The sequence below is a fragment of the Centroberyx gerrardi genome, chromosome 6, assembly GCF_048128805.1.
Source record: "Centroberyx gerrardi isolate f3 chromosome 6, fCenGer3.hap1.cur.20231027, whole genome shotgun sequence".
Taxonomy (NCBI): domain Eukaryota; kingdom Metazoa; phylum Chordata; class Actinopteri; order Beryciformes; family Berycidae; genus Centroberyx; species Centroberyx gerrardi.
In genome coordinates this window covers 16823741-16967919 of record NC_136002.1, presented here as the reverse complement: position 1 = coordinate 16967919, position 144179 = coordinate 16823741, and the positions used below count along the sequence as shown (strand labels likewise).

The 144179-nt window shown below is 41.2% G+C and overlaps 1 protein-coding gene across 1 annotated transcript; it reads left to right on the top strand.

Moving 5' to 3' along the window:
• The first annotated feature begins 63509 nt into the window (after window positions 1-63509).
• On the top strand, window positions 63510-130755 carry LOC139920198 (leucine-rich repeat and fibronectin type III domain-containing protein 1-like protein). Its single transcript, XM_071910143.2, has 8 exons — window positions 63510-63705; window positions 65402-65553; window positions 65740-65993; window positions 66536-66779; window positions 66947-67104; window positions 68626-69006; window positions 123391-124040; window positions 130703-130755. Exons 1-8 carry the CDS (start codon window positions 63510-63512, stop codon window positions 130753-130755), a joined length of 2088 nt encoding a protein of 695 aa, XP_071766244.1.
• The last annotated feature ends 13424 nt before the right edge of the window (window positions 130756-144179 follow it).

Sequence of the window (144179 nt, the reverse complement as noted above, 5' to 3'; positions counted from 1 at the left end):
TCATTTTATTACAAACCCTGGCTGTGTTAACAGCTGTAGAAACCCTTGTAGAGGCTTCCCGTTTCTATCACAGACCTAAGTAGGCAGAGAAAGAGAGACAGCAACCCTGTCTAGTGCTGTAAACATTATGAATGAGCCTGAAGCTGCTTGTCTGCCTGTTGTTTTGAGAATCAAGAGATGTTCTGTAGCAGAGAAGTGTGCGGTTTGGCAGACACTGTCACTGCTTTGTGTTAGGCTAAAACACACACTACTCCCCATGGGGAGGCTGCCATAGTCTCTTGGAGGGGCACAGAAATGCGCACCAATTTGTAAAGTTCTCGCTCAGAGTTTGCCACATTAATATGACAACAGAAAAAAGGCACGGTGTTTAAATGGTAATAGTTCGCCGTTCTGCCACTGAGATGCTCAGAGCAGCAATAATTCAACCCACAAGCAAATTACATTTTCAACATCTTACAATTTATGTGCACTGTATGGAAGCAAACATTAGTCTGCTGTAGTCTTTTGGGAGACACATCAATCTGTGTGAAATATGGCAACGGGCAAAAGCACACAGCGCTTTTTAAAGGAGGGAGTCACAAGGATCAGCAATGTTTCAAAGCAGACGCATATCGACTTTTCAACATTTTGAAATTTGTGTCTTAACTCATGATGGAGAATCAGGCCTTGATTGTGCTGCAGTCTTTTTGAGCGGTATATCAAGCCTGACTGAGTCACAGACTCATTTACTGTACAGCACTTGATCTGACTGTGCAAAATGTCTCCACATGAAAGGGCAAAGCATTTAAACACCAACTAGCAAATTATTTACCAAGTGAGCTGCTAGCCAGCAGTAATGCGTCAAACCAAAAAAATGGTGTCTTAAATAACTTTAAGGAAAGATTTAAATGTTTATGGTTAAATCCCTGAGCAAACCTGTGCCTACCTTTTTAATGATGCATTCTGCTGTAACGTACATATTATGTTTTATGAAAAAAAAAAAAAAAAGATTTAAGAAGCCACAAGCCTTAGCCCACCTTTTCACCAATTTAACTGTGTTTTGTAGATCTGATTTTGATTTTCTATAAAATATTGAGTCAGTTTCTGTGTTGACACATGCAAATGAAACCTCATCAACCACAAACCAGATTGTACAAGGTGTTAAGGATGTGAACAGATGAAGCTTTGCCTCTGCATTTTAATGTGCTGTGTTTCAAAAGGTTTGAACACTTCACTTTACTGAATGTCTCTCTTTTCCCGAGAGCCTTTCAGAAATGAGGTTACTCTTTATCCAGTTAGACTGTGGCTGTGAGTGGAATTTCCATTTAGAAAATTCCTTAAGGAGAAAAAGAAAACAAAACTTTATCTGTATCTAAGGTCAAGGACATGCGTATCGTCGTTATATTTATTTTTTATCGAGGCGATCATGATATTTCCTTTGGGGATATATTGGACAACATTTCTCACTTTATTTCCCCCCTTCCAGTCACAAGCTCAGTTCTCCAACCTTTACGCTTCTGAGAGATACATTCAAACCTGAGCTACATTTCATCACAAGTAACACAAGATGTAGCTTGTCCAAAACTAGATACATGGATGAGAATGGAGTATTCACCGAGCTTCAGAGGCTTTACTGCAGAGAGTTCATCATTCAAATTATGGGAGCTCATATAGGGTCCCTACCAGCTGCAGTCTGTAAGCTCCGTGCTCATCTCGCTGTAATTTAATGTATGTTAATGGGTTCTCTCGTCAATATTTAATACCACATATGTTTTTCCATGAGGGTCTAAACAGTGGGAGTTTTCATCCACTATGCCCTCATTCACTCTCTCTCTAAGCACTTATATCATACCGTAGAATTATTTATCCAAAAGTGTCAGCTCTCAATACTCTCAGGCTTAGCAAGACTTAGTAAAGAGCCTGTTACACACACACACACACACACACACACACACACACACAAACACATGGCCATGTCCTGTGTTCAGTTAGGCTGCTGTGTAAGTGTAAGTGGTTTTCTAAGTGATCAAGACTGTGGCAGACATACACACACGACATGGACACTGATAGTGATGTTTTTTAAAGTGGGCTTTTAAGCTATCATCTCTCTCTCTCTCTCTCTCTCTCTCTCTCTCTCTCTCTCTCTCTCTCTCTCTCTCTTTCTCTCATTGGATAAGTTATACTGCTGTGTTTAAATGTTTTTTGTTTTTTAAATAAAATGATCATGGCTGAGACAAACGCATGCTATTGTAGTAGTTGCTGTTGTAGCAGCTGTAGTAGCATTAATATAGTACACACACACACACACACACACACACACACACACACACACACACACTAACAAACACACACTGTCTCTAACACACACATACACACACACCCTGACCTGGGTCTCCAGTCGATGCCATAAATGGAACCAGAATCCTTAGCTGAGAGAATCTGGTCTCTGCAGTTTTCAGTAGCAGCCATATTTCCATCCACCATCCTACTCCACAGCTGTTGCAAAGTGGCTTCCTGTGCCATTTTAAAATGTCAGGAATCGCACAGTGGTAATTTCACAGAGGGTAATTGTAAGATACTGCTTCTTGGTTCTTAAAGAAGCCAGCAGGTAAAAGGGCAGTAACATTGCACCCATAGTACACCCTGGCCAAACTCTCTAAATACTCTACTTTGTGATGCAGTAGTTTACTCGTCAGTGTGAATATACTGAATTTGGGGTTGTGACAACTTCTTTTGGTAGTCCATTTGTCATTTTAAAATTCCTGGATGTTTTTTTTTTCTGACTAAAATTGAGTAGAGATTGGAAAAAATAGCCTACTAGCTAGAAAAAAAAAAATATATATATACATAAAAAAATTTGCAACATGAGTGAAGAAGCCAATCACAAAAGGTGTCAGTAGACCGCATACAGGTATCAGCATGGGTGAGCAGTATGGTTATATACGTATATAGTTATATACCGTATTTGTTTAACTTGTTTTTCCAGTGTCTTCTTGATCAAACCTCAAAACCAATATAACCTAAGGCATGTTCAGTGTTCTGTTACTGGAGAAAATTGATCCATCTAAGCCATGTTAAATCCACAATATTCAAGCAACTCATTGATCAGCAGGTAGCACACATGTTTCAGATCCACTGAGCGGGTGCAACATCCTGGCATTTTTTTCAGTTTCCTGCTGCTGGAGAAAATTTTGCCTACTCCATGTACAGTTAGGATTAAGTGTGTACATAACAGATTTTGGACAGATGAAGAGTAACACTGGCGGCCTGATTGAGCACCCCATCAGTTCGAGTGTGACCTTGTGCAGTCGGAGCTTAGACGAGCAGAAAGGGAGATGGAGCTCTCAGCTTATATAAGTGATGTCACTTTCTGACTCCGCTCCAATGCTAACTGGACTGGCATGGTCTGGTCCCCTCAGATAGACGAGGCTTTAGCCCCTCTGTGTGTGTGTGTGTGTGTGTGTGTGTGTGTGTGTGTGTGTGTGTTTGTGTGTGCGTGCATGCTTGCCTGTCCATGTCCTTGTATGTGCATGAGAGAGAAAGTGAGAGTGTATAAGAATGTAGGTGCGTGAGAGTTTTTTGTGTGTGTGTGCCTGTGTGCGTGTGTGTGTGACAGATGGAGTGATGCAGAGAGAAAGTGCTGGAGCGTGTGTGTGTGATTCAATAATAGTTTTGCCAGACAGACATGTGTCTTAGAGCTGCCCAGAGACATAGAGGAGAAAGAAAAGAGAGAGAGAGAGAGAGTGTGTGTGTGTGTGAAAGAGAGAGAGAGAGAAAAGGGGGCTGACAGTGGGGTGGAGAGAGATCAGACATCCAATGTGATTTATTTCTGGTTATGAAATCTGCTCCATATTCCAACATTTTTCATCTGTATGTCCCTGCAGAGTTTTGGGGCAAGGACAGAGTTTTGGCTGGAGCCGAGTGATGTCGGCAAAGCCTTATATCTACAGTTCTCAGATAGACAGCTTTGGAGTGTGTGTGTGTGTGTGTGTGTGTATGTGTGAGGGGGGACAGTGCTGGTTAGGTCGCCTAGGGGTTGAAGTCCAGTGAGGATGGGTTAAAATAGCCAGTGTTTATTCTCTGAGCCACATGTTCAAAATCTTTTCTTTTTTTCTTCTTTGGAGCCACATCGATGTCACAGACAGCTGTGGAGGTTCATTCAGGAGTCCAGACTGAAAAAGACCCCAAATTTTCACCTCTGCTCCAAAACTGCCTGTCAGAACTTTACTGCTGGAGCTGCAAGGAATCAGAAATTGCAGGGACCAGTGTTCCCAGTGGCCTCTGCAGTCATCAGGAGCCGTGACTGAGGGGAATTGCTTTTGGGGCTTGACAGCTCAAATGCTGTTTAGACTCCTGGAGAGAGATTGTTGTTCAGGAAAAAACAAAACAAAACACCCGGAATATTAAGAAAAAGGAATGGCTGTGGCAATAATATAAATCAGTGCTATTAGATTGTGAACAGTGATGCATATTACTATTCCTATAGAGTCTATAGATGACTTTGGGTGTCTTTGTTTTAATTAATCACTTAAACCTTGCAGTTAAAGACTTTCTGATTATAGAAAATGTTCCCATCGCATAATCTTCTGCTTCATGTTATTCCCTTGTGCCCAGTTTCCAAATATCAAACATCAAACTGGTAACATCAAACTGGTCAGAACCACACACCTAATATTCCTCGAGAGAGAGAGAGACAGGATCTTCACTCGATTTTTGAAGATGCACAAGGCCGTGAGATAAAAACACACTCTTTCATCCACACAATTAGTAGCGGATCATTTAGACCGCTCAAACTGATAATGCGGGAGAGGAGGTGTTTGTTGAATTTTAACTAATGTTGATAATGCTGCTCTCTCTAATTAACTGTAGATAAGCTGCGTGGCCAAATCAAGAATATAAGATCACTGAGAGAGACAAAGTGCTGTTGAACCTTTCCACTGTATTCTCTTGAGGTGTTTCTGATAAAAAAAAATGGCATTTCAATGTCAAGGACGCAAGACCTGCGGCAAAACAACAGAATTGAAGACGGATTTGCAGATAAGCACGGACAGGCTTTTATACAGTATTGTATTCTAAGGCAGGTTAAAGCATGATGCAGCGAAATGCAAAACAGCCTAAGTGATTTAAATGACTACAACTGTTGTGAGTTCCCTAGGCCACTCAGTAGACAGCCAGGCTGAGTCAGAGGACTTTATATGCACTGAATTCCAATGCTGACTGCCGCATTAGTGCTTACCTACTGCATACATTTGGTAGCTAAAACGGAAAGACGAGTACCCCATGTGCTTGTGTATGTGTGAGAGACAGCGTGTGTGTGTGTGTGTGTGTGTGTTTGATCTCTGCCTCTATTGCAGTGACCTAGAAATGCATCTGTTGCTGAACAATGTTTTATTTAACAAGAAAGCAGTGGCAATGCCAAGGGTTACCATTAGGAGGAAGTGGGTGGGGGTTGGGTATGTGGGAGAAACAGACTGAATTTTTAATTATTGCTTCCCATAGTCCTCACGGAGAATGTGTTTGTTGTGGGTTCTGCTATTTATTCTTTCATGTGAAAAAGATGTTAACAGGTTCATGTAGCCTAATTAGACAAAAGCACATGGACGTTTTCTCCCTTTAAAATCAGGTCGATAATTGAGCTACTATTTTAATTCTTTCTTCCTAACAACTTGATGTAAATTGGTCTCATTTTCTTCCCGGCAACAATGAATCACACTGTGATCTCATTGCGAGTGGTCTGCATGGTTTTAATTGATGGGATTCTATCATGGGATGGTAATTATCTAATTACAGTGGAAAAGTAATTATGCACAGAATTTACTCTGAAATTGTATTGCAGAGTTGTATTTTTCTCTTCATAAATTGCTACCAATATAACATGCAATTAAGAGCGTGGGTCACTTTGTGAGACAAAAAAAAAAAAAATGGAGTCCCTCATTGCTGCAAAGGACATCCTCAATGTTACGTTGGTAACTTTGTCACTGTCACTTATTGAAAAATAATCCATTAGTTTCCTCTCCCACACTACCTCAGCAACAGAAATTATGCTTTCTCTCTTACCTCTGCCTTTCACAAACATGGACATGTGGTAAATTAGATTTTAATGATTTAATGCTCAGCATAATAGAAAGCCACTCTTGTCTCTAGTGATGTCTCCAAAATGTGTTTAGAAATGCGTGTGGCGTAGACTGTTGTTTCATATTACCTCTCTTCCACTAAGTTCACATGTTCACCAGTACCAATCTTAACATGGTAATGAGAATACCGCTATTAAGACATGGGTCATGTACTGTGTTAATTAGATTAAGTTCATTTCGGTCACAAATGTCACAAATGGATGTGTGTGGACTATTGTTTCTTGAGAGAGCTGCTATGCAAAGGGCATCCACAACCTCATGCAGTGAGTATTCCTACAGTGATTGACTCACGTGGTGGACGGCTTGTTTGAACACGTAAAGCCTGCACTTTAAGCAAACCTGTCCATCTGCCATCACCGACTTTCTCTGCTGACATCCAAGATTAATGAGTTTCTGCACTGGATAAATGATAGGAAACTCACATGACTAATTTATCACACCGGGGAAATTACTATCTTTTAGCCTATGGTGCAGGAGGCACACGTCATCGCAGTACTCAATAAATGATTGCTAATTACTGGAAATGCATGTGTGTATGTTGGGAATGTTACAAGGCGGCGATGTGCATGCCAGCATGTATTGGTATGTGCATGTGGTAATGTGTGTGCAAGCAGAGGATTATTGCCTGAGTATGTCTTATGTAGGTCTCAGAGCAGCTTATAGCTCTGCTCTGCTATGAGTAGGAACAGGGCTGATCTTGGATCAGCGTCCAGAGACCCTTGTCTGGCTAATCTCCTTCATCATTACGAGTACAGACTGATCCATTTTCAGCAGTCTGGAAGGCACACTGGCAGCCACAGGCATAGCTGGGCCGCAGTGGACCCAGGTGCAAGAATGTTTTTGGGCCCCCTGCCCTCCCCTTGATAGTGTCATTTCATATAGGGAGTGGGGTTGTATTTTCTCTGTGGGCTCCCACAGGACCATGAGAACAGGGACAGCTGCACCGCCTCGCTGTATCTCCATGATATCTCAGTCCCTGGTGGAAGTGGAGTGATTCATGAACAAATAAGCTGCAAACTTCTCACTGATTTTAGGGCAGTGGTAATCTAAAGATTAGCGAGACTGACTTGTGAACTGCAAGGTCACTGGTTCAAATCCCCAGACCGTCTGGGAAAATCTTGTTGGGGAAGTTGCACACTGATCAGCGTGTTGTGCGAATACATTGTTTAGCTTGGTGTGCCTGGTTTCTGTGGTGGTTGTTGATGCAGGTTGAGGCGTGGTGCAGCAGAATGCCTTAAACCACAGAAATGGTACAAGTGTAACCGTCCCGTAGCCACGTCTGTTCTGCAGTTACTAGACCTCAGAAGTGACTTACACCTGACTGCTCTAGTCTGCAGTCTCTCTCTTTGTTCTTCTCCCTTTTTTTCCTGTCTCTCTCTCTGTCTCTGTCTCTTTCTCTATCACACATGCGCTCTTTGATCAACTTCTACCCTTGTATCGCCGCTCCTCGCACACACACACACACACACACACACACACACACACACAGTATCATCTTGTTGATCCAGGAATAATTGTCTCAATTTCTTGCAGTGTAAGTATACACACAAACATACACAGATACACAGAGAGAGAACACAGCAAAGTTTGCAGAGTTGCTAGTACATTTTCCACTATGCTATATCGCGACACATCTTTGTCAGGTGTCATTTCAAAGGCTGGTGCTGCTGCTGTGTGTGTGGTTGTGTGTGTGTGTGCGTGTGTGGAGGGTGGTGAAGGGGAAGCTGGAGTTGATCAAAGAGCTTGTGTGTGTGTGTGTGCGTGTGTGCGTGTGTGTGGGCGCGTGCATGCAGAGGTGATGACAGGCTGTCTGTAAGGAATTGAGTCAAGATTTCCTGGATCACTGAGATGACAGATACTGTACAACTTTCGTACATCCACATAGACACACCTGCATACACACAGGTTTCATTAACTTGACAGTAACACACACGCACGCACATAAAACCAGGTTTCATCCACTTGACGCTGACAGGTGTGCGCACACACACACACACCCATACATACACATACGAGAACGCTCAGGTTTCATCAACTTGACAGCGACTTATCCTGTTTAACCGGCAGGGGTCCCTGTACACTTCCCTCCCCTCCTCCCCCTCTCATCACTCTCTCTTCTCATCCTTCCTTGCCTCCTACCTTCTCATCCTCTTCCTTCCTTTTCCTGTCTCTACTCTCCTCACATCCCCAGCTCCTCTTCTCTTGATCTTCCTCTCCTCTCCTACCCACTGATTTTCCTCTCTTAACATTTCCTCCCTTCACCCCCTTCCCTGCTCCTCCCCTCCATTCCCCAACCTATACCTGCTTAAATCAGTCATTACGTTGCCATGCCCTCCGATGCAGCGCAGCGCTCTAGCCTGAAAATAGAGGAAATTAAGTCAGATAAGCCTACGCATGAGCCTGTAAAATCAATTTTTGCTCAAATGCTTATGTGGGACTCTAAGGAATGTGCTGGAAAGCCGCAGCTTTAGGCTGCAGTCAGTTGGCAGCACACACAGTTAAAGTGGCCTTTTCATCATTGTGTTCCATGTGGTGAATATCATGCCAAAATGAAGGTTATGGATTCCTTCCTTGCCTCCTGTCATGTTTTAGTAGCATTCTACCTGGTGTGCATGTGCACGTGTAAAACCTTGTAAGCACTGAGTCGAGAACCATTCACATGCTGAGAAGAAAGTATTGTCAGAACTCAGTGGCAGAGAGAAGCCAGTGGATGGAAGAAGAGAGAGAAAAGCGGGTAGAGAGCGGGTGAGGCGGGGTACAGATATGGAGAAGATGGAAGGAGAAGAGAGGAGCGACAGAAGAACGTAGATGGGACAGAAGGATAAAAGCGGTGCTCTGGGGAGGACGCTCCCTGTGATGGAGGGGAAAGTCAATTCGGTCTACTGAGAGTGGGGAAACAGAGAAAGAGAAGGAGAGAAAAGAAAATCAGAGAGCGACAAAGGGGAGGATGGAAAGAGACAGGGACAGGAAACAGAGAGGAAGGGGATAGAAACAGAGAGGGAGGGAGAAAGAGAAAGAGGGAGAAAGAGTGATGGAGAGAAACTAAGAGAAGCAGCAGTAGAAACAGAATATAAATATGCGTATATCAGAAACTGAAGTGAACAGATGAGTCATGCTTCACACATGTAATGTGATAAGTGTGCTAATGCTTTCTAGGTGCTGTGGTGTGTTTAAAAACCTGTTAAAGTCCCTATGGAATGAACTCCCATTACTTTTACTTATATTACTTTTACTTAATTATATGAATGTCTAACCAATAAAACCATCACATTTTTTAACAATCCTGCCCTTCCTCACCCCTCCCATCAAATCAAATTCCCTTTCTCTCCCTGACTCATATTTCATCGGTTTAGACTTTTGAATGATCCCTCACTGCATTATGCCCCGCCCCCAACATCCTGTTTCAGCAGGAAATACATCAAATCCAGGAAGTAAAGATGCTAAAAGAATCACTGAACAAAATATTTAATTTATGCGTTGACTCAGCCACTACAGTTAGAAAATCATAGACCTACTCCCTGGTATGTGGATGTACAGCGCACCAGCCTCCAGACTGACTTACCGTACTGCCTGGTATATGAGCGCATGCTGTATTCTCCTCATGCAGGGTTCTGAGTGCCTAAACAGTACCGTAATTCCCCTAAGCAGCGTGCATGTCAAACAGCGCTACACGTGACTACACAATCCAACGAACATGCATAGCCTGGTTCTTATGGAGGTGTTTCTCCCGAACACCTAATAACGAGAATGCTGATTAGTAGGGTAATTATAGAACTACAGCACAGGCGGGGATATTACTGGATCACTGTCCCAAAGGATTAGACAGGGGGAAGGGATCTGAGACCACTTCCTGTCATACACAAACTATACAGGGGTTACAGTCAATGTTTTTTTTAAATGCTGTGTTTACATGTATGTGTGTGTATGTGTGTGTGAGAGAGAGATAGGGTGAGAGAGTGAGAGAGAGAGAGAGAGAGAGAGAGAGAGAGAGAAACACGTGTTTAGAAATCTAAACATAGAGAAGGAGAGAGAAAAGCGGAGATGGGAGAGAGAGAGAGAGAGAGATACAGCTAGAAACAGGGTAAGCGAGAGAGAGAGAGAGAGAGAGAGAGAGAGAGAGAGAGAGAGGGAGAGAGAGCGAGAGATCCCAGAGGGCATGTGATGTGTGTTGTGCAGTTATAGCAGTAATCAATATCCAGCGGAAACTGATCAGCAAGACCAGAAGATGATGAATATAAATGAGGAGGTGGAATGATGGAGGGAGGGAGAGAGGGAGGGAGGGATGGAGGGAGGAGTGGCACAGTGGATGGTTTAGAGCAGAATTCTCTCCTCTCTTTGTCATTGTTATTCAATTTAATTCAATTCCAGAACACTTCATTTTATCCTCCCTTTGATCCCCTTTCTGCCTTTCTCACCCTCTATTTCGTCCATTCCCTCCTCCCGCCTGTGATCTCCCCTCTCCCTCCATTCAGTGAGTGCTTGGATGGCATTCATTTTGCTAACAGTGGGACGGTATATTGCATTGGTGGGTAAATGGGTGCCCTCCAGCATCGAGTTGTATAACAGAGTGGTTGCAAATGGTAGACATGGAAGCTCAGCGTGTTTTTGTCCCGAGGCTGCTCTCACGCTCCGCTCTAACTACTGCCACTACAACTGAGAGGGATATAGACACTAGTCACACACACACACACACACACACACACACACACACATGCACACGCACACACACAGACACACACACACACACACACACACACAAACATGAACATGCACTGTGTAAACTGCCCTTGTTGGACAGATACAGACGTTTATACACAATCGTAGGATATAATATGTATCCATGTTCTTAATATGGACTTTTATGCAACTTTTATGCAGCCAGAGACTTTTTGTAACAAATGTGATCCAAATAACAGTAGTTCCATGTTCTTAAAACATACTTTGAAACAGCTTGTCGGTGTAGGTGTAGTGGTAGCCATCAAAAATCCCCCATCCTGCGTTGTTCCTTCAACTGTCTTCTGCTAGTTCTGTAGCAGCCAGTACAGCCTGTTCTTTCTCATATGTTGTAGACTGAGCTGAAAAGACAAATTGTAACACACATCTTTAATCTTTCTAAGGCTACATCAGTATAAGGGGACTATACACTGTCTGCATAAAGTTTGGGGCTGGGATAAGAGCCTTGGATACATTGCAATACATCTCTTGACACTCTTTCAAAACTAGCTTCAAGCTTTGAAAACTTAGCTTCAAGCTTTTGGATTGTCAGGTATTTCTCTCCATACTTACAGTTAATTTCAATTGCTAACAAGCATCGGTCAATACTGAAGCCACTTTTTCAAAACTCTTCATACAGTCTGCATTACCAACATGCATCTTGGCCAAACAGTTAATCTCACCTCCAAAACTCACTCAAACCACCAAAACACTTCATACATGTCTCAAAATAAGCTCGGTCGACCATAACACTAGCAACAATTCTCACTCAGAAAGCATACATTGTCACTCATAACACACTGACCTAAAAAACACTAACAACAGGGAAGCATTACATAAATGATGAAGTTTTATCTTAGAAGTTTGAATGATTTTCTTTGCATATAGTAATTTACTTGTGAAAAATAAAAAGTTGAAACAAAAAAAAACAAATTCCTGAAATTCCAGGGCTGCAATAATAATTACAAAAAAAACCATCAACAACATGTATAGTATAATCACTCATACTGTACAGTACTGTGAGGGTTCTAGTTCCCCCTCTCTCCTGCATTTGGCCACAAGTTCTCATCAACATCACATCTTATGTCTTCTCTGGCGATGCATCTTTCATTTTACTGTAAATATTCTGCTAGGATTTTCTATATATTTCAATATGGTTACTGCAGAAATGCACGGAATTTGCCATCATTCTGTTTTGAATGTGTTTTTAACAGTTTTGAAAACAATATGTTAGCATTTGAAAAATGCGCTGCAAATATATAGTGTTTTGCAGGTGGTGGAGTATGAATGAGAAAAGAGTTCATGGATTTTGGGAAATGTGGTCATTGAATGCATTTTGTGTGAAAGCAATGAAAAATGATTCACAGTTTGGTCCACACAGACTTCTGTTTCGCTGACTGTGTGAAGAGTTTTGACAATGTGACTTCAGTTTTGATCAATGCATGTTAGCAATCGAAAAAAACTGTAATAGGCATTGAGTAATAATGTGGTATCTACCTCATCACCCTATTGAACTAAGGAAGCGGTATCTAGCCTGACAGTACAGTTCTCATTGTGTTACCTAGTACTTTCATAATAAGTACTGGGGCGTAATACTGTAACAACCTCATCCGTCTTCTGAACTAGAACATGGAAGTTCCATTTAAGAGAGAAGGAAAGAACCAGTAAGCAAATGTTTCCAAGTATTGCAAGTATTGCATAGTAATTATTCAGTCATGATTGCACAACTTACTACATTAATGTAGTGCTGTTCTAATGCTAATACTCCAGGGTAATATCACTAATTATACAGAGCCACTGTACTTGCCAGCATTTAACCAATAAATTACACATTATGATTACAAATAGTTACTTATTACCAGAAATTACCATAATTTTTATGTAATTACAGTTATTTGTGTACCGTAATGTAAAATGCTACCGATAATAAATTCTAGATCACAGTACAAACAGACCGGCGTAGAGCAAACTACATCTAGCTAACATGGCTATATTCATGCTTAGTCTGGTCCATGGACAAGCACACACGTGCATGCACAAACGCTCACACCATGCACACAAGCACATGCACACACATACACACACACACACACACACACACACACACACACAAACACACACACACACACAGGATTTAAAATTGAAGCCCTGTCTTTCATTCGACCAAGGAAGTTACTCATGTTGCATGTTGAGTAGGGTCATGAAGGGGTGTGTGGGCATACGTGTGAGAAATGTGTGAGAAACAGAGGTGGTGGTTATGGGCTCTGTGTGTATGTGTGTGTGTGTGTGTGTGTGTGTGTGTGTGTGTGTGTGTGTAAGTGTTCAGCAGCATGAGTGACTGCCAATGATGCTAAGTCATGTGTTACTTCTATGTACTCAAATTGTCCTTTTAAAGAATTTTTATTCAGGACACCCCCACTCTCTCTCTCTCTCTCTCTCGCTCTATCTCTCTCTCTCTCTCTCTCTCTCTCTCTTCCCTTCTGGCTTCTGTGAGGAAAAAGCAGGATTACAACAGTTCTATTAACCCAATATTAAACGCCCATTAATTTGGACTGTAACAGCCTCTGCCTGACAGAACAGTGCTTACTAGCAGCTATTTACACTGGGACTCACTATAAAACTGCTAACATAAACCATAACTGTAGCAAAGGGAATGATTTTTTTTTTTTAAATACTCTATTGGAATATATTTGTAAAATATAGCTTTTATAACAAATAAAGGAAATGGCTGGGTAAATATATTAAAATGATCTGAATTATTAACCTTAAACACAATTTCATGTAGCTTCGGGAAAGCATTGTTCTTTTACATGGATCTACACTGAGCAGTCTGAGATACCTTGGGACTCACTATAGAACTGCTTCAGAGCCACTAAGCTTGTTAACATTTCCCGAAGTGGGGAAAGAGGGAGTGGTAATGATTTTTTATTAGTATGTAGTCTTTTGGTTAAACAGAATTTGAAGCATAAACAGAACCGGCTTGGTAACTTGTTGATATAGGTTGGAAATAAGGCTGTAAGGTGTAGGAGAGGAGAGAGGGAGCGAGAAGGGAAGGAGAAAAAGAAGGGATGAGGAGAGAGAGGACAGGAGAGAGAGAGAGAGAGAGAGAGAGAGAGAGCAGTATGAGTTTCAACAGTTTGCGTCTCAGCATTTACATCTTGTTTACTCTGTGACTCACTATAAACTAGACATATTAGCTTGTTAGCGTAACCCCTCGGGATGTGTCAAAGAATATATATTTTATTAACATATGAATGACTTGGTGAAGAATCTTTACAAGGGAAGTGAAAGCCAACCACTTCATCACATCGGAGCCAGTGGAAAGGAGGTGGGAGAGGGAGGGAAAGATTGAGACAGAGAGATGCGGAGGCGAGGAAAGGAAATGATAGAGGAAGAGAGAGGAGAGAGAGAGAGAGAGAGAGCGAGGCTGTTCTTCTCCTGCAGAACTGGAGTTGGATACGGAGAGAGAGAACAGTAAAGGTCTGTCGTCATAAACAGAGATTTCAACAAGTTCCATTTTTAACTCATTCTCGGAATAAATTCTCAGAACATATAGAGGCTTCGTATATAGGCTGGTAATTGAATAGGGGGATAGACCATGTGAATGTATCATGTGTTGCGCATATCTTATTAAAGTAGTGTGGTGTTGGTGTGTGTGTCTTCTGAGTAGTGTGGTAGGTGGATATAGCTAGCTAAGACCCTCTCTGTCCACTCCATCTCACACATGCAGCAGTGTTTCAGCACACACACACACACACACACACACACACACACACACACACACACGCTCATACACGCACACAGCGGTAGCCGTGGAGGCTCAGCAGGGGTGCTAACAGGTCTGCAGTCTGACTGATGATCCTCTCTCTTTCTCTCTCTCTCTCTCTCTCTCTCTCTCTCTCTCTCTCATACAGGGGTGTGTGGTCTACTCTGATTGTACAGAATACAGATGTACATGAGTAACGTGGCTATTGGTCATATTCAGGTTAAGCTTTTGCGATTGAGTATCTCTGTTTCCATGAATAAACAGCATTATATGTGTACCTGTGGTGTCCAGACTGACCAGTCAACCAGCAAAAATAGTATGACTATTTGACTATTTGAAGTTTACTTCTAATACAACGAAAATAAATTATCATCTTAGTAGTAATATCAATTGTAAGTACTACTCGCTGCCATGTTTTTGTTGACATCAAAATGTAACCATAACATTGTGTGAGTCTGAGTTTCCACAGACGGCGTAACCCAAAAGTGAGAGGAGTAAGATATTTACATGCTGCAGTAGCCCCTTTAACACCAGAGTAAGCCAGGCATCTTAACTGGGTTTCACATAATCGGTGTTATGAGCTTAACCAGGTTTTTCTAACCAAGTACCGACGTTTACATGCATCGACTCCACACAGGGTTACTTGAGTAACCGGGTTAAGAATAAAAGTCCCTGTACATGTAAAGGTAATCACTGTTATACGATTTGTATCCAGTAGACCACTCACACATCATCAACCTGGCAGGCAGACATAAGACTATATCCCCTTAAATTACAACTCCCCATTTTCCATATTTACAATGTAATTTGAGAGTAACAGAAATAAAATATTGGGGAAAGTATGAGCTGTTATAATGCGGCTACTACTGAAGAAAAGGAGAGGGATGAGAGACTTGATGAGAGACTGTTTTCTCTTAATAAGCAATGACTTCATTTTTCCTCAGTGTGTCACCAAATACAATAGTCTCACCAGTAAATATTCAGTTGAAGACAGGTGTATGATTGGCCTACTGGCAGCAAAAGTGCCAGTCAGGTCAAATTTTGTTATGTATGTTTCTGTCTAGTTATAGTCAAACTGCAGGGAAGGAGTGCATGATCGTTATAATAAGGTGTTGACCTTTGCCCTTCTTGCTATTGGTTGCTTGTATTTTGGTGATCTTGGAATTTAAGCTTATTCTGCTGTTGTAGTCAGAGAAAAGAACTACCGTAAACCGAATGCCTAATATGTGAATGTAAAATGGGTGCTGTCTTCTAGCTGATGTGACATCTTAATCACGAAGAAATCTGCCATAGCCAAAAGCCAACAGATTTTTCAAGGCTTATGTCGAAGAGCCTAACTCATGCTATTTAGAAAGGTTAATTGTCGCATGAATGCAAGCGGTAACTTCCCAGCCTGTTAGGGTGGCAGGTTGGTATGGGCTCAGCTGCCTAATAGTCAAAGCATTGCTGATTCAATTCTCGGTACTGACAGTGATACACTGAAGTGCCCTTGAGCAAGAATATCTGCTCGAAGGATGAGTATTGAAAAAACAGCTAGCTAAAAACGTGATGTAAGGTGACTGGCAGTTGTTTACATTACTGTATTTCAGTATTGCTATCATTACTTATTAAAATAAACCACACATACAGTGTATAATGACTGACTGACTTAGTGTTAAACTCTGGCACAAAGAGATGTGTCGCCATTGACAGTCTTCCTGACTAGAAGTATTGATCCTGGGATTGGTTGGACAGAGGTCAGTCGATGAAAGACTTGACCTAGATTTCGTCTTAGCTGATCTGATTGCACTATTGATTCTACTGGGATCTTATTGGTCCGATTGCTTTAATTACTCTTTGGTGTGCCGGTTCTGTTTGTCTGTGACTGAATTGTTACTGTCAGATAATAACCTTGCGTCTCCAAACACTCTTATAGTGTAAGTTGTGAATGAGGTTCATGGTTCATAGTGTTGTGCAATTTACTCATCACAAAACGGACCATGCAACCTTTAAGTACAACCAAGTAAAAATAGAAATAAACTAATATTTTGAGTTATATGGTTTTAAAGAATCTGTGATCGATGTCAGATAAAAAAAAAATCCCGATAGGAGATATACAATACAGTAAAGCCAACCACAGACATGTAAACTGACCCATCTGTTGAAAAACACATTGCAATATAAAAATGCATGTATTGTATGCATTGTAAACTCTTACAATGCTCACAATCAATACAATATATTTTTACTGTTGGCACACACACCCACAAACATTAAACAGTAAATTACACTGTATGCATTTCATAATACTTGCATGGGTGTCTATATAATGCACTGCTCCGAATGTTAATTCCTCTAAATGGCCTCCGTGGGCTCAGTTTGACTGTACAGCAATGTTTTCAAAGTCTGGGTCATGATGTAAAGTTCTTTGTGGGAAGATAAAATTGGTCCCCAAAGCACTGTGAGGAAATTGGTGGCTTCAGCAGTGTGAAACTAATGGCAACTAATGCTTGTATGATGTTTTCAAAGCATTACCAAGTCGCTGCCATGTATAGGCAGGATAAAAGCCTTCAGGCCAGTATGTTAGAAGTCCAAAAAACAGGATGGATTTTGTTAGATGAACCTCCAAATGAGCTGAATCAGTTGCGGGCCCGGTTTGGTGTTAGGATCTTAGGGATTTTTTTTTTTATCCATTTACTAATTTCCTCATGTTAAAAACAATGTAAATTGTTATTAGATTGGTCTGCACAATAACCTGTATGCTGGTTGAATTAAAACGAATTCAGATTAGGTGGACAGACACATAGGATCACTTCATTAGGACAGCTCACTGCACCACAGGCCAACTGGCACCTAGTCAACACACACACACACACACACATACACACACTCTCTCTCTCTCTCTCTCTCCCTCTCTCTCTCTGTCCCTCTCTCTCTCCCTCTCTCTCTCTCTCTCTCTCTCTCTCTCTCTCTCATACATACACTTGGTGCTGCCAACACTATGCTGCCACTGGTTGCAGGATTAAATTGTCACACAATGAAGCAGTGATAAAGTGGAAGGCAGGGGGGAGAAGAGATGAGAGGGGAAAAAAAACAAAAGGGGTTGAAAAAGAAGGTAGAGAGAAAGAGAAGAGCGGAGTTGGAGGAAGGGGAGAGAGAAAAACAGAGTCCGAAGGAAGGAGCAAGAGAAGTGGCAGCAAAATGAGAAATAGGGAAAGAGGGAGAGAAGAGGAAGAAATAGAGAAGGGACACTGTGTGTGTGTGTGTGTGTGTGTGTGTGTGTGTGTGTGTGTGTGTGTGTGTGTGTGTGTGTGTGTGTTTATGTGTTTCTGTGTGTTTCCCCTCGGGGAACCCTGAGGATAACATTAGATTGCCTAGTGTGGAGAATCTGTCTGTCTCTCTCTCTCTTTACTTCTATGTCTGTATTTCCCTCTCTCTCTCTCCTCTCTCTCTCTCTCAATCTGTCTATTTTTCTGTCACCTTTCAGTATGATTTAATTATCTCTCTCTATGTCTGTCCCTCACTCTCTCTCTCTCTCTCTCTCTCTCTCTCTCTTTCTTTCTCTCTCTCTCTCTCTCTCTCTCTCTCTCTCCTCACTGTACACATGGAGTGCTTCCTATGTATAGCTGAGCAAGAAAATGTACAGGAGCATGTCCGATCAATCACACAATGTTTGTCTTTTGTTTTTAATCTGAAAGTGGTTTGCATATTGCGCAAAACAAGGCTTTTGTAATGATTTTTTTACTTGACACACCTGGTTCAAGCACATGTCGCTTTGTGTTTTTAACTTGCTGAGTCGGCCCTGGCCCCTGATTAGCTCCACTTAGCCCTGAAGTAGAAAGGTGACTTGTGGTGCTATAGCAGTCCTGTTACCAGGTGCTGAGCTGAATCTACAGACTATTTAAATCTCAAACTACCACCCACTCCACTCTTGATCACTCACACTCGACCCACTTGGAATTTACAGCTGAAAGTGGTCACTCGACTGTCTGTGCCTCGCTGCTTGTGGAGAACTGACTCAGTGCACACTCAAATTTCCAACTGTTAGCAGACAAAAACAGGGGAAGGAGCGCTGCATTGGGTCCTTAGTGTAGAATGGAAAGTTCTTTGAATGTAGCTGAGTAATAATAGGCCGATGCATGGGAAGAATACAATTTCTAAAGCCATGCCTTGGACTGCTGGGAGCTACAGGTTTTCATTGAATCTTAATGTACATTTACAAAGTCTTGCCATGCAATGGCTTAGCAGGGAACCCATTCTTGCCATGTAAAATAGAGGCATTTAAATTTTTGTGCCTTGGACATTTTTTTGCTAGGAACTGGTTTTCACTGGATCTTAATGTACATTTACAAACTCTTGACATGCAATGGCTTATTCTGTTCCAACTGTTAGTGTTTGAAATTGCAATGTAAGATAGTGTGCTGCCACAACTGACATTGCGTGTTAACAATACCAAGGTATTGCTAACTAAGGAACCATATTATTGGCTCTTGGTGTAGAGTTAAAATTTGCATTTCTCTTGGGTAGACACATTACCCATACTTCATGCATTATAATGAGTGAATATTCTTTAAAAAGCTAATTATAGTTTTCAATTAGTACATTTTCATTAGTTTCCCAAATGCAGATGCAATTATATAATTACTTACACACACACACACACACACACACACACACACACACACACTTACACACGCACACACAAAAACACCATCACAGGTGTTTCTTGTGGGAGCGAGGCAAGATCTGGAGAAAGACCACTCTGAGTACTTTTTTAATTTTTTTTATTTCATTGCCTCTCCCCTGTCGTCAAGGTTTTCTTTGAGACAGATCCTCAAAAAGAGGAATGCGAGAGAAACAGAGAGAACGAGACAGAAAGAAAGAGACAAACACAGAGAATGGGGGGAGAAACATGTAATGAGAAAGAGACAGAAAGATAGAGAGATGGAGCAAGAGAGCCAAAGAGACACACAGGGGGAGAGATAAAGCCATTATTAGTTTAGTGTGCTGCTGCAAGGTAGAAAGCTGAGCAGGAATGTATAAATGTATTATGGATCATGTTACTGTGAAGTATACAGCTGGAGACTGAGACTCTCAGCACACCAAAGATATTATGGCTGAACAAAATTACATTCACTATAACTTGGCCCAAGGTCAGCAGAAGTGCAACACCCCTGGAGCCGCTGGGAGTCAGAGGAAATAAGAATCATGTAAAACAGCTCTTTCAGATGCATCCTCCTTGACCCTGTCTGTGAAAAGGCTAATCCCCAAACCCAAACTAAATTAAATTAAAAACAAAATGAAACTTTTCTGAGAAACTGGAACTAAACTAACAAAGTGTGAACGACTGAAACTACACTGAAATTGAAATCAAAATTGAAAATGAAATTGAAATAAATTGATCTATTTAGCAGTCATAGCTTTTCACAGTGGGAAACAAAACACCCACTGGAAGCCCTGCTTGCAGAGATGTGCAAAGATATAGTAAGAATGTGAAGGAACAGCTAATAATTCATGCTGGGCATGACGCAAGCAATATTCACTTCCTGTTGAAATTCAAAAGTGAGCCATCGCATTTTATGATCATCTCCAAGTCAATGACACCCACTCTTATCCCCGCAATGCCAAGAGTTGAACATAGGCAAGAGTCATCTCTACCAGCTGGTTCTGAAGTTCAGTATCAGAGTTAGTCAGTCATTCTTGCCCAGCAAAATATCAAAAACAAAAAGATAGTTATATCCCATACTCAATCAAAGCAGACTATAAAGTACAGACTCAGTGGACACAACCTGGACACAGAAACAGACCTTCACAGGCAGTTGTGTTCTTTGTGCTATCGAGGAAAGCCAGGCTGTGTTCATTTCGTCAGTTGAAATTGAGCTGGAATCTCATTTCCAAAATAATGCCAACCATGATCCTCAACATATTCCCTGTCTACCTGCTGGGAAGATTCACGATGCAATATCAGCTGCAGTGATGATTGTTGTCACACATTAAGGGAAATGAGCGATACTGCCGAATAAAGAATAAAATCCTTAATGTGACAGTTTTGTTATATTTGTTTTCTGCGTGAATGCAATTAATTTTGTGCTTTGGCAAGATATGGAATCTCTCTGCTGTGCCAGAAAGCACCCACTGAAATAATAACTAGTATAAGGGGCAAAGATAGGGAGAAAGAGAGGGAGGGAGGGAGGGAGAGAGGGAGGGAGAGAGAGTGAGAGAGAGCGAGAGAGAGAGAGAGAGAGAGAGAGACTGTGACTGTGACTATGTGTAAGAGTATGTAAGAGAGACGTAGAGGGAAAAGAGTAATGGGTTGATAGGGGATTGTGAGAGAGATTATATTTAAGAGAGAAAAAGAGAGAAAGAGAGAGAGACTGTACGTTTGAATCTGAGAGAGAGACAATGACAGAATTGTTCTGGCTTATATAAAATACTATTATCACTAATCACTATTGCAATCAGCCAGTCAACTATTGTGTGGTGAACCAAAGCTGAAGCCTCCTCTGTATTGTTTTGATGTGTCATGTATTGAAATCTTTTGGCAAAAAAATAAAAAATAAAAAAAATGGCACCTTTTGAAGTGAACTGAAATGAAAAATACAGAGGTTTAAACAGAAAAAAGGAGAGAAAGACAAACAGAGTGGGTTGACAAAGACAAAAAAGAAAAGGGTGTGGGGAGAGGGAGAGGGAGGGTGAAAAACAAGGGAGAGACGGAGGATGAGACAGCGAGAGACAGAATTCGCCTGTTAAATTGCACAGTAATGAGGTCCAGGGGAAGTCAAGTGTTGAGGAATGGACCACAGGATATATGGTGTGTCACACTGACCATGGAGCACTGTGGCTGTGTGTGTGTGTGCGTGCATGGGAGTTTGCAAGTTTTTTTTTTATTAGTGAGGGTTGATTGGGTCATATTGCAAGTTTAGATCAGCCAACCCTCTCATTATCACTGCACACACACACACACACACACACACACAGGCATGGGGTGGATAAGCAGATAAATGAACGAGCACTGACCGCTGCAGTCTGGAGGGAAACTAGGGAGAGCAGGGCGGGAGGGAGGGAGGGAGGGAGAGGGGAAAAATCGAGAAACAAACAGACATAGGGATGGCAGGAAGGACAAAGGACAATGGAGAAACGGATGGAGGGATGAGAGAAAAAGAGAAAAGCATGAGGGAGGAGGAAAGGCGATGGGCACATGGAGGGATGGTAAGAGGGAAATTTAAGAGGAAAGATTGAGATTAAATTGAACAGGGATGGCAGGATGGACTGAGCTTGGAGATGGAAGAGGGGAATGTAGAAATGGAGGGAGGGAGAGAGGGGGTGGATAGAGGAGGGAAAAGAGAAATGTCGGGGGGCGATCGAAAAAGAGGGAAATGGAGTGAGCGCGTGATAAATGCAGAGAAGGAGAAAACAGATGGGAGGGAGAAATGGACAAATGGAGAGAGTGTTAGAGGGTTGACAGGATAGAGGGAAGAGAGGGAGGAGAGCGTGGGGAATGGAGAAAAGAGGGCGAGAGGCACATTTGGGAGAGAATAGAGAGCGGGACATAACATCTCAAGGTCAAGCTGTTGTTTATTGAAACTGGGGGGAAAGGCGAGAGGAGGGAGGTGGAGGGAGAGAGGGACAGTGGGAAGGGAGGGAGGGAGAGAAGGAAGGGGGGTGCAGAGACGGGGATAGAGAAGTAGGGGAGATGCAAATATAAACAAGCACAGTGAAATATTGGGAAAAATAGAGGGAGCAAAGAAGATGGTAAAAGGAACACAGAGAGGAAGGAAAGAAAAGGAAGGAGAGGAAGAGGAGGTGGTAAATTGAGAGAGGCAGATAGAGAAAGAGAGAGGAGTGTAGATGTAGAGAAAGAGAGGTGGTATATATGGAGAGACAGACAGGGGGAGAGAGACAAGAGTGGTGTTGCAAGAGAGTGGGAGGTAGAGAGAGAGATAGAGAGAGAAAGAGAGAGAGAGCGATGGAGAGGTCAGTGTTAACTGCTGTGGTCTGGCTTGCACCCTGAGACCTATCACAACCTATCAACTCACTCTGGTGGAACACACACACACACACACACACACACACACACACAAGCCACAGTCCCTCCCCAGTGATGTGGACAGGCTAAATAGAGAGAAATAGTGGTGCTGTAAGTGGTTGGGAGATGGAGAGAGGGAGGGAATTGAGAAATTGTTTCAGATGAGAGGAGCTGCTGCAGGATCATACAGGGTGTGTTTGTGTGTATGTGTGTGTGAGTAGGTGTGTGTGTGTGTATGTGTGTTGCAGGGGAGGTTCAATTCATTTGGCGAAGCACACCACTTCGTATATAGTCTAAAACTACCAGTCCCTCTATTTGGTCAAGGTCACTGACTGGCTGCCCGCGCTCACTAATGGTTGAAGGTGTTCTGACAGACTTACACTTGGCTTTTTAAAACTCACCCATTGAAAGCTGCTTGTGTAACCTTCAGTTGGAAATTTACGCCGACAAAGCACAAGGGACAAACACTGTATATACTGATGTATCGGTCAGCAAACTTAAGGGATTTCCAGCATTTCTTTCGGGTGCGCCGCGGTAATAACGGCTAAGCAGATTGTTCCGCATTCATTTAGTCGTATCAGCGTCCGGCTGTAGAGGATAGGAGGAAGAAAAGAGAAAGAGAGAGTGAGAGGAGAAGATAAAAGAGGAGAGAGGAAGGAGAAGAGAGGATAAGAAAGGCAGCTGTCAGTCATCATCATCATCACGCTCCGCTGGACAAAGACGGCCCGGGGGCGGGACAGAGCCGCCCTGACTGACAGCTGGAATAGAGCTTAATGCTGGAGGCATCACCGGCCACACACACACACACACACACACACACACACACACACACACAAAGAATCAGTGACTATGTTTACATGCAGGCTACAACTGGATCACTTGCCCAAGCCTACTTTGCTGGACCGCATGCTGATTAAAATTACAATTGATGTGAGGTCACTTCACCTCAAATGAAAGAGTAAACACACCGAGAGTCCTGCGGTGAGGTGTTTGCATAAGATGACCTCATGTAAAAAGATGTTGAGTTAGTTGATCTGAAATTTAGGGATCAGTTAATTTGGAGTAAGAGTCAGTTTGGTCTATTTCTATGAGACTGACTCACAGGATGCGGTCTTGATTGACGTCAAACCCCGGAGAGACCCTATAGCCAGAGAGACAAGGGGATGGTGGGATGCAGATTATATGCGGTGGACTCTCTCTCTCTCTCTCTCTCTCTCTCTCTCTCTCCCTCCCATGTTCTCCAACTCTGTTACCCCCCCCCTCCTCTCCTCCATTTTTCACTTTTCCTCTTTCTCCCTTCCTCCTTCTCCTTCTCCCTCTCTCTCAGCAATCTCCTGGAACTAAATGTAAATTTCTGGCCTCTATTCTGCACGATTCAACCTGTTTTTTCCACTCGCAGCAGCGTGAATTCCGTGGCTGTCGGCCAGATTCTGCATAAGTTTCTCTGACCGAGGAATCGTCAAATCTTGGGGGGACTAATTTAATGACATAAATTAGTCATTCCTCTTCATTAATTATTAAAATGAAAATTACTTATCATGATTTAACTATCCCACCCTAGTGTGAATATCCACCCTAAATCAAAATTCACATTTGGCCTAGATTTGTACCCATGAACAAGGCAGATTCAGATTTCCCATTTCTCATATGTGAGAAATGGGAAAGGAAATTAAAACATCAAGCAGATCATTGTTATGCAATGGCAGCAGTCACAATTTTGGTGTTTTTTTGGTAGCATTAGAGTGTTGCCATTATTTTCATAGCCATGTTAATGAGAAACTCCTACATGGAACATCTTTATTGGTTGTTTTTTTTTGTCTTTTCTGTTTTACTTGATGGGTACAGTATAGTGGAAAGCTGCAAGAGAAATAGCGTAGGGAGAAAGGATAGGAGAAGTGACAAAGTTCATGATCCTGCACCACTGCTCATATGTTTTGAACCTAATCCCTCCGCTTCACAGAGTGGCATTATTTAAACAATACTCTAAAAGCAAAGCAGGGTAACAATGAAAACATCCAATCAATAACAGCCGTAAACATGAGAGAAAAATAGATTAAAGCAATAGAATAGACCTGATTGGTAGAAATATCAGTGAAATATTGGTGACATTATGAGTAGGCCCCTTATTTGGAGTTAGAATGTTTTATGGAAGGTGTAAGAAGCGCATTTGCTGTATTTGAGCCAGATTCTTCAAGGCTCTATGTGAATATACATAACATTTACATGGCCAACTTTCTGAATGGGGGTTTCGGCCGCCTGCAGATGTGTCGGGATAAAGGTTTGTAGATGTATCTGAGTGGTCATGTTATGGGCTGCTGTGTTTAGAGGGATTCATCCTCTTCCTGTCTCCTAATCTCTAATCCCTCCGACAGCTGGGGCACTGTGTGTATGTGTGTTTATACGTGTATGTGTGTGTGTGTGTGGGGGGGGGGGGTTGTGTGTGTATGTGTCTCAGTGTGTGTCTTCCTGTGACCCTGTTTGTCAGATGGTGTTTGTATGTGTGTGAGTAATAGAGTGTATGTATCTGTGTGAGACAGAATGAGACAGAATGTGTGTATGTGTGTGTGTGTGTGTGTGTGTGTGTGTGTGTGTGTGTGTGTGTGTGTGTGTGAGAGAGAGAGAGAGAGAGAGAGAGGATGTATGTACATGTTTCAGATAGAAACAAAGAGTCTGACAGACAGAGTGACAGAGCAACACAGAGAAACAGTGTGTGTTTGTGTGTGTGTGTGTGTGTGTGTGTGTGTGTGTGTTTACGTGTACAGGGCACATATGTGTCAGAGCCGGAACATGGATGTTATGCTGTGACCAAAGAACAGTGTTCCCTGGTACACACCCACACACACACACACACACACACACACACACACAAACACACACACACACACACACACACTGTCTGGCACTGTAAGGTTGTGTGAGTGCTAAAAGGCTTGGCTTTTACACTGGAGCTTTTAGAGGTCACCAGCAGTATCTAGGCATATATAATGCTCTTTGATAGACATTTTTGCACTTCACTAATCTACCTGGTTATTCACAGAATATTGGATTCATTAATGGATTGGAATTTGGTGGATACCTTGCTTTCACTCTGCATACGCTTATATATTTGACAAATGGATTGCACTGAAATATTCCCTGACATTGCATGCATTATTTGCACTGCTTGCATGAACTGCCCTGCTCTAGAAGTGTGTCTGATGCCCCAGCCATTGCTGTTTTATGAGGTGCTTAATGGTTTTGAATTTATACATTGCTGCATGCTTTTAAATTCATCCTGTGCTGGAGGCTTTTAAGTTGCAGCAAGTCTCTGCAGCACCTTTTGCTCTTTATACCTGCTTGCCTGAACTGCTTCAAACATGAAATGTCTGATACCAATGCCATTGCATTGATTCTTTTTGCTTATATTTTTTAATAGTTTATTTTTTAAATTTGTTTATGTACTCTGCTAAAACTTAAATTGCCTAATCAAGGAGTTGGAAATTTTCTAATCAAATCTAATCTTGATTAACGCCAGGTCTAATGAGGTTATTTTGAATGTTGACACTCATTTCTAGGGGGAAAAGCAGCTGCAACGAGTTGCTGATTAAATGGACTGTGTGATTAGCCAACTACAAATGTATCCCATTGAAGGCAGCCTTAGTGAAAAATACACAGCGGTAACAGGGTAAAAGTTCCCTATCATGCATCTTATCCTTTGTTCTACATTAGTTCTGGAATAATTCCCCAGCCACTATCTTACACTTGTTCTCCATGAGTACTGCAGTCAACATTTCCAACCCTTTCTTAAAGGGAAACTTCGGTATTTTTCAACCTGGACCCTATTTTCCCATCTTTTTGTGTCTAAGTGACTAAAGGGGACAACAATTTTTGAAATTGGTCCAGTATTGAGCGAGATCGCTTCAGCCGGCAGCCGTGAAACGAGCTGCAATGTAATCCGACGGGGCAAATCGCACCGTCAGTGTACGTCCACTAAAAGTGACCCTACAGAGAAATGAAACGTTTTTCTTCACCTTTCGCTTGATCCGGTCTGTGTGTAACCAAGTCTCGCTCAAGTCTCACGAGAGTTGAGTTGTTGCAGAAAGTTACACACAGACCGGATCAAGCGAAAGGTAAAGAAAAACGTTTCATTTCTCTGTAGGGTCCTTTCCATAATGTTGTCAGACACTTATAATAACAATCTGAGCCTGTCAGTGGCAAAAACAAGCACTTTTAGTGGACGTACATGGGAAAATAGGGTCCAGGTTGAAAAATACCGAAGTTACCCTTTAACCAGAAGAGTATACTATGAAGCTAGATTATTGGGCTAGGGAGGTAACTTCAGGTTTAACCTGGAGTTTCTGATGTGTTTGACCCAAACGTCTAAAAAGCCTGTCTCTTTATTTAACTTTATTAAAATAACATTTATTGTAAAAATGTCATAAAAGTCATAAAAAGAACTGTACATGGGAATACTATTGAATGAACAGATAGTGAGAAAGGCTGTTAACAGGACAACAGTGTTCAGAGACCAGCAGAACCACTTTGTTTTCCACAATGATTTATTATATCAGAGATATAATAAATGTCTGTAGGCCATTTGACCACTCAGGCCATAAAGAGGGCTTCTAACAAATAGCAGGAAGCTTAAATTAGTTGACTAATAGTGATTAGTAATGAATGAAATGTTAAGTGCACTGAAATTCTTTCATAGGATTCCCAAGACTGATTGATGCAATAGATTGCATCCATATTACAGTCACTGCAGGCGCTGGGGAACATGAGGTCGACTGTGGATAGAAAATCTGTTCACAGCCTCAATGTGATGGCACAATACTGTATTAATGAAAAGTATGGCCCTGTGCCTTAATGACGGGGCAGTGATGGGCCTATTTATTTACGCATTTACACTATCAACACTTTTCCCCCTGCAGTCCTTTCTAGCCTTGGAGCAACTTGGCAGCAACTTTTCACCGTTATAATGTTTTTGTATTGCTCATATGTATTCATTATAATAATTTGTTCGTACAGAGAGAAGAACATAAATGTTAGTAATCCATTTCTTTCCCATACTTGTAACTTTCACAGTCTACTAAACGTGTTGAAATTGTCAGCAGTATATGTTTACATAACCCTACAATTATTCATTGTCTACTATACTATTTTATCATATTCTACTATTTTCGATTGCTTATTTTTACATTCTAGTTGTATGTTTATATTCCCTATATATTTCCTTTTCTTTACTTTTGCCGCTGCAACAACCTAATCTGCCCGCGGGGATCAATAGTTTCATCTTATCTTAAATACTCTGCTCTGGATCTGTGACTGTCCATGTTGCATGTAATTGGCTATTTGTTACAAATCCCGGCCCTTTTACATGAAAATCCTGGGTGGACAGAGCCAGTTGAAAACCAGCTTTGTGGGACCGGTTAGCCGGGACTGAACATTGTTTGGTTTTGTGCAGTCAGACTATGTTGAACTAGCTCCGTGACACAGGGCGCAGGCAAGCTGACTAAGAACACATTCTTATTTACAGAAACAGCCTGGGAGAGTGGCGCCTGAGGGAGGGGGAGCTTACATACATTGATGCTCTGCCCCCTGGGAGCTGCTCAGTTCTAGTGCATAAGTCTCTCTCTCTCTCTCTCTCTCTCTCTCTCTCTCTCTCTCTCTCTCTCTCTCAGCAGCTCCACCAGGGCAGCAGGGCGTTCAGTGTCTTGCTCAAGGGCACTTTGATGGTTGTTGTTGCCAGAGATGAGCTGATTTGCTGATTCACTTCAACTACCCAGATTGTCCCTGTATGTACGTCCCAGGATTCCAATCAGGAACCTTCTGTCACAAACACGCTTCTCTAAATAGGCTATCACCATCCCTCATCACACTTAGTAATTTCTCAAATAGTTTTAATTAGAGCTGAATTGGCACATGGTAAAAGCTGAGCACATGCAGATAGAATGACATTGCGTTGTGTTCAAGGCGACAAGTAAAAAGGGGGGCTTTTACCAAGGCTACATCTAGACCACAGAAAGAGACAGAGGTGGCAGACAGTTTTTTATGCCTCTCCGGATCTCAGTAGATTAGTCAAAACATCTCTACCTCTCTCAACATAATTACTTCACACCAGTTACAGTGATTGTTCAGTCACTCAATTCAAGTGGCTCCAGTGGTGACAGAGACAGAAAGGGGGCAGCGAGTGTATTGTGTGTGCGAACGTGTGTGTGTGTGTGTGTGTGTGTGTGTATATGTGTGCAACCGGCATGGGCGAATGTGTGTATGCATGAGAATGTTTTGTTCATGTGCATGGGAGCATGTAAGCATACATTTGTATGTGCAAATATCATATAATCATGCATAAGCAGGTGTGTGTGTGTGTGTGTGTGTGTGTGTGTGTGTGTTTGTGAGAGCGTGTGAGTGCACGCGTGCTTGTGCATCCGTATGTCTGTATGTGTATTCCCTGTTAGTTGGATTGCAAAGCGGAGCACAGCAGATGGGTTTATAATGAGGAAACAGAATGATTCCGATAATGATGACCAGATAATTATACTGCATCTGAAGGAGGGAGAAAGGCGAAGAGAAGGGGGGTCGGGGTGTGAATAAGAGGAGAGGGGGAGGTATGAGAGAGGAGTGTATGGATAGAAAGAGGGGGTATGACGATATGGGTACAGCATGAGAGAGGGGAAGAGAGGAGGAGCAGAAAAGAGGGGTGGCATGAGAGCAGGGTGCTTGCAAGTCATTAAACAAATCTTAAAATGTCTTTAATTGAAATATCTATGTTTAAGGAAAATCTTAAAATGTCTTTTAACATCTATCACATGAATTTAAATATAAATATACACATTATTGTGTTTTCTTGGTGTGTTCTCTTGTGAGAATTCAACCCAATTATGCAGACTTACTCTCTGTCAGGTGTTGAACTGTAACTGGCATTCAACAAGTGTTGAAAAGCCTGAACTGTGACTAATTGAAACCTGCAGACACAGAAAGGTAGAGAGGGCACGATTACAGCAAGCGAGCAACAGAGAGAGCAGGGAGAGGAGAGGGATGAGAGGAACACAAGACAGTAGCATTGGGCGGTTTCATGGTAATACGATAACCCGAGGTGTTTGGACGGTATCCATTTCTGTCATAATACTGTAATAATATTTCTGCTCCATATCTAATAAACTGCCAAATTAAGAGCTGTTTGACCATTCAGTGTACAAATGCACGTGTGGTCAAAGAGAAAATTACAACGTTTCACCATACCTTTCGGCGTGCTGCACATGACCTCTTCACCTAAGGTTAGAGAAAGAGAGAAGGAGAAAAAAACAAGATGGGAAGTGCGAGCGGCCTAGTCCCAAAAAAAAATGCCACTGCTGCAGTTTGCCAGCATTTCAGATATCGACCTAATGAAGAAGGAGAGACAGCGAATTTAGATGAAGCGGTGTACATGAATTTGCATGAAAAATGTCACGGAATTGAACGTAACATAACGTAACGTAACATAATGTTATTCATTTAGCCAATCAAGTGGAAGCCATTTAAAGTGAATTAGTCATCAAACTTCTTGAGTTGAGCCATATTTGCTGTGAGATTATCTCTGCAATATTCAAATTTAGTGTTTACCTTTTGTGAGTGTAATCAAGACTCCAGATGCATGGAATAGTGTGCAAACAATTTCATTTCTGTCAGTGTGAGACAGTATGGGTCTAGCCACCGTGACCACATAAATTCAACATTTCGGTGTAGTGAAGGCGGCCCCCTGCAACATTATGTTTTAATTCCTCGGTAATACCGTACACCCTGGTAAAATTAGGAGAACGTTTAACAGTGTGAAAATAATTTACACCGGCCAACCCTATGAGACAGAGAACGAAGGATGAAAATGAATGAAAAAAGAGGAATATCAGGAGGTACATGAGGGCAGCGGCCTAGAGGTTAGAGAGGTGAGCTCATGACCTGAAGGTTGTGGTTTGAATCATCGGACTGGCTGGGAAAATGTGGAAAAAGCAAATGAGTAACGCTTTCACTTTTCTCAGCTACTGCTGGTGAGTTGCTCTTAAGCAAAGCACTTAACCCTCAACTGCTCCAGTGGAGCTGCTAAGTGAACAACAGCACAAGATGGTTATACTGGGAAGCTCCCAGTTGTGTGAAACAGTATGAATGTGAAGCAGGGCGTCGCTGGAAGAGAACACAGCTGATTTTCTCTGAATAAATACAGGTCTAAAAAAAATAACAGGAGAGAGAGAGAGAGAGCAAAGAGGGAGCTAGAGAGGGAAAAGACAAAAGGAAGAGGAGTGTGTGTAGAGATTGGGAAGAAGATGTAAGAAGCAAAAGAAAAGTTGGGAGGCAGAGATATACAGTATAAAGAGGAGGGAGGAAGAGAGGAAGGGAGAAGAAAGAGAGGAGTTCTCTGCCTTCTTCCTAAAAACTGAGAACAACAGGTCAACAACGCAATCAAACTGGCAGCTGTGTGTGTGTGTTTGTGTGTGTGCATGTGGGTGTGTGTTTTATCAGTGGGTGTTTCTGCCCTGTTTATGTTAATCAGTTAGAACTCTGAGGTGCTATTTTTCACATTTCTCTTTTTTCCCTGTGCTTTATACTTTCAGTATAAGTGTCAGGCAGAGTGCCGGGCAAAACAGTTAAACACACACACACACACACACACACATTTTCTGTCTCTTTCTCCCTCTGTCTTTCTCGCTCATGCTCATGCACACACACACACACCCACACACAAATACACAAAACACACACAAACACACGGCTCACTGACAGGTCATTTCACCACAATCTAACCAAGCTGACTGGAGAACACAGCTGCTAAAAATAGAGGAAAACTGAACAGAATACCAATGACATTCAAGATCGTACAACGGCTAGTTTCAAGCAAACAGTGTCATTGTTCAAATGTCTAAATCTCAGCTGTGTTTTATGTGGCAATAAGGCAGTGTCACTCAAAGACGGGTTCAGGACATAAAGGTGTTTAATGGGAAGACTGAAATAGACCAGCAAATTATTTTGGAGAAATTGATAGCTGAAGTCAATTGCTGTTTTATTTTGCCAAAGTCTTCCCAAGTGCTAGCAATGTCATTTAAGAAGAGTGAAATGATGTGTGTGTAGATTACTAGATTACATCCAGGTTAGATATTGTTATATTAGCTCTCCAGTATCCTAGTTTTGGGTGGCAAATGATTATGAAAGTAAATATTTGCCAGAAAAAAGAATCTGACACCTAGCTTGGATTTATGGGTTTGTTGGTAACTGTTACTAGCTTCCTTTCCTTTTGTTAATACATATATTTTTGTTTGTATCTAATGTATCCTATGGTGGTTAAAAACCAGTATCCACCAGTTGACTGTTTACCTTCTCTTACAAAATGATTGCCATGAAATTTAAGTGCATTACGGGTTGTTGTTGAGATTACAAAATGGTTATGTTTTTGAAGATTGTGTGTGTGTTTGAAATATCGAGTGCTGAATAACAAGTATATATCCATTTTCCCAAATGGATATATAGCATTTTGCTATGAAACCCTTATTACTAATGGTTTATAAAAGCCATTCTACAAGCGTTTCCTGTGATTTTAAGTACCTCATTGAAGCCGCAGTACCCGCCACAAGGGACTTAAACATAGGCACATCACCGGCAGATTATAGCACAGAACGTCCTCATGGGTATTATTGTTTTGATAGAACAGAACAAAGCAATGAACTAAAAAGACTCTCATAAATAGAAGGAAAGTCAATTAAAGGAAAAAAATATATATACTATGAGCATGGTGCTGTCACTGCTGGAGAGAAAGTGAGTGTATGTCGGTGTGCATGTCCATGTTTGGTATTTGTGTTTTTCTTTTTTGGGAGGGGAGTTTGTGTACAATATAATTCCTGACAAAGATAATTAGTACTAGTATATGTTTTAAATCAACTGCTTGGTTGTCTGTTTATTTCTCTCTCTCTCTCTCTCTTTCTCTACTGCATGTATGTTTGTCAGAGGTATGACCAAGACAACTTTGTTCGAGTCCCAAGTCAGTCTCAAGTCAAGTCCCAAGTCTACATGTAGAACAGCAAGTCAAGTCCAAGTCAAGTCCAAGTCATTTATGTCAAGTCTCAAGTCAAGTCTCAAGTCTAAATGTAGAACAGCAAGTCAAGTCCAAGTCAAGTCCAAGTCATTTATGTCAAGGCTCAAGTCAAGTCTCAAGTCTACATGTAGAACAGCAAGTCAAGTCCAAGTCAAGTCCAAGTCATTTATGTCAAGTCTCAAGTCAAGTCTCAAGTCTAAATGTAGAACAGCAAGTCAAGTCCAAGTCAAGTCCAAGTCATTTATGTCAAGTCTCAAGTCAAGTCTCAAGTCTAAATGTAGAACAGCAAGTCAAGTCCAAGTCAAGTCCAAGTCATTTATGTCAAGTCTCAAGTCAAGTCTCAAGTCTACATGTAACAGCAAGTCAAGTCCAAGTCAAGTCCAAGTCATTTATGTCAAATCTCAAGTCAAGTCTCAAGTCTACATGTAACAGCAAGTCAAGTTCAAGTCAAGTCCAAGTCATTTATGTCAAGTCTCAAGTCAAGTCTCAAGTCTAAATGTAGAACAGCAAGTCAAGTCAGAACAAATCAAGAGTGCAGTATCAATTTAATATCTTAAAGAAAACTCAATATCTAGGACTTTTCAATGCAATATGGTTTTAATAGGATACAAACTTGGTAAGAGCATCATGAGTTTGATTTCTATAATCAGTTTCAACTTCAATAAATTCAATCATTCCATACAAATTCAGAAAACATAATTTAAATTCAGTCGTCTGGTGGAACAAATCTCATCACTTTCAATCTAAGTCATTTACACAAACACAAGGGCCCCGGATCTACTAACTAATGTCACAATTCCAGGCGCATCACAAAAGCAATTGCGGATGAAATTTGTACCGCCTGCGCATGGACTGCGCGAATATAAGGGCCAAACAATGTGCACAATAGCTTATTTGCAGCAACGTAATGATGGGCAAAAGAAGCGCAAATTTCTCTCCAGTGGAGCTGGAAGTGTTGGTGGCAGAAAAAACCACAAAGAGCTGCAAAGAAGAGATGTTTTACCCACGCGTAAAAAGGCACTCTAGCGGAGGTAAACAGCGCTGGTATGATATGAGGAGGTGAACCAAAATGCTTAGCACAAATAAAGCCAAAGAGGAGCCTTAACTCCCTTGGAGGAGCAGCAGGAGAGCCTGACTGAGACACAGGTGCCAGGTGGGAGGGATGGAGACCTGGTGAAGATATGAAGCCGCACACACACCTCTCCACGGAGAGGTTATTACGCACACATGTTTTAGCTGCAATGTTTACATCAAGGCTATGTCGCTCAGATATTGGCTTATAATAAGTGTCAGCAAATCCAGAGAAGAGTGTGCGAGCGTGCGTTTTCCTTTTGTAATATGTAGTCTGCATATTGAGTGCGCATTCTGACGCGTAAATGTTGTATTTTTAAATCAGCATACCCATTTAAACCTGATTGGAATTATAATAGGGATGCAATCTAATGTCTACATGTTATGATGTGTAGATGACTGTGTCACCTTGATCTTAGAGCCGGTTCCAGAGCCAGTCTCGTTGGAGCCATTCTGTGCGCAAAATGATAAGACATGCTTTTCCTAGGTCTTAAATTCCGTGCGCAATCAACAGGTGTTAACGGCCACCGCCTCTTGATAAATCACGTCCTCTTCCAATTTCCATAAAACCCTCCCTTAATTTTGCGCTTCATCCTTGGAACACCCACAAATGCATATGAAATTATATCAAACCGCAAAAAAAGGCGCACCCAGATCAACCCATGATTTCAGGCGTAAAATGCGCTGTGCAGAGAACAAGGTTTTAGCACCCGCAATGCGATTTGCACTGGCGCAAACGTTTAGTAGATCCGGGCCAAGATCTTTTGTCAAGACTTTAGAAATCTTTTCAAGTCATCACAGCACAAGTCAAAGTCAAGTCCCAAGTCAGCAGAACCCAAGTCAAGTCAAGTCTCAAGTCTTCTCTTCATGCATCAAGTCAAGTTTCAAGCAATTAAAACTGACTCGAGTCTGACTCGAGTCCAAGTCATGCGACTCGAGTCCCCACCTCTGCTAACTACATATGTGTCTGTCTGACTGACTGTTAGCGCATGCCTGTATTTGTGCGTGAATAGGGGAATGACAGTATTATTTTAACACCACCAACCTGCCAATATGAAAAAAATAAAAATAAAAATGCTTTACCTGTGTTACTGTCAGTGCACAGTGAGACAAGGTGTCAGAGTGTGTGAGGAAAATCTGTAGTATTGTCAGTATTAGTGCCATTAGTAGCCTTTGGTAATCTGTGTATATTCAACCGTGTGCAGAACACCATGTTGAGCCTCTACATAATGATTAGCTGTCCCACCGTTGTGTCACATTGCTGTTTCATGTCTTAGTGATGAGATGCCTCTAGGCCTCCTGATGTGAGTGATGATTTTCTAATAACCTGCAGCTTGTTAGCTCAGCTGGCTGGAAAACTGACTGCCAAAGTGTCTGCATCCTGTCTGGTGTGTGTGTGTGTGTGCATGCGTGTGTGTGTGAGTATGCGAGTGAGAGCTCCACAAGTAAAGCTGGTGGAAAAATTGTGGTCTGTGGTGTAACGCTGTGTGTGTGTGTGTGTGTGTGTGTGTGTGTGTGCAGGCGTGCATATACGTGTGTGTCTTTGTGTACTCTCTCCAAAAAAACGAAAGTACACACTGTCAGTTTTAATTTGACGGTACTTTGATCCATATTGGATGAATGGTTAAAAAAATGACAGTACTTTTTGTAAACAGTGCCCACATTTCGAGGTGCCAAAAGTATTTTCGGTCTAGGCATGAAAAATGTCCAATGCATCCTGACTTCTAGGTGTCTGCTTGCCATGATCCTAACCAGGCCCTTGATGTCTTATTCTGAGGCGCTTCCAGCCAACAATATGGATTGTTCTTTGTCTACCGGGTATGTAGAGAGCGGATGGCAGTGAGTGGGTAATTCATTTGCGAAACAGAAACAATATAAAGTGTGTTGCTATGGATGGCTGCGATAGAGCATGGTTGGGGAATAGAATAGCATATTTGGTTCAGATGCTGTGTGGGGGAGAGCCGGTCGCTGGGTGTGGGCTGGAGCTGTGAGCAGCACATCTCGTTCCTATAAGAAAACACTGGGGGACAGTTTCAGTCAGCGAGTCTGTCTCTCTGTGCTGCACCCCGCTGGATTACATTGTAATCCATTTTGCCCTTTGGCCATCAATGTGAGTTTGACACTATGCTTAAACAGTTCAGCACCACACCGCTTTCCACAAGCAGTTGAGACAGGGAAGTGACATAGGTTAAGATATTGACAAAAAATCTAATTTGATTATTTGGCAGAATATTGCAATTGCAATTTAAACTGTGATTCATATCATCAGTTTCTCTTTTCATCATTTTTTTAGAAAATGATTTTAAGAAAATATAAGATAGTGTGCAGGATTTGCTGAGTTTGAGTATGATGAAAGGTTTTCACCAAAATTGTTCTTGATTCATTCATTCAAAGATTACTAAAATACCTTGTTTAGAAATCCATTTTGGATGCTCCTCTCTTAAGCAATTAGGCTAATTGCAGCCTCTGCAATTTGGAAATTGCAGAAGTTCATATTGTGATTTAGATTCATTTTTTTTTATTAATTGTTCAGCCCCAGCTAATATTCTTTTGGTGGTTGGTTCATTACTGGCAAATGTGCTGGGGTGGACTTCTAAGTTGCTTAACTGGTTGGCTGCATGAAAAGGAAGGGACATGTTGGATCAGCCATGTCAAGCTCTATCTCAAAACAATGATGCACTAACACCTCTTGTCTGTTTCTCCATCCTTTTCTTCAGGTCTGTGGATCAATCCCCCCAGGCCATCGCCCCTATCAGCCCATCTACCAGTCACCACAGTTCGTCTTCATGTTGAGTCTTAATAAAGCACAGCACACCAGATAGAGGTAGGCATGGTTTCATTAACAGCTACTGCTTGCTTTTAACTGTGCAATTCTTTGTCCCGTTTGAATTAAAATTAAGGCTCACTGAGGGATGGCCTCTGTTGGGAGCTGTGACATAGAGCTTACACTATTGTTTCATTCTAATTACATCAGAAACATATATAAACCCCTTGAGTTATAGCACATTATGTATTAGAGTAGATAAAACTTTAATGATGCCCATTGGGAACCTGGGTAATTATAGGATATTATATTATGCTTTGATTCTTATCATTAAAATGCACTCATAATATGCTTAAAATTTGCTTACGGTGCCTTACACCTTATCAGAAATACATGTTGAATTGTAGTCGACATCTTATTACATGTCTATTAAACTCTCTTTTGAGATGAGTCAGGATCCATCCAGACCACAGCAGTTATATGCTTCTTCCACTTAGCCTTGGCATTTGGTCTATTCTCTTTGTGTGTGCCGTGTGTGTGTATGTGTGTGTGTGTGTGTATGTGTGTGTGTGTGCGTGCGTGCGTGCGTGCGTGTGTGCGTGCGTGCATGCGTGTGTGTGTGTAAATGTGTATGTGCACGCACCTGTGTATGTGAGAGTGCATGTGTAAATTTGTGCTTGTGCCCACATGCATATTATATGTATATGGGTTTACATCTGCATATGTGTCCCTGTGTGTATGTGTGTGTCTGTACTTTACCTGTGTGTGTGTGTGTGTGTGTGTGTGTGTGTGTGTGTGTGTGTGTGTGTGTGCCTTTTGTGAGCAGTGCTGTGCTCCAATGTGCTCTGCCTCCATTACAGACCCATTAGCAGGGCTCACAGAGGAGAGAGGCCAGACAGGTTAGCTAACAGCCAGCTAAGTAGAGCAGGGCTACTGCTATTAATACAGGATAGATGGAGGATAGATGCATGGATGGATGCATAGATATAAATCAAAGAGGGATAGGCTATTGTTATACAAAACTCACACATGATCAATTGCCAGAGTTTGCACCTGCTGTTGGCTGAAAAGGAAACAAAATTTCAAACAATTTCTCTCAATGGTAGAGTGGTAGTACAACCTCAGTGTTACATATAGCCCATATTGTAAAAGTGGAACCTCAATACTGGCTGCAGCTATATGATTTGTTTGTCTCTCCTTTTATAAGCTAGGTAGCCCAATAATGTAAAGAAAAATATCTTGAGAAGATCTAAACACACCTAAAATAAATGTTTATTTTTCATTGTGAGTGCACTGCAACTTAAACAACAGCAAACTGACAGCTACACTGTGTTTCTTCTTCCAGTCATTTTTTTGTGAAACAGATACCAGTTTGACCTTTAATCTTTATGTCGTGGCTTGTTGCCCAGTCAGCCTGAGTCAGGCCAGGTTATGAATCTCTTAAGAAATCCTTTGGCTCAGCCATTCAGTTTTGGTCCATCAGACCAAGAGTTGTAGTTTGAAATAACCACAAAAGAAACCAGGAATGAGACAACATATTTCACTGTCTTACAGATCCAGAGATCAGTGTTTCCCAAAGCCTGAGATCTGGTTTCTGAGATGTTATCTGGTATAAGAACTGCCTCGTCACGCTATTGGTCAGCAGTATGGGAATAAAGCACCACATTTTGCCAGTGGCTGAGCCCAGACTTTTCTGGCCAGGTCAGGCCAGCCTATGTGACTCTTATAAAACAGTTGGCTCTGTAGCATTCAAGCCAGGATTGGACAGATTGTAGTTAGTGGAGATCTTGGCATTGAGCCAGCTAAACCACAGCACCCTGCTGGCCAGTGGGGACAAAGGTCAAAGACAACAAAACATTCTAGATGCTGAGACCGACATGAGCTACCAACCAAAGGGAAACCATGGAGAGCTCCAGCCTCAGGCATCGGGTGCAATGTTTTGGTACCATTGCATAAGTGGTCAGTAAGGTAGCTGTCCAAAGAGAGGACATGAAGACAGCTCCAATTCCAGACAATCGGTTAAAGTCATAACACAGACAAACATTTTCAGGCAGTGTGGATGAGCAATTTCACCAACAATTTTGACCAATGGTATTTTCCATCATACAATTGCTTTATAGGCTATTATTTTTATTTGTGTATGTGTTCCACAGCCCATTTGCACAATATGTGAGGTCCGTGGCCTTGTACCTTGTGTCAGTAGATACTCTCAGACTCTATAAATTGTCCATTTGTCTCTGCAGCATTGCCACCAAGACACATTTCTGCACATTTATTTTACCTGGTGAATAAGGCGTTTCTGATTCTGATGTGTCAAGCTGCCCATATGTACTATCAACAACAAGTTCAAAAGTCTTATAGTAAAATAGCAATACAAATGGTTGCAAAACTACTCCAAGAGCATTCTTTATGCGACTACCTATAGCACAGTGCACAGACACACAGCTCAGAAATACCACAAGTTTGTGTTTGAAAAAAAACTAAAATATAAAGCAAATAGTGATGAAATGGTGCTGATTTTCAGGTCCAAATTTGTCCTTTAGGTTGTTCTATAATCTTCAGTATATCAGTATTTTTCATAGTCAGCTTCCTGGGATCATTATCTTGAATAAGAACTGGCTATTCACTAGATAAGAGTCAGCAATTTCATGGTGTTAATGGAAGTGGTTCCTGAAGGTAGCACTCCCATATAGTAATGGTCTTTTTGCTGGTGTCATTATTCTAACCTTGTTTGACAATGGAGCCAATAAGGACCCATAATATTTAGATGAAAGTCCTGTAGGCAATTCAACAGCAAAAAAAGACCGACATGAACCCTCTGTCCTAATATAAACTTTTGCCTGTATGTGGATGTTTGTAGTTGCAGGGAGAACCAGCTGTTTCTCTGCTGAATTATATAGAGTCAGAAGAGGTCCTAGGAAGTGTAATTCTGTTGTTGAAGCCCTCTTGAGCCAGTCTGGTACAACATATAAACTCTGGCTTACACACCATTTTAGCAGTGGCTTGAAAAATGATTTCATTGCAGAGGTTGCAGAACAGTTTGTACTTTTAGCCCATTTTCATCTCGCTTGCAGCCTTCCCTCCCTTTTCCACACTTTGTTTCACTTTGTGCCAGCGCCCAGGATAAAAGTCTGGCCTGAGCCGTTTGCTGGGGCGAACTAAATGAGAAAAACATCCAGCCTTGATGTTTAGTTTTCTTTCAACAAATCACAATAACCCAGGGTGATGGTAAAACGGAGGGGTTGTGCAAGCTAGAAATCTGCTTTGGCTAGCTGTTGAGCGCATGGTTGAGTAGACCAGAGACAAAGAGCGGAGAAGGGCACAGTAATCGGAAACTACCAGCTCAGTACATGTATGTTTTAGTTCCTTCCTTTGATTACACTTGTACTGCTTGCCCTTACCTTGTTTTACTCCTGTATCTATCATCTCTATTCAAAGTTTTACTGTTTTTATTTCAATCTTTTCTTCTCATTTTATTGTAAAGCGCCGTGTAACCTTGTTGAGAAGGGTGCTATATAAATTAAGTTTATTATTATTATTATTACCAGCTCTGTTAGGATGTAAAAGGCGCTGTGAATTGCTGTCACTCATGGGGTTTTGTATCCTTACCTGAATTAAACTAGGAGGGATGCAAAATGGCCACCAAAAATGGCTACAGATAGAAGCTGTTATGTTTAAGTAAAGAATTGCTATGTAACCTGCCTTAGTTCAAAAACTCTAAAACAAAGTACAAAACTCTAAAACTGTTGGATGCAACTTGAGATATAGACGGTATTTCCACAACCCAGGCACACAAAGTAAGTAAGTAAAGTTTATTTACATAACAGTGTTTCACAAGAATAAAACAGTAAAAACGTTTTGCAAGAGTTTGCATTGGGGCAATGAGTCAGACAACTAACTCCTTATCTCCTTAATAATTTGTAAGATTACTCCTTTGAACTCATGATGTGTGATATCTGTTACAATAGTCTATTTACATTTTTGTATCCACTTGTGAAATCTTTATAGATTATACATCTGAATTAAATAAAGCGTGCACTTATAGGCAGGGACGGACTGGGACAAGAAAATGGCCCTGGACTTTTTGACCCAGACCGGCCCACATCCAGCCTGCAAATATTCCACCATCCCCACCCCATTGACGCATACATGTATACAGCAAGACTTAGTGTCACTACTTATACAGTATATATAAATTAGTGCTACATACGGTTTGTTGCCAGCAGACCACCACTGTGAGGATACCACAACAGATACAGGCTGCTATATTGTGCATTTAGTGCATCATGATAAAGGGCTATATTTGAAAAGGCGATGTCATCTATATCAATACAGATGAAATCAGTCAGGGATTGCCATTGCTGTTTTTATCACTTTAATTTGGTAACTTTCAACAATAAATATTTAAATTAACCAACACCAGGTAACAATAAATTATAATAAACTATAACGTTGTCTAATAACAATATATTATATAATATATTATATAACTATAAACAATTAAAAAGTGGAGTAAAGGGGTGGGCATGTAGAGAGAGGCACTGAGGCCAGAGTCCTTTACCGTCCTTCAGGACGGGGGAAGGTGTAAAGAGAGGCACTGAGCCTCTTGATGCCGTTCATCACCAGAAATATGCTGCTGGTGCTTGCACTACTGAAAATGTCAGTCTTTTTTTTTTTTGCCCCACCTTTTCGTTTTTTGGAAGGATTCCTTTCCATTTTGTTTTCTGTTTTTCGTTTTTCTCCAAAATACTCGGCTCATCTGACGCTCCGTTCGCGAGGGGTGGGGGCATCGCTCACTCACCACTCTCTCTGTCTCTCTCTCTCTCTCTCTCTCTCACGCACCTCTCTCTCTCTTTCTCTCACACCTCTCTCTCTCTCTCGCTCACTCACCTCTCTCTCTCTCTCTCTCGCTCACGCACCTCTCTCTCTCTCCCTCTCTCTCTCACGCGCACCTCTCTCTCTCTTTCTCTCTCGTTTATGAAATAGGCGGCCCAAAGTTTTGTGGCCACTGGTCCATTAAGCGAGCGGCCCACCGGGAATTGTCCCGGTCCTCCTGATGGCCAGTCCGCCACTGCTTATAGGGATGGGAAGGGATAGGATGTGAGGAAATTAGATATCTGAAGTCTACATATCTAGAGCTAAAGATGCACAAGTTCACAGAGGCTAGAGGGATTGGAATAGGTTACACTGATTTCTTGGCGTGTGTGTGTGTTTGTGTGAAGCAGGTCATTTGAGAAGTCTTGGTAGACAGAAATCAACAAAGTACAATCAAAAATACAATTCTCCAGAGCAATATTAGTATTTTACTTTTAAGTAATTTTGCTTCCTGGCCTCATTTTCTGAAGTCCCCAGTATATAATATTAGAATAGATAAAACTTTCATGATCCCTGTGGCTGAATTGGGCAATAAATGTGTGTGTGTGTGTATGGTTCAGATAGCCAATCCTTGCATGGAGCATCAGTGACTGTAGCATCTGTTCTCATCATGCTTTGTTCTGCTGCTGTGACCCTCATCGCTTTTGGTGTGGAACAAGTTTCATGACTGTAAGCCGCAGCTAAACATGTTCAAAACCAGTTGTATATTATCATGTACATGGTTGTCCATCTGAGAAAAATCATTTTTAGTTTTTTTTTTTAATCTTTAATAGGGTTTTTTGATGATGCAGGTTTTTCATCCTGCAGTAGCTGCTGCATCAAATTGAGCTGTTAACACCTTGATAAGGAAGGAATAGGGATCAGCTCTCAACTCTATTTACACACACACACACACCCTCAAACACACACACACACACACACACACACACACACACACACACACACACACACACTCAGAGAATAATGCAATTCTTCCATATTAATTTATTGAACTACTTCTTGATTCAAGGGTGCAAAAGTGCTCCAGTGCACATTGTGGGCCAATGGTCACTTAATGTGTTGAATTAACTTTCCTACCTGCTTCTTTGCATTTCTAATGGGTCTGAGAGAGACCGCTGGTACTCTGGTTCACTTTTCCTGATTCATCGCTTTCTAATTTGGGAACCCACACACCTGCTACTAATTAACAAGATGGACTGAATCTGGGTGCAGCGGTCTCTTGTATTTTTCATCCTGTGTTCACACATGCGCAAATGCTTACACACATTCTTTCTCTCTCGTACCCAACGTGTGTGTGTTTGTGTGCGTGTGTGTGTGTGTGTGTGTGTGTGTGTGTGACAAAGTAATAGACACAAATTCTTTGTCTTTACAGGATAAGTTGTGTGATGTCACGATGATGTCATTTGGGTGGCTGTGATCTACAGTAGCTTTGATGACTGTGTCACGATGACAATCAGAACAGTTGTCTTGTCCCTTGTATTACATTCTCACTGACAGTCCAAAGTACTGCTATCCTCTCATATCACTGCTTTTAAATGAGAATTTCTCCCAAAAAATCAACTTTTAAAGAGCTGACAAAAACAGGCTGATTTTTTTTTTTTTCAGATCAGACGATAATGTTCTCCAAAAAGTCAGACAGAGGGACCCAATAGACTTGGGCATCAGTCGATGCTTTTATTACTTATTTATAACTATTCTCACACTGTTAGCTTCAGAAAAACACATTTGAATACATCATGTCTTTCAGTGTTGCACCAATGGTGTTATGATACATCCACAATGCAGTACATTTTTATTATTTAGCTTTATCCAAAAGCAAGTTACACCAAATCTCAGAATAAGTCTAGATTAATGACTGCTCCTCAGAAATCCTCCTGAAATGCTCCTCACGCCTGAATATAATACCGGGACTGCCAGAGAGAGAAAACATTCATTTTTGCAGGAAAAAAAACATACATCCATAGTTAATGCTTTTGCTATTTCAAGTTTATAGCTTTTGTCACCTTGTTACTCAGAGAGCACGAACCCATCGAAGTACATTATCTAGACTGCTGATCTAGGACACGTCAAACACATAAACATTCAAACACAATTTAAGTTATTCTGCTGTCATTCCGGTACTCAGAAAACACAACAAACATCTGAACATTGTTTCTAAATGCATCTTCTGTGTACTGTCACACCCTATCTGAGATGGTGGAATGTAAATGATCTGTAGGAAGCTCTTCGCAAATGTTTTCATCTTCAGGTGTGTGTGTGTATGTGTGTGTGTGTGTTCAGGATTGAATGCAACCATGGGTATGTGTTTGTGTGTGGGCACATACAGTATGTACACTCATGCAAACTGATCTGTTTGTGTATTCATATGAACATTAATAGTGTATTCTGTCTAATGCTGTCAAAACAGTGCTGTTGTCCTTTGTAGTTCTGATAATCAAGAGGAAGAAACCTGTAATTTTGACAGTCTAAGGGAAACTAACTCAGAACAAAGCTGTCACTCTCATCTTGGGAAGTGTGTGTGTGTGTGTGTGTGTGTGTGTGTGTGTGTGTGTGTGCGTGTGCATGTGAGTGTGACTATGCATACAAATGAAAATATCACCTCTTGCATTAGTTGACATCTTGGGCTTCAGTTTCACGAGGGTCTCTGCCACAAGATGTAGAGTTGCATTTTATTCCCTCTGAGCAAAAGGTTCCTCCAGTCTGATTATCATTATATTGTTATTGATTCGTCTGCCATTTGAACCTTCAGACCTTTGAGGGAACATATCCTCTGGTCACCAATATATTCCTTTTTTATCAAAGATGTCCTGTTATACTGAAGTGACACCTGAAAATACATGAATGCATTTCTTTGGAGACCCGTTGTGAAGCAATGACTCCACTAACTAATTAATTCTCTATTGACTCGCACTTGTGCTTTGTACGATGCTGTTGGCAAGAAATGATGCAAAATATACAAAGAGTTCTCATCAAAATATACAGGATACGGTCGGTAAAGGTATTATCATTTCATCAAGCAAGGAATTAAGTTATGTAATAGCCTTCAAAAAGTATTAACATTTTTTAATATCCCAAAGACCATATATGGTTCTTTGGGATATTAAAAGGTTCTTAAAAGGTTCGTTGTGGAACCAGAAATGGTTCTTCAATGTCATCACTCTGAAGAACCATTTTCGGTTCCAGTTCACACCTTTATTTTACGTACTGTATATACGTATATAGTATATACACATATACTCTGTACTACACCATTTTGCAAGCTAGTCTGAGTTTTTACCAATTTATGCTGCAATTTTTTTCATTCTGCTGCATTTTCTTTTTCATTTTTTTAAATTTTCTGCTGCATCATGCCTCAGCCTGCCTCAGGATCCAGTCTACCCAGATGTGTACCACAGTCTACCCCGCTGTGCTGTGACCTTGACTTAATGCCATCCCCATGTCTGTCTTGCATTTGTACATACACATAGGTACGACTATATGGCATACCAGCACATATCATTCGAAAGGTAAATAACTTAATAGATTTCTCACCCAGAGACCCTGGATAAATAGAGAATCTAAATATTCTATTGAGGCTGAGAGCCATGACAGCCATGTAATTCCCTAAGCTGCCTCTGAAAGCCATAATATCCATACTCCTCCATAGCCATAAAACCATATTACCATATGAAGGCCATAGGATAATATTATTATCAGCCAGCTCTCTGTGTGTGCCTCTCCAATGGCAGGGATCAGTTCAAAGCACAGCCCAAAGCGTGTGTGTGCGTGTGTGTGCGTGTGTGTGAGAGAGAGAGAGAGAGATAGAGAGAGAGAGAGAGAGCGTAGCAGAGTCAGTGCGTGTGCGTGTGTGTGTGTGTGTGTGTGTATGTGTGTGTGTGCGTGTGTGTTCGTATCTGTGACTGAGTGTGTGTGATCAGTTCCCTGAAGCGACAGCTGCACGCTGAGTTCCTGAATGGAGAAAGCTTCTCTCTGATGACTACCAAGTGGCACACAAGGCTCTCTATCCTCTTTTCTATTCTCCTTTCTCTTCCCTTCTCCCTTCTATTTCCTTCTCTCCTTTTGTTTCTGCCCTCTCCTCTATAATTGTACCTCCATCACTTCTCATTCCCCTCTTGCTATGTTTCTGCCATCCTCTCCTCGCTACCCGTTCCCTCCTCTATCACTCCCCGCTCTCTTACCTTCCACTTCTCCCACCACCCCCTCCTCTCTCGCTCTAATATTATCAGTCCCCCATCACCATAATCAGAGGATCAGAACTGCTCGCTACTGTTTGCTGCTAAATGAGATGCGTCTGTCACAGCTAAACCAGCTCTGCACTTTGAATGTGAGCAGAAGAAAGTGGGGGAAGGGATGAAGGAGGGAAGGATGGAAGACAGAAAGAGAGAGGAAGAGAGAGAGAAAGAAATGCATGAAGGAAGAATTAAAAGCGATAAAGAATGAAAGGAAACATTAAGGGAAGGAAAAGAGAGGAAGAATGGATGGGAACCTGAAGAAAAGAAAGGGCTCTATATTTAGTAGTGCCTCAGATTGGGAAGCGTTTGATGTCAGAACCCCATTAGCTACAGTAGTGAATATTTGGAGAGATTTTGCTATATAGAGACTGCGTGTGTGTGTGTGTGTGTGTGTGCGTGAGAGAGACCGAGGGAGGGAAGACAGATAGAGAGACAAACAGAGAGCTCTGTATTGTATTGGTGTAGGAGGCCAGTCATTGACGTTTTCATTGTGTTGGAAGAGAACCTTGTGTCCTAAAAAAAAAAAGGCAAACCGTGGACAAATAATGCCTTAATTTTTTTCATTTATTTCATTTATTCGTTTATTTGACAGGGACAGTGCACATTAAAAAAATATGCCAGAATTAGCCAAGAAGTCTAGTTTTCATCCGTAGTCCCTGGGCAGGTAGTATAAAGAACAAGCATTGGACATTAGACAGACATACATTGGTTAATAGAAGGAGGGAGTTACATAAACTGTATAACAGTAGACAAGCAATAGATAAGATAAGATCAGTTCAACTAAAATAGTTAGTGTAAATTCATCAATATCATCAGTAGTTAGTAAGAGCATTATCAGTAGTTAGTGGAAGTATATATATATATATATATATATATATATATATATATATACACACACACAAGTCAAGTAAATAGAGATCTGAACATCAACACAAAATCAATATACAGTTAATAAAGGAAAAAATAAATAAATAAATAAAATAAAATCAGTCCGACTAGAATTAGTGACTGCATAGTTGATTACTGATGAGCCATGATTTCAAGTGATTGGAAAATGATCTGTAGGTGGTGCACTTTCTTATGTTTTCTGGTAATTTATTCCAGTCATGAGATGCTTTAACTGAGAATGCTGTTTGGTTGAATGTGCTCTGTCTGAATGGTATGGAACAGTCTCCTCTCACAGTGGCTCTGGTGGTTCGAGTTGACTGTGGCAGTGGTGTAATGAAGATACCAAGTGGATGAGGTGCTATGGTTGTGTAAAATTTTAAAAACTAGACAGAGATTTGCAAAGGTGATAATGTTTTCCCAGCTCAAAAGGTTATGTTTCCTTAAAATATTGCAATGGTGGTATCTAACAGGTTAAACAGTATGTTATGTGAGAAAGAATCATTGCATTCATAAACATATTTGCAGCGCTATTAGACATACAATTTCTGGTGTATCTGAAGTTTGCGAGATTGGATTTTATTTTTTTTGTAACTCTCTTAACATGAGGCTTAAGCGATAGATTTGAATCGAGCATTATCCCAAGATATTTAAAATCATTAACCAGTGTGATTTACTCACCAGAGACAAGTATATCAGGATCAGGTATGTTGTTCAATCTTTTAGTAAAGTACATGCCAACTGTTTTAGAAATGTTTAGTTGAAGGCAGGCACGCTCCAGCCATATAGCAACTCGGACCATTGCATCAGTGAGTTTTGATACAACTTGATTTTGATTTTTACCGTGTACATAAATAACTGTATCATCTGCATACATCTGGGTTTCTACGCTGTCACAGACTGATGGGAGTTCATTGATGTACAGGCTGAATAGCAGCAGTCCAAGTATGGATCCTTGCGGGACCCCAGTAGGTGGGTGCCCAGCAGTAGAAAGTTGGCTGTTTACTTTAACATACTGAGTTCTGTCTGTCAGATAGGAATTTATCCACTTAAGGGCGGTCTGGGAGAAATTGAATTTTGATAATGTCGAGATGAGGACTTTATGATTTACGGTGTCAAAGGCCTTTCTTAAGTCTAGGAACACCGCTCCAACAACACCACCCTACCCCCAGCGCTTTGACTTTCTCAACAAAGTAGCAGTTAGCTGTATCTGTTGAGTGTTTAGATCTAAAGCCAAATTGCATGGGGTGCAGGGAGAAGGGACTGTTATTGAGATGGAAGAGTAGTTGTTCTGATATCCATTTTTCAGCTACCTTGGATGTTACCGGTAGAATGGATATAGGCCTGTAGTTACAGATGTCTTTAGGATCATCAGCTTTGAAAATGGGTGTAACAATAGCCGACTTCCATGCACTGGGAAAGACCCCACTGGAGATTGAGGAGTTAATAACCTTGCAGATGGAGGGCGCCATGGGCTCCTTCAGAGCTTTGAGCATGAAAGAGTCCATGCCATATACATCTTTGGCTCTGGACATCTTAAGTGAGTCAGATAGATTCTGAGACCTCTTTTAAGCAAAAGGTGGGCAGATCAGTATTAACAGGTGTAGGATCAAGGTGACTATCAGGAAAACTCTGTGCAATCAACGCAACTGAGTTTAAAAAGTAGTTGTTGAAAGCCTCTGCTATTTTACCTGGGTCGTGTGACAGTTCTCCACCCAGCTCCAGTTCTAATGGTTTTTCTGATTTAGGATTATTCCCTGTTAGTTTCTTGAGCTGCTCCCAGCCTTGCATCCATGTAATTCTGAACTAATACATTTACATTGATTTTAAATTTGGCTTCATTCCTTGGATCAAGGGAACCTCAAGGCCGTAGTATACTTGCTGCAGAAACACATTTTCAGCAGTTTTCTAGAAACAAAAGGGGTAAAAAAAAACCAATATACTGCATTGGCTGCGGACTGGCAGTGTCCACATGCTTGCTGGCCGCACTAGTCGGATTGTTCGCATACATATCATGATTGGTTGTGTTGCCTTGTGGAAAAGCATCTTCATTCCCTTTTCCCCATTCATTGCCTTTGTTAAAATCTACAGGCTAACATCTTGCGGTCAACTCTTCAAAATGAATCATTTCGAGGTTAAGCTTGCTGAGCTTGTTAGAGGATATCTGCACCGTTACGACCGATCAAACAGCTCCCAAAATCCTCATGCTCCCTCAGCGGCCTTGGATGCTCTTTCACTGCAGTTGTTGTTGTTCTCTGAGTTTGTGTTACGGGTTCCCAGTTTTCCGAGGTTATGGTTACCTCTTTGATCTTCATGTGCCACTGGCGCAAACATGAAAATCACTAGAATTGGAGTTATGGGTTTTTCTGTTTGTTCATTTTAAGGAGACTGGGCAGTCCAAGTCTCCTCCTTTCTTTGGACAGTGGGAAAGTAGAGAGGAAGAGACAGGAGAGAAAGCCCAGGCCAGTGAGATTCTAGGGGGCGGGACTTAACCCATCAGTTATCAATAAGCAACAAAATTATGACATTTTAACAGCAGCGTTGTGCAGATATAATGAGAGAGAGAGTGAGAGAGTGAGGGAATTGCTAAAAGAGAGGGGCAGGGATAGCTTATCTGCTTTGACAAAGTTAATTCTTTTTCCAATAAAACTCTTTAAATAGCCTTGAGACAGAGAGACAGACAGACAGACAGGCAGTGGGAGGCAGACAGAAAAACAGACAGAGCTCTATATTGTTCTGCCATATGAAGACAATTATTGATGTCCGACACTGACAATTACGCACATAATACAGCACTGGTGAGAGCGAGCTGGAAGCTGTTTGCTTTATTAGGTTAGAAGGACGGAGAAAGAGACAGAGATGTGAAGTTAGTCCCCTGTTGGAGCAGAGAGACAGGCACTGATGTAACAGAGACGAACCCAATTAGACACGGCAATGATGAGAGGGATGTATAGTTTGTAATGTAGTGAGGCAGCTAGATGTATGTGTTAGATATTTATTATAGGGGACCACAGAGAAGAAGAGAGGAAGAGGTGGTTAGTATTACAGAGGAGCAGAGAGAGAGAGAGAGAGAGAGAGAGAAGAAAAGAGGTGTGTGTGTGTGTGTGTGTGCGTGTGTGTGTGTGGTAGGCATTACAGTAAACCAGAGGCCGTGGTTAGAATTACATTGGAGCGCAGAGCGACAAGCATTGATGTGCTGTGCTAGCAGCCGCAATCACCTCATTATCTACTGTACTGATAGGGAGAGGACAGAGTGTGAGAAAGAAGAGACAGAGAGGGACAGAGAGAAAGAACACAGGGAGAGAAACACAGAGGACGACAACGACACGGAAGAGAGGGAAAGAGAGAAACGGATAGAAAGCGACAGAATTGGAGACAGTGCGTGACAGAGCAAGAAAGAAAGAAGTAAAGAGAGGAGAGAGAGAAAGGAGTCATGTAACAAAGGGGCCATTAGCAACTGTCTGTTTCCCTCCTGCTCAGATCTCTGAAAGACACTGTGTGTGTGTGTGTGTGTGTGTGTGTGTGTGTGTGTGTGTATGTGTGTGTGTGTGTGTTAGTAAAGCTCAGATCTCGGTGGTGTATCTGTTCCACATTGGGGGTGTGCAGGGGGGAGGGTTTGTCTGGGCAACTGTGTGTATTAGCACCTGTGTATCTGTGCGGGTGTGTGTATTTGTTTGTGTGACTGCAGGTGCATTTGTGTGACTCTCTCTGTGTAGCCTGTGTGTGTATTTCTGTGTCTGTGCTTGTGCAGTCTGTGTGTGCATTGTGTGTGCATTTCTGTGTCTGTGCTTGCGCAGTCTGTGTGTGTGTGTGTGTGTGTGCGTGTGTGTCTATTTGCAGGTGTATATGATAAAACAAAGCCACTGTGGGTTGAAGGTGAGAGGAAAAGCAGAGGACAGAGGAGAACAGGAGAAAATAGATAATAGGGGAGAGGAAAGATGACTTTTCTATTTCTGCTGTCAGATGAAAACCTCATATTTCCAAAATGTCTTCTGAGGAATTATATGTCCATATCATTTTGCAATCATAAACTGAGTTTTGAATGGGTTTAATTCCCCCTAATGTCATTAAACTCGCTCAACACATTAAGGATCGTTCATGAAGAATCAAAAGAGGTAAATTGGAGTAAGGAGGTTTTAACTCAGCAGCAGCACTGTGCTACCTGACATGCTGCTTCTGAGGTCAGCTGAGAGAGCTGCTGCACTGGCAAACAGAAGCACTAGCACACATTTTTCCCATTGATTTCAGAAGGTAAACAGCATACCTCACGAGCCAAAATAATATTGATCCCTGCAGAGAAAGAGTCTTTTCTCTTGCGCCCCTCCATAGAAAAGTAAGAGGTCAGGTTCAGCTACAGAACAGCACCACTGGATCCGATAGGGATTCAGTGTGTTGCTCAAGGACACTTAGGCAAGGCGGATCCTTGCTGGCACAGGGGTTTTAAACCCGGCTTCTACAACTGTGGTATATGAACATGAACCAGGTTTGTCTATCAGAAAGATCAAAAGAGGCTTATCAAAGTTTCATGGTGGGTTTCTCCAGGAGTACAAAGCAGCTTAGTCCAACCTGTTCCTATATACCAACACTCACACAGTATTATACATCCCGCAGCACTACTGCACCTTGATGCCCTATTAAGGCAAATAGTAGGAACTATTTGACAGAGGTTGAAAAAGCACCAAAATATCCTACTCAAGCACTGTTACTTTGCTGCAGATTTACTTAAGTAGAGGTAAAAAATGTACCGGTATAAAAAACTACTTAAGTAAACATAAAAAAAATAGGTTAACAATGGTGGTTTAAAATGTACTCAGAGTAAAGTTACAGACTTTTTACAAAAGAAAACATTGTTTTTCATGCAATAGAAGAGAAAGCTGAGTAACGCTGCCTTGGCTTATTGGAGTAAATTGTATTGTTTTTCATGCAATTCTAAAAGGAATGGACAGAGTTCAAACTAGATGCTTTTAATTGAGAAAAAAATAAATAAAGCCACGTTACTCTTCTCTCTGACTGTTCACTGCGAATGGCTCCACATCTGTCTAGTTTATGACTGGCCACCTTTTGATGCAATGCTTAAGGGGAAACTTGAACATTTATATTCCGTAATGGATGTGATTTAAAATGTTGCAAAGTACAATACTTCAGTCCAAACATACTTCCAAACTCATACAGTTACCTCTCTGGCTCTCTAGGGAAGACTTGTTGCTCAAAGCTGTGCTATCATAGGCTAATTTACCATTGAAAGCTGTAGACTATGTAATGCTAAAGCAAGGCTTGGCTACTGGTTGCTGTGCTTTTTTACCCATTTTTTGTGTGTGAGTGTGTGTGTGTGTGTGTGTGTGTGTGTGTGTTTTCCTCGCATAAACATTTAGCAATAATTACATTACTTTTCCAATAATTACTTCAACTCAATGCTTCTCATGAGGATTGCAAATTGACTGCCACAAAATTGCCACAGATGGGAGCTGTGGCATGATGAGAAAGCAAAGGATGTGTTCACCGCTGTGATGAGAGACACTGGATACAGCTTGGATACACTTTGAGATTTTCCCCACATGATGAGTAAAGTTAAAATTAGACAAGTGGTGGCATTTATTTCATTAAAACGTAGTTTAATGAGCCTATGGCGAAGCTTTTCCCTTCAAGTTAGAGTACTTGGAGGGAAAAACAGCTCAATATGTTTGCCTCTACGATGGTCGAAAGGACATTTTGACGCACTGTGTATCTTGGACCAAAATAAACTGTGGACCACTAGACTATGTTACTGCGCTCTTTACACAACAGAAGTCAATATGTCGCGAGCGTCTCTCTCTCTCCCCCACACTCACTTTCTCTGACTGCAACACTCCAGATTCATTACTTGTGAGATCTCAAAACCAATCTTACACTTTCTCACAGCCCCCATACACACACTCTCACTACGCCCCCACAACCATAACACACACACACTTCCCACCTCCTCGCTGTTACCACCCATGTGTCATTGGCTGTTGCTAAGTTACAGGCCCCCACAGAGTGTTCCGTAGCCAATAAAAGCTTGGCGTTCACCACTGGTTTTGATGGATACCTCATTCTGTCGGAGCACTTTGTTTTTACTCTGACTCTGTCTCTCTTCCCTCACTTTCTCCCTCCGCGCTATCCGTCCCTCACCTGCTCTCTCGCTTCCCTCCCTTCCGTGCTTGTTCTTCATTTCGATTGTTTGCTCCCACCCTCACTCACTCTTTTCCACTCTCCTCCGTCCTCGTTCTCCTCCCTCCCTCCCTCCATCCATCCAAGGAAAGGAACATAATGAGGCATAGTCTTTGAGGAAGGGAGAGAGGGAGAGGCAGAGAGGGGGAGAGAGATTCAGAGACAGAGAGAGGAATAGACAAAGTGTATTTTTGGTTCAGTGGTAGTTGACATATTTGTTGATGCAAGACTGGAAACTGTACAGTTCTGTTTTATCGTTAATCATTGCAGGATCAATAATATCAAGATTAACTTATAGCATAGCTTTGTACACCCACTCACCTACAACCTGCATGCAAACACGAACACACATCTACACACATGCATACACAATACACACACACACCTTATCCTTCAAATTCAAGTGAACTGTGTGTGTGTGTGTGTGTGTGTGTGTGTGTGTGTGTGTTCAGCAGATGGCTGATGCTCCTCTCTTGATTGTTAATAACCCAGCGTTCTCGCTAGGGTATAGAGACTCTGCTGAAATAGATGGCACACACACACACACACACACACACACACAGGTAGTCACACATATATTATCATATGTGCATGAATACGAATGTGCACATACATGTCTGCAAATACACACTTGATAGCCACCTGTGCATGCCTTTCCACATACATGCACACAACACACTGCAGTGGTTCTACTAGAAGGCTGACAGGGTAATCCATCTCCATGAGAGACGCAGTGCACTCTGGGAAAGCATGCTGGACGCAGAGTAAGCAACCGAGGGCCAGGAATGCACACACACACACACACACACACACACACAGAAATGGCACACAGAAACAGGCACACACCCGTCTCACACAAAAACATACAGACATGGATAAATTGTTATGAGAGCAGAAATCAAGTCGGTAATTATTTCCAATTAGATATAATACATTACTACCAGGTTGATTGAGAGACAGTGTTATTGTAATGATATTGTAACAGAAAAGTCTCACCCTTTTTCTCATTCTTTCTTTCTGACATACACCCACATAAACCCAGATACACACACACACACACACACACGCACACACACACACACACACAATGTTAATCTCAGTCCTCTTAAACAGCTACTATCATTCACCTGCTTCAGAACATAACTTTTCGAATCACTTTGATTCATTGTAACATAGAAAAGACGTTGGCTGGTTTAACTCCCTCCCTTGGTAGATATATTATCCTTTGGCTAATTTAAAAGGTAGCTTCTGAGTAAGCTCGATTGGCGAGGCGACTGTCTATGGTTTTGGCAGGCACAGGACCTGTGGGTTGGAGAATGGGTAGAGTCTTAGGAATGATCCCAAATTAGCAGCATACAGGAATTCAAGTATACTGCTTCAGAGTGAGGATGAGGAACTAGATATTGGTTTCTGAAAATGATTTTTTTTTTTTTTTTGTAGTTCATAATTGTTCACGGCTATGTTTGTTTGTTGATGTGTTTCTAAAAGCCTATGCCAATAGCCACTCAATGTGTATGGTATTGTTTGTTAAAGGTACTACCAGTAGAATTTGAAACTTGATGACTTTGGCGATCCCTTGAGTCCCTTGGTGGCAGTGTTTTACATCACTGTCACAAGGACAACAGTCATTTTTGCACTTGAATATTTTAGTTACAACTAGACTGGGCTAGCAAAGCAGTTTTGCATAACAGATGTGGAATTTATTAGGCTTGGGAAATGCTAACGAAACATTTTGGCTAACAGACTACTATGATACTGAACGACAGCTAAGTGTAGTATAGTAGAGTGGATCAATCCTTCTTGAATGATGTGGTTATGCTGATTATTCCAGGAGTGTAGCAACTTAAATTGCAGCAACAGTTAAAGCTGCACACCCATAGGTGCTGTTGGACTGGACAGAATCTGGACTTGTCTGTGTATGTTTTCGTACAAACAAGTAGAGCAATTCAAAGCGAGCCCTCTTCCTGTTTCGGCTGACGGTTTATCTTTGTGCCAGTCAATCCTGCACATTTCGCTCCAAAATCATACTTGGGGACAAATAGACTAAACACATAGAGAACAACACAAAGAATAAACCAATTTACATGGTGATGGTCTCATTTTTCTGCAACCACTAGACTATGCTACCAAAATTAATTTGAGAATGATATATTGAGGTATATTGAGGTCACAATTATTGATAAGTCATTGTAAACCCATGAGTTTAATATCAGTAGCATTGGCAATGATTACAAGGCTAAAATTCAGGAATTGATGGCATTTTTTACATAGGGTTACTTCTGTTTAAGACGCCCTCTCACGGTTCTTATCTGAATACAAATACAAACACCAATGATCTCAGTGATTAATGAACAAATATATGTACAAATACAAGTTGCAGCATCTCCACACACTCCTTGTTGAGACTCAGCTCAAGTAAAAACTGTCATCCTTGCAAACATGAATGGCATTAACCCCTGTCTTTCTTTCAATTTTCTGCCCATGTTGTAACACTTACTTTGCCACAAGTTTAACATGATTCTTGACCCCCCAATACCATTACAGCAGCTCACCCCAGGTTACGAACCAAGAGTACCAAACAGTATAGTCAGTACAGTGTTCATCGCATGATGTATTGCATCCTCAACCTAACGTTTACCGACTGGTGAAACTTCTAAGAAAACATAAACCCAATTTTATGTATAATTTTCCTCATTAAAATGCAAATATCAGTGTACATCATCAACCCTTCTACACCATTCAAAGAATACTTGATAATATCCTCTCACTCCCCCAATCATTCTTCTTCACTAACTCTATTTTTTTCTGATTCTCATTCTTTCCTTCCTACGTCCTTCTCCCTCTATATTTCTTTTTCTACCTCTCTTCACTGACTTGTCTTGTATTTCTTTAATTGTCCATCTCCTTCTGTCTCTTGCTGTACTTCTCTCTCCACTTCTTATAAGCCTGTGTGTGTGTGTGGTTTGTGTTGTCAATTACTGCAGTCAGAGCTGTTTGTAATAACATTGATTGTCTTTAAGTTCCTGCAACTGCTAATCTGTTTTAGTGACTGTGTGTATGACCACTGCTAAATACTGTTTTTTTGTATCTCAAAGTCTATAATGTCCCAGCAAACATTTCGACGTCGATCAGAGGTCTAATCAACATTGGTCCTGGAGGTCGGTACGACTCTAGTGGAGGGGCTGATATCAAAGTTTTTCTGACGTCGGTCTTTCGACCCACGTCGTTTCAACGGCTCATAGACGACATCAATCCACGTCGTTTCAACGTTTTATAGACATTATTTCAACTTGTATAAAATTTACTTTTAAGCAGCCCCCAAATCCCCACATACTTATGAAAGAAAATAGAATTAAGCTAAATTTCACATCTCTGTGTTACCTTGTAGTTATTTTTCAAATATTTAACCTATTTAGGGCATAGATAAAGCATAAATCCATTACATAATACTCATCAACAAAAGACAGCATTCAGGGTATACAGAAGACACAAAAACGTTTTGAAAATAAAGTTGCATTTGTTTATTGAGACCCAAATCCCGTCCCCAGTCCTTGCTGGTGCATGTTTCAGGTGAAGTCCCATGGCTGCTTCAATTTCGTTTTCTGTGGCCTTCACCATCCATCTCTTCAGCAGCTGGTAAAAAGGCACAACAAAAAATTAATATTCATCTTTACAGAGCCCCTCTTCTGATGTTGGAGCATTTTTGACTGTCAACGGTGGAGGCGCCTCTTGTCTTGTCTGCGGCCAGGTCCTGTTGGAAATTAACGCCATCTAGCGCCCCAGCCTAAAGGGCTTTCTGTCGGCTACACCAACTGCATTTAGCTAGCAACATCAGAAGCTACCACCCCCCTCGCTATGAATAAAGACTGGAAAAATAGAGAAGAGTGGGTCCTAAAAATAACCAGAAGTTCACAGGATTAATGCACGGAAAACCGCTTTGCCACATGAGTATGCACGTGTTTTATTTTCCACTAATGAATACATAACGTTAGCTAGCATGACGTTAGCTGTGCCCCCCCCATTCTTATTTACAAATGCGAAAACCAGCTATCTACAAAAATACGCCATGTAGCCTCAATCTCAAAAGCTTTGAATGCAAAGGGTAAAACGTCTTTGCAAATACATTTGCATTTTAAATCGAAATGCCTTTCGTTAACTCACCTGACCAACTCGCCTCCCCTGTCGAACTCGAAGTGACTGATCTCAACGGTGGCGCATGCGTTGGAGGCCGAAGGGATTACTTGTAGTGTTGATGCGCAACGAAAAATAGTTCCTATAAAGGCAACTTGAGAAAATGCTGGAATAAAACATAAACCTATTTTAGCCCCTATATTGGCTATATACATGATAGCATACTGCGTTTAGAATAATAACCTTTGCGATTCATGCGTAAATATTACCGTTCGCACTCATGTTACAAGATTATATCCTTGTAATTTAATACAGTGTTTATTCGGTTACACCACTGTAAAACAAGTTTTCTTCGAAATCACCATTCCCCTAAGATTATATGTTGTCATGTCGGCAAATGGTCAAAATAAAGTCACGTTGTGACTCGACATCTATTAGACTTGTTGACCTCGACGCAGGTTGAGAAAATGTTTGCTGGGGTGAACACTGTAAGTGTAAACATTGCTGTTGATTAGTTTTCCATTGTGTAGTAAAGTAGGCTATCTTTAACTGGCTTTGGGGCAGTGCTTAATTTGACGGTTTTGGACTACCTGCATTCCGGTACCTATTTGCGTGGACCCGGCACCTGGTGACATGAAAGTTTTTTTTCTTTTTTGTCTGCCATGTAATACTCACAATAGTTGACTCTTCTTTCCTTTCCCCTCCCTTCCAAAAACCTAACTGTCTCATTTCCATATGAAGACAGGTGATTACCCTATTAGAAAGTAGCAACAAGCGCATAGTTCACACATGAGTGAGCTGCTCTGCAGAGTGTGTTGTGGTAAACTTCAGACAGCGTCATGGCTAAAAGTTGAATTTGCTGTCCATATGTCCGCTGTGTGGACTATTTTGGAAAATTAGACAAGGTAAGCATGATTTTTTTTGTTTGTAAACGTGTTAGCATATTCTGTAATCTATTAGGTCTCTGCTGGGACAATCGAAATTCATATTTGCATAGATGACTGCGAAACAGATTTGTGCGGACCTGTAAGTCCCACAGTTAAATATGCGGGCAATTGCACGTTAATGTTGAGTGTCCAGAAATAATTGGTAATAACATGAGAATTGGTTGACGTGAAGGGCTGTAAGCCCCACATTAATGTGGGCATTTCAAAACCAGCGCGGTCCAGCTGAGTGTTGCATTTAGGCCGACTTCTAGCTGCACCATGACACGTTTCATTATTCGCTGACATTGTTTCCTACATTCAAAATCGATATCCTATGAAAGTATTTGTATTGAATATTGATGCGTAACTCAAACCAGAATTTCTCTGGTAAATGGTTGAAGCCATTGCAGTTTCCTTTATGTATGATTAGGATGTCTCATAGTAGCCTATGTTGGCATTTTTATGTTGTGCACAGTGCAGTTATATCTTTAGTCTACTACTTGAAGGGCAGGTTTGTAAAAATGAGCATTATGTAGCCTATGCAATAATCAAATATTGTTATAGGTCCCCAGTAATCGGAGCTCTAAGGTCATATAGCCTCCAATGCGCAATTATCTTGATATGTTCTGGTACCTTTTCCCTCCACACCGACTCGCGGGAACACCGACCACTTGGTGTTCCGGGACCTCATCATTTACAAATTAAGCACTGCTTTGGGGTGCTTTGATTACATATTGTTTGTGACTAAAGAGTTCAGACTTAATCAGAAGTGAGTTTAATTGAAAGGAGCTCACTATTTCTCTAAATGGCATAGGGTAAATTGCATCCCAGTCTGCTATATTTACAATAAACACATTAGCAAAAACACTTCATTATTTCTATTGATTGGTCGAGAAACAGTGAAGAAAAAGAGACTGTGTGAGAATGAAGCGCAGGGGTTTGACCTGTGAAGGCAACATTTTGCCTTTGAAAACTGGAGGTGCGGGGTGTATTGTTGTGGTGTGTGTTGCTAATTACTGCTTGTGTCAGAACTCTCAAGTATCACTTAAGCGAGAACATTGAAAACATTGCCGCTGTTTTTCATTTTCTACTAAGCAGTGGTACCTTAAATTGTCTTTGGAGTATTTGTATTTGTTCCCACAGCTAATGGTCATTCTTTTCCAAAGAGTACATTCCAATCCCAGTGTTTTTAACATGCGTAGCAAAGTAGCTTTCCAGTCTGCTACAGTATCTGCCCTAAACACATTGAGAAATACTCTGCCTGGGAGCTGTTGATTGATTCACAAATGCAAAGCTGAGATCATACTGTCAAGAAAAACAAAGAGACTGTCAGTGTGTGTTTGTGCCTTACTTTGCGAAAACATAAAAACAGAAACATTTGTCACTGCTGGAGACATCCCCAATGTTCTGCTGGCAGCTTTGTAACAGTCACTGGTAGAAAATGAATATGAATGCAGAGCTCTCCAGTGTAATTACAACAGAATGATGCTAGATATGTTTTGTCTGTTACCTCTGCCTTTTAGACACAAAGAAACATAATAAGCAATTTTAATGATTTGACATTCAGCACAATGAAATGCCATGCATGTTTCTAGTGATGCGATGTGTCTCAAAATGTCTTCAGAAACATGCAGGTGGCACTTTATGGTGTTCATGGATGAATGCTGGTGGTTTTATCTGAATACGGTCTGGCATCTACTGGTGTGGTCTTGCCTGGTGTGAGCTGGTCTGATTTACCAGCTTGGCCTGGACTGGTCTGTTCTGCTTTCCTCTAATATAGTCTGCTACCTCAATAGCTTACCAGAGTCAGCAGGTAGGTCTGATACCTACTAGTCTTTATATTTTTTATTATTTGTATTAAATTAAATGAAAAAGATGTGCAAATACAGCATGTTAAACATAAAAATTGTCACCCCGATGCACAAGTTACAGTAATATTAAATAACATGTTCAATCAGGCCTCAAGATGCACATACAGTGTAATATAATTCAGTGAATGATTTCCTCCCACAGTCCAAAGACATGCAGGTCAGGTGGACTGAAGACTCTAAAATTGCCCATAGGTGTGAATGTGAGTGTGTTTGTCTGTCTGTGTGTTCGCTCTGTGATAGACTGGTGACTATAGTTTCTTCTGTCCAATGCATGCAGGAATAGATTGCAGGCCCCCCTGTGACCCTGAATAGGAATATGCAGGTATAGAAAATGGATGGATGGATGAATTACAACTCTAAAGAATGAAACAAACAAAGAAAATACACTGGCGCTGCCTGCTTACCCCCACCCTGTTCGCTTAAGACTACTCCCACCCTCCTCTAACGAGATGTAGCTGATGTAGTTAAAGCACTAGTTTAATTACATGTAGTGAATCTACTCCCCAACACTGTCTATAAATGTGGTCTTTTCTGGAATCTGCTGGCCTGCTCTGGTCTGCAACTAATACCGTTTTTTGTTATAAAAACACTTTTGTGTATAGGCCTGAAAGCAGGATAGATGCAGGATTGGGGATTTATACTATGACCACCATTTTAGCACTAAAGGAGGAAAGACGCAGGATAGATGAATTCTGGAGTGCTTCTATGACGGCTACCAGGCTAACACATGACTCATCTATCTTGCATCAAGCTTTTTTCTGGGGACCCATATTTCCAATTGTTTGGGGCTAATATGGAGGATCCCCTGACCAAATCGACCCTTGTTTCCTTCTACAGTATTCAGCCTGTCTTGCATTATGACACTTTGGAGGCAGTAATAAGATAGCCAGTAACAATTACATGGGGAAATCCAGCCCAACCCAAACCCAGTTGAGACCCATTGGGTTGGGATGCAAGTGTGGAGCTCTAGCCTGCATCCAATATGCCTGCACACTAGATTGTCATTCCAACCATTGCCAACGACTGATAACCCAATCTGAGTGGTAATAAGGGCCGACAGCTTGGATCTGTTTTCACTACTGTTATTAAGTCCCTGTAGCTGAACAAGCACAGCAGAGAGTAATGGTGGGTGACTGATCGTTATCATCCTCCCCGAATTACTCAGAAAACCCCCTACGTCCATAATTGAATAGCCTCAAAAATACATAAACAAGCTGGATGAGTGGGTGAACCAAGTGAGGGATGTGTGAACGTTTAAAATTGCCATAATGGAGGAGCCTCGTAAATACACATACTAGCTAGATGAGTGGGTGGAACGAGTGAGGGGTGTGTGCATTTAAAATCACCTCTGGTACCAAATCTGCACCATAAATGCATTAAAGACACATTGCAATAAACGCATCATAACAGTGAGTGAGAGAGAGAGAGAGGGATGGATGATGGGAAAGATATGAAGCGAGCATGGAGAGCCTGGAAAGAGGGAAAGATTGAGGGAGGGGGAGGGAGAGATAGATGATAATGAGAAAAAAGAGGGAGTGAAGATGAAAGGAAGAGGAATGGAGAGAGTGATTGGGAATGAGAATTACATCCTCCGTACAAAACACGCTATATAAATAAAGATTAGAGATAAGAGGGAGAAATGGAAGAAGGAGGGAGGGGATATAGTAGAGGGAATGACGAAAAGAGGGAGGTAAAATGATAGAAATAGAGAAGGGGGTAGAGAAAATTACAGAGGGGGAGGAAAATACAGTTGAATGCAGATAAGGATAGACAGATAGAAGGATGGACAAATAGAGGAACTGATAAAATGTGAAGGATGGATGGAGTGAGATGAAGAAAAATCGGAAGTGAGGGATGTGTACAGTGAGGGGGAGGGAGATCAAGGAAATGCTAGCAACTTGTATTACATTTTTTGTACAAAATGTGATGTACACAAGGTTAAAAATAGGGATGGATGGAATGAGCGAAAGGCAAGGCAGAGAGAAATGGGAGGAGAGGAGAGAAACTGAAGGAAGGATAGAAATAGGGAAGGATTGGGCATCGGCAGAGTGATGGAGAGTGATGGAGGAATGGAGTGAGACAGAGGAAACAACAGGTGAAAGGAGGGACGTTGAGAGGAGAGATGGAGTGGTACAGATGCTAGAGGAATGGAGATGGGGTAGAGTAGAGTGAATAATAGAGAGTAATGGAGAGAGATACATTAAACGGAAATGTGTAGATGGAGGAAAATGAGTGACGAACAGGACCTGAAGTGTTTATGTGCGGATGCACTGTATGTTCTAGCTATCCATGGTTTCTGCTCTGTGTCTTATACTGTGAGAGGATGGAAAACATAAAATATACAAATTACAGCATAGCTATTCTTAGCAATCTCATGAGATTGCATGCATTTTCATTTTTGGGTTTGTTTGCTTTTTAATATTACTTGGCATCTTTGCTTTATTGGACAATACACAGGAAAATGCAAGATAGAAAGAATAGCAATACATTTGAATGCCAGTTTGATAGAGAGAATAACATGCATCAAAGGAGAGTTGGCTGTTGACACACGCCCTGTATTTTTCTAGCAATTGGACGCATCACCATAAAACCAAGCGCCGTGGTACGCTGGTGTTGAGATTTTACTTAGATGGAAAGAATATCAAAGTCAAGCAGAGAATGGAGGAGCAGGGGAGGAGCAGAGGGGAGAGGAGAGGCCAGGGGAGGAGTAGAAGACAGGCCCCCCGCCTAATAGAGGTTCAATGCTATTGATCAACCTGGTACTCAGACTGGGCAGGCTAATACACTGCTGCCCACTGGTTTGAACACACACACACACACACACACACACACACACACACACACACACACACACAGAGAGAATGGGTTTTCAGTTGTGTCTCTCTCGCACACACACATCTACACACGCATGTTCTAAAGTGGAAATGGTTCTATATTGAGCTGCCTGGTTAAATAAGGTTTTAATAAAATGGACACAAAGAGCAGAGTTACAGTGTGCTCCTATACTTCTCTATCTGTCTGCCCCTTTCTCTCTCTGCACAACTCTGCAGTATGTTAGAAATTATAATGGCGGACATCCTGGAGCACATATCAGGTACTCACAGTATTGTGTTAGTCCGCCTCTAGAACTTTGTCACCCATGATCCCTTTTTCACTCCTATCTCTCTTGGCACTCTCCTCTCTTCACTGTCAGGCTGAAGAGGAGTATTTAGACGAGTAAAAAAAAGACCACTGTGCTCAATAGGAATTTTGTTGTAAATGTGTCAGTCAATCAATACGGAAAGCAGAAATCCCAGAATAATGTCTATAAAAATATAGTGCTAATGGGATTCATCTCCTTTGTTGTTAGACTGGCAGTTGGTTATTACATGGCTTGTTAAAGGTCACATCAGCCGAATTTATGAATGGGAGAGGGGCATTATCAGCTAATCAGTTTCCAGTTGTGACGCTGTTCTCGGCATACTTTCTGTTTTGCCCTTGGCATATCCCATTGGTTGTACTTGAAAGAGTTATATGACAGTGTTCACTCAGAATCTGAATCACTTTAGTTGTTAAAAAGTAAGTAAGTAAGTAAGTAAGTAAAAAAGTAAGTTTGCAGTTGCAGATTCACCAGCAGTGTCTTAACTTTCATGCTTAACTGAGAAGTTTGGAAAAATCTGTGTGGCAGTGCAGTTGGTTCCGCCTGCATTTTTGTAAATGCTCATATGGCTGTAGGGCGAGTGTGTCATCGTTGTTCATGACCTATCATTATCTGGATTTAGTAGGGAGGCAGTAGGGGTGGCCAGTCAATTTTCTCTGGGGGTTGGTGACACGCCCCTGGTTTGTTTGTCTCTTCCTCCCAGTTGCCCTGTCCAAGAGAAGTGCTATTTTTATCCATTCTAATTCAATGTTTGTTTCTCTTTGTCTTCTAGTTGCCCTGGTCCCAGTGGAGGATGATGGAACGGCTGTGGTTCTCTCTGCTGTTGCTGGCAGCAGCCTGCAGGGGGCAGCCGTGTCCGAAGCGCTGTATGTGCCAGAGCCTCTCTCCATCGCTCGCCATCCTCTGCTCCAAGACAGGCTTGCTGTTTGTTCCGGCTGCCATCGACCGACGCACCGTGGAGCTACGGCTCCAAGAGAACTTCATCACTGGTAACATAACCGTGTGTCCGCCCTTCATTCCGTTTATCTATCAATCCACAGATGGAATATAAAAACTTTTGCATGGGCCCAAGACAGAGTTGTGTCACCTTTCTTTATATGTCCATAACTCTACACACTTTACACTCAAATGGAATTCAGGCAAAATGGAATGGAAGTGGAATTTACTCAAACTGCCCCTCTATCTATCCATCCATCCATCCATCCATCCATCCATCCATCCATCCATCCAACCAACATTTGTCAACACATTGGCTCAAGAAGAAGTGTCCTTGAGCAAGACACTGAATCCATACCTGCTCCAGGGATGCTGTTGTGTTACTGACCTGACCTCAAGCATTCAAGCAAAAAGGGAATTTATCACAGCTTGTGAGGTGTGCCAATTTAGGTCCTGAATTGAAAAAATGAGGTTTGGGTGGTTTACTTCAAGATGCAGCCCAGTATAGCCAAATCACATCCTTGATTCATCTTCTCTTTATACCAAATAATCCCTTTTTGATACTGTGAGCCATACACACTGAAGTGTTGATTTATCCCTTAATTATTTGAATCTGGATTCTCATTGGCTCCCACCAAGGCAACCACATAATCTGCCTGGGCTTAAAATACATTAAATTCCATAGCTCACGAAAACCAAAGGAAGACTGCTTTCACAAGGTACAAAAAATTAAAATGATGCACCACTAACAACTTTACACAGCAGTATTCTTTGAAGTCATGGGGCTCTATTTTAATGAACCAATGGCAACCAACGGCACAAAGCACAGTCAAAGACACATGGCATGAGCACACATGGCATGAGTGCACAGGGCGTGGCGACTGATTTCATGGCCAGAAGCGTGTGGCACAACTGCGGCGCAGTTGGAAGCGAGGTGGGATTAGGAGAAATACATGTTCAGTAGGTGTGGTAGGGGCTGGCTTCAATCATGACCAATCAAATCTTTACCTTCCCTTCCACGGCGCTCTGACAATTTGGTGATGGAGAGAACAAAACTTCTCCCAAGAGGAAACTGATGTCCATTAAATTCTGTTTCATTTTGTTCTTGAAAGAATATTTATTTTAGCTTGTCACTTTTGCAAAACTTAACTTGCTGTATCTCATCTTGTGGCATACCAGATTCTCTCAGCTTTCACCGGAGGTTCATACTGTGTATGCCAATTTTACAGGAATTAATAAAAGCATACTTATTTTCAGATTGTGAGCTATGCAAATTATGAAATGGGGTTGATCAGGTCTCATAGGCTCAAGGCTCATGAAGTTCATTCAGCATGACCATACAAATTTAAATTTGATGAACACCAAACTGTAGGTACAAAGCTTTCATGTGACAGCAGTCAAATAATTTCCTTGGCAAACATGATCATGGCTGTCTGTGATATCAGCAACAAAAAATAAAAGTGTTAATATACCATATATAACATATACTTACTTTATCTTATACCACTCAGCTCAGGATGACCTTTATAAAATGCTACAGAACATTACAGTTACAGTTATAATTACAGTTGAGTCATCCATTTCTGTGACAGAGCTACTTAGTGTAGCTCTTCACTTTCTCTCCATGGTCAAGAACTTCTGTTTATCCCTTGCTTCCATTGTACTGTAAGGGGATGCTTAAGGGAACTTGTGTTCAGCTCAAGTTCGTAGTCACACAGTCTTTCCTTGTGTTTCTCCCCTCGCTCCTAGCGGTCCGAAGGAAGGACTTTGCCAACATGACCAGCCTGTTGCATCTGACTCTGTCCAGAAACACCATCAGTCAGATCCTCCCTTCCGCTTTCAGTGACCTCCGACGACTCAGAGCCCTCCACCTAGACTCCAATAGATTAACTGTGATCAAGGTAAGATGGCGGGATGGGTGGATGATGGACAGAAGGGAAGGGAGGGGGAAGAAGAGACGGAGGGATAGATAGATAGATAGATAGATAGATAGATAGATAGATAGATAGATAGATTATTATCCACATGCCATTTGTGATATTTCTCCCAAGATATCCTCTTTCCTCTCCTCTTCTTTCACCAACCAGGATGACCATTTCAAAGGCCTGACCAACCTTCGCCACCTGATCCTGGCCAACAACCAGCTCCACTCCATTTCTCCCCATGCCTTTGATGACTTCCTGTCCACGCTGGAGGATCTGGACCTCAGTTACAACAACCTTGCCCAGGTGCCCTGGGACACGATCGGACGCCTGACCAACGTCAATACCCTCAATATGGATCATAACCTCATAGAAAACGTTCCTCAAGGGGTCTTCACAAACCTACACAAACTGGCCAGGTAAATAGATGGAAAGAGGGAAGGATGGAGAAATGAGTGGATGATGTGGGGAGGGATTGATACTGTATATACTATAGACTTAAAGAGATCCCAATATATAATATATATAATGAAACATTGATCAACGTGACTGTTCATAACCTCATAGAAAACGTTCCTCAAGGGGTCTTCACAAACCTACACAAACTGGCCAGGTAAATAGATGGAAAGAGGGAAGGATGGAGAAATGAGTGGATGATGTGGGGAGGGATTGATACTGTATATACTATAGACTTAAAGAGATCCCAATATATAATATATATAATGAAACATTGATCAACGTGACTGTTCCCCACGTGCTCACTAACACACTCACCAACAAAACTAGCCAGGTAAATCAAGAATTATTGACTGCTTCATTGACTGACTAGCTGCTGATGCTCTAGCTGGCTTACCGATTGACTGAACGACTGGTTGTTGATCCACTGATGATCTCTCTCTCTCTCTCTCTCTCTCTTTCTGTCCATCATTCCCTCTCTCCCTCCACCCCCCTGCTCTGACAGGCTAGATATGACGTCCAACAAGCTGAAGAAAATTCCCCCAGACCCGCTGTTCCTGAGAATCCCGGTTTATGCCAAGTCCAGAGGCTCTCCCCTCTCCTCCCTGGTGTTGAGCTTTGGTGGGAACCCCCTCCACTGTAACTGTGAACTCCTCTGGTTGAGGAGGCTGACCAGGGAGGATGACCTAGAGACGTGCGCCTCCCCTTCTGACCTCAGTGCCAAGTACTTCTGGACCATTCCCGAAGAGGTGAACCACTGATTTTTTGTTTGTGTCATGCAGAAAACCAATGATGACTTCCACTTATAGAAAATGTTTCATGACCTTGGAACCAAGCCAAACCTTTGATCATGTAAATAATAGAGAAAAAATTATCCTCAATGAGAGCATGAAGACAGTATTTTTGTTTCCCGTAGGAGTTTATTTGTGACCCACCAGTGCTGACCCGTAAGTCGCCCCGTACAGTGGCCCTGGAAGGCCAGCCTGCTGGCCTGAAGTGCAAAGCCAACGGTGACCCGGAGCCTGAAGTTCATTGGATCAGCCCTGAAGGACGACTAATTTCCAACAGCTCCAGGTTCTAACATTGTCTATATATATAAAATTCCCTTTTATTTATCCAGGATATAGCCCAATATGGCCATAGTCCTCTACTGAAACCTGCGGAGCGCCTCCATTGGAGCAGAGATAAGCACACGTAGTTCGGATTTATCCACAAAATTGTGGGTGTTGGTATTCAGACTTCAGCCTTGTCTGTGTACCGAAGCTCTTACTATGCGCCTCTCGAGCAGCTATGCGTGCGTGGTGGGGTTTCCCCAAAAAGAAGTGTTCTCCGACATCTCCGGGACTCTGACTTCTGATAAGTCAGATCTGTTACTCGGTGTCTGCTCTGGTGGTGTAAGTACAGCAGCCACTGTGTGTTTTTGAATAGGCTTGTATCTATTACCGATTAAGACAACAGCTTCTTTTTATTTAGCCTAAGTGGTATTGTATTCAATATAGACAACCTCTTAGGCCTCAAGCCATTTCCAAATTACAGCACTTGATATTGAAATCCAATTAAATTAAAAAAACATATCAACCTATAATAGGCCTATAATAGGCTAATATTAGTTATCATAACTGGAAATATGGCTCAGCTTTTAGGCCTTTTTGATCTATGCTGTTTCTCTTTAGGCTTATAGAATTTTCAGTTTTTCAAAATTAAAGTAAAGTGCTTCTCTTACTGTAAAGCAAATGTGATTGGCCGCCTGAGTGCGCCAATCCACAAAAACCTACTAATGTCAGAAACCTGGCAACCCAGTGGACAGGTGCGAGACAGGGGTAATTTAAATATTCTCCTCTGCACCACCCCAACTCAGAGCTATGCACCCATGTGGCACGAGTCAGAATACAAGTATCTTGTCTCACATAGTTTTTGTCTTGACTGAAGGACGTAGGCGCATGACTTATGTGCACCGACTCTGAATCAGAGCCTTGGATAGTAGTTTTTGAGGTCAGGAGAGTGATGTTCAATGTCCTCCCCCACCAAGCTTTCCTCAGCTGTTAAAGGTTTTCCATTTGGTGACCTATTGGGCACAAGTCCACAATATTTACGCTACCAGTTATTTTTTGCATATGCAGCGTGAACCATAAAAATTTTTCATAATATTTTGAATTATACTGCCTTGTGCCGCAACATACCTCTGTAAGCAGGATGAAAACCTTTCTTCTACAACATGATGTGCCACAATTTTCCCCCGCTGTGATGTGTACTTTATTGTACTGCTTTATGGCATTTTTGTTGGTATTTGTCAAAGATCTATTTAATTATATTTGCTATTCTGGTTTTGGATTCACACATTCATTTCAAGTAAATGATTGAATCAATTAGTATATCACTGTTGGCCTGTGAAAACATGACATGCTCCTCAGAGGGTTGAGAAAATGCTCCGACCTCTTTGGGCTTATGAAACCAAAAGAAAATCCACAGGATAAAGACAAACATGCATTGTGATCAGGCTATTTTTCTTGGTTCCTGAAAAGTTGACATTTTGGAGATACAGGGTTTTCACCTGACAGCGACAAAATCATATATCTGCATTATTATTGGTTCCAGAACCTTGGTTTTCCCAAACGGAAGCCTGGAGATCAATGTGACGGCCCTGAAGGATTCTGGGAACTTCACCTGCATTGCCTCCAATGCCGCAGGCGAATCCACAGGCAGGGTGGAGCTAGTTGTCACAGCGATGCCCCATCTGGCCAACAGCACGAGCCGCAGCCGCGACCCGTCCTCTGAACCCGCCCCCTCCGACATCCTAACTTCCTCTAAGGTGGCGTTGCCTAACAATGAGACAAGAGGGGCGGACCGGAGGGTTTCATTGGTGGAGCTGACAGGAAACTCTGCCCTCATCAGATGGACCAGTCAGAGTCCTTCATCAGGAGTCAGGATGTTCCAGGTCCAGTACAACAGCTCTGGGGATGACACACTGGTTTACAGGTCTGTCTATCACATTATCTATCTCTCCATGTAACTCTGTCTGTCTGTCTGTCTGTCTGTCTGTCTATCTATCTATCTATCTATCTATCTATCTATCTATCTATTCAGTTGTTCCATTGTTCTGTCCGTCTATAGCATCTATGGTACCATCTCACTAATTCCATATATTAGTAAAATGTGATTGCATTGCAAGTGAACTGCTATTATGTGAATGCTTTGAGAAGTGTATTAATGAGCAGCTCTGTGTGTGTGTATGTGTGTGTGTGTGTGTGTGTGTGTGTGTATGTGTGTGTGTGTGAGTGAATCAGCGAATCAGCAGCCATCAGCAGCTGCTATGAGCATGAGAACTGTTGACAGATGATACCAGTGGAGATTAGCCAGTCGTCCAGTCGTAAAAATCTAATCATCTGGAATGATAAAGGCTTTAGCAGTGGAACAGAGCCATTGTCGGGATAGCCAACTGATGAGAAGCCATGACAACATGCGGGGAGCATACTGTAATATTTTTAATGCTTAAAACGAAATGTCTAATTTGATAGATTTCTGAAACAATCTGGTATGTTGTCTGATTTAAGTGGGCAAAACATGCTGCTAGACAAACAGCATGCTGTCACCCCAGTTCTAACTAAACTGGGAAGGAACGCCCATAGAATTACAATGCATAGAAACAGCAGTTCATGGCATTATGGTAATCCCTTTTGATACTGTTAAGATTGCTACCATTGAATTCTAATAATGTTATCATAGAAATGAGCCTCATTCCATGCACAGAATTTAAATGGGTAGAAAGGTCATTTTGTGGTAAATCATGGTAATCTCCTTCAGCACATTTAAGGAGGCTACCATAGAACTTTGCTAATGTTGCCATATTAAAGAGTATCAATTTGTGTGGACAGTGCATGAGATTCAGAGAGCTTGAATGAATGAAACAATTGGTGCCTTTGCCATAACAACAAATGACTTTCCGAGTGTCATGTATCAAAATAATGTCCATTCCCATTACAGCAGTAATAAACATTCAGTGGCAGAGATCAGGCTGGAAGTGATGAGAACACAAGGCCTATCGTTCCAGCACTAGCTAGTGAGCAGATTACCTAACATTTCTTGCTAAGTTGCCATGTAGCATTATGCGGTATGCCCTGCCAAAATGTTGCATGTTGAAGCTGTTCAACTTGGACCGAGTTCAACACCCCTGCTGCTTGTGAGGAGTGTTGGGTAGGCTCTGAAACAATAAAATACAGTGGGGGAAAGTGTGCTAGTGCTTCTGCATCTGTTTGCCAGTGTATCATCTTTCAGGAATGTTGAATTTTAATTGCCCGTTCTACGCATCCATAATCTTTGACTTAAAATATAAACAGGAGATGTCCTTGATTTGGATTATGTTAGATGTTGCCTCCTCTGACTCTATTTAAAAGTCTGGTCAGATATGAAGGGTTTCATTCCAAACGCTATACATCCATATTGGATAAAAAATGCTTCTTGAAACTCATCAGGCAATATTGACTCCTAGCTTCAATACTAACCCATAATGTGCTTAACTTTAATGCCAGCAGTCAATATGGGAGAGTAGGTGTCATTGTTTTTAAATATAAAGCACACCTAGTGGTTTAAATATTTGAAACAATAAGCCTGTATGGACTTGATCTCATTCAGATCATCATTATTGATTCTCTTATATTGCAGGGTAGAGAGGTGCTATATAATATTTATACATACACAATGCTTTGATATGCTTTAGTCACAGTGTGCCATCTACCAGTATGATTGGTTGATGGACCGATTTCTCTTCTTTTTAAAGAGTATGTACAGGAACTTTTAGGTGCATGTCAATAGGGAACATGACCTTTTCTCTTTCAAGTCCTTCTAGCCAATTCTCCGGCTTTTTCTTGTTGACTTTACAGCTGCAGTGGCATGCACAAAGAGCAGTTTGCATGTAATTGCGAGAGAACTGGCTGCACTGACTACCACAGAGCACTTGAATGTGTTCCAATAGCATAAAGTTTTCTCCTAAATCTTTGTGCTCTTGGGGAGTCTTCGACCTTCTCTCTCGGTTCGACACCCAAAGCACTGGCAACATTATCACCTAAATCTCTCCAAAAGCCTGGGAAAGCCCTGTTTATTTTCAGTTCTGTGGAGTTTTCATCTGTTGTGGAGTTGTCTTAGCAACAGGTTGGGAAAATCTCTTAGATCCTGTTTTGAGTGACAGGTGGCTTTAATAGTATTGTGGGCAAATACTGTTTTGGAGTAGAGCATTGTTTAGGCAGATGTGCAAATGAAAATGCCTAAAATATCACATGCTATCTTCATTGACAGTCTTTGACTGTTCCCATGTTAAGTGAGTGATTTAATTGAAAATGTCATCACTGTGCGTCAAATGACCAATTTAGATATTTATTCTGATTGACAGCTGAGATTATCTCTCACTTAAAAAAAATCTTGAAAGCAAAACCAATAATAACATATTATGAAATGTCAAATATCCATCAATGTCAACAGGAGAATCATCCACTTTTTCTTAATTCATGAAAAGTTTTGAGATATGGAAATAGAGGTTTCCACTGAACACTGATTATGTGATTACTTCTATGGTAGAGGACACTTGTTTATTCAGACAGTTCAGCTAACCATGGGAGACAAGCAGCCTTTTACAATTCTAAGCATGGCAACCGTTCTCCTGCATAGCAACCGTCCATCTGTACCTGCCCATTCAACATCACAACTCGTTAGTGAGCACAGTGGTCCCACACCCACAAAATATACTCCTTACTGGTCAGGTGCAGGACTGTGTGTGTGTGTGTGTGTGTGGGGGAGTGTGTCGGTGGCTGCGTATGTGTGTGTGGGTGGGTGTGAATCTGTAAATGAGCCTAATGTTACGTTAACCAGCTGTTTGTCTAGACTGTTAATTACTTTAAAACACACACACACACACACACACACACGCACACAGAGTTATATAAGCATTTACAATACTGATTATGCATCCTCGTCTTTGAGTGCACTCCCACCTAAGGTTCAGAACAATATGGCAAGGCCCTGAACACTCTCACACAAAGTACTTAAAAGACATAAGACATAGCACACCCACTCAATCAGCATTCATCACACACATACACGCATACACACACTTGGAGATGTGGAGATAGCACTCATTCTCAACCTGGTTATTGCGTTTCCGATGCATTTAAATGTCATAACTTGGTTTGAAAAACCTGGTTAAGCTTAACTCCAATAATGAGAAACCCGCTTAAGATCCCTGGTTTACTCCGATATTAAACAGGTTACTGGAGAATGGAAATATCTTAACTACTTTCACTTTTGCTTTACGCCATCTGCATGAACTCCAACTCGCACAATGTTACATTCTGATGCCACCAAAAAAACATGGATGGTGGTGTACTTATGGTGTACTTATCCCCCTGTATTAGAAGTAACTTACTGGGGAGCTGGTGGCCATATCTTCTCCTAAATTTTACTGGCAGACTATTCTGTCTGTGGGCAGGACACCACTGGTTGACAGGAATATTCTGTTAACGGGTTTATTCATGGCAACAGGGAAACTCAATTTCAGGGTATTAAAGGTTAATGTAAACAGCTTAATCCGATGTAGACCCTAACCGGAGTATGGCCAATTGGTGCATGTAGATGCAGCCACTGTTCAACAAAAGAACAGAGGCCATCATTTCTTTATACCAGCTCTGCTCTGAGTGAAGAGATATGCTGTGTGTGTGTGTGTGTGTGTGTGTGTGTGTGTATGCATGTGTGTCTGTCTGTGCATGTGTGCATGGTTCTTCCCCTCTGACTTTCCTTCGTCAATATCCATTAGCAGGGGCGAAGAGAGAATTGAGGGAGGAGGAGAAAGGAGGAGAGGATACAAAGTGTTGAGGAGCAGAGGAGCCAAGAAACAGGGAAAGACAAAGTAAGGAGAGGCCACGTGAGCTTAGAATTTTACTTCTGCTCTGTAATGGTTATTTTAACTGTTACATTTGTTCAGTTATACAGCAATCCTGCAATGCTGATCCCTAACACTCTCAATCTCTAAATGGGTTGTGCATTTCAATAGGCTGCATCTGTAGCCAGTGCATCTTGATCTTTTTGTCAGAGGACCAGGGAAACTGTGTGTGTGCTACAGATGTAGCCGTTGTAGAAGTCCCACATTCTGCTACATGCTTGCTGCACTTCTGCTGCACTGTTACTCTGAGACTGAGAGGAACTGCTCAGAAAATTAAAATTGTGTTCCCTTCTCTGCCATTGTAGTTGTGTTGCCTTTAAGGCATTTGTTTAACTTTCTCAAATTTCTTCTTTAAATAATTTGTCTGTACCTATTTCTAGTTGAAAATGAGAAGTGAATAACTACTTTACTGTTTAACAAACTCATTTGTAAAATTTATATTAGTTGTCCGTTCGTGTAATGCCACGATGTCACTTCCTGTTTAGTCACTTCCTGTTTAGCTCTTCCTGGTTCTGCAGAAAAACGAGACAGACATGTAGTGCATGCTCTGAAAGTAATCCGCTTGCTTCCACTATGAAGCATCATAGAGGCAATGCCGTAAGTTGATTTATTTGACATTAGACATGTTAAAGTTCATATACTAGTAATGATTTCATTAAAAATGACGTTTGATAAGTTATTTAAAAACGGTTTTATTTACAATTGTGTGCAAGCTAACAGCAATACCAGTAGCCATGGTAACTGCTACCTACAGTGCAAGACAGCAATGTATATTCATATTTACAGCTATGTACAATGTAATGTTTAGTTAAGAACACAGACACTGAATATTTTTGTATTGTTTTTATTTACAGTTTTCACCAGCATGTTAATGAGGAAGTGTGACAGTAAATGGTCAATCTTACTACGACTCTGTCTTCATTGGCTACGGTTTAACTTGGTGTTTAGTCAGAGTTTCGACACACTGCATGAGAACACTACAGTAGTCCATATTTTCACATTCATAGTGCAGCAGTACTATCACTTCATACAAGAGACAAAAGGATTTATTTGGCAAATCCAGCAGTATACTAATGCAGAATAGATACCATTTGTATCAGAAAGAGGGGCCTTCCACATAAGCTACCACTGTTTGAATTGTGTTTTTGAACACACCTTCAAAGCAAAAGATATCAAAGACCTTACCTTATTTATTTTGAATAATATTGTCATTCTTATGTGAGAACCTTGAAAAAGGTGTTTTGAATATTAATTTTAGCTATTATGCTGTAATCTTTCATGTAATAATGTTGTGAGAAAACCTTATAACTGTTTTTGGTGTTAATAATTTAGTTTGCTTTAATTAAACGTTTTTGCAGTCCTTTATGTGCTGAATAGTTCAAGCATCAAAATCCTCAGGCACCTGAAATCCATTCAAAATCTACTGCATACTAATTCCTAAAAGCATTACATGTATTTCTAGTAAATGACTCCAGCCACAGCGTCTTGAAAATTAGTGATCCATACCCTGCCCTTTGTGCCCATTTTATTTAACCTTTATTTAAGCAAGCAGCTCAATTTAGAAACATTTCCACTGTACAAAGACCGCCAATAGTCCAGAGATTTTCTGCGGAGTTCAGAGCATAAAGAGGGCTCTCCGACGCAGTCTCCAAACCCCCTGACTACATACAATCAATGCTGTTATTGCACCAAGTGTATGTGAGTGTGTGTGTGTGTGTGTGTGTGTGTGTGTGTGTGTGTATGTGAGTGTGTGGATGCATGTGCACACGTGAACCAGTGGGCAGTGGTGTATTAGTAGTGTTTGAAGCATACTCCTTGAAACCTCCAGACTACATATGATGAATGCCTGTTCAAGTGTTTGTGTGTGTGTGTGTGTGTGTGTGTGTGTGTGTGTGTGTGTGTCTGTGTGTGAACCATTGGTTGGCAGTGTATTAGTTAACCAGTGTGTGAGACATACTCCTTAAAACCCCCTGACTACATATAATCAATGCCTATTCAAGTGTGTGTGTGTGTGTGTGTGTGTGTGTGTGTTTAGGCATGTGTGTACATGCATGTCTGTGTGTGTGTGTGTGTGTGTGTGTGTGTGTGTGTGTGTGTGTGGACCCGTTGGTAGGTGTGTATTAGCTGTCCCAGTCTCAGTATACCAGACACATCAATGGCATCGAACCTCTGCCAGGCAGGAGGCTTCTCTTCTTAAGTCTTCTCTTTGTTTCTCTCCTTTCCTTTCCTCTCATAACCCCCCCCCCCCCCCCCCCCCCTCACACACACACACACACACACACACAGACACACACAGACACACACAAACACCAAATACATCCTCTATGTCCCTGAGTGCAGGAGGATACTTGTACCTCTCTGCCAGTTACTAATTATGGTGATATTGCATGCATGCTGCTTTTTCTGCTCTACATGTTATTGATGTTGAATATCACAGCACTTTTCAGTCCATTTACAAATGCCAAAATGATTCTACACAGACATATTACAAATGCCAAGTTTTGCACTCACCACTGCACATTGTATCAACAAATTGATGCTCTTTATTTAGTTGCATGTTTAGTCGCATGTTTTTTGTAATACTACAAAAGCACACACCCAATCTCACCTCCCTTCTTACCTGGAACATCACTACATGTAGTACAAAATCTCAAAAGTTATGCAAAATCGCAAAAAGTAATACCAAACCTTAAAAGTGAAATTCAAGGATTTAATTATGGGCATTTTCACAGATGACCTCTTTTAAATTGTTACCTTAGTCACTCATATTACGTTTGTTCCTGTTGCATTTGGTGATAAATATCCATGTCATTGGACAGGTCTCGCTTGAAAAGAAGGTACGAAATTCAATGACATGTATCTGTATTAATAAAGAGATTATAATGTCTTTTCCTCCTTGTTGTCTCCTTGCTTCTCCTCTCTCCTTTGTTCTCCTTTCCTCTTGTTAAGCTTCCATTCGTCTCCCCTTCCCACCCTTCCTTTCGCCCTCCACTCTTCTCTCCTGTATTTTCTCCCCTAATCTCCTTTTGTCTTTTTTTCTCTTCTATTGGTGTGCGTGCGTGCGTGCGTGCGTGCGTGTGTGTGTGTGTGTGTGTGTGTGTGTGTGTGTGTGTGTGTGTTTATTTATAGATTGTAAAGGATGTCTATAAATGTGTGACTGTTTATTTACTGTATGTGTTCATGCGTTTATGGATTTGTGTGTAAAGTTTTCAGGAAAGACTGTGTGTGTGTTTACACAATGTGTGTGTGTACACATTTTTCCTCTGGCTGTGCTGACACCTTTATAGAAGGAACAGAATTACATTGTTGGAATCCCTCTTTTCTCTCCTTTTTATTTTCTGTTTTTATATTTTTAGCTACACCACATGGAGTTATTTTAGTGGTGGAGAGAGAGAGAGAGAGAGAGAGAGAGAGAGAGATGTGGGAAATGAGGAACACCGAGAGAGAGGGAAATGTGGAACACCTTGAGCACAAGCATTACCCATTCAAAATGGTGATATTCGGAGAACCCATTTCAAAAATCTCTATAAAGACATTCCAATAAATAAATTGAATTCAAGTCACCATCTTATAAAAGAAAAACAAAAATTAGAATCAACCATAAAAAACAACCAAAACTCCCTCAACTTCCCAATCACTTGGGAAGAATTGTCAAGAAAGACAAAATGTCTCCAACTAAAAAAAGCTTGTGGTCCAGACAACATAAAAAATGAAATGCTCAAAAACTGCAGCCCCAACATGCAGGATGCAGTGCTCAAACTGTTCAATATTATACTGAGTTCAGGATGTTTTCCTGACATCTGGTGCCAGGGCCTTATCTCCCCCGTCTTTAAGAGTGGGGACAAACTGGACCCCAACAACTACCAGGGAATCTGTGTCAGCAGTTGTCTGGGAAAGCTATTCTGCAGCATTATAAATAATAGAATCTCAAATCTCCTTGAAAATCACAACATCCTTAATAAAAACCAAATTGGCTTTCTCCCCAAACATCGTACCATCGACCATATTTACACACTTCACACACTCATTGAAAAACATGTACACCAAACAAAAAATGGTAAAATATTTGCTTGCTTTATTGATTTTAGAAAAGCCTTTGATTCAATTTGGCATGAAGGCCTATATTACCGACTTCTTCAATGCGGTATAGGTGGCAAAGTATACGACCTTATTAAATGTATGTATATGACAAGTAGATACAGTGTGAAGATTGGAGACAAACACACTGAATCCTTTGCCCAGGGGAAAGGTGTCCGCCAGGGCTGCAACCTGAGTCCAACGCTGTTCAACATCTACATAAATGAACTTGCAGAACAGCTGGACCTAAGCGCCTCTCTCTTCTGGACAAAGAAATCAAATTCCTGCTCTATGCAGATGATCTAGTTCTGCTGTCTCCCACAAAACAGGGACTACAGCAGCAACTGGACCTGCTGGACCGCTACTGCCAGAGTTGGGCCCTGGCAGTCAATTTGAAAAAGACCAATATCATGGTGTTCCAAAAAAAGGCAGGAAAACAGACACCAGTTCACCTTAGGAAACACCATCATACCACACACCATGAGCTACACCTACCTCGGCCTTACAATACCAGCCTCAGGCAACTTCAGCCTGGCAGTGACCGCACTAAAAGAAAAAGCTTGAAGAGCTCTACATGCAATCAAAATGAAATTTTATAATATCCAAATTCCAATTAAAATCTGGCTTAGAATATTTGATAGTGTGAGCCAGCCCATTGCGCTGTATGGTAGTGAAGTCTGGGGTCCACTCAGTCATCATAGCTTCACCAGCTGGGAGAAACATCCAACAGAATCCCTACATGCTGAATTTTGCAGACACATCCTACACACACAAAGAAAAACACCAACAAATGCATGCAGATCAGAATTTGGCCGTTATCCATTAACAATTAACATTCAAAAGAGAGCGCTAAAATTTTTAAATCACCTTAAATCCAGTTCCCCAGACAGCCTCCACTCCACAGCCCTCCAAACCCAAGAGCTGAACCCAGAAAAGAGTCAGCTGTGTCAGTTGGTGCTGAGACTAACCGCCCCCCCATGCAAAGAAACCTATTTGGAACATTGGAAAAAAGAAACAAAAAGTCAAAGCAAATTAGAATGTTATCTGACCCTAAACAGAGAATATCAATTAGCAGAATATCTCTCTACTGTCAGAGATAGGAAGCAGAGACAGATCCTCACCAGGTACAGGCTCAGTGACCACCAATTGGCAATCGAAACAGGAAGACATAAGAAATCATGGCAACCAAAAGAAAACAGAACATGTGGTCACTGTTCGACAGGTGAGGTCGAGACAGAGATGCACTTCCTCCTAAAATGTGAAAAATTCAAACCAGCCAGAGAAATGTTCTTTAACAAACTCAGCTCCCAAATTCCCAACTTCAAAGAGCTGGATGACAAGTCCAGACTAGGAATTGTCCTGGGAGAAGGAAACACAGCAGATCCGACTGCACAATATGTGTTAACCTGCCACAACCTGAGGAACAGTGAGTGACCAACACATACGCACATACACATGTACGCATCACGCACACACACACACACACACACACACACACACACACACACACACACACACACGTTGACCAATGTGTTGTGTTTTTGATTCTTGTTTTATTGAATGTATTTTTTATTGTTGAACTGTTATGACTATTGATAGTCATTATATGATGGAGTGCTAACCCAGCACACGCACACACACACACACACACACTCTGTACCGCATGCTTTGGTAACATTGCCAATAAAACAAATTGAGAGAGAGAGAGAGAGAGAGAGAGAGAGAGGCAAGAGTGATTGACAGATAGAGAGACCGTTATATTGATGTTTCATGTGAAGCATGTCAGACAGACAGAGAGAGAGACATTTCCCTAGTGGTTTTAAATTGGTTTAACATGTTGCTGTAGTTTGCTGACATGTATGTTAAATTTGGTGTCCTTTCGTGTGTGTGTGTGTGTCTGTGTGTCTGTGTGTCTGTGTGTCTGTGTGTCTGTGTGTGTGTCTGTGTGTAGCTGGTTGATCTTTTTTCGTTAAGCTGTGTTAGATGAGCTTTTGTAACAAGAGACCACTCTGTATCAAGCATGCTGATCTGTGATCAGTCAGAGGTCAGGCAGGATCAATAGCTGAGATTCCACCACAGGGTCAAAGAGGCCCCAGCAGGGAAAACACATCCTCAAGCCAAACAAGACTGCTATTGGCTTGGCTTGTGTTGTATAGCCAAACAGGTTTAGACCGAGCCAGAGCTATGTGGCTAAAATTACACTTGTCATTTCAGTATGATTTTTCAGATCCAATCATAAAGATCTGATGTCATGAAGCGTCTGCATTACATTTTCCCACTCTATTACTTTATACTGCTCATGTACTCGTGATTGTAATACATCCAAGCTCTGTAGAATTCCGGTCATGATGCAAGCCTGACCTTGCCTGATATTCAGACTGCATGGCCATTTTGTTTTCAACTTTATTATTCTAGCAAGAGCGATTCAGGGGCTGATGCCAGGCAAAGCCTGACCACCTAAGGGACGTGGTCTGGCTCACCGGACTGCAGTGTGAGCAGAATCTGACTTGGGAGTGGCGAGATCTGCCAATCAATGCATCCTGTTAGAATGATAACAATCCCAAAAAATGGTATTTTTAGTAAAACATTTTGGCCCTAAGGAATAGGAATATAATCTAATAAAGAACATTCATTTTAAGAAATTCATTTTAAGTCTTTGGAAATGTTTTGGCCTTAGTTGCTTCCACTTCACTGCCCTTTGTAAACGTATGTCCTATGCTGGACTGAGAAATGTTGTGCCAGAAGATCCCTAATAACTATGTCTGCATCAAAACATCATTATTATTGCACTGATTGGCAGTGTGGGAGTAGCTTTTCTTTCATTTTACATTTTATTGTTTAAGTGTGTGTGTGTGTGTGTGTGTGTGTGCGTGTGTGTGTGTGTGTGTGCAACTTTCAGATGTGAATGATAAACAAATTGTGACTTACACTAATTATTGTATTTACTCAGAACAAGGTTTAACACTTTCACTTCCAAGAGAGATCATTAAAGGCTTGATATGCATACTATTTGTAAATGATGATATTCAGCCCCACCACTGCTGCTGCCGCACACGTGCATGCACACACCCGCCAGCCTCGGTGAATCATGGCTCCCCCACATCACAAATCCCAATTTTACCCCTGATCCTACACCTTGTCAGTCTGTATTGGGCCCTGATGTGGGAAAACATTTGTTGACAAACACGCTTAGAAAGGATGTAACATATCTGTGAATGTCATTCATGACAACACATATTTCATCACAACTGGTGGCATATAGAGAAGGTGCCTTTACCGGCTGCCATTGACGCAAACCACCATACACCCACGCACGCACACACACACACACACACACACACACACAAGCCCTGCAGTACATACACACTCTTCCCTTTAAATAGATGTCTCTGCAAGACCTACTCTAAAGCTCACAGCTTAGATTCTCCTTTCAATATGCACCACCTTGTCTGTCTGGACCAGGTGTGGCTGTGAATGCCAGAGTGTGTACATTGTTAAGCGTATGTGTATGTGTATGAGTCTGAGTGCTTGTACATTTCTGCGTATGTGTAGGTGTGTTGGCAGATGTGTAAGTGAGTGTGTGAGTGAGTGTGTGTGTGTCCAGGTTGATAGAAATAATTAAATTCGCCTCACGTTTGCCTCACCATGCAAGGGCAGGGAGAGGTCGATGTGAACCTTTTTTCAATCACACACACACACACACACACACACACACACACATACACACACACGCACGTACCATGCGCACACGTCAACCCAGACATGAACCCAACTGTCTGTGAAACCATCTCTCCCTCTCTCTCTCTCTCTCTCTCTCTCTCTCTCTCTCTCTCTCTCTCTCTTTCCACATTGTCCATGGTTTGTGGTTCTTGGGATAATGGACTTTGTTACATGGTCTCACAGAAAGATAAAACCTGTCCAGACGGGTACACTCTCCAGTCAGGTATATAATGAATGGAAACGTGCATTATGGACTGTTAGGGGCCCAAGCAATAGACGGCTGCTCTCATACCTATTTTGGTAACACATTACTTAAGGTGCTTTGTGAGATACCACAAGTGCATTATAAGAGTATAGCAAGTGTAGCTGCACTATTTTTACATTATCATCACATGCCTGATAACAAGCTTTGACACTCATGTTTTTTTATTTACCAGACTCAAGCGTCAGCCAAGGCGTCTCTGATAGGCAGGGCTATTTTTTTCCCCCCACAGCCTTTCCTGTTTGCTATACTTAGTTTTGTCTCTCAAACTGTTCATGCTTTATTATATGAAAAATGATCATGCTCGATGTTTGCTCTATGCTCGCTTGTGTTTTTGGAAAAATTGGGTTAAACAGTAGTGTTATTTCATTTAATATTCCACATCCTCTAGGATTAGAACCAACCGCAATTGCATGAATATAGAACAGACATTGTACATGCGGTATGCAGTGCTGAAGCACATTAGAGTGTTTGGTGTGATATTAATTATGTGAATTGTCAAACATCATTAAGTTGTAATGTGAATGAGTAGTAGTGTGTGTGTGTGTGTGTGTGTGTGTGTGTATGGTGGGGGTAATAGCATTGGAGCAGGTGTTGGTAGCAGCTGGAGCAAAGCTGGGTGGGCTGAGGTGTGCCTGCATGTGTGTGACTATGTGTTGAGGGGGTGGACAGGGAGAGTGTGCTTGCGTGTGTGTGGATGTATGTAGCTTACAGGTGTGTGATGATGTACTCACAGTATGTGAAGCATACACAAGTTTGTCCATGTGTGACATGCATTTGACCATTTGTTAACATGTCAGGATTGTACTGGACAGCCTCAGATGATGACTTAGATGAAAGCTGAGATTTTGTAAGGAGAAATAAACGAGCGTCAGAGTGGCCCACTAACTGACTGATGTCAGAGGAGTAAATTATAATACCTTAGTTTTTAGTTTTAGTTTTTAGTTTTAGTTTTTAGTTTTAGTTTTAGTTTTTAGTTTTTGTAATGTTCATTATTCCATTTATGCAATGGCTTATTAACACAAAACATTCTTATAGTAAATTTGTAGTTTGGGATTTGGTTTTGTTAATTTTTGCAAAAACATAGCTTTTCAAATAAAGCTTTACATACATTTTCTATTGCTAGATATATCTCTATTTCCCTTGTAACACCTACAGACCCGACTAATACCTTGAGCACAATTACTCCCGTCCCTTAACATGAGATTCTTTTGCAATAACAATGCTATTTAGTAATAAGACAAGTCTTAGGAGCGACCTGTTGACTTAGCTGTTGAGTGAATGTGAAACTGGGTAAGCTGTCTTGTCACTAACGTTGGCCATGGTTAGCAATCTGTGAATATGGTCTAACTTATTAACCATAGTGTGTGCTAAACATGACATACTCCCCGAAATAGTCCCTGCTAGACAGCACAGGCCACATGTGCATCATTGTGTGCTGGGAAGGCAGATTGTGTGATCACTCGTGTGATGTGGAAAATAACTTGATATCAGGTACACAGAACTATGACCACAAGAGTTTATTTATAAGTCAAACATTATTTTATTGTGCTCTATTACTGCTACTGCAGGGCAGTGGCAGCTTGCAAAGGTGGCTCTTGATAAGATGAGACCAGATACTATAACTTAAGGTAAGATGAATATTTAATGTTCCCCATGGGGAAATTGAGTCATTGGCAGTAAAAGAAGAGAATCAGAGAAAAAAAAAAAAAAAACAGCAAGAGAACATACTGCAGATAATACAGTAAATACAACATATTGAAGATAACACAACAAATATAACATACTAAAGATAAAGATACTGTGTCTTCATCCTGCCAATACAGAATTACCATTGACTTAAAATAATTTTGCTGTGACCATTGACAGATTAACAGCAGATATTTACAATTTACAGGTTTGCCAATTTAAAGTCCATGCTTAATGCTAGCAAGCTAACGTTTATATGACTAACATGGGCAAACAAGGTAACGCTGAAATAGACCACAGCAAAACAAGATGCAAAACTATTGAACTACATTGTATCAAGTTCACAGAATACACTGCGGTATAAGCTTTTAAGGCTTGCCTTTATAAAGCTGCTATACATTACACATTCAATTCAGTGAAATTAATTACTGCAGCTGGTAAGGAGGACTAAATGGGTGGAACATAGTATGGTAATATTGAATACTGTACTATACTATGGATCGTCTCCTTCCATTTGTTCATCTGATTGTCCGTCCATCACACATGATATTGCAGACGCTGCTGATTGGATTTTGACGAAACTTGGGGGAATGATGCATCTCACCATTAAATTTCGGGGGGGACTGCATAATTTGTGAGGGATGACATTTACTGTTGCCTTGTTAAACTTTACTCCAGAGCTAGGCATTTCGGCCAGGTTTTTCAAGCTCCGCTGTTCAGCAGGGCTGCTGGGTAATGAAACTTTTTCTTGTCACAGTAAAAAGACAGGACAGGCACTAACTTCTAAAAGGGAAAGGGGCAGCATTTCAAATCAAGCAAACATACTTTTCTATCTGTGTGCTGCTACAGATAGAAAAGGAGTGAAGGAATGGAGCGAGGGAAGAGGCTCTCGCCATCACCAGAAATGTTAAGGAGTCCACTTTCCGTCACCTCTAACTCAGTCTGTCATCGCTTATTTTGAGTTTCAATAAAGCAAGCCGCTAACATTCAGAGTCTCCTTGGTTCATCCAATTTTGAAAATACCAAGAGTTGCTGTGCACCTTTCTGCACTACAAATACACAAAACTCTCCAACAACAGAGTAGGAAAATATACACTTACATCACAATATGCGTATAGAGGACTAGACAAACATTGTGTTTACTATCAGAATACAGGAAAGGTTACGACAGCTTCAGTAGAAAGAGATACAAACTTTTAACTTTGGATTTAATGAGAAGTCTCCTTATACGGTGTCTGCCTTGCCTTTCTGTCAGTCACATCCTTCCTCTTCTTTTTCTATGCATCTGTCATGGACACTGTATCTTCTCTCATCAGTATTCATTATAATCTGTATACCCTGCAACAACGGTTATTGCTATGCCAGTGTTTTTCATATGAAATATTAAATTCACTACCGCTCTAGGAGGCAACGAAACAGTGAGTGTACTTTCTTCTATTTGATTCAGCATTAAATTACCTTGTTAGTAGTCAAAAACTTAATTTAATTGTGTTGCTACTTCCATTTAAATATGTTGCTACAACAGAGGAAGTTCAAGGGGAGGGGAGGGAAACACAAAAGCCAGCAGAGAGAACAGGCAGAGTTGTTTTATTAATCTGTTCTGCATTAGGCTGGGTCATAAATAGCCTATGAGAACTCAAATATGTATGTTATTGATAACATTTTTAACACAAATAAAGTCTGTACTAAACACAATTTCCTGCTGTCAATGCATGCGTAATTCAGTGTGTAGCCAAACATAAACTGCCAGGGCCAATTTTTATTTTGTTTTTGTTTGTTTGTTTTTGGCAGTCAGGCACTACGGCCAAATCAGCATGATTACCACACAAGATCAAAAGCACCATCTGTTCATTTGAAACTACAGGTTAACCAGTAAATCAACTCTGTTGACAACAGGATGCAAAAGGAATCACAGAAATGTTGTTCTGCGGTAAATTGAATGATATGGATAATGACTTAGTCTTGACTAACCCCGTTAAGCCCTGAATTAGAAGGTAATGAGTGACCAGCTGCGTGTGACCCTGGAATGGAAAGCAACATATTACCTTATGAAAACAAGAAGAGCAGATAAACACGTTTTACTGTGTGGTAAAAGCTTAGTAGAAAACCAGAACTCCTAGACACAGTGGAGAGAAACTTTGCCGGAGTTTGGTGGGTTTGGTCCCGTACACTCTACATCACTCAGTTATGAACTCACACTATAAATTTATTGTTTTCAGTGGGTGTTTCGATGGCTACTTATGACGCAACCCCGTACAGATGCATACATGCATTTACACACATGCACACACATGAAGGTTCGATTGATATGGGGGTTTGAAGGCTGACGCCGATACCACTATTTTTTGACTGAAGCTACTAATAGCTGTTATTTTGTACTGATTATCTTCACATTTGACCATTTTATGCATAAAAATAACACAATTGCTTGTTTCCCCCAGAAATGTGTTCTTGACAGGGTCTGTAACACAACATTGAATCCATGGGATACTAAATCTCTCCGTTGAATTCCAGGATACTACTACTACTACTACTAATATATAAATAATAATAATACATATTAATGCATACTTGTGTGGAATCCAAAATATGGCATGAGAATCAATTCAAAAACACTGAAGGGCTGATGTCCGATTTTGCATAAAAGGCTCATATTGGCCTGATGTATCGGTCCAAATCTAAAGCACACACACACACACACACACACAGGCCCATACCCACTGGTGGCAATGAGTAGTCTTTTTGCTGTGGGTCATTGTCATTTAATTGAATGACTCAGTATGTCTGAACTAATGAGCTTAAGGGCCTAATGACAAATGACTGTCCACACAAACACACACACACACACACACACACACACACACACACACACACACACACACACACACACGGCTCGTACCTGCTGGGTTTGTGCCAATTAAGAACGCAGAACTAATGAGTTAGATCACAGAAGCAAGTTCAAAGACACTGAAGACATGGTCTATTTAGTCATCTCTCCCTCTTTATCCCTCTCTCCCACCCTCTCACTCTCTTCCTCTCTTTCTTCTCCATGTGTGTCTTAAGTCTCTGTACCTCCTTTACAGTATGTTTCCTTCTTTCCTTCTATTTCACTCTCCCCTCCCTCTCTGTTCCTCTTCACCTTTCTCCTATTTTTCTCTTTACTTTCTCTCCCTCCCATTTTTTTTTACAATCTGTTTCTTTCTCCTTCCACCCCTTCCCCTTCCTCTCTATCACTTCCTCTATCGCTCTTTGCTCTATCCCTGTCCTTTTCTCGCTGCCTCATTCATTGTTTTGCCTTCCTCTCTTTCCACCTCTTTCTCCTTTCTATCTCTGCATTTCTCCTCTCTTTCTCCTCTCCATTTCCTCTTATTTGCCCTCTCTCCTCTCCATTCCTCCCTCCCTCCATCTCTTTCTTGCTCTGCCTCCCTTTCCTCTCCTCTGTCGGATATTTGCGGAGCTCAGCAGAATGCCGTCGGCTGTCCGACCCATAATCCCCTTGTTTGGCGTCTTGTTGGCGTTTTCATCATCGTCCCAAATCGATGTTTAATTATCCCGCGACACGCCCCCCACCTCCACTTCCCCCCAATCTTCTCTTCCCCTCGTCATCCGTCCACTAGCCCCCCACCACCCACCCACCCTCCAGATCTCTGTGGATCGAGGGAGTAATTAAAAAGACGGCATGACATACGGCGAGCGAGAGGGAGAGCGAGGGGAGAGGAGCGAAGGAAATGAGAGGAGAGGAAGGGACAAGAGAGAGAGGAGGGGGAGAGGATGGAAGGAAGGAAAGAGGCGGGGCAGGAGGCTAGAGGAGGAGAGGGCAGGGCAGGAGAAGAGGGGATTTGGATGGTAAGTAGGGATAAGAGATGAGAGCTGGTAGATGGTTTGCATCCCATAACACTTAATGTAATACGAGTAAACATCCTCATCATTAATGGTTGTCCAACCTTCTTTCTGTATAGGTTTAAGCTAGTGTTTTATTCAGACTACCTTACATGACAGCGGCTGTGGGGTTTTGTGACAACATGACAGCTGATAATTTTGGATATGATTATTCAGGAAGAAGGGCTCGTCCTTAAGCTTTATGAATTGCAAAAAGCATTAACGCAAAAGTGAACAAACACACAGAGCCCGGCTCTTATGTAGATGCTCCTCCTAAGCATCTGATAATACTGTTTATAAGTAGTGCAAGTACTTACAGAAAATACATGACATTCCTTCTCTGTTTTGATTTTAATATGGCACTTTGATTGCAGAAAAATACAGCAGGCTGAGAACATCAATACAAGGATCAATAGAGAACATGTCCAATCCATTCCAATCAGTGTAACCCAATCGATTATATTGCAGTCCAATTTAGATCTCTAGTAAGGTTGGATCGGATCAACAAAGTAGCAAGCTGTTTTTTCCTTGACCTGTTTGCATCTGCTTTGCACCTGACATATAGTGAAGTTGCATCCATTTTCAGAGCGGTGTACCTTGTTTAGAAAAGTCACTATTCAGTAAAGTATGCTTTAATGATCACCGTTTTAGGTTACCTGTATACAGACACATTTTATCCTGTGATTTCATTGACAATGCTTTTATCCTATTTCTTCGTCTCCATCCCTGTTGAACTCAGTATTATTCATTTCCATTACCTCATGAATTTGCTTATGCTTCATTAAGGTGAGTGAGATTAAAGAGAGGAGAAAACATTACTGAGATAACAAGTCATTGACTTCATTCAGACCGGTCTGTATGTAAGTGTGTGTGTATGGGTGGGTGAGCGGGCTTGGTTGGGGTCAGGGTGAAGGTTAAGGTTGGGTAGTTAGTGGTTATGTTTAAGGTTGGGGATAAGAAGTTATTGTAAATCAAAGCAATATCCTTGCAAATTTGGTAATACAGACTTGTTTGTGTTTCAGTGTGTGCATGTTTGATATACAGCAAGGACAGGATATATGAACTCATGACATAATGAGAAACATGACTTTAGTTGTGGGTCATATGAAACATGATTATAACACAGTATCGATGTTATGCTCTGTGGATGTATTGGATATCATGGAAAGACATTCATTTCCCATTGGCAGACTTGAAATATAACACTCTCATTGCCTCTCTCTCTCTCTCTCTTGCTTCTTCGCTCCATTGCTCCTTCTATCTCTCCTTTTCTCTCCTTCTGCATCAATTGCTCTTCTAATCCAAGATACCTTCTCTCTCACACACACAAATGCATGTGCGCGTGTGCACACACACACACACACACACACACACACAGCAATCCAGTATTATCTTGTATTAGGTCATACCTTTCTATTTTTCAAATATGTGCACTTTGTTACATCGATCAATACTATTGGCTGTTAGAGGCTATTGTTCGCATTGAGAGCCTCTCTCTCTCTCTCTCTGTCTGTCTGTCTGTCTGTCTGTCTCTCTCTCTCTCTATCTCTCTCTGTCTGTCTGTCTGTCTTTCTCTCTCTGGCTCTGTCTCTTTCTATCTCTATTGCTTTTCTAATCCATTTGACCCCATTAAGATTCCATTGTTGTATAGTTGAACCCCTCAGAGGTTAAGCCGTGTAACATCTGTATACTAAAGAGTTTGATTTGTATAATTGTTGTGTATTCTACCTCACAGTATTACAACACAATGGAATCATTGTTAGAGTCCATTCTGCTCGTACATTCTGAGCTCATAATGGATGATAAGATCTGAATGCTAAATATTCTGACCCACAGATATTAGGTGATTGTTTGGGATCGCATTGAAATGTTGCTGTATGAGCCCACTTATTTAATACCAATATGTTATTGTTTAAAGTGCGTAATTGCCATATGTGAAGACAAGTTTTTTCCGGATTAGAAAAAGTGTGAGTTGTGTCCCTTACTCAAAACACAACATGTCTTGTGGCTACATTGCATTATGGACTATTGAAGCAACTGTGGATGGAGAAATTGGTCTCTCTGTCTCTTCTACGATGGATTTTTTTCTGTGTGATTGTTGAACATCGGTGCAAAATGGTGAGTCTAGAAAGAAACCTTTACTTGTTGATTGTGAGGGACTGACACCAAAACCTGATGTTTACTGTTGATGTGTTAGATACTTGAAAATGTTCTGCTCTTAAACTCCATTGGAGCTGCACTGGAAATATCTTAACGTGACATCATGTCGTCATATTGGCAAATTACAGGCCGGCATGAGAAAAATACACCACCAAACAACAAATTTTACCCAGAAATGCAAGATTCAAGATTCAAGATTTTTTTAACAGGGCTACAGTGTTTTAGGGTGGATTTTTCCTTTAAATATTCAGACCCTAATTTAATGAGTCATGATTTAGGCCCCTACATGATTCATGCCAATATTTTAAAGTACTTGAACTGTCTTATTGAAATATATTTTAGAAGGGTTAGCTTATTGCCCATATTAAACATTCTTAACCCCTAGATATTTAAGTAATCTAGCAATGCCCAGGATATTAATGTTTCATCAACATTTCTGCTTAATTTCCATATTGTAGAGAGCTTAATTTCCATATTGTAGAGAGCCAATATATTATTTACAACATTTGCCTAACTCCTATATCATGACTGCATGGAGGTTGAGGTAGCCATAGGCATTGAATTGTTTGAGATCTAGCTACAGGAGCCTGTATGTGAAATGCCAATGCATTCATGTATTTAACTGACATGTAGTATAGCTGAACTTGTCTTAATTATAGACATTATATCAATGTTTTAAAGTGTAAAATTTCTACATTGAGAATAAGTTGATTGAGGACTGCTGGTTCTGAAGAAATTTAGAGGGATTCACATTGTCTTCTGTTATTTTTCATCACCAGGCACTTTATTGGCACCTCAATTAACCAAAAACAGCATGTTAGCATTGTTAGCACTCCTAATTGAAACCATCCTGTACGTCTGGTCACAAACTGGCATATTAGATTTCAACCAGTGATCATCATTTCAAATCATTTTATCTTCTGAAAAAGTAGGCTATTCTGCTCATGAAATATATTTTTGTTCCAACTCCATGAAGCTGATTCAGGACAATCTTGTTAGTCTGTTAAGTGTGCTGCGATAATTCTTCCATTCAGTTTTATTCTGCACTCCACAGACGTCATTCATTATGTTCAAAATGACGTCAGCGAGACAGATATAGCTTCCAATGGAGTATTCTGCCCATAAAACCCAGTGATTAGAACAGCTTAGTCAGCCACAACAGCTTCACAGATGTCAAGAGCACTAACGTTTTCTTCGACTCATCAATGATACGTTTGAGATAGTTATATTTGACCTTTTCATCTCTGTTAAGTTGATTCAGGACAGTCTCTTGTAGTCTGGCTACTAATGTCAGGTCTGCTACCTGAAATTAAGATATAATTTTGACCTGTATTCCCTGGATGTCACCTCTCTTTAGAAAATAACATCAGGGAGACAAATAGCTTTCAATGTAGAGCTCCTATCCTTAATTCTCATTTCCATAAACATTTTTAAGCATTTAGCTGCTGCTCTCATCCAGAGTGAATTACAATAACTTCAAAGAGATGCGTACATTCATTTTCATTTCACTTTTATTCATTAATTTTCACTTAAGACAGGAAGCAGTGAGGGGAAATAGGGCAGAGGGAAGACCGAGAAGTAAGGAGAAAAGCGGTAAGAGCAAGACAGGAAGATGGGAGGAGTTAGACTTAGGGGTTAGAGTTGAGCGCAGATGAAAGAGGACAGAGAGAGAGAGGGAGAGAGGCGAGATGGATAGAAGGAGGACAGAAGGGGAGAAGCATGGAGATTGGGAGGAAACGAAAAGGAAACGAGAAAACGGAAGGAATGGAAAAGAAAGGAGCAATTCTGATGATGAAAAGAGAGAGAGGAGGGGCAAGGGAAAAGGGGGAGACTGAAGGTGGAAGATAGTGAAAGATAATAGAAGAAAGATGAAATAAAGGAGCAAAGGGGAGGAAGGAGGGACCGAGGACAGAGAGAGAGAAGCCTCATTAGGAGTGAAGACCTTGGCTGAGCTCCACACAGAAGACCAGCTCTCAGGGGTTCTCACAAGGGGTCCAATAAAACAGGCTGGGAACCACTGGCCTACTATCCTGCTCTGTGAATGAGTATGAGCGTTAAGACTCATCCTCTCAAACACGCAACCGCCACTCCATCTCTTATTCATTCAGAGAGAGAGGAAAAGAGAGATCGAGAGAGAGAGACGGAATAAACTCAGATGAATAATTGATGAGGAAGCAAAGCTTGTTTATAATAATCCACACAACAAAGAATACGCACACACTAATGTCTGCACATAGACACACACATATGACAGGCCTCATTTTGAACTTTAGAAGACACTTACCTGGACGGGGTGCTGTCAGTAGTAGGTCAAAGCTAATCAAATACGAGACAACCACAGGTCACTGAGTGTTTAGTTTGTCTCAGCACTAGAATTTCAATGTATTTCAGTGGTTCATATTTGCAGAGTTATCGTTATATAGATTTTGCAGCGGCGGCCCGCCACTGCAAAATTATTGCCGCCGCTGCTTCAGAATTTTATGAAATGTCATGAAGTCGTAATCACACGACTCTGCAGAGGGCTTTTAATTTGAAACGACGGATACAGAAGTGGCGACACGTGGCGACACCCGGCCGAGGCGAGAGGGAGAGAGAGAAAGAAGAGAAAAAGAAAGAGAAGAGAGAGAAAGGTAGATTAAAAGGCTGCGTTCACACATAGCGTTTTTTGATGTGGAAAAAGCGCTGCCTGGAGCGCTTTTTGTGTTATTTATCGTGTTATTTCAAGCCTTACCGCCACAATAAGTGTCTCACTTAAAAGTAGGAAGATGTGCTGCAACACCTCCCCGTGAGCTGAAAACAGCGGCTTACTTGTAGCCAAAAAAGCTCCAGTCAACACCCAAGTAGCCCCGTCTTTGGCTTCTCTCCCTGCGGTGGCTCTGGCTGAGGTGAAGGGACGATTATGGTATGTTCACATTACGGGCTGCAATAGCTACAAAACAGTTTGGCGTACCAAGCTCCATTGTCGCCAGTGGAGAAGACAAGCGTTGCCCATGTGGTCGTGGACGGTTCATATCGTTCATATCGTCATCATATTGGGTTCAGCAACTAATAATGTTATGCTGTCATAGCTGTGTTTTTGTCTCGTTTTTATTGTATTTGGCAAATAATTGTTCTGGTTGATTGAAATAATTAATCAACTACATAATAATAATACATACATAGCCTACATAATAATGCTGGGCTACCCTACCTCCCCTCTACTCTGATTTGTTTGCGCTTCACCGCATCATCAGAGCGTGGAAAACAGTTGAAGCCAGCTGAACTCCAATTCATAGCTGCGCACGCCCGTCACACTGCTACATTTTACGCGCTGGCACTTGCAGCTTCGTGTCGCCGGCTTCCATTGAAAATGAATGACTTCCTGTTGTTCCTGTTGTTGTTGCTGCTTAAGTTAAATTAACTGGACGGAGACTGGGGACGTCTTGAAAGTAGGCTCAGTCATTTCTGTTTTGTTTTTTCTGCCACTCAAAGCGGAGAGAGACGTACAGTGGGAATATGGGCTCTGATTGGTCGATTGACAGCGTACTGTGATGCTGGACTTTGACACCCAAAAAAGGACACCGCTACACCAAACTCAACATGACAGAAGCGCGTCATAAGTGGTTTGCTTAAAAAAGGTTTGGTTAAAGCCCAAATGTGTAAAAAAAATAGTTAAAAGCTTTTTGACACCCTTACTGGTATTTCACTTACATGTGTAGGAGAAAGAAAGCCAGCTGTATGTCGGTCTGAAACCCCTTCAGCTTCCGTCTAGCTCTCCGATGAGTGAACCCCTGGCCACTCTGGTCGGTCTGACGCCGTGCTTTGTCACGCTCCTTCGTAGCTCTTTTAGCCTCTTATAGAACTAGTGCTGGGCGCCGATGGGTCCGTCGGGCTCCCGGGGTTTGGTGACCAGAGTCTCTGGTCTGCCGTGTTGCGGGGGGCCGGGGAACGGTACTTCAAGCCGATCGATCCATGGGGCTACCGGGAGCTCTGGGTGTCGCGCTCCCCTCCCTCTCCTTTTTAGCTCTTAGCTTTTGTTTTGTTGCAGAGGATCCAGCAGTCAGAGTCCTGTCTTCCATGTTACCGCTATCTATTGATTAGCTTCACGCTGTTCAATCCAAGCAACTAGTCTGTATTCAAAATGCGTCTGTTTCCTTCCTGGTTTGGTTTGACTTTCTGCCATATGTCAGTACGACACTTCGCGCCAGTTTGTATCCGCAGACACAGAGAGTGAACAGACTGAAAGCAACACATAGACTAAACCAATTTTTCTACTGACAAACTTTTATGGTATCAAAATTAATCGGAGGTTGATACAATCAGATACAAATTCTACACATAGGTGCTTTAAGATTATGGGAGAGATTTGGGGTTTTCTCTTGTTGAAAAGCAATATTTCTGCCATGGGGCTTCAAACAGGTGCCTTTGGTGCTGTGGGCATTGTTTCCAACCATCTGACCATGCTTGACAACCACCCTCTAAAGGCACTTTACACTCAGGTTTTGTAATGAATTTTTGTTTACAAGGCCAGGGTGCACTGTTCTGCATGACTTCCTATGAATTACCATTACATTAGGCCATCTAGTTGATTATGATTTGTTTCACAGCTACAGTACAGTGAGCAGCGTGTGCCTCAGTATCATTGGTAAAAGATGGATATGTAGTGAAAATATATTGGTGTTAATAGGTTAAATGTCTATATGGGGTTATTAATAAATCTCAATTGCAGCGTCAGTGTGACATTAGTGGTTGAGTCACGGTAGAGGGTTTTAATTATTATTATAATTTTTTCATAATTCAATTTTTTTGATTTTTTTTCAGTTCCACCACTGCATTTGATTAATTGCATTTTATAAAAGGTAACTCATAAAAACACTGTGGTGGAAAAATACCACCTGCTCCTGCTTGTTTTAGCCTGACGGAACATTACCGCTGTGTTGAAAAGGAACATTAAATATGAAGTTTTAATATTACAAATGCTTCAACAATTTATGTTACAAGGTGTCTTAGGGAGTCAGCCTGTCATCAGCTTCTTTAGCAACATGACAATTTCTCGCCACCTCTTTTCTTTTCTTTGACATTCTGTCATGCCCTGTGCAGCTTATTGCACGTGCACACTGGCTAGTAATGAATATATTAAACATTTAAAATTAAAAGATAAATATAAATTAAATATGGAAAAAAACGTAATTCACATAATTATTTCATTGACTATACCCTGCACCACTGCTCCTATAGGGCCGGCTGACTTTATGAATTAGTTCTAACTTACGAGCCACACATTTTGCACATCAGACTACAGTTCCCATTGTTTAACCCCTCATATGTTTTAGCTGCTAGTTGATTCTGATAATCTGTTGTCTCACTGCATTATTTGTATTATTAGTAGCAGTGTTAGTATTATAGTATTATTAAAGTCATAGTAAAATTATGTAAAGATAAATTGTATTTTGCAGTCTGGGTGTGTTTAGCTGCTACTTGATTGTGATAATCTGCTTCATAGCTAAATGCCTTACTGCTGAAAATAATGGGAATATATATTTAGTGTTTGTGTTACTAGGTCCAGAAACTACATGTCAGGGGCAAGTTGATTTTGATTGTGTTGTTTCACAGCTAAACACTTTATGTCCCTCTAGTGTCCAATGCTAATGGCCTCACATGGGTACTGAGCAATCACTGTTAATTGGTGGAAACAGTGTTCCGTCTCTGCTAATAGGCTGATGTCTCAGTAGTGGTCTCTTTTAATAGGCTGATTTGAGCTTGTTGTACTCTGCTGGTGTGTGTGTGTGTGTATATAAATTAATGTATGCTTGTGTATGGGATCTGTCGTTTATTTTCTTAGGCTAATAGTGTGGCAGATGTGTTAAGTATTCCTCTCTCACTTTCTTTCTTCCTCTCTCTCTCTGTCTCTCACTGCATGTCTGTTTTTCCATTTTTCCTCCCTTTGCATCTCTCTCTCTCTCTTTTCCTTTCTCTATCATTCTCTCTCCTTCCTCTCTTATCTCTCTCTGTCCCCATGTCAGTCTCTCCCTCCCCGTCTCTCGCCGCTCTCCTTTCGTGCAGCAGGAAGCCACAGTAATGGCCAGCTTTCAAATAATCACCACACACACACACACACACACACACACATAGACACTTGCATACAGACACATGCACTCATCACACCCTCCTATGAGCATGCCCTCAAAACACATACTCTCTCAAATGCACACGTAGCAAGGTGTCAATGCTTATTATGAGGCTCATAAACAAGAAGATGGAGAGAGCAGGATAAAAAGAGGGGTGAGAGAGAAAAGCAGAAGAGAGAGAAATGAAAGAGAAGAGAGCTGTTTAGGAGAATAACAACTGCCTACTAACTCACAACTGCACTGCCTGCGTGTCCTCTTAATTCAAATTCAAAAATCTGTGAATGTGTGTGTGTGTGTGTGTGCACATTTATAAATATGTGAATATTTAGTAGAAATATGTATGCGTTTATCTTTGTGTGCATGTGTTCATGTGTATTCTTGTGTTTATGCTGTACTTACGGAACTGCATGCATCTCCCTGTATTATTTTCCTCTCGTGCTTAGTTGATTAAAAGAAAATTAATCGATTTGAATTTTCATAACAGATTAATCGTCATAAATCATCATAATCATAAATCATAAATGAAGTAATTTATGAAGTAAAAATACCAAACATTTGCTGGTCACAGCTTCATTAATGCTAAGATTTGCTGCTTCTCTCTTCTCTCTGTTTCATATCATTATAAAATTAATGTTTTGGGTTTTTTTGGCTGCTGGTCAGAATAAATCAGCAATTTAATCACTTTGGGCTCTGGTAACTTATGATGGGCATATGCCATTGTTTTAAAGACTAAATGATGAATTGATTAGTCAATACATTCATTGATAATGAACTTGGAATCATGTTCATTGTGTCTATCCCCACCCTCTTTTGCTTCTATTGCTTATCTGATGAAGGTTACTGGACCGAAACGTCATGTTTTTGACAAATAGAGATTATTGGTGCTCTCTCATTATGCATTTTTATATTTAACGTAGCACCTCTTCTGCTGTTGCTCGAGCGTGGATTCCCTCACTACTAGAACTGCATGCAACCAAATAATGGTTGAATAAATAATCAAATATACGAGTTTTCTGTTTGTGCAAGCTCACTGTATGTGTTCAAGTATGCATGAGTGCCTGTTAGTGTATGCGTGTGTGTATATGCATTAATTCTATTTAGTTTGGTGTGCTCGTGGGTGCGTGTGTATATGTACTGTATGTATGTATGAGGGTGTCCATATGTGTGGGTGCCTGTGTGTGTCTATAGGCATGTCTACATGGATGCATTTTGTTTTTATAGCATGTTATCACTTCTGCTGACACGTTATTTACATAATCCAAGTAGATGACTTATAAGCATTGTGTGTGTGAGGGTGTAAGCATGTAACAAAGCCAGCTCCTGTCAGTACAGAACATCAATATTAATATGTTTCTCCCGGCTGAAACATCTAGCTAGGCCGACCGTCTGACTCTCCCACATTTTTACTCCACTATCATTGTCTCTGTTTACCTGTCTGTTTCTCTTCCTCTGTGTCTCTCTCCTCTCTCTGGCTGTCTACCTCTACCTCTTTCCTTTACTATCTGTCTCTCTATCTGTTCTCTTCTACTCTATCTCTATGTCTTGTTTCTCTCTCGCTTATTACTTATGTAGAAGCCATGTGAATTCATGGTATTATCATGCATAAATTACAAATTAGGCCAATGATGGATAATCTTTAAGCATGTGTCTCCCAGTATGGAGTTCTTAGAGCTTTGAAAAAGATAATATTTTCTATTTACAGTAACAGCAAAGCCCATGGCTTTTTAAATAGATAATGTCTTTTGAATGGGTTTTGCAGGGCCTAGGGTCATGGAACTTACTCAGCACTTAAGGGACTGTGGAAACTTTCGGTTCTGGTGAGAAAACAAAATTTTATCCAAATTACGCAGTTACGCAGTTTTCATTTCACAGCAGCACTATAATTAAAACTAAAACATTTAGCAAGCCCGGATCTTCTGCTTGATAGTGTTTAACTGAAAACATGTTTTTTTTTCCCGAGCCCCTAAAACCTCTAGCATGCATCAAGTACTCATTGTCATTGAACTCAAAGTCTATCCCAGCCCTTACAAGACTCCTAAGCCATTAACAAGCATCAGCCTCAGCCCCACTCTCTCCCCCTATGGCCCACTTAGATGGATGTAAAATTAGGCTTTAATCCACCAGCTGAACTAAATACATGCTCCCCAGTGTCAACACCACTCATTCTATAATATTTAATCTCTCTCTTCTCCCACATTTATCCCCCCTCCACCCTTCTGAAGCACAAACTTCCGCTTCTTTCACTCTCTCCCTTTCTGTATCCTATGTCTGATAGATGTGCTGAACTTACACATACCCCCACTGTCAACACCACACCGCACATTAAATAAATTTCATCTCCTCTCCCCTCTCTCTCTCTTTCTCTCTCTCTCTTTCTCTCTCTCTCTCTCTCTCTCTCTCTCTCTCTGTAGTTGATGGGCCTTGGGCGGTTTGCGGATCAATAGTTTTGATAAATGGGAGGAAATCTGGAGTAGTGGCTCTTGAAAATCTAACCTATTACAGCTGGGTTAGGAGCTAACTGGTTAACTGTATGTGTGTGTGTGTGTCTGTGTGTGTTACAGTGGAAAAGAGCCAAGTAAATGGCAAAATTCAATTTGTGCCAAAATTACTAGACTACAGACAGAAATGCAAATCGACAAATAGACAAGCAGCTAGACAGGCAGGCGGTGGGAAAGTCCGAGAATTAGACACACAGAGGGAAGCAGACAGAGGGACAGACAGAGATGAACAGAGAAATAGAGATTGCCTCAGTCTCAATTACAATTAAGGCATTTAGTAGGGTTAGGCGATATCGATTTTTTCATATCACAATATTGTCTCCATATTTTACCAGGATATACGATTTTACCAATTGTATTGGGAAAATAATGTCCTGGGGTTGTGAGTCGAAGACAGTGCTATGTTTCTATCATTGTAGATGCCGAATGCCTGCTACCTCAGTCACAATAAGAACATAAATAGAATTCTAATAAATTTATAGTGCGTCTAGTCAGCCAAAACAGGCTCGGATGCAACAACATTGCCGACATCACACAGAAATAAGGTTGGTTGAATTTCCTTTCTTTAAGATGTAAGATGGAAATAGGCTGGGCAAGTCTAGACATGCCCGTAATATAAGCGTGTTTCTGGCCAAGTCTTATTAGTCCAACAAAAAAACATAAACACATAAAACAGTCTAATAATTGCTGCTATACCTCCAAGTTTGTGGCCAAAAAGACAAGCATGTTTACTTTGTCTGGCTTAAGCTGCGTGGAAATTGGGTCAGTATATTCCCCGCCATAGTGAGGCGGCGCCTGTTGCATAAGCATTTTTGTGCAACTCTGGACATCAATGGAAAGCACTCTGAATTTGGCGTTTATATTTCCGTGCTTTGCTAAAATGTTTTTCATGCAATCTTGCCTAAAACTACATCCAAATCAGCTGGCTTTCCGATATCATCCTACATGAATCTGAAGAACTGCCAAACAGCTGCAGTGGCCATCTTTCTCATTTCCCTCAGCTTCCCCTCAGAGTGGCTGTTTCAGAGATAGTTGACAATTGCCTGAGGGGATAAAAGTGAATGTGTTGCACTCCAGCCGCAACTAGTGGCACTGTTATATATGAGACTTAATATAATAATGATGCCTTGAGCATTTCCAAATACAATAATAGTAGCCTATACAATAATATATGATAATACACCTCTTTAGCATTTAGCTAACATTGTCATCCAAAGTAGTACCTGAATTTTAAATGAGACATATGTATGAAACTAACTAGTGTAGAAATAGAAATATGCCAAAACAGACATAGCTGATTCTCAGACATTATCTGCCAATTGCAGCTAGCCATCAGCCTCATGCATCATCCTCCAAAGACACACCAACATGTATGAGTTTAACGTGATATTTTACAGCAGTAATATAATTGTTGAATGCCACTTTGCCTTGTCAGTCTCAAAACAATGTAATTTCCAACTTCTTGTGAATAGGATTGTGAATGGGATATCGCCAAACTGACCTAGTTTTGCATTCAAGACAACATTCCTTTCCATAGTAAGAGGCATTTCCAAATATCAACCTGTCCACCACAGAGCCAATATCATTAGATTGGATGTAACAGATCTACAAGACTACAACCCAATGGATGATGACTTCATTATTTTCCCTGTCAAGTTTAATAAATATGAAATCTGTGAATTGGGAGAAAAAACACTGACTGGTGTTAATCGCATAAATGCAAGCAGCCTAGTAATGAACAAGCACAATGGACAATAATACAGTGTGAAGAACTAGAAGAGAGGAAGGATTATTTTATCCGTCATGAAAACCACATGCAGCTTCGCAGCTGCACAGCAAACAGGTACATGGCCTCATTAGTGGCTGTGGCCATCTGTTTGGTCAAGGGGGCGATAAGGGAGGACCCAGAGGTCATCCAGTAGACACCCCTAGCCCTGTTTCTATTAACATGGTCTTAACCTTTAGCACCATGACCTCAACTTAATCCCTGGGTTAGGATTTTTAAGTTTGTCTTCATCCCGCTGGTCCAGAAGTGACTGCCTTACATAAATTGATAAATGGGGCTCTGTCAGGCTCTGTCATGTAATTGGAATAGAAGTTAAGGAATATGTTATTGGATTGATACTTGACTTGGCTGGTAGCATCATGGTTAGATACCTACAAGCTACAGCTACTCTTTGTTGTTTCCAAATGCAAAATGGCTTTTCAAAAGGCTTTTCAAAGATGCTGCACTAGAGTCAATATAAAATTTGATCATTGTAAACAAAATGTCTCTTGTGTCTCCAGTCTGCCTGGTAGTTAGTCCTGAAGTATGGTCTTGTCAGGTTCATTCTCCCATTTAGCTTGATTTGTTCGGGCTGCATAAAAACTATTTCCCTCCACATAAAACGCTATTATTTTGAACTTGAGACATTTCCCTTAAATCTGAGAAAATGCGCTTAAAAATGATATTTTGAATGTGTACCTCTATATATTTTAGTAATGTGTATAGTAGACTCCCCCAGCCATTCAGAATGGATTAGGCTTTTCCACGGCATAATGATCTTTGTTACTACAGCTACAGTATGATGTAGTATGTAAAAATATCAGCTTTCAAGCTGAAGATAAGAGGTGAAATCATTTGCTTCTTAAATATGTTATGCTTAAGGGTAAGTTTCCATATCTAACAAAAAAACCAAAAGCAGCTTATCATTAAGTTGTGATAATATTGTGAGTGACTGAAATATATAGAGGCACAATCTTTGATTAAATGTAGTTCATTGTTTCTTTTGCATTGGATTTACTCAGTTTTCTTTTACAGTAAAGAGACAGATTGTATATCATGTACTGCCTGTGTCTGTTTATATTTTTATGAATAAGAGAGAGAAGAGGACAGAGATAGAGAGAGAGGAGGGGAAGAGAAAAATAAGGAGGCAAGAGAAGAATTCATAAGGGGAAGAGTGAGGAGACACAACAACAGATAAGACAGATGGCAGACTACAATACATCACTGTAGGCCTTTACTGACTGCTGCTCAAAGTGTTTCCTATGCTGCTTCCTTTACACCTTTCACCTGATGGATGCATTGTGAAATGTTAAAATTTCTCCCAGGGAGGATGCCCCCTGACCCCCCTACTATGGTTCTGTTAACTGCCTCTGGGCTGAACCCTTGAAATCCTAACAACGCCCCTGCCGATGGCTATGATTTTTAGTTTTTTTTGTAAGACTGATAGAAATATCTCTTTCTTGCTAGAGCTTTCCTGCTAATGTTAATACGGCCTATGAATCCATGGTATTGATACTAAAGCTGCTCTTTGAACTATGGACTCTGTGTGTGGTTTGGTGGGGAGGGTTGAAGAGGGGATTAGATTTTGAATGTGTGTGTGTGTGTGTGTGTGTGTGTGTGTGTGTGTGTGTGTGTGTAAATCCCTAACAGAGCTAGCTGACCTCAGGGTGGATGGAAAAAAATGAGTTCATCCTCAAGATAAACACACACACTAATACAAATACACACACTCTCTCTCTCTCTCTCTCTCTCTCTCTCTCTGTCACACACACACACACACACACACACACACACACACACACACACAGTTGTACAGACATGCCCAACTGGAGTGTTCCTGTCCATCTAAATTAATAATGTGCTTGAAACACACCAATCCATACACACACACGCACGCACACACACACACACACAGTGCCCTGTGCCTCTAAGTAAATAATGTGCTGGAAACAAACAAACACACACACACACACACACACACACACACACACACAGTGACAGTCATAATCACGCAGGGGAAAATGTCAGTCTCTTTGTCAAGCAGAGGAGCTTGACAGAATCAATTAGCGGGCAGGGAGAATGGAGAATACTGGATTCAATTAAACTGACAGCTTTCCCCATAGGCACACCGCTCGCTATGGCATTATTCAACCAAGCTGTGCGTGTGCGTGTGTGTGTGTGTGTGTGTGTGTGTGTGTGTGTGTGTGTGTGTGTGTGTAGTACATATCAACTCAGCTAGGAAAGCGACAGACCAAATCTACTGAGATCAATGAAAATAAATCCTAACGCAATTCCTTCAAATTCAAATCCAGTTCTCAAACAATGCTTCCGGTATGTTTCTCTTTCTGTCTCTTTGCTTCTCTGTCTCTCTCTGTTGAGCTGTCTATCATCATGACCAGGGGAGCATTTTACAAAAGTGTCTACAGCACCTAGACCATTTTTATTTCATTACATGTCAATGGGTGATGTATTGCATTCACTTCATTCCAATTTCAAGCCACTCTTTACCCTCTCAAAAGATCCAAGCTTGCAGGATTGACAGTACTGAAAACACACACACACACACACACATGCACACACACACACCCACTCACAAAGTTTTGGCCAATATGCAACCTGGAACTGGCAGTTCGGCAGGTGGTGCAAAAGAGGATGGGGGGAGGGAATTGCTGAATACTTTTTGAAAAACAAATTTTTCTCTTCATCTCCGTCGCAGAGGAACTCAGACTATGGAACTCACTAGTGCTGTCATGTTCAAGGTCTTCCCGAAATTGAAGTCAAGACAACGACTTTACGACAATCAATTTTTCTTGAAGTCATTTCTGCTGGTGACCAAGGGCCAGAATTCATTCTCACTGCCGGGACAAGTTGAACTGTCTTGATTGATACATCAACGAAAGAGAGAAGGGAGAACGCACAGTGCATGTGAATTGAGCTAGCATCCAGAGCGCCTCTCCCATGTTAGTATATCTGTTTACTGACTTCCCAAGGATGTGCTCTTTATTGTGATAGTTGGGTGGACATTGCTGCAGCAAGGCATGAGACACTGGCGATGAGCACTGTTGGCATCACTGAAGTACTCACTAATCACAGTGAGGCACAAGCTTGTGTATGATGGGTTTTATAAAATAGTTACCAACATATGCACTGTTTTGCTTTCTTTCACACTGTAATATACATGCATAGGGGTTACAAATGGGATAAAGCAAAATAAATGGTCAGCAACCAGGATGCTTGGCTAGAACTACCAATACCTGCAAAACTTGACAACCTCTCAACCTAAATCCACTGGGGCCGCGTGTCTTAGGGTGCGATCACACCTCCAGTTTGTTTTCTTTGGTCCGAATCATAGTTGAAGTTTACTTTGTAGCATTTTCGTATTTAGTTCGTTTAGGTTCACACTGGCCAAATACAAGTGAACCAGGGCTTGTAAACAAAAGTCACATGGACACACAAGCAGCTCGTTTATTGGACAGAGTTTTGGTAACCTGTCATCCCGCGAGATTAAAGATTTTGGCACCCGGGGAGCGGCGGGTCAAAACAAATCAGAAACTTTGACGAGGGACTTATCTGTGCTCTTTGCCATAGTTTACCATCTCTGGTCTTCACACCAGGTAATCACAGATGTCAATATCCATCCTTATACCCATAAAATCATAAGGATCAACGGTCGAACAATGAATAACATCCTCATAAAACCAGATGTTTTGGGGTCGATTCCTGTAGTTGGTACTATTACATTCTCACTTGTAATGAACGGACCTAGACCCACATTTTCAGGCGGTCTCGCTGCTGTTATTTAGTGCGCACCAGAGTTCGAATGGTGTTGTTCCCACCTGTCCAAACGAGCCAGACTAAAGGAGGAAACGCACCGGAGTTCGATTGAACCGGTCCAAACATGCTGGGTGTGAACGCACCCTTAGTCTGTCTGTCTGTCTGCCTTCCTGTCTATTTGCTGTTCTGTGTCTGCCTGTCAGACTGCCTGACTTTCTGTGTTTGACTGTGGATCTGTCCACTTTATCTCTTTATGTCTCTTTATCTTCCTACATCCGTTCTACCATTCCTCCATCCGACTAGGTCTCAAACATGAGTCCACCTCTCCCAATACAGTACGTACACACAACTAATCTCATAATAATCCCTGCCCAGATTATCTCTTCCTATTCGCTGTCATGGCAGCTCCCATCCAGTGCATTTGAAGGGATGATTGGATGGGGAGTAGTACAGAAAAATAGAAAGAGAGAGAGAGAGACAGAGGGAGAGAGAAAGAGAGATTAGAATTATGGAATAGAATTATAAAGACTGCAGTAAATAACCTCTCCAGTCCTCATACAGACATGTCTTATAAAACAACTGCAACATCAAGAGTTTTACGGGTATTTAACTTCCAGAGAGAAATCCTCGGAACAGAATTGGTGCGTCATTGTGCTCTATCAGATAGACAATTTTATAAAGAGCAGTACAGCTTGTTATTAGAGAATAGCATTATCATTGCTACGCTGCATTTACTGATTTATTGTATTTAACAGCAGGACGGAAATCCCAGAATAGAATCAAAGTAAAAAATGTTGTTCCTTATAACTACATTAGATAATAGACAGCGTTATAAAATACTATCATAAAGTATTAGAATAGAAATCTGCTTGGAGTATAGATTATAATTGTATCCCTAATGCTATCAGAGTAGAGGTTAGCTGGTGGATGTTGAAGGTTATACAGCAGTGTTCACTATAAAACCTTTTGGAATCCATATCCTATACATCAATTATACTGTACATTATCATTGTTTGCGTATTTGTCCTCATACAAATAAACAATTCCTACTCTATGTAGTACATCTACATATGTATATACATACAGTATAGTAGCTACACTCACATCTGCCTTGTGGCTACCAGTTGCTGCAGAACTACATGGAAAAACTCAGTGGATCCAGAGGTATGACAGCTTTCAGCAGTGTGTTTTCATTCCACCATGATTGAAAAAAGTGTTGCTGAGGCAAAATAAATATTTTAGCATGTGCAAAGGAGGCATGTCTAGAAGCGGGAATAAGCAATATCACAAACAAAAAAATTGCACAGCGGCACAGAAGAGATAAGTATGTAAAAACCTATTTTTCTCTCTCTCTCTCTCTCTGTCACACACACATACACACAATCTGATGATGACATTCTGTCTTAATGATGTATGTTTTCTATGTGATGTCCTGTTGTGCAGCTGTGATATAAAATTATGCTACGAATAGATAAAATCCCAGCACAATGAGGCAGGTGTGTACATAATAATGCGGCACAAATCCGCATGTTGCACTGCTTGGACAGGTTGGACATCTTGTACTGTACATTAGTTGTTCTTGGTAATTAAAATTATTCTGATTCTGATCTGTTACTTTCCGGGGGGCAATTTAATAAAACTTATTTTCAGCCACTTTCACAGTTGAACTTGTAAGTATGTGTGAAATAATTGAAAGCTTTTGCAAAGTACTTGTTAAGCATTCTGCAAAACCTGAGACACCATGTCATTTATTTCCTCCAGGACATCTTACATTAGGACATGGTATAATGTAGTGGTAACTCATTACCATTACCAGCGTTAATACAAGAGATTAAGAGCAAGGAGGTAAAGTATACCCATCCAAAAGCCACCCGAAAATGGTTTGGATGATAGAAAAAAATGGCTGTGCATGAAGCCCAGTTTTGTTAGAAACCACAATGTGAGAATCAGTCAAATGTGTGGCTATATTTTTGTTTTTTTTAACACATCACCATTTTAGTTTTCATCCGTTGTTCTCGGACATGGGGTCCAGGTTAGGATTAAGATAGTCTAGGGGTAGGCAAGTTGAGTCAGAGTGTAATGTTACATCACAGGCCATTACTAAAGTACAATATTAATACAAAAGATGGCATTATGTTGTGTATTTATCCCATCAAGGTCATCTACTGTCCTCAAACATGAGGTTAGGCTCACAGTATTAAGTCGAAGGTCATAACCATAGGGCAGCAGTAGCAGAGGAGATTACTTTTGTATTTATCTCAAAGGACATTATCTCAATCCTCAAACAAAAGGGTTAGGCTTATACTGTAGGCAGTGGACCAAAGGAAGTGGAATGATACTGATGTAGTCATCGTTGATCAGTGAGACATCAAATTCTAGCGTCACAGTAGAGTTATGGCTTAGTGTTAAAGACTAGAATAGTTAGATTATTTATGTATGAGTGACTGTGATGCCATTATGGTGGAACTCAAGTCACTTAGGCAGCAGTTCAAGTCACTCAAAGCGCAGATCAATGAAAATTAATTTGGAACGGTTGAGCAACTTATTAGTGAACATCTGGATGAAATGAAAGCAGAGTTGGATAGAAAAATGAAACAGATCCCAGAAAATATGTAACTGTGATATGGATGTAAGCCACGTTTATGCCATAATTGGTAATTTATCATTAGCTGGATGGAGCTAAGTGCGCAGTCACCAAATTCAACCTTGATGTGTATTTATCTCCAAAAGGGCATCCACTGACCTCAGATATACAGTCACTGTCATATTATTAAGTCGTAGGTCAATACTATAGAGCGGTGTTAACACAGGAGATTACTTCTGTATTTATCGCATATAGGACATCGTCTAACAAAGGGCTGCAGTGAGCAGACTGCACTATATAAAGTGTTAAAGCAGAGCGTTAAGTCATGGGTCATTGTTGTAAACAATAGTAACACAGGGGATTAGAGCTGCATTTATCTCATATTGGTTATCCTCTGCCCTCTGACTGTTGAGCGTGAAGGTCATGCATGTCATAGTATTAAATCAGATGTCTACTAGAGAGCAGTATTGATTCATTCTATCTTTTAGGCCCCAGTGTTAATAGTGGAGATTACCTCTATTCAGTTTGATATGGAGCATCTCTTGTCCTCCACTGAAGGGCAAAGCACAAAACACAGTGACAGTACCTGCACATTGCACAGTTAGATTTGAGAATTGGTCACAGGCAGTTTTTGGAGTTTTAATGTTGTTTCGGGAAGAGAACACCAACTGACCCACTTATCACAGCTCACACAAATGCCATTTGCAAAGCCCATCCCCATGCCTGTACAACCAATCGCCACAGACAAGCCTGACACTTCCTAATTTCTCATTTTCAAATCGCATTATTATTATTAAGATGAGAGGGGAGTGCCATGCAAGAAACGGTGAATCAAGAACATTGCAGGTACATGGTGTGCGTCTCAGCCTCAACTGAGCCACTGGGAAGATAGTCCCATTCAAAATGTAACAAATCACTTAACTCCCATCCCTCATTCACTTTGCCTTGTGCATCCCACCAATGGCCTGCCCCCTCAGGCCTGTTCAGTATCCTCTGTCTGCTACAGAGGGATGATATTTCCTTGCTACATGCTACCCAAAGGTTTATCTAGTTAGATTCACAACACCTCCCAATACGTGTTAGTCATATTTGCAGTGGATGACGAAACTAGTGAATTATACCTGCTAAACGGTTAGTATTGTTGTGATTCATCATCATCATTATCAGCAATTACAAAAGTGAGACTGAGACATGCTGCCACTCCCACCCCCCCAAACACACACTGAGTCTATATCGTTATTGTACTTCATTAGCTTACAATGCTACTGCTAGAATAAGCTAATTATACAGTTCACAGTAATTGTCCTCAACAGTGAAAAACAGGCCACTCTGACTTTTAATTTAAAACAAGGTTCTTGAAGCTAATTCAGCTGCTGTAGAATGGTTGATAATATTATTATGGAAATGAGCATCAGTTTGGTACCTAATGCTCAGAAAGCTTATGTTAACCATAGCAATCAGCATCATTTGGCTGTACATTCCAGTGTGTACAGACAATTTTCTGATGCTCATGAAACAATGCTTATTTCCATGACAGTGTTGTTAAAATTGTATGAAAGCCATCTTAGTTGTGTCAAGGGACTTACCTTGAAAAAGTCTATAAATTATTCAAGTGTACAGCACAATGACAAAAGAATCAACTTTTCTTGGCAACCGTGACACAAGAATTATTTTTGGTCATGTTAAATGTTGGTCCCATGCCAGCCAATTATTTGTTTACTCCCATAAGCCTTAATTTTCTTTCTATTCATTCAAGTTCTGGGTCTGGAGAGCAGTGTCTGTGACAGAGGAACTTGATATTATTTATAGTATTTAACTCTGCTAAATCCTGGGAAAGAAATCAGTGACTGGCTATGGTCAATTGAAGTTAATGACATTTACTACACTGTTGTCAGTGTAGTAAAGGCTGTATGGTCAAGTTTAAAGATTGCTTTTAATTAGTGCAATTTGGTGTGGCTTATCAAATAAAAGTTTACTGTCTCCATATCTTATGAGTTAGGTGGGCAATACATTATTTCACTCGATTTCTTGTCATTTCACCTAAGGTTTGAGGTGGCAACAGGACAAGCAGAGCAGCCCAGACATCCCTTTCCACAGCAACTTCCTTCTGGCTGATCCCACTTGAACAAGCTCCCACTTGAATCCACAATCTTATTCCTTTGGTCACACTACCCAAAGCTCCTGACCATAGGTGAAGGTCAGAATGAAGATTAATTGGTAAATTGAGATCTTTGCTTTGTGGCTCAGCTCTCTCTACCACCACAGTCTAATACAATGCATTACTGCAGCCGCTGCACCTAACCGGCCTATCCTATCCTTTTTACCATCACTCGAGAATAAGACCGCAGGATACCTGAACTCCTCCTTTTGGAGCAGCTGTTCACTATCCACCTGAATGGATCAGGCCACTTTTTTTTCTGGGAGAGAACCATTGTCTCAGATTTGGAGGTGCTTGACCCTGATCCTGACTACCTCACATTCAGCAGCAACCTGCTCCAGTGCACATCAGAAATCACAGTCTGATGAGCAAAAGGACGACATCATCTGTGAACAGCAGAGGTGCCACCCTAATATCGCCTAACTGGATACTCTCCAGACTTCAGGTGTGCTTTGATTTCCTGTCCACGTCAGACGCCCACTTTGAACGAGCTTAACTTAATACAAAGAATGTGTATACAGCGCTCTCTCTCAGAATATATAACGACCAAATGGCTTGCAGCATGCTCCCAAAGCATCTCCCATAAGATACCTTGGGGAACATGACCACTGACACATAATAGCTTCAGATCCTTTGGTGGCCAAAGAGTTAAAACATTCTGCCCTTATTGTTTACAAAAAGAGTCCCAACTTAAACGATGAATTGTTTATGCTCACTGTAAGTCAAAAAAGAAAAGAGATCATATACTTCTAAAACTCTTTTCTTATGGGTGTTACAAATGGGATGTAGATCATGTGCACAGTGTAACATGATCAAGTGTACATTTGTTAGCCATCCACGTGCAGGAAAACAGTATGCAATCAATGATATAATCACTTGTTTTACTTCTAATGTTACATGTACATACATGCAGCTTAGTACATGTTGGAAAAGCATCCAGTTGTCTTAAACAGAGAATCAGTGAATATAAGAGTTCAGGAGGAATGATATAAGGATTACCCTGTGGCAGTTCACTTTCATGACTCTAAACATGATATCTCATCACTCAGATTGTGTTGCAATGAAGAGATTATTGTGTGACCCTTGACGCGCCTAATGAAATCAGCGCATACAGCTGAGTGCGCCGGAAGGGATGGTGCTTAATCTAATTATACACATGGTCCTGTCTATGGATATTTCACACTCTGATGAAGGTCTGACTGGACCACAATGTTAGTGAAATTAATTAAAGTAGTATTACAAGAGTGTGCAGGATGTCTTTCATCTTAATACTTCAACTTCAACTGCAACTTTTCCCCTTATTCAAAGTTTTTATTAAAAATTTCAAGAGGCACAAGATTGTTCATGATTACAATTTTACTGTGTTTATCTCAAAGAGTGGGGACAGTGTGTCCAGTGGAATCCAGTGGTGAACTGGGGAAGTATGGCAGTCCTTGCACTGCATTTATGTTAACTTTCTGAGTTTTACATATCTCTAATAACTAAAAAGTGTCAAGTCACTGCAAGTTTGGAGCAAATTCTAGAAGTTTCACTTTCGTTTTCACAACGGGAGGCTCTGTCAGATCGGGTGCAATGCAGCAGGAGCAGAGGTCTTTTCTTCTGCACTGACAACACTAACACCAAGTGTGGAGAGAAGTCTGACTGATGCTGAACTACAAGGCTGCTCAGTAAAAATAAAAATTACCATTAAAAAGGAGCCAGCTGGAGAGCAGTCAGTATCAGCTATCTTAAAAATTAATCTGGGAATATATGTATGTGTGTCATTAGATTCATTGGAGGTGACAGCAGGCAGGTAGGCGCTCGGCCCGCCTCAGTAATTTGTAGGTTTAACAGGATAGGCCTGGTGTTTTGGGTGGGAATTGATTTGTAGAGCAATCAGGCAATGCAGGTACCGTCATTTGCAGGTACTGTTTGTATATTTTTGACCATCTCCAAGATACATGCAGGTACTGGTCATAGTGCCTCTCTGAAATCCAAACAACAGAAATCCATCGTGGGGACAGAAAACTTCAATCTCTGTGTAGACTCTTACCTGAGGTAAACGGCAAAGGACATCAATCCACGTCTCACTCTTCTCTCACTCTGTGAGCTTTTGTTACACAGTGGGAAAGAGGGGGGAGGGCTACACTGCAAGCTGATGGTCTACTGGTCTATGCATGGCTAAATGACAACTGAACATTTTTTTAAAAATTCCTAGGCATGGACAAATCTTCCTGGGCGGGCCACCCAGATAAAGCCTGTGTAGGGGAACTGGAGTGTGCAAATACCACTGATGAAATTATGAAGCAACATATTAGCCTATCTTTCAGTAAGAGTTGTGATAATATCTTAATGAAAAGCGGACTGCAAATGCTATTGTTGTACAGTAACTGCCGCTGCTATGTTCTCATGGGATCAGCAATGTAATAGGATGACGCAACTGTATTTTTCTGATTGATAAGAGCTGCAGTTTAATTAAAACCCTCTATGTTCTTCTTTGCCAATTACTTGCTTGATGGCTTCTGCGTGATATGAGCGTAACCGATGTTGTTTAGCACGGGTTAGACAGTGGCCACTATGTCATAAAGATTACATGTCACAGCAAAAACGTGTAATAATTCACATCACTAGTACGAACTCACTGCAAATTAATACATTTCACATACATTTCACATAGTTCATGACTTGCGAATGTTTTTGGGAAACATTCATGACTTACCAGATGTGTTGAGGAATAAGATGTTACTGCTGCTGCTTTTAGCCTCTCTTGGGAAACCCGTCCCCAACTGGTTATAGAGAACACAATCTCTACAAAATAAAATTGAGCAACATTCCCTCCCCATTTTAGAATGATTGAAAGCTGCACCACTCCACTTGGGCAGTTTGAGACTGAATAATGAAGAATGAAGAGAGATATAAATTCATAACGAATGTCAGGATAATAGAAAGCAGGTTATTGTGACCTCTGGTTGTGACCGCAGAAGACTTGAACGGAAAAATGAGAAGTCCGTTTTCTGATAATCATACTGTGCGGAGCTGTTAATCACCTCATCCAGTGCTTCGAGGTGTGAAATGTTTATTAAAGTGTGAGAGTGATATGCGGGACAGTGTGCAGGGAAAGAAGATTAGACTAGGTAAGATAGAGGGCTGTAGGACGAGAGGAGGTTGTGATATTTATGTGAGGCAGAGTTTCTACCATATTCATTCAGCGTGTGGTGGGCCACCACGGCAAGAAAATTACAGCTACTGTCAGAGTAAATGTGATATTAAATGAACATGATGGCTTAGCCCTAGATTCCCCCGTAACACAAATAAGTATAGGGACAATGTTTGTAGTGGGAATGGCGTGAGACCCGCAACCCACACTATAAATAAAACAAGGACCAAAACAGGGACAGATGTGGAGCCAAAACCAAAATTACCCCCAACCATCACTGCTGCAAAAAAATATAGAGGACACAGTGGAATGAGGTCAATATCATCCTTATCGTTGTTGCCTCTGGTGTGTACAACAGTAGAAGGAATGGGGAAATACTGCTTTGCTGAATTATTTTCACCCCTAGGCATATAACCTTTCAGTGAGAGAGCAACAAACAAATCTAGAATATAAATATATATAATCTGACTCATACTGAAATAAAATTAGAGCATTTATCAATACACAGGATTGATAAATGCTCTAATTTTATTTCAGTATGAGGCAGATTCAGAACCATGAAGTAGCAAATGTGACCCTACATTTCCCTCAAAATTCCCTGAGATTATCTAATTATTAGGAGGTCTGGAGCTGGTTGAAAACTTCCTTACAGATTGAAGTTTAGGGCTGGGATGAGGAGAGGGGAAGGATGATGAGGGGATTCCTGTTAGGTTGGAGGAATAGGAACAGGGGAGGGTCAGAAGAGTGGTGGGAGGAGGAGGAGAAAAGATAAGAAGGAATATCTTGAGGGGAAGAAGGAAATGGAGGAGGAGGGAAAAATAGAGGAGAAGGAAAGGAGTGGGGAAGGTTGAAATGGGTGAATGTCGAGATTAAAAAAGGTCAACAGACAGATTAAGATTATCAGGATCCACTCATTTAAAATGACATTAAAATGTTAAGGTTCAGATTAGGATTAAGATTTGAAGATTAGGATGGAGATTTTAAATTGGAGATTGAGATAGAGATGCATGTTTATGACCTTCGACCCAGAGCCGCCTGAGGATCGGTTGTAAAATTGTAAAGTTCTTACCATGAGCTCATATTTTAATTTGAAAATATGTCACTGCGCCTCATACAAGAACCATACATATAATATTACAGCACACAACATATTTGATTTTTCTTATCTTGCTTGATTTGTTTTCTTACGTACAGTTTACACAACTTTTTGGCATGCATCAATATTCTCTTATTTTCAGATTTTTCGTAGGTAATTATGAAATGTAAGAGTGCTTAGGACCAGTTTTTTCATTACACATTAATCTTGTTGCTCTTTGTGCCAGTTTTTAAGTAGGCAAATAGTTTTTAAAAAGCTATTTACATTGTGAAAACACATGAGACTGTGGATGACACACTGGAGCCAAAGACATTTGCAGAATGAAATAAAGATTCTATTAATACATTTGTTTTCGTTTCCTTCATCCATAACTTTATTAAGAATACTCCTTCCCTAAAACATGAGGAACATGTTAAATTGATTTGAAAAGGGCATTTGGAGTGGAAAACAAACAGGCAAGCCTAAATTCCACTCCGAGGAACTATAATTTGGATTGCTTCTTACCACCGTGCTCAGCTCCTCCTAATTGATCCAGCAGTGTGTTGTCTGGAGCTCTGTAAATTCGGTCCAGGGGGCAGCTGGTGTTCGCACCCGTCAACGCAACCGCTCCAATTATGGCTGCAATGCACTCATCCATTTCTTATGTTTGGACCTTCTCCTGTCCCCCTCCCGTGGCTGCAGTCTGACACTTATTGCATCCAATTTCAAATCAAATAATTTCTTTTGAACTGCACTAAATGTGCAGTTTGCAGCCCATGCGGCATTAACTGCATTAGTTATTTCTTTCCATTGCTTTATGCTATTCTGGAGCTGTAACGCCACTGCTCACACTTGATAATATCTCTGTCTCTGATGAAGAAACGTTTTTTTTCTCCTCTTGTTGCCCCTTGATGCATCCTGCTTTGGGGTCTATTTATTTATTTATTTATTTATTTTATCTCTGTTTACCTGTAAAATGCAATGGCCAGGATATTGGTGTTCACACGGTACTGATGTCTGCTGCCCTTATATGGGCTTACTGAGGCGTTTATTTATAGTAATTGAAAATAGTGCAATGCATCAATGGATTTTTGTACATAAGAACAGAATTGGGGGTCTACGCACGTTTCCTGAATCTGACTTTGGATTTTCTTCCTTTTCTCTTGCTGCATTTCTTAAAAATACATCTAAAGGGAAAAATAAGAAAACATTCATGCATGTGGACCATCGTGTTCATATCTGCCCTTGTAAAAGTTTGTGTTTCTTCCAAACAGTCGTGATAATCCAGGCCAGGGTTTTCACATGGTGGATTGATGGCCTTGTAGCAAAGCACTGAAGTATTAGCTTGCTGTTTTGTCCATGTAGGACACAGAAGACAGAGGGAGACAAGGAGCAAGGAGGAGAGGAGCAGAGGAGAGGCAGTGTAGAAGTAGTATGAGGTGAAGAAGTAGAATAGTAAGAAGAGGAAATGGAGGAGTGAGTGAGTGAGGCAGGTGTAAGTGAAGTGTTACCAAACCATTTAATTGGCTATCATGAAACCAGCAAACTAGAACCTTAGTTCAGTTCAAGCACATTGTGTTTTTGTCTGATAAATTCATGTGCATTGTGGTCTTTTTACTGAGGTCAGATTAACTAAATAAGTTTCTAAAAGCGTTTTGAAATTGGTTTTGCAAAATTTAGAGGGAGTTAGGGAATAGGGAGCAGAAAACCTTTTGATAATTCTTGCATTTGAACACTCACATTTTCATGCCACATGATTTGCATCATAATGGTATGAAACAGCCTTTACTCAGAGTAAGTGTCTATGATTTCTACCCAGCCAGAAACCAAGTGTAGTTATCCCACAGGAGTAATGGCTACACTACTCTGTGACTGTTGGAAAGTTATTAGCCATGTCAGTGTGTGTGCTATGCTTAAGGCTGGGCTTCATCTTAAACTAAGTTTATGTAACTGGCCCCTGGCCAGTGTGTGTGTGTGTGTGGGGGGGGGGGGGTGTGTGTGTGTGTGAGGGAAAGATGTATTGGGATAAAGCAGCTCGTAAAGGGAAAAAATAGAGAGCAGAGGGTGGAGGGGAGATAGAGGGTATAATAAAGAGCGAGGGAAGGAAAGTGTCGAAACACCGCCTGGGTGAAAATCTAAAGGATCCAGGGACACAGTAGAACCTTAAAAATCCTGACTCAGTTCCCCAGGGGAAGATCTAGGGGGACGGTCCACCTCCTGAGGGGGGGCAACAGGACAGGGCCCTGAACCCACAGGATCCCAAGAGGGGAGTCCACACAGAATGATTAATTATGTGGTACTTATTTTCATAATTAGGGCTTATAACGTCAAATTCTGTCCCTTGAGCCCTGAGAATACTTCAGGCTGCTCTGCTCTACAAAAAATGGCAATCTATGAATGTGGTTTTATCATGTTTTCAGACTATTTCAATAGACGACTATTTCAATGAAATTATGTCACTTTCGGACAGATGCTTTTACTTGGTTTCAGAAATCTTTTTGTTTCGTGATAATTTAACATGTTTGTCCATCCATCCATCAATCCATTCATTCATCTCAGCTCAGTTCAATGACACTTTTGTGTCATTTTTTGCAGTGTGTCTAGCAGGAGGGACAGGGCTTTGTGTTGGAGGGATTCAGCTGTCAACCCTTTGCCCTGCTCTGTTCTGTTCTGCCTGCACTGGAGGAATAATTGGCGAATTAAATTATTTAAAAACAGCCAGGGCATATTATCATAAATATTCACTTGACGTTCTGCTTAGATCAACAGTCAAAACCCAGAGCTGTGACTTTGTGACAGTCGTGTCTGTGTGTGTGTGCGCATGCGTGTATGTGTGTGCGTGTGTGTGTGTGTGTGTGTATGTGTGTGCGTGTACGTATTTTGAGGGCCCAAGGGCAGATTGATGGGCAGTATTTACAAACAAAACTTCCTCCTGTCAGTCAGCATGACTGAATGTAGACAGCGTGAAAATGTCAGGCTCATGCACAGACACAAACACAGCCGCGCACGTGGGCATACACATCTATATTGAAACATGGAAATGTCAGCCACACTAACACTGGGAATGACACTCGTGCACGTGAGCACACATGAACGCGCGTGCACACACACACACACACACACACACAGGTCTCAAGTTGGCGGTGTGGTGCTCTCGGTCGGTCTGCTGTTATAACAAGCGCCTCTAACGAACCTGTCACTGCTCTGCCTTGACAAGACAATAAGGACACGCTAACGAGGTAGAGCTGCTGATAACGGGTCTATTAGCGTCTATTAATGCCATTTATGACCGCAGACACCGAGGCCGTCCTCACTCTCAAACTGACTACACTTCTCATGGAATGGATACCAATTGCTGTGCCAGTGGGTGTGTACATCACTTATCCTTGAAATATAATTGTGTGAATGGTTAAACTAATGTCTCTCTTCTAAATAATGGTTGGTTATCTGGCTACATTGTGTGTGTGTGTATGTGTGTGTGTGTGTGTGTGTGTGTTCCTGGTTTCAAACTATGACACAAGACTGAAACTATTACCCATTGTTTTCATATATAGTAGGCATGCTCGGATAATGTGTATCTGAATGCCATATCACATTCTGTCTAAATTTGTTGTTGTATGCATGCAGGTCGGCATTTGTGTGTGAATGTGTTAATATTTTTAATATCTAGTTTTGTGTTGCAATGTAGTGGAGCTCCAAGTCTACAACTACAACCTAAGTAGGAACGAGGAACTTTGCATATCATCCTGAAACACATCACTGTAGGGGTCAGAGTGTTAAAGTCATAAAAAATCACACACAGCCTGACACAACCTGAGTTGGCCAAGTGTTTCATTTATGGAATAGGCATACTTTCTACTCTGAATACTACCATAACATAAAAAGTAAAAAGTAGAGCCACCAACTGTTCAGTTCCTGCACTTTCTGTTTTCTGTTTTAACTCCAAAAGCCCAGCCAGGGACAGGGGTTGCAAATCAGCCTTGGCTAGAAACAATGCATTTTGTATTTTATATATGAAAAGTTTAATGCATTTGTCCCTGTTAATTAAATGAGTAAATAAAAAGAAATAAAATACTGAATTAGTTTGTTAGCCGTTTCACCCTGTTGTTATCGGTAAACAACAATTATGCTTTCAAGTACATTCTTTTGTTTGTTGACATCTGTGGTTTCTCAAGGACTCAGGAGGGAACAGTGTAAAAGTCGGCATTGTGAAAGTGGATTACTTGTAAAAAAGTTAAAGAATGTTCAATTTAAAGTTTTGTATGCTGAAAACAAAGTGCTAGGTGTACTTGTACATATTTGATTTGATATTGTGGTGTGGGAGCAAGAAGGGGTTCAAAGTCTTTCTTCTGTGTTTTCAAATATTAACGGAATTAGAGTTTCATTCCAAAAAAACGTGACATGGAATTCGAGAAAAATATACTGTATTTCTTGCATGAAAGAAAAAATCACCATGGAATATTTTGGATGATTTTAGCTTGAAAAAAAAATTGAACTGAACAGTTGGTGGCCCTACTTTTTACTTTTTATGTTATGGTAGAATTCATAGCCTCGAAAAGGCCATGGAAAACAGGTGCGTGTCATCATTGTGGCTTCCTGAAACAGCCGATAATGTGTGAAATATTGCTTCAAGTCCGGGGCAAACAGTCAAGCAATTACTGTTTAGAGAAGTTCTGCTTTATGGAACAGAAACAAGGAATACGCTGAGGAATCGAGTCCCCAGAGAAACTCTCCAATTCCTTGTTAATAATGCAGCTGCCAATTATGTCTCTTGATAACATCACAGGCTGGAGCCTAGCTTCTCTGATTTCTTACTTTGGGAGAGATTTGGATGGAACGATCTAAAGTCATAGTAAAAATATGTAGATTCTGCTCTGCGGTTGGATTTTCCATTGAAGTTGGTATGCTGTCAGGTGGTGAATTGGGCTGTTCAGAGAAGTTGCGCTTTGAGGTAACCTGGGGAAATGACAGCAATCTACGGTAATTACTAGTCTTCGATTGCGGTGGTGTTGAAAGCAGTTAGAGATGAAAAGCCAAGAAAAGAAGGCTGATGAAAGGGGAGGAAAACATGTCAATAAAAGATCTCTGTTAAAATGTAGAGGTACATGAGAAAATAGGCCTGGCGGTTTAAAAACACATTGAAACAAGGATAATGGCTCTCAACGATTTTCTCTGAACCAATTCACACCTAAAAAGAATATGCAGGAGATGGCAATATTACCACAGCTATTCAGTATTCAGGGTAAGATACATGTGCTGACAGATTGCTCTCTGGCTTGCAGTCTCTTGCGGGCCAAATCTTACAAACCTGCACTGAGCATGTGTCTTGCTCCCCAATTCTAACTGGTTGAAGTGAAATCTCTTTAGGTTCTTACTGGGTTTTAAAAAGCACTTTCTCCTGTTAATACTGGGGAGCAATTTGTATTATTGACAAATTTTAACACCAGAACAGCAGGGGAGTAAACTATGTACACGAGAAGAATGGACAACTTAGAAAATGGCAGCAATCTGTGGTAATTATAAGTGTGCGAAGGTGGTGGTGCTGAAAGCAGTCATTAGGGATGAAAAGGAGATGACAAAGAAGAGAGGGAGCTGATGAACGGGGAGGGGAACACGTCAACAGAAGTTTAAGTGTTAAATGAGACACATCGGGAAATTGGCCTGATCGTTGAGAAATGTATCCAAACATGGGGATGATGGCTTACCATCATGTCTGTAAGGACTACTTCACAGTAGCCATGTTTACACGCACCAGAAATGTGATTATAATGCGATTAAAGCAATACTGTAAGGCAGAGCCCATGTAAGCATCATACTCTGATTATATTAATGTGATTATGCTCTTAATCAAAGTAAGCATAACCACAGTAACATATGGAGTAAAGCAGTTAGGACATGTATACGCCGTAGTCGCATTTCTTGAACTGTGGCCAAGTTGTGCTCGTGCGTAGCTCATCGCGTTATGTGGAGGTAGCAGAGAACTGTAGTCTGTACCGGACTAGATCAAGGGGGGATTCTCACCCATATCTGTCATCCACAGCTGCTGGTAAGATGTATGAGGGCCTCTCCTTTAGGTTGATTAAATCCCTATAGCCACCTGAAGGCAGCAGGACAGGTCAATCCTCACTCGTATAGCCTCATCCACATATGCCGGGGATGCATCAGTTTCATGAGTCGTCTCCTTCTTTCCAATAGGTTTCCTAGAAGTAGAGCCTGAAATTACATTTATTAATTGTGATAGAGAAAGGCCTATGGCTGCGATGAAGAACATGATGTGGTAGAGCACTGTAATTGTTTTGGTAAAATATGATAGTGGCAGGACAGGAAAAATATATATTTATTTATTTTTTTAAGCAAAAAATAAAAATAAAAAATTGATAATAATTGAAATAAGCCAAGTCAAGTGAACATGATTATTATGGGGAGTTGTCAATTTATGCAATAATGTAAACAGCTTAATCGAACTATTGCCGTTCTTAAAATATTGGCAATAGTCACATTATTTTGCGCATATAAATGTATCCAGTGACTAAGATGAAATGGTGCCTGGTAATCTGTTGATATGGCTGATTTAGCCCAACTCCAAATAAAACAATGAAACAGTTTAGCTGTTTGTGTATTGGAATGATGGAGTCTTTTTGTTCACCACTGATTGTGTTTAGCTAGACCTAGCTGTAAAGTCCTCTGAGACATGCTTGTGATGAAGGGCTATATAAATAAACTTGACTTCACTTGACATGTATGTGTGCGTGTATGTGTGTATGTGTGTGTGTGTGTGTGTGTGTGTCTGTGGGTGTAAGGGTAAACAGACGCGTAACAAAGCATTAGTGACTGTTGATCTGTGTGTGTATTTGTGTGTGTATGGGTGTTTGAGTGAGAGTGGCAGAGTAGTGCAACCCATTAGCCTTGTTTAGTAGCTGTTTGTGTGTCTTTGGGTCAAAGTATGTGTGTGAATCTGAATAGCGCAGGAAAGGAATCCATTAGGCAGTTCATCTGTGCGTGTGTGTGTGTGTGTGTGTGTGTGTGTGTGTGTGTGTGTGTTTGCGGGCGCGCGCGTGGTTGAACCCATTAACTGAATAAACCACCCAGGATGATTGCAGTGTCGACTGGGTTTGCTGAAGCATTTTCTGCTTGGCCCAGCAGTTCTTGGCCTTTTTAATGTCATGGCACACTTACCCAAGACCCAAAACTCCAAGCCCCACCTAATTATTGATTGGCTGTAAATGTCACATCAATCTCAGCACATCTGTGTAACAGTAGTTGCAAAAAAAGAAACAGATGCCGGCCAAAGAGCAAAAAGCCATATGCTGATTTCAGTACTAACATACATAGTATTATTGTGTACTCACAATACCTTTCCATAGGTTAATACACTGGTTAATACAGTGAGAAAAGGCTGTTGTAAAGTAAAGTGTTACCAGATATATTATTAGTCATATAGGGACTGATCAGATTTATGAGACTGACCATTTTGCTTCCCTGTACTCTAGAGCACCTGTAGAAGGATGCTGTTTTTTTTTTGTTTTTTTTATCTTGCCAAAGCTTGAATTTGAGTATGCTTGAATTTGAGTGTGATTAGTTTAGTGCAGTTTAGCTACTTGCAGTGATAAAAAATGATAAGAAGTAATAGGAATACAGTGACAGAACACACAATGATAAAAACAGAGAAAGAAGATAAATAAATATGCCAGGAGATCATAAGAAAACCTCACCTTAAGCCAAAGAGAAAAGAAATCAAGCTGGCAAGGTTAACAGAAACTAAATGACAACAAAACACAACACCGAGGACAACTTTCTGTTTCACTTTACTTTAATTCCTCTTACATCACCCTGTCAAACCAGCATATCCTCACCTCTTTGGACTGATGACATATTACTGGTGCTTTAACTCAGTTCAGTAAGAAGAAGAAAATGCCAATTTCATGTAATTTTAGAGTAAAATCATCCATAAAGCTCTCAGCAATATCACTGGACATGTAGTTGGTTATACTTAAGTGTTTTCACTAAAGTGGCCCTTTAAGAACTATAATAGAATATGGTTGGTGATTTTTGTTCAGCCAGTATCCTCACACTAACTCATGTAAATATGTACACAATGTGGTCACTAAATGAGTTTGTGCCCATTTTATTAGAAAAAGGAACATTCAGAAATTTAAACTTGACTTAAAATTTCCTTTATCACAAAACAACTGCATGTATAGTGTGAAAGGATGCTACCCAAATGCATACTTGGTTATACAGGCATGAAAGCTGCGAAAATTGTCACAAATATTGAAGCTTGCTTCTTCTGTTTCCATGCCAATTTAATTACAGACTCAATCAAGCCTGTGCCGTAATTCCTTTTGAGTCAGTTTGTTTTGTTGGTAAGTGTACTTTTGGTTACCTCGCTTTGAGTCATGAGAATCACAGCTTGTGTTTCCACAAACAGCAAAAGGATGGTGCAAGTTTCTACTTATTACTATGGAAAGCAGTGTGTTAGACTACATATATTTTTTTAGAAGCCCACATGTGCCCTATGCATTTCACTGAAGTCCACAGCCAAATGGGGCCTCCTGCTACCAGCAGCTGGTTTCCTTTAAGTCTCTTCACCATTAAACAATGACTTACCACCCGTCCCATTACGGCCCCTAAACATTCCGCTTGGACATTAACCCTCAGATTTGCGAGTTTGTGCGAGTCATGTCCAAGGGTGCCCCATTACCAAGTGAGCCAAATTAAGCGTGGGTGAGTGGCTGTTCAATCCCCCGACGCTTCCTCTAAATTGAGGCAATTAAAGTGCTGGCTTGAAAGCAATGGTTGCTCCAGCCGGCGTTGTGATGCCAAAAAGAACTACCGCAAATAGCATGGCAGAGACAGTTTCCCACATGTAATAATATAGCTCTAAATGAATTGGTTCTAATTACTGTAATTAAAATAATAACAACAATAATAATAATAATAATAATAATAATTCTTATCATATTTAATTATAAGAAATAAAGTCAATAAAACAGATGTGGATTTGTCACATTTTAGTTGAAAACACATACAATACAATACAATACAATTACATACAACAGCATGAATAGGAATTAGATAGGACTTTCATTGGACTGTTTGACAACTGTGGAATAAAACATGGTTAAACCATGGGGAAAACATTAAAAAAAAGTTTTCATATTTCCCCCAATATGTCATACAAAGTTGATATAAAATGAAAGAGTAACCTCTCAGGTAGAAACATCTATTTTACAATTTCACCATTCATTTAAATAAAAATATTAAACAGTCTCCCCTATAAAACTCCCCCTGAAACAAACATACTAACAGTAATTAGAAATTGTGTGCACCCCAATCTGATGTAAAGCACCAGTGATGTCGCGCCTGTGAGCGGCCCTTTCTGATACGTCACTAACACTGTCACTCAAAATGAAATGGGAGTGTTCAGGGGCTGTAATGGGACGGGAGGGATAGTTTGTCTTACTGCAAAGATGAAAAGAGAGACAAGCAGCCTGCCATTATTCTGTTCGAAAACATTTAGGGGGCCTCCCAATCTGCAATTTGTTGAATCTTAACGAGGCATAGGGTGGTGCTATTTTTTCTTCACATTTGCTTAAAATATCCCCTTAAAATAGCCTCTGGGAATCCCAGCCCATCTCAGTTCTCAGCTCATGTGGTGTTGCCCTTTGGCAAGACAGCAGGGTAGTGAGAGTTTCCTGGTTCAATTCCTATTAAAAACTCAGCTCTTAGATCAGTCCGGGATCCTTGCACACCAGACTTCCCAACCACACAAAGTCACGCACACACACACACACACACACACACACACACTCATACACACACACAGGGCTATCTGCCAAGATATACCTCCTGCATGGTAGCGGTTCAATGCCATCGATGAGCTTGGCGCTGAGACTGGGCCAGCTAATACACTGCTGCCCACTGGTTGACACACACACACGCACACACACACACACACACACACATCTGGCTTCCGATCAGTGCTATTTCACTCTGACTATATTGCAGAACCTTGTTTCTGTCCCTGCAGAGCTGGAAATACATTTATGGGGCAGGGATGGGCATGGGCAGGAAGAGTTATATAGGAGGAAAGTAAAAGAAATAGAGGAAGGGAGAGCAAAATATGATTTATATGAAATGTAGAAATGAAATATGGGTGTTTGACAGCTCTGCTAGTCATACTAGGCCCCTAGAGAGGGGTGGTGGTGGGGGGGGGGGTCTGAGGTTATCATGGAAAAAGCAGTGCTACTATTTACCTGGGAGAATTTCTCTAAATCTCCCTTAGGAGAGTGATGGTAAGAGAAAGCTAAAGCTATTTGCCTTCAGAAAGACAGAGAGAGGATGACAATGGGAAGAATCAGGAATCAGTTTAATCAAAGAATGATGATTTCTACAGCTGTGGGGGATAGAGAACTGAGTGAGTGTTTGTCAAATCACAGGCTTATGAATTCTAACTCTGGGGAAATAAGGGAGATGAGGTGGCTGGTGTGCCACAGGCTGTGCTGCATGGAAATATATAATGATAGCGCATGTGTCATCGCTGCAGCTTTCATGTCGTAACACAACACAAGACAAGGCAGTAATACAACAGGATGTAATATTAATTCATTTTGGCAAAAGGATTTCTTGTTTTATAACTCCTGGTTCCTTGTTTGATTGGTACAGTGTGGAGCCAATGGATAGACAGAGTTGGGCAGAGAGAGGTTTGCATTGGCAGCCATGTTAGCTCCCTGATCCTGCTCCGTGGCAGCTGTTAAGCAACCTGGGTTTCTATGCGAGTCAATTAGGACATCCAAAAATTGCGATGTCATTGAAAACATTGTTCCAGGATATTATTACATAATTTGCAGCCAGAAGGGAAAGCAACATGTTGACCATACTGTTGCCTAGAGTCTCTCACTGCTACACTATTGATAGGTTTAATAATCCAGTATTTCTACTGATATTGTCCGTACTGCCTGAGTTGTCTGAGTCCTTTACCATCAATCATGCACATTTCTTTGTGTGTCCTTGAGTTTTATTTGTTAAGCAAAATGAATGTTTTTTCTTCTTTTGAACTCTGTTTATTGGGTTTCATATTCATCTATGGAATGCTGATGCAGCATGTCAAAATAAATAATAAAAGTGATAGGCAGTATAGAGGAAAAGGATATAGGAGAAAAAAAACAGCATTTAATTTGTGCTTTGTCCAAGAACAGTTGTCAAGTTTTCAGTTTCAGAGCTAATGAAATGTAAACTTGTCCTTCTCCAGTCTGATGTGCTGCATTACATTTCTTATTCATGAAATATAATGGTGCAAATGGTTAAACTAAGCTGTGTCCTCTCTTCTAGTTGACATTTGGCTAACCAGATACATTGTGCGTGTGTGTGTGTGTGTGTGTGTGTGTGTGTGTGTGTTACCTGTAAAAATTACAGGTATGCTATTGTATGAGTGGCTGCAAACTGATATAAATCTTTGCTGCTTGATGTGTTAATGTATTAATTAATTTTGTTTCACGTTATCACATTCCCCGATACTAACCTCTTCCTTTCCTCTTGTCTGCTTTGGCAGGATGATTCCATCCAGCAGCAACGACTTCCTGGTTCGTGACCTCGCTGCTGGGCGCACCTACGATCTTTGCGTCCTGGCTGTGTTTGATGATGTCATCACGTCCCTGACAGCCACCCGTCCTCTGGGCTGTCTGTCGTTCACCACAGACACTGAGTTCAGCCAGTGCCAGGCCTTGCACAGCCACTTCCTGGGTGGGACTATGATAATCATCATCGGTGGGATTATTGTGGCGTCCGTGCTGGTTTTTATTATCATCTTAATGATTCGATACAAGGTTTACAGCCACCAAGGGCCGGGGCACGGAAAAGCAGCCATAGCGGCGACGGCGCCAAGACCACAGAGCAACGGGCAAGGAGGAGGGGGGCAGGTCCAAGTCCTCCCTCGCTCCGCCTCCAAAATGACTGACAGTCAGGAGGAGCAACTGCTGGGGCCGTCCAGGGCCATGTCGCCTAGCAACACCCTGAGAGACACTGTGGCATTGGTGGAGGAGGAGAGCAGCGGACGGGGCATAATGACAAGGACTGACTCTTTGGCCAATGAGGAGTTGCTGTCGCCCACCAAGGCCCGCCTCTCCTCCAGGGTCGCCATCGAGATGAAAAGCAGGCCGCCATCTGTCGCCAAAGAGCCCACCTCCCCCAAGGAACTGGCAGGTAGTAGAGAGAAAGAGAGAGAGACAGAGAGAGAGAGAGAGAGAGAGGAGGCAAGCAACAGAGCAGGAAGGAAGCAGTTCAGAGAGGGGGGAAGAGAGACGAGAAGTTGTCGCTGAGAGAGAGCAGAGAGAGAGACACAGAGAGAAGTGAGAAAATACAGTCAAACAGAAAGAGAAGGAGGATGGGAAATAGACAATGTGCAACTGAGGGTGTGAAATTGAGCGAGATAATGACTGAGAGTGGAAGAGTGAGAAACTGACTGAATGTGAAAGAGAGAGAGAATGGAGAAGGGAGATGTGGACTGGAAGGTAGTGAGAGACGTTGAGAGAGGGTGAGACGCTCGTCCGACTGTGTGTCTGCAGCATGTAGTGCTGCAGCTGAGGGGACGGGGTGACACATCAGATCACAGCTTCTCCGACTGTATGAGAAAGGTTAGCGTTCTTTAAGTAATTAAAGCCGGGCTCTCAGCTCCCTGATGCAGCTAGTTTTCCCTCGTTGATGTATGCATTTCAGGTTGGGCTTTTTTTCATTGTGTAGTATTAGATTTACTGGTGGCTGACTGGCTGACGCGCAGCGGCGTGCCATGGAGAGCTCAGGTGTGCATTGAGATTTTGCACAACAACAAAAACCCAGTGTGAAACAAAAATTACATTAACCTCCCTAAAATCGAATTAAATTACCTTAATCATACATCCCCATGCGGGTTGTATTTTGTTTTCAGCTCTTGCAAAATACATGGCTTTACTTCTGAACAATGGATGATTAGACATGACACTTAGAAAGGTTGTTGAAATGAAAGATGCTGCCGGACACCTTGACTTGAAGGAGAGGCATAGGCTGACATATCAGACCGCACCACATCAACTAGAGTATGTATTGAAAGGGTTAGGGCCATTTATATAACTATCCCTAGAGGGTGAGGCTTTCACCGTCCCAGAAAATATATTTTTAAGGCATTTTCTGCTTTTATTTCTTCTTTGCACTTAGATGGTACACAGCACAGAGTCCCGGGGAACATGGAGCGAGACACTGAGGGGGGCATGACATGCAACAACGGCCACACTCAAACCCATGACATTGTGACCTTGTTGCCATCAACTGCACTTTTGGGGGATTTTTGCATTGCGTAACGTTGGTTAGCCTGTTTCTATGTGTCAGAGGTATGGAAACCTCTGAGGGCCGACGTTAGAGGAGAGGGATGTGAACGTGCACTTGGGATCGCACATCACACCACAGCTAACATTACTCAGGATGGTGTTCTTTGTATATCTTCCATTAGAGCGTTAGAAGCAGTTAGACTTTCAGCACCCTGAAAGGCTTGTTTTCTGTCAAGAATGACACAACCATAGAGCTTAAGAGTAAAAAAGGAATATGGTAAAGAATACCAAAGTAGGGCTTATTGTAGGGTTGGCTGGAATTCAATATCAGGCTCAAAGAAATCCAAGAGACTCTTTTTTTTCCCCTTTATAAAAAGTTAAAATGTCTTTAATACAGTGGCACACCAGAGGAAATTTAAAGAACACGCTTTCCCTCTTGTTTTTGCTCATTGGCATAAATGGATATCGTGCAGCATTAGTTAGACTATTACTATTACACTGTTGGCCTAAGAGAGGGTGCACTATTAGAGGAAATGTGATGAGGCGATGAATATCAGTTCACTCCATTTGACCTTGTACTAAAATAATTAGTTATTTCTATGATCAGGGGGTCTCTTAAGGCCTTTCTTCTGCATTGGTTAGTGACTTTCTTGGCCTTCTAGGAGGGCAAAGGTTACAGGGCGAACTGTATTGTAGCCTTTATCTTCATTCTGAGTTTGTTCTGCTTCAAACACAAATCAAATGGCTGCATTCAAAGCTAAGTTCTGGGCAACTTTCCTTCAAAGCCACTGCCAACTCTCACTCAAAGAGAAAAGTCCACTCTAACAGAGAGCTATTTATTTAACATTATTCCTTGAGCAGTTTAGCCTTGATTTGTAATGAAAAACATCTCTCTCACATGTAGAAATGAGAGAGCCAAGATTCACCTCATCCTTACTAGTTTTCTCCAAATCTGTTCATCTTCTTGGCTAGTAACAACAGCAGTAGTGGCTACTGGCCCACTGACAGGAAAATGCCGTCAGACAGCTGGTGGAAAGTTAGCAGGAGGAAACTAGCAAGCAAGCTGTTAATTGGTTAGCTGGCTTGAACCCTTCAAAACCCAACAAAACATTCTCTCTTTTAAAATTGTATTTATTGGAAATGTCAGCAATCACATAATTGTGATTTCACCTAATGTTTAAGGAAAGGAAATAGCATTAAGTTGCTTTATGCAACACAAAATGATAATATTGTGATACATTTTTTTTCCTTTACCTGAAAGAAATTGTATGATTATATGCAATGCAGTCAAGAATAAAGTAACCATCAAGGAAAGGTTTAGAGATACATTTTAAGGTGTTTTTATACATTCAGGCACGGATTCTACGGATCCAAATGTTCTGGAGAGAGTTGCTCATGTTCATAAAACTAGCTTGAACTGTTCAATATTACTGGAATAATAGGAATCCACAAGAGCATGTGAATTCTCTTTTAGGGTCGATTTTTCCTGTACTAAGCCCACTGCATTGCACTTCCCCTTTAACACCAATCCACTCAGGAAATGAGGGTTTCATTAGAACAGATAAATGAAGACACCATTCCACATGAGCGGCTTAAACAGCTGAGTCGAAATACTTTATCAGCGGCTGATATGTCATTCAGTTGGCCTTTCTGAATGGATTGAAATGAGATGTCGCTGAGCCCCAACTCTGATAGCAGGGGGGAGGCGAGAGATCTGTGCAAAGCGCAGCAGCTTAGCCAGTGAATTCAGGGAAAGTTTTCACCTTTTAGAAACTCTACTGACCCACTTCAGACCTGTAGTGGCTCTGACATCTATAACAGATTTATGGGCTTTGTTCACATCTCCATCACTCATTATTGTATGAAAGGAGAGCTTCACAGTTTTTTGATCATGTCAAATGTCATATTAGCTAACAGGGGACCATGGATATTAATAGGCTTTAAACATCATATTACAGAAACAAGTTGTTTTTCAGTTGTTTTTCTCACCTTTGAAGCTAGTTAATGGGAAGTCTGTGGGGAAATAGAGTTCAGCCAGTGTTCAAAGGGTTGATGGCCAAATTGGAGTTATGCAGGAGAGCAATGGGGTAGTGCTCATTAGGACTGTAACTGTCTAGAATTTCACAAACTGTGATCAGGAACTAGCTAGAATTGTACTTTGTTGCAGTATTGAGATGCCACCACACAAACAAAGTCAAACATTTCCCCTGTAGGTCTAATTAACTGTTCCAACTTAATCCCACCCCAAATGACCGCAAGTATGCAGTATGACTGAAGTATGTCAGTCAAACTTCTGTAAAGAGCTTCCACAGAGCATGACAGACTTTAATAAGACAGATAACAAAACAATGATTTATGATTTATCCAAAAGAAGTCACAGCTGGCAGTTGTGTTCTTTGTTTTCTAGCTTTGATTCCAAGATCATAAGCACATTGCGGGCAGAGATTTGTGTTTTGGTTAGGCCCAGCAGGAGCTGAATCCCTAACATACCATGTTACCATGATTTGCAGGGAGCCGATGTGGGATCCTGTTACATGGATCCTTTTAAGTACAGCTATAGAATTCAGAGAAATGTTAAATAGCAAAAAGAAGAACATTAATCTTCCTTCCATCCCCCTTTTTACATCTGAGCAAATCACCCACTGTGTTTACACATTTGTAAACATCTTAAGACAGTGAGTACATATGCACAGGAATAACATCGCTGAACCCTACTGGTGTTGATGCCTTTAACAATGGGTTTCATACTCATTGATCTGTGTAGAACAAGAATAGATTATCTGCCACTGACCTTTTGTTCAGTCTACACAGAAATCAGATAATGAAGAAAGATGCATCTAATAAGTAATTGTGTGAAAATGTCATGCAGGCCCTGCATGATTTTACAAGATTATAAAAGGGCCAGCAAACACAAAACTGTTGGACTCTGCCTAAATTGTATTACTTTGGACAAAATAATTTGTTTTAAGCTCAGTCGATTAAATTTCAACATCAATTTAATAATGTTGTGTTACATTAATTTCCATAAAAAAGATCTCAAGGTACACCTGATCTCACTCCTTTGCATAGAAGTGTGCCTTAAATTAGGAATGAAAAATCACTCAGATAATGCATAGCATTGTATTTACAATGGGAGAAAGCCTTGCTGTAAGTTACTAAAGGCCATGATACGAATGTAGATGGCAAATCTGTCTTATGATGACAATATATTTTCTATGATACTTTTGTTCCATATATCCATATATGTTGATTTAATCAAAATCAAGGCTTGTAACCCCAAATAAAGTTTTTTCCACTGTGTAAAGATTTTGCTGCCAGCAGTTAACGAGCCAATATTACAAACAGATGTTTCAATCTGCCAAAAAATTATATTAATTTGCAAACACCTCATGATGTCTGATTATCTTGATAATATCCTAAAATGATAATCTAATATTACCCCTTAGTGTGCCTAACAGGGCGTACACACTGCGAGCGACCTGCTTGATGTGTCACTCTATTCTGACTGATTGTGTGCGGTGTGAGAGGCTCAGATTGCATCTATGTGGGAGTCTGCAGCTACAAAGTTTTGAACAGCCAAGTCATGTATTTTCTGCTGCTCTGTTATTGCCTGTCAAAATGTTACGTTTCAGTGAGTTCAATGAGTTCAATGAGCTAGCTGGCAAGCACTAATTAGGTAGTATTAATCTAAAATAAACAGAAAAAAAATCTAAATTACTTTCAAGCTTACCCTTGACCTCGGTGATGGATGCAACAGTTCCCCAAGCAACGTTTTTGACTTTTAGTCCTGTAGAGAACTGGGAAGCTTTGGATGGCTGTAATCAACTTCTCATCCATTTTTGCACTTGCCAGGTGGAATTTGTGTTCATAGAATGTAATCACATCAGTAAGGAGACAAAGAGGCACACAAATCGGATTGGCTGTTGACACCGATGGCCTCAAAAAGTTCAGCAGTGGCCAACTTTTCTCGCTGACAGGGTTGTTGACCGTCCACACATTGGCCGAGTCACTCCGGTCGCTCGGCCCTATGGGAAATGAACGGACTTCCGATGACTTGTTGATTGTGTTGCTCGCGGTGTGAACGCAGGGTTGCTTTCAGGCCAGCAATGATTCTGTAGGAGTTGGTGTCAGTGTTTCACAAAATGATGGATATCTCATTCTGGAACAAAAGTCTTCAAAGGAAGCCCTGTGCTGTGCCTACAATGGGAGAAAAGACTAATGTGTTTGTAGAGGCTATTGGGGCTTCTCTGTGTCTGTGATGTATTTCACTGGCTGCTGCATTGCAGAGAAAGGCAACATTGATCTGATCAGAGAGAGCTGCAGTGAGTCAGAGCGCCTGAGGAATAGTGCAACTGACAGATACACAGAGAGACCCCATTAAGGGCACACGGTTGTCAAAAATGTGACCCAGCATGAAAAAAACAGACACATTGTGGGAGATTGTTTTTTCTGTTTTGGTTTTCCTAATTGATTGATTTGCATTCAGAGGTTTAGATTGGCGTGTTACATAATAGGAGTAAATCAATTATTTGAATTATTAAATATGATTAATTATAGAATCAAAAAAAGTACATTTTGATCCAAGTTTTTCTGATTTAAAATGGGTCTTCTGTGTTTGTGGCATTTGATCACAAATATATTTTAACTGAGAGACTTTGTAGCAAATGACAAGAAGCATAGATGATTTGAAAATTAGCACTGTGCCTTACATACACAGAAGAGAAATGAACACTGCTCTTCAGTAACAAACTACACAATACAGAACATTTTGGCATTGACAGTGTCACCTTGCAGCTGAGATCTAGGTTGGGGCCGGGATGGCAGGCAATCTGCTGCATGTGGGTCTACTACTGTAACCTGAACACGAAGTAGAACATTTTAATCAGTTGTAGGAGTAATTATACGAGGGACACTTGAATATGTGTGTGTGTGTGTGTGTGTGTGTGTGTGTGCTGGAGGCTATCTTGGAGGAGTACAAATGTCCCTAGAAGGATAGCCAACATAGGAAAATTGTCAGGTATAACACAAGGATGTGAATGTGTGTGTACGTGTCTGTGGGTGTGAGTCTGAGTGTATGCTTGTACGTGTGTGTGTGTGTGTGTGTGTGTGTGTGTTCTCCCCATGGCCCGCCCATGACCCTGTAGCCTGTCTGTCCTCCATGTATTTTAATCTATCATCACTCCTCTCAATGCCATCCCTTATGCCCTGCCTCATTCTTCATCGCTGTCTGTCTCTCCGAATTCGTCTCTCTCTCTCTCTCTCTCTCTCTCTCTCTCCTCCTCCTCCTCCTGTCCCGATGTGTTTCTCAACCTCGCTCTATCTTTCTCTCTCTCTCACTTTCCTTCTTGTTCTCTCTACTTTTGTCTCTCTGAACTCCCCTCGCACTCTCTCTCTCTCTCACGCCTCCATCTACCCCCTCTTACTCCCTGCTCTTTTTCTCTGCGTCTGCATCCATGTTGTTCGCTGTTTCTCATGGCTTGTTTCTCTTCATCTCTCTCTCACTCTTCCCCTATCTCTCTCTCTCTCTCTCTCTCTTTTGTCTGTCTGTCTCTCCACCGCCCCCAGCAGCAGATGACAGGCGGCCTCGTAGTGTCGAATGGAGCGCCTTTAAGATCTGAGGGTCTCTTGGCCTCGCAAAAGAGAGAGCGCCAACACTACACACCAAGAGTAATGACTCTCACTTAAAACTGTATAACGCTCCCTTTATTTCTTCCTCCGGTCTCCCGTCTGTTTCTCCCCGTCTGTCTCTCACCCGATGTCACCGCTCCTCGCCTCCCCTTCCCTCCCTACTCCTGCTTCACACTGGCACTCGCTCACCCGCTGATTTCTCTCCCTCTTTTGCCCCCCCCCCCCTTCTTTCTTCTCCTTCTCACTCCCAAACCTTCACTCGCTCTTTAAACTTCCCTTCTCTCCCCTCTTAGTTTCTCTTTAACTTTAATGCTTTAACTTTCTTTAAACTTCTCTTTATCTCTTTATATGTTTCTGGTTTCCGCTTCTCGTGGTCTCTCTCTTTCATGTCTTTCTTCCCTCTGCCCTCTTTGCCTTCCTCCCTCCCTCCCTCCCTCCCTCCCTTCTCTTTTGTTTGTTTGACGTTCACTTTTCCTTTTTAATGATCTCACTCCTTTTCTTGTGTCTCTTCTCATCCTAACCTCTGTTGTTTTCCTTCCCTCTCCTTTTCTCACCTTTCCTTGATTCTCTTATGCCCTTCTCTTCCTTTTCCATTCCCTCTCTCTCCATGGCATTCCCTCTTTCCTTTTCTTTTCCCTAGCTCCCTCTGTCTCCCTTCTGCTCACACGTCCTTTTTCTCTTCTGCTGCATTTACAATATACGACTCCTTATTCCTGTATTACCTTTCTCTTTCCAGTGTGTTTTCAATTTAGAATACCTTTGCTTTCTAGTTATTTTTCATTTCTCTTCCTCTCTACCCATCTCCGTGCCACTAGTGTCCTGTCTTATCGTCTCCGCTTTCCGCCTTCTCTTTTCTCCTCTCTCCTCTTTCCATCACCCCATCTCTTCCATCCATCTGCCTGGTACAAAGAGTGATGGAGGAGAAGAGAGGAGAGGAGAGGAGGATGATGGAGGAGAGGACAGTGGAGATGTGGGGTGGTTGTGATGGATGAGTACAGACTGAGGCATTAAGATGACACAATAAGCGCTGGTTGTACATAAATACAGTTAAGAAATATCCCCCCTGACAAACACAGTTAAGAAATGTTCTCCTGACAAATACACACATTACAAATAACAGCTGTGGACGTATACTGCCACAGCAAGCGCGACTTCATCATTCTCCATTCTATTGCAATTCTTCGCTTTCCCCTGACAGCAAATCTTGCTTGTGCAGACATTTTGTGGAGGCCATTTTGCCTCCAAACAACAAACATGTTTGTACAAAAGAAAACTTAAACTGATTTAACAAAAGTAAAAAGTAAAGACATTTTAAAGAAGACTTATTAAATGTATTTCTTAATTATTGTCTTATAAACTCACCATTTTCTAACGAACATTTTAAGAACTTTTTGCAACTTAAGAAGTTAATAGCTATTATCTACTTATGTCACCCTTTATATGACAGCAATTTTTTTCATTATTTAAAAATAATCATTCCTAACCATTGTGGGCCATTTTATTATGTCTGTGTATTTGCATAACATTTTGGATTTCAATAGCAATGGGGCAAGAAGCCAGAACAGTCATTACATTTCCTAAACTTGAAATAAGTGACATAACACTAATTACAAGTTCTTATCTAAGAATAAGTACAAGCCTCAGCATCAAAACATTCAATTAAAACCTGTGTTAAACTAGTAGTTTTACCAATGAATTATAAGCCTTGCCCCTCTTCCATTCTTCATTCAAATTGTGATGCTACTTTAAAGTCAGGAAAAAGCAAGACATTTCAATCTTTACTTTTAAGAGTTCCATTTATTTATATACAGTATATATTTTTTTTCTTTTCCTTTAGGAAGAAGTATAGCTCAAATAATTATTTCCTCAGAACTTTCTGTAAATCAGGCCTGTAGCAAGGGATCAGGTTTAGTTCAACTGGGGACCAAAACAGCAGAAGTTAAAGACACTTATTGTTGTGTAACTGCTGTAGTACAAGTTGAGTACAAGAGTTGTCCCTAGACATGAGTAAAACCAGTCTTCTGCATTTGCTAGGCCTCTGTTTATTTTCAACACAACATTAAATGTGTTGAAAATAAATGACTTGTAGTTCTTATAGGTTAGTTCTGTTCTAGTACACTGATATCCTAAATGTTCTGCTTAAGAAGAAGAATATCCTTGATGTTCTCATTTTGAATCCTGGAGTTCTGTTCTGTTGTAGAACACTAACGTTCTAAATGTTCTGCACTAGAACACCAGTGTTCTAAATTTTACATCAAAGAACCCTCAATGTGCTGTCTTAATACCCTGATGTCCTGCCTGGTCTATTCTAGAACTCACATTTTCTAAATTGTGTCTTCTAGAGCTCTGATGTCTTCACTGAATATCCTTTTGTCAAAACCTGATGTTCTGAATGTTCTATTCTAGATCACTGATGTTCTATCTGTCCCTTTTTAACCCCCCCCCACCCCACCCCCCCACCCCCATTCTAAATGCTCCCTTTTAGAACGCAGATGATGTCCTTGTTGTTTGAGAATCCTGTTGTGTCATTGTGCTTGATGCCATTTTCTGAAACATACAGTAATGTTTTAAATGCTCTACTTCCAAAACGCTGATGTTCTTGGTCTCCTGTTTTCTAGAACCCTGATGTCGTTGTTCTGAGGGGCAGACGCAGAAAGTGGAGGTCACCACCGAGGACAGCTGGTGAAAACCCTGAAGAACTAAGGCCCTTGCCCCCCCTTCCCCCTCCTCCCCCTGTCTCCTGTTTACTGTACCCATCACTTTATTTCCATGACTACCATGGGGTCATAGACCTGTACTGTCTGGTTCAGCCGGTTGTTATGCTAACCGGTTAACCTGGTTCTCTTGTCTGGACTGGATGACTATATCAAGATCTGGTGTCTGTTTGGCTATTGACTGGCCAGTTGCTGCAGGGTCCGGCTGCCCATGTGATCATTTTAATCAGTATTATGGAACTGCACTCGCTAAATGCTGAATTATCTACTTTAAAACATCTGTATCAGTGTGGAAATTGATACAGTGTGGCTAGATAATAAAAAAAAGGCATCTGGATATGTCTCGACATAAATATGGACAGAAAATATGAGTTAACTTATGACCATATGGAGTAGCATCGACATGCATGGACAGATAATAAATTAAATGGATAAAAAACAGATGGACAGACAATGAAATGGCTGAACAGTAAAAAAAAAAAAAAATGGATGAATAGATAATAAAACTCAACCTGGATATACTGTAGGATGGATTATCAAAACAGAAAGGTAATAAAATCAATAAAAGCATCTGGATGGGTCTGGTTTTGGATATGAACATATGTTACACACATTAACTGCAAAGACATCTCAGTCTTTCTGGATCAGCAACCAAACGTAAAGGACTCTGAACATGGCTGGCTCTAAATGGCTCCGCTCTACTAATCCCTGTGGAATAATACAATTCTTCTGATCTGAATTGAGCTGAGCTGAACTGTACTGATTTTAGCTGAATTGAGCCAGACGTACCTGGACTGAACTGGAACTGGAACCGATTCAGAACTGGAAGTAAACCTCTGAACTGATCTGGTTTGACCTGGACAGAACTGGACAGGACTGGATCCAGCAGAGCCTGGGTTAGAGTTGGAGACTGGACACAGAATCGGATTGTGCTGCAGCTGGATTAGGACGGTCTGGTGTGGACTAAACTGGACTAGACTAGACTAGACAGATCTGTTATCTATTGGCCTAGTCTGTACACACATCTATTGGTGTATCTACTGCTCTTGACTGGATTGGACTGGTGTGGTCAGGATCTTGTGGACCTTTACCAGCTTCTGTCTCATCTCTCCAGGCCTACTTAAACAGGTGAGTAATCTGCATATTAGCCTATTAACCTAACCAAACGAGCAGCCAAATGAGAAGCTCTCTCTCACCCAAAGACCCAGGCTCATTAATTATTGTGCCATATGGTAACCCACAGGCAGTCACCTTGGCCCTCCACCAAGTTTGGGTCCTGCCCCATAGCTTAAGACACACTTACATTCACCAGTCTCCCCTCTTGGCATGAGCAGCCTAACCTAATGAGGGCCCCGGTCTAACGAGCGCCACCTAATTGCTGTCAGCTAGACAATTAGAGAGCCACCCTGGCTAAATGATCTGCCTCATTACTACTCCATTGACAATATCACAGCAGGAGGCAAGGAATTTTGTCTTGCTTTCTTATGTCTTTGTGAGTCATTCTTTGGCTCTCTCTCTCTCTCTCTCTCTCTCTCTCTCTCTCTCCCTTTGTTTCTCTATCTCACCATGTGTCACTCTCTGTGTCGGTCTCTCTCAGCTGTCTCTCTTGTTTTGTCTGACCTGCCTGGGGCAGTGACACAATACTAGTGGAAAATATAATAGGCCGGTAAGGGAGATGGTTAGGAGCTAACTCATAGCCTGAGGGATGGACCTTGCCTCTACAAGAGGGGTCAGCTTCACTTTTCAGTATCTCTTTAGTCATGGAAATAGACTATACATAGAGGTGTGACGGTGCAGAATTCGATACATCCCATACCCAAACTGGGGGGATTACTTTCAAAATGTAATTTCAGATTGACTGTAGATTACTGCAATATACTGTATTTTTAAATAATCAAACTTCAGTAATGTAACCTCATTACTGTTAACCATTTTTCAATCATTGTCCAGTATTAATGGAAACATTTTTTTTCACAATTTGCTAAATGGGTATCCATGATCTCACAGTGTGCCTTTTAACCCATCAGACATGTTTTGAGTAATTCAAGTATTTCCAAATCTTTTCAGAGCGACAGTTTGAGGCTGCATCATATAGAAATGGAAACGACTGATATACTGTTCGCAGACTAAGAGTGGAGAGTAACAGTTATTCAAGTTTGTATTTAAGTACATTTTGCTTGTACTTTACATGAGTATTTCCATTGTAGAAGACTACACTTTACTTTTACTCGTCTTACTTTCAGTTTGGTCAGAGAGAACTGATCAAATCTGACACATGCATACACACCCACACAAACTGTAGAAGGATGTCTTTTGGATGGGGAAGGAAGGAGAGGACGAGGAGGAGGAGGAGGAGGAGGAGGAGGACAAGGCAGGATGAGACAGGGAGGCAGAGGTAATCAGGGTATAGCCAGAGGTAATCACCCTCAGATTTGCCGTGATGGAACTGGACAATTCTGGCATACAAGCTCTCGGTGGTTATGTTTTTATCCCCAAATCATCAGCATAATCATAAATGTTCTACAGAAATCTAGTCATATATGACTAATGTGTCTAATGTGTGGGATGTGTGTATAAAAGGTTGCCTCACCTTGGGACCAAGCCATGTCAAATGGAGCATGTACTGCAAAATGTCAATGGCAAAATCCACCTTTTTTTTTTTTTCTGAATTCCAGTAAAGTATGATTCATGAGGTCTAAAGTCAATGCAGGACACTGATAAAAATCAACACTCACAATTATTCAAGACTTTTTTCCATATCCATCAAAGGTTGCCGGGTATCAATCTATGTTTAAAACAGTCACAGCCTCTGTGAATGTCAAGTGTCTCAGTCAATATATGCCCTAAATCAGCTTTTTTTTCAACTATGGGCTGGGGCCCAAAAAGGTTGTATGCCTGTTTTTGTGGGGTCTCCACATTACCAGAATATTAGTATTAGTTAGTTAGTAGTGTTGGTATTAGCCTCCATTACAATGTTAGATAGATAGATGTATTTCTTGGTCCTTTCAGAAATTTGTCGTGTGCCATACAGCAATCATCAGACAACTACAACGACAACTACAACTATGTTCTCCAGGATGACACTAAATCCCAAGCAAAAAAATGTCAAAACTCCTACCCCAAGTAAAAATAATTTACAAATATACAAACGAATTGGCAAGGAAAAACAATACATCACCCTCGTCGGAGAGCCCCGTCATCACTGGACACAAGCATAGAATTCTGTTCTGCTAGCATCAAATTGGTAAAATGCAATTTTCAGTGTTTCCTTGCTTGGAAATTATGGAAACATACAGTGATTTCTGTTGTGTTTGGATTAGAGAGCAAACCACATTTTTTTTCAACAAGGGACAGGTAGAAGGCTGATTATAGAATGTTGCAAATACCTCCAACAAACTGTCTCCAGTTTTTATTTGCATTTCAATAACAAAATGATACGAGCACTTTCATTGTGCATTCAGTGAGCGCAATGATGATGAAAACAAATCATTCTACCTTTTTGGCCCTGTAGATAGAAACAGGAATAGAATCAGAATGGGAACTTGTGTGTTGTATCACAGTAATCTCCTTTGGTACAACTAAGACTGTGCGTGCATGTGTGTGTGTGTGTGTGTGTGTGTGTATGTGTGTGTGTGTCAAGGAAGTGGACGAGATGCTCAAATAAACAATCACACACCAGCTAGGACAGGGAAGGGAAATGTTTGTTCATGTAAACAGCTTCTGGTGTCTGACAATTGCAATCACATTCATATTGTTCTGAGAGGACACACAAGTACACACACACACACAACGTAAAACAAATACACAAACTAGAAGTATGGTATAAAAATAGATCCCGTATGAAAAGGGGCTCTGTAAAGTGCACAACATCACAGAGTGCACTCAGTTGTGTTCAAGTGTTAAAGGAGAATACCGGTGTATTTAAGATGTTGGTGATGTCACATGGTTAGGGTTTACTGTTAAGTTTTTTTTTTGTGTGTGTGAGGGAGAGAGTTCTCATTCACAAAACTGAGTCGATGGACCCTAGGAATAACATATAATATTGAGTAATAAATTGAGTGATATTCCCTATAAAGCAAGCTCATTGGCCGGTGGGTAGGTGATCCGAGGAGATAGAGGTAATCCATATATTTTACCCTGAACTCCCGCAGCCATTTATATTATGCTTCATCATCACAAAACAGTGACATATTGTGTTGCATTGGTGGGATGAGGAGGAACTACAGGGATGGGAGAATTGGTAGAAAGGGCACTTATACTTGGTACATTACTGTGATTTCCTTTGGTAAAATCCATATGGTTGCCATGGAATTTTAATGATTTTAATGTAGAAATGAGGATCGTTTCATGAGGGAACAGTCGTGATTCCTAGAAAGTTGAAATGTCTAACACAATTGGCGCTGTAAACCCAGCAACATAATGCCTTTTTACTCAGCAGCTCTGAGTCTTTTGCGCCAAACCAATGATTATTTCCATGACAACATTCTTCAACATCTGATTGCAGCCTCTGTAAGTGCACCAGCTAAATTTCCACTCAAGAAAGTTACAATTAGGAAGCCCCCGCTTCTATACATTCTCTGCTCTGGAGGCAAGGCAGTGACATTGTATAGGAATTGTGTAGCCATTGTAACTGTGACACTGTAACAATGGTGAATTACTCCTGTACTATTGCTCTGCCACTGACAGATTTGTTCAGGAAAGTTGAATTTTGCTGCCTTTTCAGCCTCCCAAATGATCATGCCTCAAATGATCTGGAAATCAGTTAATTGATGATGCAAACCAGTTAATTGACACAAGTTTTATGTTACACCATGGTTATTTAGTTCTACGTGACAGCATGTGAGTTGTAGTATGGCGGGGTTTCACTTCATGTGACAGCTTCCATCTGTGGCCATTTTGCAGCAGCCATTATGAGTCCCTCTGAGCATCCATTTGGTTTATTTCATTTAGTGAGACTAAATTGGGAAGGTGAAAAAAAAACAACATAGAGTGCAGTTGTTATTCCAATGCTAATGTAGGGTAGATGTTGTGTTCACTGTATGTGGGCTGATGGGCTGTATGTCAGTTTAAGCAGCATCACACATCTGGTGGCTGATACAGCCAATACTGTCTGATCTCTCTCTCTCTCTCTCTCTCCTCCTCCTCCTGTCCCCATGTGTTTCTCAACCTCGCTCTATCTTTCTCTCTTCTCACTTTCCTTCTTGCTCTCTCTACTTTTGTCTCTCTGAACTCCTCTCGCACTCTCTCTTTCTCTCACGCCTCCATCTACCCCCTCTTACTCCCTGCTCTTTTTCTCTGCGTCTGTATCCATGTTGCTCTCTCTCACACACACACACACACACACACACACACACACACTCACTCACTCACTCACTCACTCACTCACTCACTCACTCACACACACACACACACACACGCACACAGACACATACACACACAGACATTAGTGGAGTGGAGAAATATTGTAATATGGAGATAAGACCCATACATAAGACTTCTCAGAACACACACACACACTCACACACACACACACAGACCTAGAAATGACCCTGGGTTGTCTGGCGCGTCACTGTTTGATCAAGCTCTCATTACAACTGATTTCACACTAGTTCCCCACTGTGTGTGTGAGAGAGAGCGAGAAAAAGAAAAAAGAGAGAAAGTGTATGTGCATGTATGCGTGTGTTCATGCATTAGACAGTCTATATGCATATAGATAGATAGAGAGCAAGTGTCTCCCTACTGTATTTATTTGTGTGTGTGTGTGTGTGTGTGTGTGTGTGTGTGTGCACTCCAATGCAGTCTAACCCCTGGTGATGTAACACCAGTGTCCTACACGAGCATGACAAGGTGAACAGTGCCTGCGGTAAGGAGGAGAAGAGAGAGAGACACAAGGAGGGAGGGAACACAGAGAGAGGAAGGCCAGGAGGAGCAAGAGAGGGGGAAAGAGGATAGATTGAGGGAGTGGGGGGGTGGGGGGGGGGGGGGGGGGGGGAGGAAGAGAAGCAGACGGAAGGGATGCACAAAGGGAGAAGAGAGGGGGAAAGGAAGGGAAAGGGGAAGAGAAGGAGGGAGAGAAGAAGGAACAGAGAGTGCCAGGGAAATGAGAAGGAGCAGGGGGGAAAGATAAAAGGAAAGAGGAAGCACAGAGAGGATAGGAAGAGGGGATGGAGGGATGGATGAACAGAAGGAGCAGATGTACAGGGAGTCAGATGTGACCGGGATTGGGGGAAATAAAGTGAGAATACGGTGAAAACAGATGACAAGAGGGGGAGAAAGAGATAGAGAAGAAGAGGGGCAAAGAGATCATTTACAGTTTGCATTCATGTGTTTGTTGGTATAGTTTAGGTTGAGATGTATCGGTGTTCTATTGTGTATGGATGCTTCGGCAATGTAAAAGCAAGTAAACACTAAACGTCAGCCCCCACGAATGATGCAGAGTTGCAGTGGGGCAATAAGTAGAACACACTGTATGTTACCTCATGTTTCTTGATTGACGTACAGACAGTTGACATCATTCCCCTCTGATTCATCAAAATCCGATCAGCAACATCCGATATATTTTGTGACGTACAGACAATGAAACAAAAGTTGCACTGCCCCCCCCTTTAGAGCGATCAGTATCATTTCGAAAATGCTGGAACGGAGCAAGGACACGCATCATTCCCTTGAGTTTCGAGAAAATCTGATCAGTGGCATCTGAGGCATCGTGTGTGACGTACAGACAATTCAGCAAACGTTGTAGTACCCCCCTTAGGACAATCAGCGTAACATTGGAAACGCCAGAACGGAGCAATGACACGCATCATTCCCCGAAGTTTCATCAAAACTCAATCAGTGATATCCAAGATACTGTGCGTGACGGACGGACGGACGGACAGACAGATGGACCGGGGGCCGATCCATAGTCCCTCCCCCCGATTTCATGGTGGGGGGGGGGGACAATGATCTTATCATGCCAGTAAAGTTTCTTGAAATGGAACTGATTGAGAGGAAGAAGAGAAAGCTGGGAGAGAGGGGTTATAGGCGATAAAGAGCTTTATAGGAAATGAGAGGAGGGAGAGGAGAAAGGGACGTGGCCATAAAGGGAGGAGGAGAAGAAATAAGAAGAGGATAAGTGATGAGAGGAGAGCAGGAGAATAGAAGAAAAGGGAGAGAGAAGGAATAGAGGGGGGGAAACGAGGAGAAAAATGAGTGGGATGTGTGGAGGATTACTCAGTGTGTGTTCAGCTCCAGCTGTATTGTGCTGTGAGGTGTCTTTGGCCCCTCACAAAGACAACACGGTAGTATGAATAATAGATGACACAACAGGCTACACACACACACACACACACACACGCAAGGCATGCTTATTTTTGTGTCTGCGTGTGTGTTTTATTGTGTAACTCCCTTTACCCTTTTCAGTGGCTGGAAAAGAATATCTTGACAATGAGGCAGATGATGTGCTCGGTTTAACAAATAAGCAAACACACACACACACACACACACACACACACAGAGGGAGATGTTCGTGGAAAGATCCTCTGACCTCAAATTCATATTCTTCCCATAGGACACGTGTATGTTTGTGCGTCCTTTGAAAACAATATGAACTTACTGCACGTGTCTTTCAACGTGAGTGCGTGTCTCTCTTTCTGTATACGTACTGTATGTGTCTCTTTACGTATGTGTGTGTCTGTTTGCACATCTGTGCTTGTGTATGTCTGTGTGTGCCAGTTTCAAGTTGCTTGTGTGTTTGTGTGAGTACATGCATGTATGTGTATGTGTCTGTATGTGTCTGTGAGATATTCAGTGGGTGTGTATCTGTCTCTACTAAGGGTTGCACTGAAAAGTTGACAGCATTTCTGCTAGTCGCCTACACAGGAAAAGTGTCTGCAAAGCTGTGAATACTAAACCACCCTAGACTTAAGAGTCCTTAGAAAATTTAGTTTTCTGGGAAATATTTAGCAATCAAATAATTTTCAATATGTATTAATTTTGAAAGCCACTGTTTGTATGCCGGCAAAAGTGTGAGTGCCATTGAGATTTGCGCTGCTTGAAATCTCAGTTTTCCAATGTCACATTGTGAAGGCCAGTATAGCGCAGCCTCTTCAGTTAATGAAAATAACTGCTGCAGATTTGTGTATCCAGTGGTATTCTACAGCACACTTATTTTGTCAAATGGACTGGTTTTGGAATATGAATTTCAGAACAAAGAACATGAAGAGTGGCGCTTCTAATTTTCTCATAGACCCCCACTATGAAACTTTGCTGTAGCCTACCAGTGCATTTACATTGATCTCAGTATATTTGCTCCATTTCTCAACAGCCAAAGCAATACTTCAAAAGGTGAATTTGTGCTGAATTAATTGGATAGCTTTATTAGGGGCTGTTGTGGGAATGTCTCCCAATATTCATTAGTCCAAGTCTGTCAGATACATACATAGCAAACTGCTGAAGCTGAGTTGCACTTCTGGTTTAGAGCAGCAGAACAATCATTAATTGGTTCTAAAAGGCTCTGATGCAAATGAGGGAGCTGAAATCATATTTATAACTGTGTTAAAAATTAAACACTATAGCACCCACAACTAGTTGACATTTCATCAACTACTTTAAATGATTTATTGACCTGTTAAAGTCAGTAGTCGTGCAAGTCAGAGAAGCGTGTGTGTGTGTGTGTGTGTGTGTGTGTGTGTATATATATAACAGCAGTGGCTGCAGAACGAGAAGCTATAATTTCAGGCTGCAGTTCTCCCACTCAGCATTAGTTGATATATAAAGTTCATATATAAAACGCACTCTCTCCCTCTCTCTTTCTGTCTCTCTGCACCACCTTTAACTGCACCTCATCAACAACACAGCACTGGAACTCTTTGATGCATGGATGCAACTTCAACAAAAGAAAAGAAAAAAAAAACAGCAAGTGGGATAGCACAGTTCAGCAGGTTTGGGAATGATGCTGCAAAACAGAAAATCCGTTGAGCGATTTCAATGCCTTGAGCTATGTGAAGTATTTTCCCAACTATAATTGTAAAATCTATTGCAAAGCAGTTGTACATTTGACAGTGAAAACATAGTCATTGTTATTGTATAGTGTAGTAGTACACTAGTACACATAGTAGTTTAGTACCAAATATAGTACAGTAACCTTTTGCATTATTGTAGTATATTATATAGTATACAAAGTATACTGAGTAAGTGAATTAAGGGAAGCTGAGATTGGGAGGGGAAGGAGGCACAGAGGGGAAAGAGAGAGGAAAAGAATGAGGGATGAAAGAAGAGTTTAGTCAGGGACAGGAGGGACAGAGGAAGGAGAAGAGACAATGAAGGGGAGAGGGAGGGATGGAGGGGAGGAACGAGGAGGGGAAAGGAGGGGCAGAGGAAGAGAATAGACGAGTGCAGGAAGAGAGAAGTAGGGCCATCTCTCCCTGGCTGCAATGTCTGCAAGCTACTACACTACTACCATGCAGCAGGAATACACAAAAACCATCAGCACATTTATCTCATAGTGCAACATCGACATCTGCAATGAAGTATGAAATGTTTCACAATTGGTTATTTGTTTTCATGTCAAAATTTGAATAGCAGCAACACTCAGATGCTTATGTCATAATGTTCTGAGCAGTAGATGAAAATGTGGTAGCGCTTTGCGTGGAGTGCATTGTTAGGTATCAGGCAAATCATAAACAGATTATAAGTGTATTATAATCATGTGTGCCCTACTTTTACATTATAATCACATTAGAAAATCAGATGCATTTTAATGCAATATGGCATGAGTTGTAATACATTCTGAATCTGGTTAGACTGTGATATCAGATGTTGTTTGCTATATAGTTTCCCCAGAAAGTACTTTGAGGATTTGCAAATTGTATGCATTATAGCATATTTTGTCTTTTTTTTTTATTATTCTAATCATACCCTACTCATAAATTGCTTATATGCCTTGTAATGCCTTATGAGTGACACTTAATGTAAAGCCTTAATGAAGTGCCTACTAAATCGTTGGCAGTGCAAGCTTTCACACATCTATCGACTGGAGGGAGTTGGAGTTAGCAGCGCTCCACTTCACTCTCTCAGCAGAATCCCATTTCCGACTGCGGGGGGAGAGAAAATGAGACTGCTGTTGGATTAAAATCGTGAGCGGGCTTTAGGTTTTAGCTTTGGACCAGGCCTTTTGGTGTTATATTGGTATACCGGCGGCTTTACACAGAAAAACGCTGATGCAGTATATTTATATTGGGAGGGAATGAGATGATGGCGAGATTCCGGAGTGTTAAAATTGGAGATTGGAGGCTTCTAGGTCTTAGAGACAAAATGTGATGTTAGTGCCCTATTGGTTTATTGGCGGATTCAAAGCTTTACACAAATAATGGTGTCAGGAGTAATGGAGTGAAGTTTTGTACTGAGAGACTAGGTTTTGTGTTAAAATGTCAGGTTGAATAAAGCCGTGGGTTTTAGTGGGCTTTGATGGCCTTGTGTTGATGTTAAATGCCCAGTTTATCAGAGGATTGTATTGTACTGAAAGGTTAGGTTTGGTGTCATGTCTTGGTTTGAAATGGTAAATGTGGTGACTGTTTATTTTGCATTAAAATGTTAGATTTGAAGTCTTCTATTTTAATGGGTTTTTTTGGTTTGACTGTCTTTTTTAGTAATGACATGCCAGGTTTAATTAAGCTGTGTGTCATATTGTAAGGTTAGGTATGATAAAGATTTGTATTCTA

Coding starts and splice junctions, on each gene's coding strand:
- LOC139920198 (XM_071910143.2), top strand. CDS start 63,510: ATGATGGAACGGCTGTGGTTCTCTCTGCTGTTGCTGGCAGCAGCCTGC. Junction 65,994..66,535: donor AACCTACACAAACTGGCCAG/GTAAATAGATGG, acceptor CTGCTCTGACAG/GCTAGATATGACGTCCAACA. Junction 124,041..130,702: donor CTCCCCCAAGGAACTGGCAG/GTAGTAGAGAGA, acceptor CACCGCCCCCAG/CAGCAGATGACAGGCGGCCT.